Genomic DNA, 144,179 nt, shown 5'->3' with positions numbered 1-144,179 from the left:
AAGTAGTGGTAACAGATACATACTTAGATGAAATTAGTATAGTTGCATTAATCTCCACCTGCTGCAAAGGCTCACCGGTATTGGTAGTGTTTTCCACCTGCCAAGAACCCCAAGACTTCACCATAGACGCTTCATCAAATATAACGTCTCTACTCATGACTATCGTCTTCTCAACTGGATTTCAAATTTTGAACCCTTTCACTCCTTTCTTCACACCCATAAAGATCCCTTTAACAACACGACTAACAAGCTTGTTTTCACTAGCATGATACCAAGTCGGGAAACCAAAGATATGAATTGAGTTATAGTAATAAGATGGTTTACCATACCATTTTTTCATCGGAGTTTTACCTTATAACGCAGATGATGGCAACCTATTAATGAGGAAGCACGCATATGTAACTGCCTCATCCCAAAACGCTTTACCTAATCTAGCATTAGATAACATACATCGTACCTTCTCCAGTAAAGTATGATTCATGCGTTCAGCTATCCCATTTTGTTGCGGTTTCTTCTTAACTGTGAAATGCCTCTGTATTTCGTCATACTGACATAATTGCAAGAATGGATCACTTTTGTACTCTCCACCATTGTCTGAACGTAGTACCTTGATATTTCTTCCAGTTTGAGTCTCAGTTGCCTTTTTCCATCTCACGAAGACTTCTAGGACTTCATCCTTATGTCATGGTGTACACCCATACGCGCCTAGAATAGTCATCAATGAAATACACGAACCAATGTTTCCCTCCCAATAATGCATTCTTGGAGGGACCCCAAACATCTGAGTGAACATAATCAAGAACTCCACTAGTGTTGTGGATTTTTGTGCCAAAGCTTGTTCTTGTTTTTTTTCCTTTCACACAATATTCACAAAACTCTAATTTGCAGGCACTAGCACCTTTCAACAACTCTTGTCGAATTAAAGAATGTAACGACTTATCACCTGGATGTGCAAGACGCATATGCCATAATTTCGTGGTCTCCATAGCTGCAGTGTCGATGTGTTCTGAAATAGACACATCTCCTATTATTGTACTTCCAGTTAAGTAGTACAAGTTATATACCAACAATCCAGAAATTACCTTTAGAACACCATTATCTGCTACTAGCTTGTAGCCCTTAGCTTCCAAAATTCCGAGCAAAATCAGATTCTTCTTCACAACAGGTACGAACCTTACTTCCTTCAGCTCCCGAACCATACCATCACGCATCTTGATTCGAACACTACCAATCCCGATCGCCCTGCAGGTATGATTATTCTCCATACGTACTTCTCCATCAAACTCTTCAAATCTTAAGAACCAGTCCCAATGAGGACAAATATGATAAGTAGCACCAGAATCTAGTACCCACGTACCGTCAGTTACGATACAAGTTGATGGTATCACAGTCAGCGAGAAATCTGAAGCTTCATCTGAATCTTCACTTGCCTTAGCAATGTTCACCTCGGTCTTGTTGTTATCTCTTTCTCTATCTTTACACTTGGTACAATCCTTATCCAAATGGCCAAATTCATGACACCATGCACATTCATCCTTCTGCAGACGTGCTATTGACTTGGAACGCCCTTTAACTTTGCCATGATCACCAGTCTTCTTTCTCTTGTCTGTTGAACGACCTTTTGCAAGAATTAAATCAATGTTAGATTCACTTGACAGTCTTCATGGTCCATCTTCCTGAACTCCTCACTACGCAATTCTATAGTGACCTCAGCGTATGTCATCTTATCCTTCCCATGCATTAAAACCTTAATCGCGGGTTCATACCTTTCCGGAAGAGAGTTTATCAGACACAAAATGTATTCCTCGTCCTCAATTGTCTCATCGTAGTTAACCAACTCAGCAAGAAGTTTATTATATGAATCTAGGTGCTCAGTTAGAGAGGCACCCTTCTTCATGTTATAACGATACAAAATCCTCTTAAGATGTATCATATTCGCCACGTTCTTCACAAGATATTATTTCTCTAGCTTTCCCCAAAGATCCTTAGCTGAAGTCTCGTGATGATAATTAACTCTTACTGACATTTCTAAACACCCTCGAATAGAACCGAGACATAATTTATTCATCATGTTCTACTGCTTTTTAGACATCTCCTTTGTCCGACCTTCTAGAGCTTCCTCTAGGTCAAGATGAACAAGAGCATGGATTACGTATGTTCTCCATAAACCAAAGTTATTGGTTCCGGTGAACTTTTCAACCTTCAGTTGTGATCTATGAGAATGCAGTATTTCTTCTTTTGTTTCTTTATCTTTACTTGTGGACACCGACGGTTCTATGGGATCCTCTGGATCCTAATCAACCATTTTTCACAAACAATAAAGATAAAAAAAAACTAAACTTTGAGATCATAATTACCTCAAATAACTTCAGAAAAAATACCCACGCTGGAATATTACGAATACCCAAACTTCCAAGAACGTAACCTGATCTCTTGATTCCAATTGTTGCGCTAAAACCCTGCGGAAGCGATTTCCACGGCTACATAATAGTACTCTAAATATTACAAAGAACACAAACTATAAAAGAAAAGAGACGATAATTTAACAAGGTTGAATCCTCGGGAAAAATAAGAGATTTTATATATTATCGTTTAGGAGAAAACATATATACCCTAGAGAGAAAGAAGAATTTGTAATGTATTTTTCTAGGTTCAATACTAGGATATTTATATACACATAGCTAGGGTATAATACTTAACCTTCAAGCATAGGGTTCCTAGACTTTTCGAATAAGTAAACCAATAAGAGTTATCAAAACTCTTTGTGACCGAATGATTTTGGTTTACCCAAAATCAACTCCAATGACCTTAGCTTCTCACACGGTTTTGGAGTTCCACAATGTTAGAGCACTGCTCGGTCGAACTCGCATGCGTTTCTATCTCAAGCATGTTTGTCAATGTTAGTGATCAAAACTATAAGTCTTGATTTCTAGTCTACTATTAGCTAAGTCTCGGGATAGAATGTGTAGTTGAGCTCAAGACTCCATGGCGATCATCATACAAAGACGAAGAACTACTCAAGGAACTGGTGGAACTTCATCGACTAAAAGGTATATGGAGACTTGAACTTATCTATCACTCAAAATTTTATCTACTCTATCACTATAGTGAGAAAAAATCATTTTTCTATATAGACTTTGATTATAAACATTTGCTACTTCGATCCGAGTTTATCTCGCTTATCTATTTCTCGAAATATGTGTTTGTAAGCTTTCGCTTTAGCCAAATTCATCTTTACTAGTGAGGAAAGTCATGTTAAGTTTCAATCACTTGAAAATGGCTTTGACGAAAAATGGTTTGTGAAAGCGTCCTCTAAGAATGTTTCAATGATTGAAATGAGAGTTTAGATTATATAACCGTTATTGGATATAAGAATTGTGTGGTAACTCATACATGTATAAGTCCTTATTCCTTGAACCAAAGTATGCGTACTTTGCTGCTCAGGAAAACCGGAACAGAGTCCGTGAACCAAGTCCGCGTACTGTCGGAGGTTCTCTTCCCGAGAAAATCTGCTGGAGTTTGTGAACTATTTACAAACTTATTCCGGGTACTTAAGCCCGCGTACTTAAGTTGGTTATTTTCTAAAAACGATTATTCGTGAACTTAAACTTATATAAACTAAGGAATACAAGTTTGCAAACCGTGGCTATAAAGTTCATGAATCGATTCGAGTGAATCAAATAGTTTTTGTTTCAGTTGTTTCTATTATAAAGATCTAAGCAATTGAGCAACTCTCTAACTAGTTCATTTGAGTCATTGAACTAGTTGTGGTAAAGAAGAATATGGTTGATATGAAATTTCTCATATGGCTAACCATTTGGTTAACTACTGTTGAACCAACTAAATGTACATGTTTGGGTATGGTTAAACAAACCTAAATAAACGTGCATTTCATTTGTGTGTAACAAGCTAAGTTTGTATCTAACGATTGAAAGATATTAGCTTGAATCTAATCAGTTTTTCATCTAACGGAGAAATTGAATGCTTTGTTACTAAGCTAACATTGATTGCAAACCCTGATTTGAAAGACTATATAAGGAAGAACTCTAGAAACTGGGAAACCTAATCCCCACGCCTCATGTGTGATACTAGTTGCATTAGCTAGAGTCGATTCTCCTTTAACCTTAGGTTTCTACTGAGACCCTGTAGGTTAATGACTTGAAGACTTCATTTGGATTTTGAAGCCAGACCGATACTACTTTTCTTGTAGTTGTTTGATTTGATCTTGTTGTTTCTATCGTATTAAGTATAATCGTAAGGATTGGCTTGAGATTGATTTCTCTGATAGGAAAGATATAAAAGTAGTCACAAACATCTTCGTCTCATCGTTTGTGATTCCTTGATATCTAGTTTCACCATCATATAATTTAGATTATTGTGAGGTGATTGATAATACTGAGTTGTTCTTCGGGAATATAAATCTGGTTTATCAATTGCTTCCTGTTCACCTTGATTTATCAAAAGACGGAACAAAAACTCGTAAGTATTTATGTGGGAGATGGATTTATCTATTACCGTATACTTTTCTGTGTGATACAAATGTGTTTATTAAAGTCTTCGACTTTGGCTCGTAGCAACTCTTAGTTGTGGGTGAGATCAGCTAAGGGAATCAAGTGCGTAGTGTCCTGCTGGGATCAGAGACGTAGGAGCGCAATTGTACCTTAGATCAGTGTGAGATTGATTGGGGTTCAACTACAGTCCAGACCGAAGTTAGTTTGTAGTAGGCTAGTGTTTATAACGGCTTAATACAGTGTGTGTTCAATCTGGACTAGGTCCCGGGGGTTTTCTGCATTTGCGGTTTCCTCGTTAACAAAACTATTAGTGTTTGTTATTTCTTTTCCGCATTATATTTTTTTATGTAATTGAAATATCACAGGTTGTGTGTTGAATCAATAAATTGGGAAATCCAACCTCTGGTTGTTGATTGAAATTGATTGATACTTAACATTGGTCTTTGGTACCGTTCAAGCGATTTCTCTTGTATTCAATTAGACTCGCAGATTTCCATTTGCTTGAGTAAGTATTGAATCGAGAAAGAGAGATCTAACTCTTTGATATACTTTTATCAAGATTGGGTCTAACTGTCTAGTTGATTCTCTTAAAAAGTATATTGGAGTTAGTCCATACAGATTGCTAACCGAAATATTGGGTGTGGTTGTTAGACCTCCGATTTTTCACCCAATTTTTGGATTCTCACACAAAACCATGTCCTATAGTATAAACCAGGTTCCAACACATTATGTTTGCAACAACAGATCAACGTAAAAAGAAATAGGAAGCTTTGCCATCAAGACCACGAAATCGAACACCACAGTAAATAGACAAAAAACTTCTCCATATGATTTTATAATGTTTTGAACAAACATGAAAGGTGCATTCAAACAAGGAACCGACAAGGTGACACAAAATCTTAGTAATAAGTTCATGGATCAACCAAAATTACAAAGAAGACGAAAACCCCGTAAATGAACATCAAACAAAACTAAGTTAAAGAAAATCTAAACCGTGTGTGATTTCATTTCAGTACTAGTACTTAACAGTTAACAAGATCCGATGACAACAAATCAAGAGATCCACTTTTGGTTTTCTTCCTTTTCGCATGCGTATCCGAATCTGGTGATATTTTATTCTTCTTTGCTTGGACCTGCTGCTCTGAGTTTGAAGAGTTGAGATTATAAGCAGCTGAAGGTAGATTATAGATATTAGTGAGAGCTTGTTTCTTATTCTTGTTATTCTGGGCGGCTGCAGTTTTTTTGGAGCTTGATAATGATGATTTCTCTGTTGTTGGAAAAAATAAGGTTTTATTTGAAAAAAAATTTAATAATAAAACTGTTTTTCAAAAATATATAAATACCTTCCAAATTTATCTCTTAGATTTTTATGGGGTAAGTTTAGCTTATATATTTTGGATTTGCACTAAAGTTTTTACACACAGAAAAACTGTTCTTGTATTCACTGGTGTTGAGTACTTCTTCTTCTTCATTTTCTATGTTTGATAAGAGGGTTGTAAGTGCTAATTAACGATTCATGAGTTTTTCGCTGCCAAGTTCTAGAAGGGCAAGGTTTGAAATGTGATATTCAATCTTTGTTAAGATTGTTGTATCTTGGAGGCAGCTGTCCAGTAGGGCTATATCATCATCTTTTTCAGAGTGTAGCCGGGCATTATTGTTTTAAGGAAAACATGTTGAACATGTGCCTCAATCTACCATTACAGGTTTCTTTTTTATGTGGTGTTTAACAAGGATGTTCAAGATATCAACAGTTGAATCGGAGACGACACAAAAATCAGATAAGTGCCTCTTATATTAATTAGTTATTTGATATTTTCAATTTTAATTGTTATTCCCAACAATCTTAAGACAAGAATGCCCGGCTACACTCTGAAAAAGATGATGTTATAGCCCTACTGGACATCTGCCTCCAATATACAACAATCTTAACAAAGCTTGAATAGCACATTCAAACCTTGTCCTTTTAGAGCTTGGCAGTGAAAAACTCACGATCGTTAGCACTTAAAACGGTCGTATCAAACTGTTAGAGCACTGCTCATTCGAACTCGCATGCGTTTCTATCTCAAGCATGTTTGTCAATGTTAGTGATCAAAACTATAAGTCTTGATTTCTAGCATAATTATAGATATCTCGGACTAGGACATAAATTATCTAGTTGAGCTTAGACTTCACAGCGTTCATCATTTGAAGACGAAGAACTACTAAAGGGAGCTTGTGGAACTTCATCGACAAAAGGTATGTGGAGACTTAAACTCATCTATCACTTGGAAAGTCTATTTCTACTCTATCTTCTATATTGAGACATAAGTTGTATTACGATACAGTTTTCTATATACACATTTGAGATTTCAAGTTGACTTTATCTCGCTTACATATTTCTCGCAATATGTGTTGGTAAGCTTTCGCTTCGACCAAGTTCATCTTATATCATGCGAAAATTTCCGTGTAATATCTTACATGGTTTGTATGATACAATCATTTGGTGTTGTCTTGGAATGTTTCGTTATGATTATTTCAATAACTTGAAAATTGCTTTGATGCAAATAGTGTATGAAAACGACCATTGTCATCCTCTAAGAAAGTTTCAATGATTGAAATAAGAGTTTAGAAAACTTAACCATTATTGGATATATCATGTTGTGCACTCTTGCACATGTGTAATCCATGTCCGGGAACCATAGTATGCGCACCCGTTTGCATACCTGTTGGTTTGACAAATTCTGGAACCTAAGTATGCGTACCCGTTTGCGTATTGGCGCACAGGTTCATGTCCGAGAATTTCTGCTGGGATTGAAAGTTCGCGTACCCGTTTGCGTACTGGCGAAACCCAATCTTAGTTCGGGTATTTCAAGTATGCGTAACCGTTTGCATACTTGAAGGTTAAAGTTCTAAAATCGGTTATGAACATGAACATAAACATTTATATAATAAGGAATGCAATCTTTGCAAACCGTGGCTATAATGTTCATGATTGATTCGAGTGAATCAAACCGATTTTGCTTCAATTGTGTTCTTGTATAATTATATAAGAATATAGCAACTGAACAACTCTTTAACTAGTTTCATTTGAGTCATTTGAACTAGTTATGGTTAAGATGAATAAGGTTAATATGAGAGTAATCATATAGCTAACCTCGGTTAACTATTTTTGAACCAACATCGTGTACACGTTTAGGGACGGTTACATAAACCTAAATGAGGATACATATCATTTGTGTGTAACAAGCTAAGTTCGATCTAACGATTGAAAGATATTAGCTTGGTTGAATCAGGTTTTTCATCTAACGGTGAATATTGAATGCTTTGTTACCAAGGTAACTTGGATTGCAAACCCTGATTTGAAAACTATATAAAGGAGAACTCTAGCAACTGGGAAAACTAATCCCCACACCCCTTGTGTGTTACTAGTTGCATAATCTAGAGTCAGTTCTCCTTTAACCTTAGGTTTCTATTGAAACATGTAGGTTAATGACTTGAAAGACTTCATTGGGATTGTGAAGCCAGACCCAACTATTTTCTTTGTAGTTGCTTGTTCTGATCTTTCCCGATTCTATGGTATTGAGTTCAATTGAAATAATTGACTCGAGATTAATTTCTCTGATAGGCAAGATAAAACTAATCACAAACATCTTCCTCTCATCGTTTATGATTCCACAATATCTTGTTTCGCTAGTCGATTAAGATTATTGTGAGGTGATTGATAATACTAGGTTGTTCTTCGGGAATATAAGTCACGTTTATCAATTGGTTCATGTTCACCTTGATTTATCAAAATACGGAACAAAAACTCTTGGGTATTTCTGTGGGAGACAGATTTATTCAATCTATAGACTTTTCTGTGTGAGACAGATTTGTTTATCAAGTTTTCGACTTTGTGTCATAGCAACTCTTGGTTGTGTGTGAGATCAACTAAGGGAATCAAGTGCGTGGTATCCTGCTGGGATCAGAGACGTAAGGAACGCAACTGTACCTTGAATCAGTGTGAGATTGATTAGGGTTCAACTACAGTCCAGTCCGAAGTTAATTGGTAGTAGGCTAGAGTCTGTAGCGGCTTACTACAATGTGGTGTTCAATCTGGACTAGGTCTCTGGGATTTTCTGCATTTGCGGTTTCCTCATTAACAAAACTTTTGGTGTTTGTGTTATTTCTTTTCTGCATTATATTTTGTTAAATAATTGAAATATTACAGGTTGTGCGTTAAGTTCAATCAATTAGAATATTCGACCTTGGGTTGTTGATTTAAATTGATTAACACTTGAACATTGGTCTTTGGTACCGTTCAAGTTACTCCTCTTGTATTCAATTGGGCTCGCAGATTTCTATTTGCTGATTGCGGATTGAATTAAGAGTTAGAGATATTAAACTCTTTGATATACTTTACTCTAGATTGAGTCTGACTGTCTAGTTAATTCTCTAGAAAGTATATTGGAGTAAGTCCTCTCAGATTGGAAAACGAATTGTTGGGTGTGGTTGTTAGACCCCCGCATTTTCACAAACAAAGAAAGCGAGGAAGAAGAAGTACTCAACACCGGTGGATACGAGAGAGGTTTTTCTGTTTGTAAAAACCCTAGTGCACATCCAAAATTTATAAGCTAAACTTACCCCATAAAACTAAGATATAATTCTGGAAGGTATTTTAATTATTTTGAAAAACAGTTTTATAATAAACTTGTTTTCACATAAAACCGGTGGTTTTTCAACAATCCCCCACATGAATGAATATACGATAAAATACGGAAAACAGGAAATATCACGAATAGGCATAGTCAGTGAACATAATGTCTTGAACTGTCAAACAACTAATTAATATAAGAGGCACTTATCTGATTTTTGTGTCGTATCCGATTAAACTGTTGATATCTTGAACATCCCTGTTAAACACCACAGAAAGAATAATCTGGTAATGGTAGATTGAGGCACATGTTCAACATGTTGTTCTTAAGACAAGAATGCCCGGCTACACTCTGAAAAAGATGATGCTATAGCCCTACTGGACATCTGCCTCCAAGATACAACAATCTTAACAAAGCTTGAGTATCACATTCAAACCTTGTCCTTTTAGAACTTGGCAGTGGAAAACTCATGAATCGTTAGCACTTAAAACCCTCGTATCAAAAATAGAAAACGAAAAAGAAGAAGTACTCAACACCGGTGGATACGAGAGAGGTTTTTCTGTGTGTAAAAACCCTAGTGCAAATTCAAAATATATAAGATAAACTTACCCCATAAAACTAAGATATAATTTTGGAAGGTATTTTAATTATTTTTAAAAACCGTTTTATAATAAATTTTTATTCACATAAAACCGGTGGTTTTTCAACAATCCCCCACATGAATGAAAATACGATAAAATACGGAAAACAGGAAATATCACGAATAGGCATAGGTGTATATTAGGTCTTGAATCTTTGCTTAGTGAGAGGTTACCGGAACTACTTGTTATCCAGTGAACATAATGTCTTGAATTGTCCAACGTTTGGTGTAATTCGCGATAACAACCACGCATGATATCTTCAAGGTTGCTGCCAAGATCATGTCGTTATGTCCATTTTGGCCCTGGACGTATCTTGTTTCTCAGAGTGCTACAAGAGAATCATCTCATATTCTCATAGGAAGCGACCCACTTCCTCATTCAGATATGTGAGTTCCATCAATAGTGTTCAGTGCTACAACCCACTTCAATCTTAAATTGAAACTATAGAACTCATTAAGACTTATTAAAAGTCATCCGGCCAACTTGGGAATGTGACCAACCCTAATGGAGAAAGATACAATGGAAAAATAAAACTCAACCAAATAAATGATTTCTTCTAACCATTATTTAGATAATTAAAATATGGAATCAGCGCAAAAAGATCGAGGTCATTCTGAGATCGTCCGGAGAAGTTATGAGAAAAACGGCTTAATAAACCATGATTGGATTTTTTGTAGGTGGTTGTCCAGGGGGAGTTGGAAAGTGATGATATTTGGTTTACTAAATCAATAATACGTTTTCCAATAGGTTTCTAAACTCTATAAGTAGAGAATACTTGAAGGACGACTATCTCGGTCATAGTGGTGAAGGACGACTATCTCGGTCATAGTGGTCGGCCACTATGACCACCTTGGTGATCGTGGACGACCATCATTATATTAGATATTATTTGTATATATCACTTTTTCCAATAGGTTTCCAAACTCTATAAGTGGAGAATACTTGGGGGACGACCATCTCGGTCATAATGGCTGGGCACTTTTGCATAGTGGTCGGCCAGAATGTGACTGACCACCTTGGTGATTGTGGACGAACATCCTTATATCAGATATTATTCATGTATATCACATTTTCCAATAGGTTTCCAAACTTTATAAGTAGAGAATATTTGGGGGACAGCCATCTCGGTCATAGTGGTCGGCCACCTTGGGAACCACCTTGGTGATTATGGACGACCATCCTTATATTAGATATTATTCATCAATATCACTTTTTCCAATTGGTTTCCATACTCTATAAGTAGAGAATACTTGAAGGACGCCCACCTCGATCATAGTGGTCGTCCATTTTGGGAATGTGACCGACTATAATGAAGAAAGAGACAATGGAAAAATAAAACTCAACCAAATAAATGATTTCATCTCACCATTTTGTAAGAAATCTATTATTAGGGTGTCGCATTCCAATAGAGGGGCGTCATCTAATATGACAAAAACGGGCCACCCATAAGTAATATCAGAAACCCCTTATCTCAAATAATTTTGTAATGACTAAACAACCCTTATTTAGTTAATTTTAAATTTATTTAATTATATAATGATTAAATTAATGAATTTGTTACATACTTGGTGAATTCTGGGAAAAAGTTTTTGTGGGAAGAAAAACTAGAGAGACGAAAAACAACAAAATTTTTGGAGATTTCTTTCAAAACCTAGATTTCGGTTCACTCAACCAAAATGAATGAAATCAGTTACCAATTTGAGGTGGGAGAATCTTTGTATGATAGAGAAAACAAGTTTTACATACCTCATGTTGGAGACCAAGAGATGGATGATTAGTTAGATGATAGAGAGTGTTTAACACAAAGTGATGATGAATCTCAACCAATTGAAGAAATAAATCGACAAAGTGAAAAGTAATGGTTGAAAATCAACAGGTATGCCTCTAAACTATCTCCCATGAGTTTAATTTCGCTCAAAATTATCAAAAATATGCAAAAAAATCATATTTTTCGACTTACATGCCAGATTACGGTTGGGTTTGAGCTTCGTTACCAACCGTAACCCAAATTTACGGTTAGATTTGGATGAACTCCAAATCGTAACTTGTAATCAATAAGACAAAACCCAGTCGTAGAACCATTGCGGTTGGGAAATGGCATGCCTAACCCAACCGTAACTCATTATTGCTTGGGTACTTATTGCACTTTTTACAGTTGAGTTTTACACAATTCCAAACCGTAACTGAATTTACGGCTGGGTTTGATTTTTATGTTCCAATCGTAAATTTTCCTGTGATTTAAATTTTGTTCCTACGGTTGGAAAAAAAAAAAGCTTACGGCTGGGATTGCTACCTACAGTTGGGTTCGTGGCTCTTCAAACCAACCGTAAGTGTATTTTTCCTTCTTCATTTGGACTAATGTTGTGACATTTTGGTTGATAGATCGTTCTTCCACCTAGTCCAATGCTTTATCAACCTGTTGCAAACGAAATTCTAACTGAAGATTCTTCCCATCACTATTTGAATGACTTGGTAGGTGTTTTTTTTTCTTTGAAACTAATGGAAAGATATGTTGCTCATTCATTGGACCATATCACTCTATATGTTTTTTTGACTAACTTTGACTTTTTGGACCATGTAGACATGGGAAACAAAATATGAGGCAAAGCAATGGGCTAGAGAACGTGGCAAGTTAATTATGTTTGTTATAGTTTATAATGGATCAACAAATGACCGCCACTTTCAAATGGTTTGCGAGTGTAATGGAGAAAGTAAAAGTCATGTAAAAAAGGTACCGAATATAAAGGAAAGACGAAGAGGAAGAATACTACTTTCACTAAGAAGACTAAATGCCCTTTCAAGCTTCAATTTAAATGCAACAAGAATAGTAAAGTGTGGTATTTGGAGAAAGTTGTATGCGGTCGTCATAACCACCTAATAATGGAGACTTTGTTATACCATCCTTATGCGGCGCGGCTTAATGATGAAGAAAAACTGATAAGTTCCATGACTGAAAACAGTATGAAACCCATTGATATACTTGGTCATATAAAGCGCCTAAACCCATTGAATGTTTTTACTTTTCCAACCATCTACAACGCCAAAACAATATTGAAAAATCAGCAATGGGAAAATAGAAACCAAATGCAACAATTAAGGAATTTGGGAGAGAAGTATAATTACTCAGTTTTCCATTTTGAAGATGAGGATAAACAAATAAAGAATCTCATATTGGATCATCCCGAGTTTATAAAGTTGGCGCGGTGCTCCAATCAAGTACTTTTGATGGATTGCACGTACAATACCAACAAGTATGAGATGTCGGTGTTGAACATTGTTGGACAAACTTCTACCAACTCTCCGTTTAGTGTCGCGTTTTGCTTCTTGGAAGATGACTTGAAGAGACTTATGTGTGGGCACTAAAACAAGTGAAGTTATTCTATGTGGAAGTATGTACTCCAAAGGTGATTGTCACCGACAAGGAACAAGCATTGTTGAATGCAATAGCGAGGGTTTTCCCGGATGCTCATCACCTTCATTGCACGTTCCACCTATGGAATAACATTGAAACTAAATGTACGACCATCATTCGCCCAACAAAGAAAAGTGAAATGGAGAGAATAAATAAATTACCGGTAGATCAACAAGAAGAAGCCAAAAAATAAAAATCAAGAAGGATGACAAGTTGGCATAACTAAGATGCGCTAGTTTTCATGAGGTTTGGGATGCCATAGAATATTATCTAACCGTGGAAGATTATGAAGAATGATCTCGTATGATATTGGGTAGTTTGAGAAGTTATCCAGGTATGGTGAAATATTTGGTGGACAATTGGTTGGATCCGCACAAAGAGAAGTTCGTCGCCGGATTCACGAATCAATATAAACACTTCGACAACCAAGCTACAAGTACGGTGGAGTCGCCTCACAACCGGTTGAAGAAGAAGCTTCATAGTGGTGATGGTGGATTCTTTACGTTATTCCAAGCCATGCACAACTATTTCCTCCGTGATCTCAATAGAGTTAAGGAGCATTTTGGAAAAAGCCAATTTAGTAAACACATTAAATGGAAATACAATCCTTGGCTTCGGAGAATTACTTTTAAAGTATCGCATCATGCAATTGATATGATCATGAAAGAAGTGCAACACTTTGAGTTGGGTAACTTTGACGGAAGAGAGTGTGTTTGTCCTGACATGACAAGTTTGGGCCTCCCATATCGGCATGTCATAGCCAATTACAATGAGAAAGTGATTCCGATACAAGATGTCGATCCCTTTTGGCAAAAAATATCATTCCATGAAACAATAGTTGATCAAGATTTTGGAGGAACATTTTCCGATACCGACATTGGAAAAGCGCTAGCTGCGAAATATGATACATTAACACGGGGGCAAAGGCAAATATGGTTGAGTAACTTCGTATACCCACAAACTAGGTACGATATGAAGGAACCACCTAAGAGGAAGAGAAATGGGAGGCCTTCTACGAAACAAAAGAGGAGTGTAGGAAGGAAAATGGCAAGGGAATTGTTGGAAGAATCAAAGAAAAGAGATCCTTCAGGTTTTGAGTTGTTGCAAAAATCCTATAAAGAGGAGGATGTTCAAGGTAGAAACAAACGAAGAAGAGGTATAATGGAAAAAGTAAAACCAAGTAATCGAAATGTACAAGAAAAAGATCTTGAGCCTCTCTCTCAAGAAAGTTCAACAAGAAAAGTTGATTTTAAAGGAAAAGGTCCGGTCTTTCGTTCCAAACAACTAGCAAAAAACGAAGATGTTAAAGGAAAAGGTTCCAAAGAATGCGCAATAAAAGATGGGGGAGTTAAAGGAAAAGGTTCTAAATAATGCACAACAAAAGATGGGGGAGTTAAAGGAAAAGGTTCCAAAGCATGCGGAACAAAAGATGGAGGAGTTAAAGGAAAAGGTTTCGAAGTTCCCTCCCAAGGAAGCACAAGAAAAAGACTTGGCGGTGGAGACGGTGTTAAACAATTAGCAAGAAATTTGGGAAAAAGTCCGATGGTTGGAATATTTCCATCAAGTGAAAGGAAGGGAACTGTTCGTATTCCAAACGCAACTTATGAACCACCCCCTAGAGATGAGGAGGGTCGATATGTCGGTAAGTTATATATCATCTATGAAAATTACCTTCTTTCTTCCCCGACTTTGTTCGTGAGTATATTAATGCCACGAATAAGGTACATGGAGATGGGAATTGTGGTTACCACGTCTTCGTGGAGCAACTTGGACCCTTTGAAGACGCGAAAGATTGGGGTTGTGGATAAGTTGACTATGTAAGACAAAGATTTCTATTGGAACTACGTGGTTTCCGAGATTATTACATACCAATGATGAGATTTGAAAGAGACGAGTCCGAGATGGTGTTAAACGAAAGGTTTGCCGCATGGGAACGGCGGTTATTTGGCAATAAATCTTTGACAAGTGAGTATTGGATTCCCATGCCAATAAACGGCCAACTACTCCAATGCATTCAATTGCGTTATTCATTATATCTCAAATTCATTGAGTTTCACATTTGCACCAACAAGAATACCGTTTGATGAAGACTTGGATAAAACAAAAAGAGTGTTGATGGGTTAGGTGCACGGAAACCATTTAATCGGCTTCCAATTGAGTGAAGGATGCCCATTACCTCCATTATTCGATTATAACGAAATGTCCAAGACTTGGTGTAATAGATTCGAGGAAAGTTTTGAATTTTGGAAGTCACTACTATGTCGAGGAATAATGCCTCATTAGTATATATGAGCGATGATGAGGATGACTAAATGTTCGTGAAGGGTGGTGAAAATAATTTGAATGACTCACTAGGAATAAAAGATTTTGTCTAGAAGTGATAATAGGGTCATATGTATTTTGGTATTTTGTCTAGATATGACAATATTATATGTATTTTGAAGAAATCACTTAAGTATTGTGTTGAGTTTGTTTTTTATTGATAAATTTTGGAACACAAGAAAATTTACGGCTAGGTTCGTGTCCTTAATAACCCAGTTGTAACTCTAAATTCAGCATTATTTTAGGGGAAAACTGTATTACGGTTAGCTTTTCCCCTGTACGAACCCAACCGTAATTGGAGTTGGGGTCACAATGTTGATCTTAAATTTTTTTACTTGTTTCATTACTAAGCCCATATTACAATCCATTAAAACAGTACATAGATATATGAAATTACAACCCATTAAACCACATGAAATTACATAGAAATTTCATTACAAAAGGACTAATAGTCGGGTCTACGAGTGTGATAGAAGTCCTTCAGGATGTTGAAATGAGGTAAGTATTGGAAATTTGAACTTTTCCACCTTCTCCATTCCTGAATCGCACACCCTAACACTTCAGAATCAGTTTCACCTCTAAGTCGTATTTGACCAATAATACGAACTAATGCCATAAATTCTTTAACTTGATCCCTTGTATATATGTACCGACAATACAACTTAATTCCATCACGGTTATAAGGGTTACCGGTTTCAGAACAAAAGTTTTCATATATGGTTCTCCAATAACTTGTACTTACAAAACCACCTTGACGTCGTTCTTTTCCTCTTTTTGGATAGCATAGTACAAAGTTGCGGCAAAGACATAAATCTTCATCTAAAGTAAAACCAGGTTCAGCCATAATGTAGTATATTTATTTCTATATTATAATAAGAGTTTAGGTGGAGATGGTTGATTTTGAAGATGTAATGTCTAAATAAGAAAAAATAAGATTGTTGGGCATGTATGTTCAACTTATATGTAAAAACAAGATGTGTAACGGCTCTATTTTCAAAATTCAGGTCGTACAAGTTCCCAATGGCTCTATTTTCAAACCAAATAGGGACAAAAAAAAACTCCTCCTAAAAATATATTACGGCTAGGTTTTATAGCACACGAACCAAACCGTAATCCTGGAAACTAATGAAAACATGTGATTGTCATAGTTACGGCTAGGTTGGAGAGTTAAGGTACCAGGCCATAACTCTGGTAAACTAATTGTGTCAGTCTTATGGTTGGCACCTACCTGGACGTAACTCTGGTAGAATTCACTCAGATTGGTTTGTCAGTCTTACGGTTTGGTTTGTCCTACCAAAACCATGAATTTGTGTTTCACTTTAAAACTAGCAACACAAAATCCAATTTTAAGACTTATTCGTTCATTCTAGCTAATACTAAGCCAAATTCGTGCATTCACTCAAACATAAAGATATGCATACATTAGACAGTCACTACACCAAAACCAAGATTTTGTAACAGTGCAACCTGTCACAGTTTATTTTTCAGTCACAGATACACCTGTGATAAGTCCTGCAACAATTATAACTGTTATTAAATTTTGTATTCGTGATGATAATTAGGAAAATTAAATTCTTTTATTAGTCACAATAATATTTGTTGACAATTTTACAGACAATCACAATTATAATTCAAAGTGATGATTCCACCCAAATATTCCACCACATCTAAAACAACCCCAAAATTATAACACTTTGAATTTTACTTGTCACTAATTTCCCCACATTTGTACAAACTAACAATTATATTTCATTTCTATAAATCAAAATACATTTTTCTTTTTCTTTTTAATTTCCTTAATATTAGAAAACAGGATCAAGACCAAGTCAACAAGTCATGACTTTATACAAATTTGACTTTGACATATCTGCTTCTTCCGAAGACAACGAAAATTACCATACTACCCTTATCGAAATAAGTGTAATAAAAATTCTGAAGATTGTGAAAATGACCAGACTACCCTTATCGAAAATAAGTAAAGTAAATATTACAGACTGTTAAAATGACCATATTACCCTTAATGGAAAAAGTGCAACATAATATTATGCAGACTGTGAAAATGACCAGACTACCCTTTTCCGAAATAAGTGAAGCAAATATTACAGACTGTGAAAATGACCATATTACCCTTAATGGAAACTAGTGCAATAAATATTATGGAAACTGTGAAAATGACCAAACTACCCTTACCGGAAATAAGTAAAGTAAATATTACAGATTGTGAAAATAACCATACAACCCTTATAAGAAATAAGTAAAGTAAATATTACCAACTGTGAAAATGACCATTTTACCCTTACTGGTGATAAGTGCAATAAATATTATGGAGACTGTGAAAATAACCAAACTACCCTTATTGGAAATAATTAAAGGAAATATTACACATTTTGAAAATGACTATATTACCCTTACTGTGAAAATGACCATATTACCGTTACTAGAAATAAGTGCAATAAATATCATGGAGAATATGAAAATGACTATATTACCCTTACTAGAAATAAGGGCAATAAATATCACGGAGACTATGAAAGATCAAACTACCCTTATCAAAAATAAGCAAAGTAAATATTGCATACTATGAAAATGACTATTCTACTCTTACTGGAAATAAGTGTAATAAATATTCTGGAGATTATGAAAATAACCATACAAACCTTATAAGAAATAAGTAAAGTAAATATTATAGACTGTGAAAATGATTATTTTACCCTTACTGGAAATAAGTGCAATAAATATTACGGAGACTGTGAAAACGACCAGACTACCCTTATTGGAAATAATTAAAGGAAATATTACACATTTTGAAAACGATCATATTACCCTTATTGTGAAAATGACCATATTACTCTTACTAGAAATATGTGCAATAAATATCATGGAGACTATGAAAATGACTATATTACCTTTACTAAAATATGTGGAATAAATATCATGTAGACTATGAAAATGACCAAAATCCCCTTATCAAAAATAAGTAAAGTAAATATTACATACTATGAAAATGACTATTTTACCCTTATTGGAAATAAGTGTAGTAGATATTCTGGAGATTATGAAACTGACCAGATTACCCTTATCAGAAATAAGTAAAGTAAATATTACAGACTGTGAAAATGTCCATATTACCCTTACTGGAAATAAATGCAATAAATATCATGGAGACTATGAAAATGACCAAATTACCCTTATAAAAAATTAAGTAAAGTAAATATTACAGACTGAAAATTACCATATTACCCTTACTGGAAATAAGTACAATAAATATCATGGAGACTATGAAAATACCAAACTACCCTTATCAAAAATAAGTTAAGCAAATATTACAATCTATGAAAATGACCACTTTACCCTTATTGGAAACATATGCAATAAATATTATGGAGACTGTGAAAATGACCAGACTACCCTTATTGGAAATAAGTAAAGTAAATATTACAGATTGTGAAAATGATCATATTACCCTTCCTGGAAATTAGTGCAATAAACATTATTGAGAGTGCGAAAATGACCAGACTACCCTTATTAAAAATAAGTAAAGTTAATATTTCAGACTGTGAAAATGACCATATTACCCTTACTAAAAATTAATGCAACAAACATAATGGAGACTATAAAATGACCAAACTGCCCTTATAAAAAATAAGTCAAGTAAATATTATTGTATGTGAAAATGACCATTTTACCCTTACTGGAAATAAGGTCAATAAATTTATGGAGACTCTGAAAATGACCAAACTACCCTTATCGTAAATAAGTAAATTAAATATTACAGATTGTGAAAATGACCATAATATTGCACTTATTTCCATAATATTTATTTCACTAATTTCTAGTAAGGGTAGTATGGTCATTTTCACCGTTTGTGTGATATTTATTGCATTTATTTCCAATAAGGGTAGTTTGGTCATTTTGACATTCTCCATAACATTTATTGCACTTATTTCTCCTAAGGGTAAAATAGTCATTTTCACAAACTGTAATATTTACTTACTCATATCCGATAAGGGTGGTCTGGTCATTTTCACAGTCTCCATAATATTTATTTCACTTATTTCAGTAAGGGTAGTATGGTCATTTTCATTGTCTGTAATATTCACTTTGCTTATTTCTGATAAGGATAGTCTGGTCATTTTGACAGTCTCCATAATATTTATTGCACTTATTTCCAGTAAGGGTAAAATAGTCATTTTCACAGTCTGTAGTAGTTACTTTACTTATTTTTTACAAGGGTAGTCTGGTCATTTTCACAGTCTCCATAATATTTATTTTACTAATTTCCAGTAAGGGTAGTATAGTCATTTTCACCGTCTGTGTGATATTTATTGCACTTATTTCCAATAAGGGTAGTTTGGTCATTTTGACAGTCTTCATAATATTTATTGCACTATTTTCCAGTAAGGGTAAAATAGTCATTTTCACAACCTATAATATTTACTTTACTTATTTTTGATAAGGGTAGTCTGGTCATTTTCACAGTCTTCATAATATTTATTTCACTAATTTCCAGTAAGGGTAGTATAGTCATTTTCACCGTATGTGTGATATTTGTTGCACTTATTTCCAATAAGGATAGTTTAGTCATTTTTGACAGTCTCCATAATATTTATTGCATTTACTTCCAGTATGGGTAAAATAGTCATTTTCACAGTCTATAATATTTACTTTAGTTATTTTTGATAAGGGTAGTTTGGTCATTTTCACTGTCTCTGTGATATTTATTGACTTATTTCTTGTAACGGTAATATGGTCATTTGAGCCTGTGGATTTCCAATATGATATATTTCGTCTTCAGTTCATCCGAACGAGAAACTCATGTCTAACTCTAGTAATCTTTTAACCTGTGATGTTCGAATCTAATATATTTCGTCTTCAGTTCATCCGAACGAGAAACTCAGGTCTAACTCTAGCAATCTTTGAACGTGTGATGTTCGAATCTGATATATTTCGTCTCATGTTCATCGGATCGAGAAACTCAGGTCTAACTCTAGTAATCTTTGAACTTGTGATGTTTAATTCTGATATATTTGGTCTCTTGTTCAAGTCTAACTCTAGTAGTCTTTGAACCCGTGTTGTTCAGATCTGATATATTTCGTCTCCAGTTCATCTGAACGAGAAACTCATGTCTAACTCTAGTAATCTTTTAACTTGTGATGTTTAAGTCTGATATATTTCGTCTTCAGTTCATCCGAAAGAGAAACTCAAGTCTAACTCTAGTAGCCTTTGAACCCGTGTTGTTCAGATCTGATATAGTTCATCTGCAGTTCATCTGAACCAGAAACTCATGTCTAACTCTAGTAGTCTTTGAACCTGTGTTGTTCAATTATGTAATATTTCGTCTTCAGTTCATCCGAACGAGAAACACAGGTCTAACACTAATAATCTCTTAACCTGTGATGTTTAAGTCTGATATATTTCGTCTCCAGTTCATCCGAATGAGAAACTCAGGTCTAACTCTAGTAATCTTTTAACCTGTGATGTTTAAGTCTGATATATTTCGTCTTCAGTTCATCCGAAAGAGAAACTCAAGTCTAATTCTAGTAGTTTTTGAACCCATGTTGTTCAGATCTGATATATTTCGTCTCCAGTTCATCGGAACGAGAAACTTAGGTCTAACTCTAGCAACCTTTAAACCTGTGATGTTCGAATCTGATATATCTCGTTTTCAGTTCAGTCGAACGAGAGACTCGGGCCTAACTCTAGTAATCTGATATATTTCGTCTTCAGTTCATCCGAACGCGAAACTCAGGTCTAACTCGAGCAATCTTTGAACCTGTGATGTTCGAATCTGATATATTTCGTCTTCAGTTCATACGAACGAGAAACTCAGGTCTAACTCTAGTAATTTGGTATATTTCGTCTTCAGTTCATCCGAACGAGAAACTCGGGTCTAACACTAATAATCTTTTAACCTGTGATGTTTAAGTCTGATATATTTCGTCTCCAGTTCATCCGAACGAGAAACTCAGGTATAACTCTAGTAATCTTTTAACCTGTGATGTTTAAGTCTGATATATTTCGTCTTCAGTTCATCCGAAATAGAAACTCAAGTCTAACTCTAGTAGTTTTTGAACCCGTGTTGTTCAGATCTGATATATTTCGTATCCAGTTCATCGGAACGAGAAACTTAGGTCTAACTCTTGCAATCTTTAAACCTGTGATGTTCGAATCTGATGTATTTCGTCTTCAGTTCAGCCGAACGAGAGACTCAGGTCTAACTCTAGTAATCTGATATATTTTGTCTTCAGTTCATCCGAACGCGAAACTCAGGTCTAACTCTAGCAATCTTTGAACCTGTGATGATCGAATCTGATATATTTCGTCTTCAGTTCATACGAACGAGAAACTCAGGTCTAACTCTAGTAATCTGGTATATTTCGTCTTCAGTTCATCCGAACGAGAAACTCAGGTCTAACTATAACAATCTTTGAACCTGTGATTTTCCAATCTGATATATTTCATCTTCAGTTCATCCGAATGAGAAACTCAGGTCTAACTCTAGCAATCTTTGAACCTGTGATGTTTGAATCTGATATATTTCGTCTTCAGTTCATCCGAACGAGAAACTCGGGTCTAACTCTTGTAATCTCCGAACCTGTGATTTTCCAATCTGATATATTTCGTCTTCAGTTCATCCGAACGAGAAACTCAGGTCTAACTCTAGCAATCTTTGAACCTGTGATGTTCGAATCTAATATATTTCGTCTTCAGTTCATCCGAACGAGAAACTCAGGTCTAATAACTCTAGCAATCTTTGAACATGTGATGTTCGAATCTGATATATTTCGTCATCAGTTGATCTGTACGAGAAACTCAGGTCTAACTCTAGTAATCTTTGAACCTGTGATGTTACTGATATATTTCGTTTCCAGTTCACCCGAACGAGAAACTCAGGTCTAGCTCTATTAATCTTTGAACCTGTGATGTTCACTTATCATATATTTCGTCATCAGTTCATCCGAACGAGAAACTCAGGTCTAACTCTAGTAATCTTTGAACCTGTGATGTTCAAAATTGATATATTTCATCTCCAGTGTTGAATAAAAATCTTTTAATGAGAGAAAAAAAATCATCAGAGTCGTCTTCCTTCTAAAGAGCGGAGGAACATTGAACGAAAGCACTTTCTTTGCAAAACTAAAAACAACCAGGGATCAAACAGAAACATTAGTTTAAACATTTGTAAGACCTGCAAAACAAAAAAACAGTTACGATCAAACCGGTTGATATTTATTATCACATAATAAAACCCTAAGAGCTTTTCCCATAAATGAAAAATTATACTCCCTCCATTTCGAAAAGACAGTCCGCTCTGACCTTGTTAAGATATTAAGGAGACCATAACAGTTTACATGCCTACCCTTAATTACTTTCCTAATTTATTTCAATAAAACTGTTAGTAATAAAAACTACCAAATTTTTTTATGGGATTGTAAATAGGAAATACAAAAAAGGAATGAAGGATATATCTTTTTCCTTAATTATACAAATTTCATTAATATTTTAGATTGGGTCCCATTAAAAAAGAATTTATGAATATAAAAGATTTAAGGGTATATTAGAGAGTTCATTGAGAAAATATGACTATAAATAGAAGCTGCACACAATTTTGAAACAGACCAAAATGGAATAGAGGACGGTCTTTTTGAAACAGAGGGAGTAAATGATACAGAAAATTACCTCGATGTTCTTGAATGAGAGAAGGAGGGTTGGTTTCGTGCACTTCTTGGATTACCTTAAAAAGAAAAAAAAACATTTACGGATCAAACGAAAAAATTATGCAAGCACGCAGTAATACGGACAAAAAAAAGAATCCGGAAAAGAGCAGCGGCGCCGAATGGGTTTTCGGTTTCGATATCACTTTTTATAGACCGATGCCCAGAGAAGAATATTTTTATAATAGAAAATAAGGAAAATGTACCGATTAATTTGGATGTAATGTTGTATGTACCAAAAATAAGCGAATTAGCATCTATGGAAAAAAATATTTTGAAATTATACTTGTTTTAATTTTAGAAATATTACTTTTAGGAAAAAGCACCCTAAAATTTGGGAACTTTTATAATTTGGGATACATGCATAATTCTCATATCCCCTTAATTAATGGTAGCAAATATTTTTACATACAAATCAAGACATAACAAAAATAAAAGTCAAATAATTTAATTTATTTTTTAATTTCCTTTTTAAATTCAATACAATTTCTGGTTACACACATTATCAAAATTGAACAAAAATTTTCTTTTTTATTTTAGACTTATTTTATTTTTTATTATGGTATGAACAAAATTATAAAAAGTAATAGTATGATTTTTTATTATGGTATAAAAAAACTAGGAAAACTAATATGAAAATGAGGTTTATTATTTTGTTATGGTCGATATCTCCAAAAATATAAATTTATCTTAAGAAAATAATATCGTATCATAATATTTTGATATTCACATTTATGTCGATATCTTTTGATATCATATTCGATTTTTTTTTGTCACTGCTAACGATCCATTTTTTATTTTTTTGGATATCATATTGTTCCGGGGATTTATGCTTAATTCCAATGTCCTAACACTTCCAACAAGATCATTGATTACTCGTAAACTACTAGACATTTCTTCCCAAAGTTATGAACCCCTGCGTTACGATGTCACATGGTTTAGGATGTGATAAAATGCACCATCTAATTTAAAACAATGAGAGACGTCCAATGAATTTTTTTGTGACACGTGGTAAGAAGTCAAGCATTTGATCTTCTGTGACCAATCAGATGGGTTTCGGAGTCACAAGTCGTCTAGCTCTGCTGCACAATAACAAGGGATTTCTACATATAGTTAGAAGAGAGAGAAAATGAAAATAAAAAACCTAAATCTCCATTTCCTTTTCCGCCTCCTTCACCCTATCTTCTTCTCCTTCAACTGAAACCCTAACACACTCACCCCATCTTCTTCTTCGACTGAAACCCTATCAAAGTCAATTTCATCACTTTCTTCTTGTGCTCCTCTCGGCCGGTCTCCATCTCTAACCTAAATTAAGAAAGATGAGGTTATAACCCCGTATGATTCACCTTACCAGAACGCTGCTCTTTTCTCCATCTTCTTCATCTCCCTCCTCCAAATCAGAGAAACAAAACCATAATCCATATACCCATAAATCAATACTCTAATTTTATTGGAAATAGATACTGAACCCAGTAGATCTGATGTTCTCTTAAGATTTGGATCAAAATTAGAGTTTTAATTTTGGGTTTTTGTTAGGGTTTCTTTTGATTTAATAGAAAATGCTTTACGTTTGGCGAAGTTACAAATTGAAATGCTGCAGACCCCAATCTGGGTAAGATTGTAGTTTATGGTGCTTCATCAATTTCTTTACTCATTACCTTTTTCGCTTTGATTTGATTTGATTTAATTTGATTTGAGCCAGTTCAAAATTGATGATTTGGTTTATGATTGTTAATTCTGTAGATGAGCGAAACTGTACCGATTTGATAAAGATGGAAATAATTGGTAAGAAAGAGGAAATGGCTTTATTAAGCTTCTTAAACATAAAGAAACTAAGAAATTTCGTTTGGTTACTGGAGGTTATTGCTAATCATCCAGGCACGTTTTTGTTTTTGTTTTTGAATTGATTTGGTTTTTTCTTTTTGAAGTTTGATTTGATATTGGAGATTTGATTTAGGTTTTTTTGTTTTGATTTTTTTTTTTTGGTAGTTCTTCCTACAATTTTGGTTCAACAACATACTGGGAATGGGAGTCAGATATCATGGTTCGTGCATGCTACTGATTTGTCTGATGGTGAATTGAAAGAAGAGGTGTTCTGTGCTCGATTTGTATACATGGAGGGTAAGTATTTGCTTGAGAGTTTCATTGACTTTTATTTACTAAATGGATATATTGTGAAGAGACTCATTTACTTCCTGATTTTTTACTAATGCAGTTGAGAGCGTTCCCCATTTGTATATATGTGAAATAGAAGTAACTTGTACAATCTGCTGTGTTTTTTTTTTTTGATTCATGGTTGACAAGTTTAATTTTCATCAGTGTATAAGTAGCCAATTAGTACGGGTGGGCTTGTTCCTGTGTTATGGTGATATTTAGAACGTCACCTAGCATCTTTCATGTGCTTGGGATTATGTTCACACTATCATTACGCTATCTACTGTCCGAATGTTCCCCCCTGTAGTGGCATGTGTTTTAACTTAAATGATCTTGTTGAAGGTTTCTGGGCATTTGCTAAACCTGGAGGTCTATGATGTGAGAGTGCCCTTGGTGGAATTGGTGGCTATTCTAGCAGGGTGTATAGGAGACTTTGGCGGTTCTATCTATAATGTAGTTGGATGTTTTAATGGAATGTGAAAGGCGATATAACCTTACTGTTTATGGCAACCATTTCTGCAGAGTATGGGATGTGGATTTGAAGCATGACTTCGCCTTTGTTGTAAGTACCTCCGTAGTTTATAATCTTTCTTTCTTTCTTCCCTCTCTTTTTTTCTTTCTCTAATCCCTTTATCTAAAGCGTTCCAATATAAGATTGTGTATTCTTTGTCCATCTCGTCTGTTCTTAGGAATTTAGTATTATGATGTTAAATTTTTTGAGTTAACTTAGTTGAAATTTAGCTTACCGATTCAAAGATATTAGTTCCATAACTGAATATTACGTGGCTGGGAGTTGCTTTTTTCATCTAATACTTAAGTGACAGTACCAATTGTAACAATATTTCTTTTACAACTGAATGATATAAGATGATTGTAGGAGTAATGGGCACATGAAGAGACATTGTTAAGCATATGTTAAGACTGATTTCACTTTCTTGTTCACATCACATGATTGATGAACCTGACAAGGGTATATTCTGTTTAGACTTCAGTGACTATTCCGATTCAACCAGTCGTATATTTCTGCTCATGGTCAATATGTTTCTCGAGAAACTTAGAAGTTAAATTTCTATTAAACATCTGGTCGGCTCCATGCCAATCAGAAGTCCCAATTTACAAGATTGTAGACTTCACTAATTGCTCTTGCTTGCAACTGGGAGGCATTTCAGATAGAATTGAAGTGTTAAATCTGGGCCCAAGTAATGGTGATGATCTAGCAAGTTGCTAGTTGAATTGAGTTATTGTTATTCAATTGAGGAAACTATTATATTACTCTTTACTTGCCTTTAGTAGATAATCCTTGTTAGTGTTGCCCAGGCAGGATTATAATGTTTTTACCACATGGAAAACATGCTAGATTTGCATGGAAACCAAGTTATCCTACCAAACACACGAGTTATTTCTCTTAACATTCTTGTTCTTTTACTTTTTTATATTGCTAACCAAGTGTAGTGGTTTGATTGAATCAGAATTTTTTGTTGATGAAAACTCGCAATTGAAGGCCATTGATTTTGGCTTGTCCGATTTTGTGAAACCAGGTGATTTTTTACTCTCTTGGGTGCTGACCATATTATTCACAGAAGTAAAATTAGGCGTCTTTCTAACTTCTATTGTATCTGACACGATGCAGATAAAAGGCTTAATGACATCGTTGGAAGTGCATACTATGTTGCATCTGAAGTTCTAGATAGATCTTACAATACAGAGGCTGATGTGTGGAGTATTGGTGTGATATCATATATACTTTTATGTGGAAGTTGTCCGTTCTTGGCTCGCACAGAGTCGGAGATTTTTCGGGCCTTTAGGGCGGACTCGAAGAACCTCCTTGGCCTTCTTTATCTTCTGAAGCCAAGCATTTTGTCAAGCGTCTATTGAATAAAGACCCACATGAACGAGTGATGGCTGCTGAGGCATTAAGTTAATATCTTATCTTGTTAAAAAGACTGCTGAATTTCTTTCTTTGTGATCCTAATTATATTTCTCTTGGCAGGTCATCCTTGGATTAGTAACTACAATGATATTCAAGCTCATGAAAGCCTATATGCGCTCATCATCTCTACATAAAGCGGCGTTAAGAGTGAGTGCTTTAATATTCTCAAAATTTGCTTTGTTGTTGATCATGTCTCATAATTTGTTTTGTCCTCACCCCTTGCTTTTCAGGCATTGTCCAACCTTGTGGTTTACTTTTTGCTAAGAATGTCGTCGTTTTTAGTATTTTCATGATTAGCTTGAGTAAGAGTTCTCTGTATTTGCCACTGCTGACCAACTATAACTTTATGTGTTTCTTATAGGGAAAGAAGAGACTTGCTGAAGTTGCTAACAATAAGCCCACTCTTGGACAAAAATGTTAAAGTAGAAACTCCTCAGAAGTTAGGTGAAAATGTTTTTTCATTTGGCTTGCTTCGTTGGATTGTTATGTTGCTGCCATTTTCCTATTTGTTCTAATCATCTGCAACTGTCCACGTTTTTGCAGGTGCTGATGGCAAGAAAGGTGGTGCTGTTCGTCAAGGTACTCCTTACCCCAAGGGAGGAAAGACCCCTGCAAGTGGAGGCAAGTCAAACAAATCTCTACTAGGTCAGTTTCATGCGATTCTTGTACTATCTTTGAATTTAATTTTTTTACTTAAATCTTTGTGATGTCCATATATTGGTTGTCCGCTAATTGGTCAGTTGTTTCTGCATTTGTTCTCATACTGATTTTATTATTTTGTTTATCTGCGTAGGGCATTCGGTACAGTTCACAGTTGAGAACCGCAATAGGTTTTGGTGTCTATTAGTTTGTTCAGACACTTACTTTTTGGTGCCTAGGAAGTTTGTTTTCTTACTGGCCATCATATTTGTTTCTTTGTTCATAATGAATAGAATGATTTTTTGTAAATGAATTGTAAATTGCGGATAGTTTGCAGGCCTGTGTTTCCGGTCAGTTGTTGTATTGCAGGCCTGTGTTTCAGGTTCAGTTGTTGTATTGCAGGCCTGTGTTTCTGGTTTAATTGTGCAGGCCTGTAAACTGGAAGGCCAGGTCCATGATAATGACCTGGACTGTCCTTTTTTTATTACAATTATTGTCACAGGGTTAACTGTGACCAAAACTGTGAAGAAAAATTACACGTGTCACCACATTAATGCTGTTACCACAGTTTAAACGTTACAGTAATTGTGACAAAAGGACGACAGGGTCCATTGGGAAATTGTAGCAAAAAGTAGGCAACACTAATATGTGTTGCTGTAACCGTAAGAAAAAGTGACACGTGGCAAAACCTAATAGTTGCTATGTGGCGGTTAAGACACGTGTCATCATCTAATTGTTGCAAAGTTTGAATAACAACTAAATATGTTATATTAATTGTGACAAATTAGCCACGTGTCGCAATTGTATAATAAGGTTAACTGTTACTATTAATTATTGTAACAATTTCTAATCGTGACTGTAATCAAATATTGTCACAGTCAAAACTGTTACAAAAAACTATAACAATTATTATCACAGCGTCTCCAACGTCTTATATGTGTTACAAATTTAATCAGTAACAGAAATGACCTGTGACAGAATCCCTATTTTGGTGTAGTGATTGGAAAAAAGAGTACACGGAAATATTTACGGTTGGGTCAAGACTTCCTAAAACCCAATAGTAAATAAAGTTGATATTTTATTTCTTAGTTACGGTTTGCTCTTTGAGCAGGCGAACCCAACCGTAAGTTAACCTTCACATGCATTTTTATTTCTTTGGTTTATTCTAACTTGAAAAATCATTTTAATATAGTCCAAACTTAAAACTTTTTCGTAACAAACCACACAAAATACCATTAATTCGTCTTACATTGCATAAGTTATAATTTAAAACAAACCACATAAACAACCAAAGGAAATTAAATAGTGTTCTATAATTATCATATTGATAGATTTTAAGGAGAATGTCTACTCTTTACGAGTACGACTACGACCTTTTTTGTTACCACCTCGAGTACGAGGACCGTCATGGCCACCATGACCACGACCCCGACCCCGACCACGAGCATGCATATCCTCCTATGTGGATTCAGAACTACTAGGTGATGACTGACGTTGACTAGTACCCACATCTCTCGACAAATGTCTACTCCTCTTCGTTCCCTTCTTTAAGTCCTCAAATGAATCATCCTTGTTTGGATCATTCAAGTCTTTGATTTGTTGTTGTAAAATCTTTACATGTGCACTTGTGAGGGCCTCACCTTTTTTTACACATGGAGTCAATGTTTGTGCCAAGTGAAGGCATTTCTTTTTCTATTTTACATATCAAAATGAAACATATTAGTACAAACAAATATAGCGTCATGAAACATATTAGTAGAAATGTAAAATGACATCATGAAAAATAACAACTTTACTTACCATCTTGAAATATAGCGCCTTCCAATCCATATCAAATGCACTTTTCTTCTCGGCTTCACGCTTCTTCTTTTCTTTAGACATTTGGATATGTATCGCCGCTTCTGGATCATTATTGATCAAATGAGGATGACCAAAATGGTAATACCATTCCAAATAACCTTCTTCGGAATCCTTTGTGCCTAGAGCAGGAATGAGCTCCTTCATATGGACTTGGTATTTTTCATTACTGCGATCGTTCCAAATATCAATACTTGGCACTGGGTCGTAATTGAGCACGACATTGGCACTTTTTGCAGAGGAAGCGTTCTCCAATAATTTGAAGGATTCTTTAGTGACTTTTTGTTTCACATAACCATATTGTTGGAGAACTCGACGTGGATTGGCAATTACGTACCCTAGAGGATGAAACAAAGGCCCGTTGTAGGATTCCAAACTTGAAAAAATACGACCATCAATCTCTTCTCCAAACTGATCTTTCTTTTTATCTATGTAAGGATCAAATATCACATCTTCAACAGTGAGAGCATCCATTTTCAACCTTAAAGCAGCTATCTTCTCTTCTTCGTGCATTACTTTGGTACCAGTGAATATAAACTTTTTTCCTGTAGGACCAGTTTCATCCTCTAACCAAGATGTAGAAGGTCTCATGCTCGGAAAGTGGTCATATACCCATGCCTAAAAAATTATATATAAACATAAAAAATTAATATATGCATAAAACAATAAAAAGATACATATGTGTGTGTGTGTGTGTAACAAAACTGAAATTATGTAAATTACCTGAAAAAGACCAACATTCCCAGCAACTTCAGTGACTCCAACTTGAAGCTCTTCGAAAACTATCAAGTAAATAAGTGAGGGTAGCGGTGCCCCAAGCATACGTTTTGGTCTCCTGAAAATATTTTAACCATTGTAGATAATAAGTATTTACTCGATTCCCCGAGTTATCAGGAAAGAATATGGTACCAAGGGAATACAATAGGTACGCGGTGGCTGTAGGAAAAGCTCTTGTTTCATCTATCACCTCCTTACGTACTTCTTCAGTATCAAGTGTTCCTCCAAACATATCTTTCAGGTTCTTCAACGGTATCTTTTTGACAGGTATAGCTGGACCTTCTCTTGCTTCATTTGGTTTATCTCCACCATCCCACTTAAACTGTTTCTCCGTCTCAGCTTGCTCCCATCCAAGTGTGTCTTTGACAAGGGCATAAAGATCTGTCCAACTCATATTATTGTCAAAACCTTCAGAAACAGCTTTTCCTTCAATGTTTAAGTCCAAGATTTGCTTCACATCATCCGGCGTTATTGTCATCTCTCCGAATGGGAGATGAAAAGTACCGGTTTCTAGCCAATATCGCTCTCTAAAGGCACTGGCAACAATAGAATCAAACTCATGCTGATGGTTGAGAATTCCACTACCTAACCCTATATCCAATACAAGATCACGAACCGCTTTACATTCTTCACCTAACGGCCAATGAGCGGCCTTTTGATGTTTCATTTTCTTTACCGCAATTTCATGATCCTACAAAGAATGTATAAACAACAAATTTGTTAAGTTTATAAATTATACCAAATAATTAATATATCAAGTTGAACAAAATCATGCAAAATAAGTGAAATTTTGAGATTATTACCCTACTTTCGCAAACCTTAGCAGCCCATGAATGTGGATAACCAAATAAGACCTTGGATTGATCGGGCGCCTCACCCCAAAGTCTACCATTCTTCTTCTTAGGCAACAACATGTCTCTGCCTTTAGGATTATGCTTGCCTTTTGGTGAAGGTTTCTTCCTCGACTTCTTTCCCTTCACTTGAGGTTGAGGTGTAGCTTCAGGTGAAGCAACAACAACTTGTTTCCTTTTTCCTTCAACAACAAATTCTTCTTCTTCATCATCATCAGATTATTGTCCATTTGGTGTATCCCTAATCACAAGTGTACCTTCCGATATCGCCGGTAGTTCAAATTTCTCCCCTTCAATTTCTAGATCTTAAAAAACATTATCTTCCTCTTGAGGTCCTTTAGGACATGTTGAGCTACTTCCTTCAATCATATCCTTCTTCTTCTTAGCATCCTTGTGGAGAACTCTATAATTTACCCCACAATGAATTTCATGGCGAGGTGTAGGAGTATATTTTTGCGTTAAATCATTTCCTCTCTTCTTTTTAGCCTTTACTCTATCAGGATTCCTGCAATTACAAGAAATTCCACTTATAGAATCAGTATTGATGGATTAGTAAACACAAGCCAATCTATAAAATAAAATAAAAAATTTAATGTTCAAGATAAATTACGGCTAGGTTATCCTAGAGAAAAACAAACCATAAAAAATATTACGGTTCTCTAAAAAAATCGAACCTAGACGTAAAAAGTTACGGTTGGAAAATACATTGCATTTTCCTAGACGTAATCAAACATGAAGTTTTCTTGAAAGATACGGGAAAAATTACGGCTAGGTTTATCCTATAGAGAACCAAACCGTAACCAATTACTGTTGGAAAATTCAGTCAACTAACCTAGCCGTAATACAACATGCAAATAAAATTTTACGGTTTGAATTCATCCAAACCTATCTGTAAGTTCTTCATAAACTAAAGCTACAGTTAGAAAAGCAGTACTGAACCTAGACGTAAAACTAGCAGAAACATTACTGAAACCCTAATTTTACTTCAATTTCATTCAATATAACCTATTTTAAGCACAAAAATGAGTAAACAAAGATGGGTTTGTTCAATTATTAATTACCTAACATACACCATGGGTTGTTGTTGAGGAGTTTGAAATTCTGATTCTTCAGTTGTTTGAATCGGTTGTTGAGGATGAAGGTTTTGGTCAGGTGGTTGATTGAGATGCTGATTCCCATCACTAGAATCAGTTTGCTTCTTCCTCATCTTTATTAGAGATATCAATCCGACGATGTTGAGTTTTTCGAATCGCCGATTAATCGAAAACAATGAAGTGAATTTCTTGAAGTTACTATGGAGGAGAGGAAGAGAAATATGAGAAGAGGAGCAGTTTTTTTCTTGAGTTAAAATAGAAAAGATTAGGTTATTAAGTTTTTATTTTAGTTAAAGGGTAATCTAAATATTTTGTATTTATATTAGGATATCCCATAACCACTTTTTTGGACACTAAGAATCCAAGTGAAGCCCCTTTAACGGAGTGTGACGTCCAAATAATAGCTTTATTTTGTAAATAACTGAAATACGCATTCAACGTAAAAAAGATTGAGGTCATTTTGAGGTCGTCCGGAGAAGTTATGAGCAAAACGGCTTAATCAGCCGATAATACTCATCCTCGGTGAAAGACCAACACAATGACTCTCATTCACCGTTGAAAGCAAACCCATTTAGCGTAATTTAGTTCGTATTATTTATCAACTTCCTCTTTTGCATTCGCTCGTTCATGTTCCGGTAGCTTCTTAATCTCATCATATCCTTTTCTCTGTGGTGGAAAAATTATTGGCTTGCACCTATTCATCAAATTACACCATATATGGAATGTACAAAGCATATTATGTGCTAATGGGAACGCTTCCTTTATTGCATTCATTGGTGCGATTTCGTTATCTGTCATTATAACCCCAGGAATATCATCACCTCGGAAGATGCATTAACTTGTTGTAGCGCCCAAATGTAACTGGGTTCTTGCTCGTCATTAAAAAAACAAAATGCCACGGTAAACGGTAACTTCGCCGAAGTACGCCCAACAATATTCAACAATGGCATCTCGTACTTGTTAGTCTTATAAATGCAATACATTATTAGAAATTCATGAAAGCATTGAGCCAATTAAATACTCGTCGGATGCGCAATGAAGAGTTGTGTTATCTCTCCATCCAGACCCACATCCTTTTGAACCGCATAGTCTTTCTCTTTGGCCTAAAGAAACAATTTTTGCATCACTTCTCTCTCTCACTTCATTCCCTTTTTCTAATTATCTCAATTGCATTGTAAATGGTGGATAAAGATGAGGTTATCCTTGTTATCCTCCTTTAGTAATAAGAAGAGCATTTGAAGCGGTGCAATACCCATTTTCCTCATTTTAGTTATCTTGTTTATTTCTTGAGGGGTTAGCTTTGCGGACATGAAATGTCCCTCAAGATGCTCTGGACAAGGGTGGTTATGAAGACCTTCTGCAACCTTGTATAAAACATATCCTTTCAATTTTTTATTTTGGTTAAATACTAGCTTGAACGGGCACTTAATTTTCATTGAGAAAGTTTTGGTCTTCCTCTTGGTCTTTACCTTATAAATATAACCCTTTCTCTTGTGACTTTTCTCGGGATCACCACTTCTTTCACAAACCATTTCAAAGAGAGCTTCGCTTTCTTTCCCATCCAAAACTAATACGCACATGTCTTTTTGTGCATGTTCTCTAGCCCAACTCTCTTCCTCTTACGGATCTTTGAATACCAAGTCATTCATGTCGTGATGGGATGTATCTTCGTACAAAATATCAACAAGGGAAGGTTCATCATCCATTGGTATTGGATCACGTTGAACCTACGAGAAATAACACAACGTCAATAGAAACCACAAACAAGTAACACATAAAAGTTCGCAATGTCAACAATTTTGTCGACAAAGCCAAAGAGGGAGTTCAGCAATCTCGAGACTAAAAAGTTTTTGCGAACATGCCAAACTTTCGAAACTTCGGCAATGAAAAGGTTTCCAAACTTTTGACTTTGGTAACGATTTTCTAACTAAAGTTCGGCAAATGAACTGGTAGGCTCGATTAAACCGAACTTCTATTTGTATACTCTATGTAAATAGTTCGGCAACGTCTTTTGGAAAAAGATAGACAAACTCCCAAAAACCTCCATTAAAAAAGGACTTCGGTTACCTGCGGCTGCTGAAACAAGAAACCGAACCGCACTTACAGAAGAGTTCGACTACTTGTTCTTCAGGTCTGGTAACCGAACTACTTTGACCTAGCCGAAATTTGTTTAAAATTTTCATTTTAGCCTATTTTTTGGTCAAGCTACATTAACTAAATTTGAGTTATGCCTGAGTACCCATAAGGGCCATAACTTCATCCTCTGGTTGTGGCTGGTAAAATCCATCATTTAGGTCTTGAGATTGAGTTTGGGGAAGAAAGCATTCATCATCTAACAGATAACTCATTAAGTGAAGTTAGTATTGATTCAGAGGAGGAGAGATATCATCACTAGAATCACTCATTTCATGTGTACCCATCTCAAAATAAAAAAAAAAATGGTTCAGCCATCTTCTTTTTCTTTATCTTTTCTTCTTCTCATTCAATAACTCTTTTTCTAACAAAACTCTCTTATTAATAAATCACTAATCACTACTAATCATTAATTATTAATAAATCACTAATCACTACTAATCATTAATTAACCATTACACTAACAAATTTAATTAACAAGGGTAAGTTTCACTACTAATCATTAATTAATCATTACACTAACAAATTTAATTAACAAAGATAAGTTTTGTATTAACAAAAATATTTAGATAAAGGGTGATTTATGATTACTTCTAATAACCACCCAAAAATAAAATCATGGTCCCCCATAAAAAATGGGTGGTGCCCCAAAAAAACTGTTCCTGTTTCTTCCCTTGACGGACTTTTCATATGAGTAAAATACATGAGATTGAGAGGCCCATGATGTATGTGGTGCCAAAAAATCCAATATTTGCCAACAAATATCATCAACTTCTGAGAGGCTTCAGCCTTTGGCCTTACTTCATATGATCTAATTGTGCTTGGAGAAACGCCTAATCTGGCACTGCTTAGCTCTGGGGAAATTGATATGACAGTCGTATTTCAAGACCATAATAAGGACTATGTGCTTGACACCAATTCGACTCCCTTGACTATGGTGTATTTCTTCTGACTTCAAGTCATTCAAGGGGAGGAGTAAAAAAATGTCTTTCCATAGGGAAGTCTGCCATTTTGTCCTCCATTTAATTTGAACCATTGTAAAAATATGACCAACCTAAATCATATTTGTGCTTGAACCCTAATTTTCTTCCCTCCACCCAAGTCTTTACCAAAAACAAAACAAAATAACCAAAAAAAAATAAAAAATTCTGCACTCGTAAAGAAACACTACATAAAAAGCCCCTTGGCGACTCCTCTGGAGCATCACAACAAACAACAACCTCCAGTGTTTCTTTTCCACCATCACTTAACAAATCACGAAATGCTTCCAATCCAACAAAATAGTAAGAATCCATAAATTTCTCAGGAAATTAGTTTTAAATGAAAGAAAAAAGAAAAACAAGTATATTTAAGTACAAACCCCAGCTTCAAATTCACCAGGATTAAAGAATGAGTCTTCTTTGGTAACACTTAGAAGCTCTTGAAGTATCTTTGATAAATAATCTTAAAGAATGATGCCACAACATCAAAAATGCAGAACCATTATTAGGATTTAACTTAGTGCATGTTTGTGTGTAATTGATACATTCCTGTATAACTAAACCGTTCTTTCCTTCAAGAGTTTTCACAAGATCAACAAAATTGTTCTACATTGTTGCGTTTTCTTCGGTTTGTTACGATGGTAATGATATTGGTAAAGCCGGAGCTGAATAGCCTTATTTTAAACTGTAATGTCTAATTTTGTGGTTAATATAGGTAATTCTGATGTCCTGCAAAAATTTACCCATCACAACCTGTGACACATTTTATCAAACACCCATCGTGCATCCAAATACTAGACTTTTCTACAAATCCAACTGATTGAAAGAGCTAGAACGTGGGGGTGCATTTGTTGATAAAATAAAATCTAACCCATCAAAAACATGAGAAGAAATTAAGGATAAAAGATCCAAAAGAATACACGGTGATTTTTTCTTCTTTAGGTGCCCCTTAAAATGCTTTCTCTATAACAAAAATCTAAAAGATTCTCTTAAAGATGGTTACGTCAAGTACTATACTATTGAATACTCAAGAACTAGACTGGAAGGCCATACTGGAACGAAAAATAATCAGATATCCCGGAGAAGTTCATAGAGAATGGTGGATGGGATTACTTTGAACTCGAGGATTTGTAATACTTTGGCCCAATTTTGCTATTTGCCGAGAAGGATGAACTGGCTGTGGGTATGATTACAAAACCCACACCCAAGCTGAAGGCTATGTCTTAGGCCAACTGAACTTAGGCCAAGGTCGTATCCACAAGGGGAAACAAAACCCAAGCTGAAGTAGATGAGAGTGAAAATGGTACCTAGTTCAATACGGAATGTTGTGAATTACAGGTCCACATTAGCCTGTACCAGTTTCCAAGAAGGATGTGAAATTTGAAGGAGCGGATAGAATGAGACTGCTATCGTCGGCTAACCATCATGTCCTATTTTGTCAGAGAACTACATAGCCTTCACCCTTCTTACACATAAATTTGTGAGGACCGAAATTCGGTGGAACGCGATACCTTAAACCTGCAACATGAGAACAAAAGCCACTGTCAGAAAAGCATATTACCAACCGAAGAAATGGAAATTTAATACAACAATTATAAGTCAGCAATGCAGTACACACTAACTTTCGATTCTAGTCGTACATATAAATCTAATTAGGTTAAATAACAAATTCTTAAAAGAAAAGCAAAACATAACAAAAGCTAAATTAATAGTGAAACATCCCGAGCGAAGGAAAAAAATAAGTTGAAGTTTAGAACACAGGGAATGGATGACTATAGACAGGTTAGGTTTAAATGATTGATACACATATGGAAGAAAACTTGCAATACGGACACTAAACGTGTTTAGAGAACCTCGTCACCAAAAGAAAACGAAGGACACTAAAAGAGTAAACCCTGAACGATACTCATGAGTTACTTTAAAAACAAAAACACGCACACTGTTATCCAAATCACCACAAGAATGTTTAGCTATCATTAACAAAGGTATGGTGGCTCTGTTCTCTCTACCCAACTTCCATAATCCATACCTCCAACGAGAGCCACAGCCTGTGCAGACTTATAAATTCCTCCTGTGACCTTTCTTCCATTGCCTAATATTTATCCAGTTTAGGACAAAATCAAGCTCAACTCATAACACCGATAACTTGATGCCAAAACAATCCCCTTAGTGGCTCTGTTCTCTCTACCCAACTTCTCCATACCTCCAATGAGAGCCACAGCCTCTAACAAGTTAAGCGACCTTTCTTCCATTGACTAATATTTATCTAGTTTAGGACAAAATCAAGCTCAACTCGTAACACCTATAACTTGATGCCAAAACAATCCCATTAGAAAGAAAACAAAATAGAGATACCAAGCAGACTGTTTGGTAATACTAATAATCATCTCTCGGTCAGCAGTACTTGTGCATGCCAGCAAAATTGGCAAAATAATGCAACTTACAAAGTTAAATCGCAGTACCTTGTTAAGCTTCAATCCCAACCAATTCAAATGAAATATAACTTTCTGTGTTGTTCTTATCATACTCAAAAGCCACGAGTAACATGTGATGCAAGAGTCTGTTCAACAACCACGATCTTCTCTTACTCTTTGCCTCTTTGACCCCAATTCTAATGAAATGTAACTTTCTCTATATGTTGTTCATATCGTACTAAAAAGTCACGAGTAACATGAAATATGACTTAAATCAACTTGGCTCAGTGGGCGTATTAACATATAGCGTGTATGCTTATCCACTTATTTCTACCAGCTCCTCAGTTTCAGTATCAATATCACCACCCAATAGTTCAAGCATTCATTGTGCGGCTTAAAAAGAATACAAAAAGATCTGGAGCAAAAGAAGGAAGACCATCTCTTAAGTCTTAACTAGTGCTTGACCATCTCTACTACAAAATTTCCAAAAAGCTCTAAATGGGAATTCTTTCAAACAGGCTACCACCACTCATCCTGTTCGAGGGACTTAATCATATTCACAAGCTAATATCAGAGTTACCAATCACACTCAACAAAGATTTAGGCCAAAGAACACTAAGCTTGATCATCCGCGCTGTCGGTTAACTTTATACAATCCCTTGCTTTCCATTTTTAAGGGAACTCTAAAATCTCATTCAAAAAAATTGTTGATCAGTAATGGTATACCCTGAATTCTCATTCGTGAACTGTGACCTATTACATTGAGTTCTTTTGTTGGAACCTCTAAGTTTCTAGTGTGAGCTAAAATTCTGAAAGCAATGAATCGTGACCTATTACATTGAGTTCGTTTACTGAAACCTCTAGGTTTCTAGTGTGAGCTAAAATTCTGAAAGCAAAGGTGTCACTCTAACTGTGTACCGACAGAAGTGCCGAAGATATATAAAAGCTAAGATATGAGATGTATGAGGTTCTATATCAATAGTAACTCATAAAACATGTTATATTGTATCTATCCCATTGGTTAAATAATGAAGGGTCGGGCTCTCATTTGTAAAGAAAGCTACTAGAAGCATTATAATCCACATTAATCTATGGTATTCCATTATTTGTCTACATAGAACAGTTATCTAAAACTTTCAGGGATACAATGGGACTATAATAAGCATATCAATGTAAATACTCTACCTTAGAAAAGAAAATGTAAATGTAAGCAAGATGAGAACCAACAGAAATACAGTACAGAATACTTGCCTACGAATATCAGATCATAGGTAGTCATCTGTCGCAACATGGCCAGCATCCTCTTCAGAAATGGCAGGGCCAAACTACTTTTATCGTATTGACCACTGGATGATACTGCGAAATTACTAATAATCATATGATTCATTAGCAGTCGGTAACACAACATTGCGCCCAGAGAACACTTCACCGAAGTAGCTGGAAGCCTTGCCAAGAGAACACCACAGAAGTCTTGAACGCTTCAAATCCAGCAAGTCTTTTGATGTCAATGTATTATATAACCTCAGAACTCCATCGCAGGTTGACCAATAGTATACACTACACAGAAACCCCTTTAACAGAAGCCATCCCTTGAAGGCCTCTAACATCAGGCACACAGAGTAACACTACATGATGTCGCAATCACATTGGCTATCCAGTAAGCCCAATCCCAATTACTCTACCAGGGACAAATCCAAAAAGAATCTAATTCTAGAGCTTAGACAGAGATCTTCATTTTTCATCCTCGTTTATGTTCCTAAACTGGATATTATCCCTCCAACTTACTCCCATTCCCCATTAACGATATGATCGTGCGAAATAACATGCTTATTTGTAAACTGATGACTATGGCAACAGATCTTATTTGGATCATCTCGATGGATTTTTACCAACTATACATCCTTGTTATAGTATTCAACATATACGCCATGTGCACACAAAAGCAAGCAACCTCAACTGACTACAGGACACAATAAACGCTTCTACTCTAGAGGCAACCCAAATAAGATTGAGCAGACACTTGTACATCCGAAGTCTTATCAATATTCTAACAATATCACACGTTAGCACGGTAAAGCCTTAACCTAGCCGCCTATTCTTACCCCAACAACACCCAAATTTTAACTATGAACTGGAAGTTCTCCAATCTCAATTATCTAAATAGCAAAGTACATAACCAAATGTAACCAAGATTGTGATCTATGCATAGGCCCGTCCCGAAATTCCCTTTCAAAATAACAGATGTTTGCCACCTATGGTCACTTTCTGTACTCTGTAAATCTACGATTTCACAACAGCAAAACTAGCTATCTCTACTAAATTAGCTTGAGTAACACAACAATTTGAACAGAAGTTTAGCAATATATATATATGTGAAGCAAGTTCAAATCTAACGTTCAAGGATGACTAGAAAATGACAAAATAATCTAAAAGCAGATTTGACGAAGAAAAAAAAGTTGCAGCATCAGCTCCTTGTAAATTAAACATACGATAACTAACAACTTTAAGATTGAAGATTACTGAGTCACCACGATCCCTTGATGAATCTAAATTTCCAAGCTGAGCTTTAGAGAAAGATCATTCGATTGCTTGTTGCAAAGAAGCAACAAATAATATTCTCAGCGACGCCCAATACGATGCTTATCCAGACCAGCCCATGAACCAGAACCCACGCCGTACATTGGACCTTTGTCAGCACTCTGTGCAGCACCAGATGGCATCTGATACAGGAATATTATCAATTTACACTTGCGACTCGAGATTCTCACGTTTCACTAAGAAATTAGCTGTGTTACGGAGGCACGCCGGGAAGGGAAAAAAAAGCCGTGTCGACACAGACATGCGTGTCAGACACGTGGGACATGGCTCACTTCCCAAGAAATATAATAAAATATCAAAATTGAGATTTTCTACCTTAGATTGACATCTGTAAGAATATTCTCTAAAATATCGCATAAGATATTTTTCCTCAGCTTCATCCTAAGAAAGCAGAGAATCTAGTCTATGTTCACAGTAGCATCAGATTATTATCTAAAAAGGAAGATAGATACCGAATCCAACCCTGCGTGCCTTTACTCGTAAGTATGCGATGTCAAAGGACCTACTCAGTATTGAGATGTGCTTATTGGTGAAACTAACTTGGATGCGCCTACAGAACAAGAATTAGCCAATTCAAGCCTTGATGTACCTAGTTACGTAACTCCACTAATTGGTGACGTTGAGCCACAGGCCAATTACTATCTATCAGGCCATGAAGATAGGTAGAAAATATCAGTTTAGTCTGTTCTTCGCAATGCTGTTTTATGTATTAATCTATATACTTTGTGTATGCCGTGTCCCTGTTCTGTAGTTTTTGCACGTTGCAGTGTCAAGGTAACGTATTAGACACAAGACACTGACACGGTGTCAGTGTCGCCGTAACACAGGAAATTAGACATTTTCTTAACGACTTTTGCTTTTAGCTCATGTGAAGAGACATACCTGATGAAGGCCATATCCATCACCATACGGAGTAGGAAAACCTCCTTCGGGGCTCCCATGTTTCATCCCATAAGGTGCACCTTGAGCAAGAACACATCAATGTAAAATTTGAATAAGAAACTCATACTATAAAGATACCAATTAACAAGAACCTTATGTGCGAGATCGATTTCAATATCAGCTCTCAAACTCAAGGCAATACAACTACGTTTTACCAAGATGGTTTTTTTCATCAATAACTAGAAACACTGAACAAGAGCAATTTAACTAATATATAGAGTACAAGTAGATGCGCATGACGAGCCCGTTAACTAAAGATGCGTTGATGGGTTTTTTTCAGATTACAAAAGCCTAACTAGGATACCACTGATGATAAACTGTAACCAACAACACTCTGACAACAAATATGTTCACCCCAAATAATGTAGTACTTGAAAAATTCATATTAGTTAGACAATTCAGAAAGCCGAAACATCAATAAGGATGTTCAATATTATGTGAATGCATGAAACCTGTTGAAGGAAATTTAACCATCATACAAAAACAGTCACAGAGGTACACCAGGCTTATTACCAACTTCCTAGACTACGGATTTATTTGAGCTTAAAAACATCCATCGAATCCAGGAGAACCACAAGGTCTAGAATGGTCTCCAAATACTGTCATCCCATGCTTTCTCAAACGGTATGCCATAGTACAGATGGCCCAAAAAGGAAAAAAATCTTTGGTCAGCTTATGTTCTTCTTAGAAACCCAGTATAAGGCTATATGCATTTAACTGAATTTTTTTGACAATAAAAAAAATAAAAAAAAATCTAACCAATTAAGGAGCAGATACAGAAAAATAAAAATGAACAGGACTTCAACTTCAACATATTTTAGTTCAGTATCATCGCAATAGTATAGCAGAAAAAAGTACCAGCAGTCCATGGTGGTCTTCCATGAGCCTTATCACCACCAAAATCTGCACGCAGCTTTTCAACTTCCCGAGCCATAGAAACCAAATTCTTCTCCATTGCTTGCCTCTGCTCCATTAGCTCAACATTCGCCTTCTTCTCATACTCAAAAGCAGACCTACAAATCATTTCCATTTTTTTTTAACCAACATCAACAACTAAAAATCAAAGTAAGAGAGAAAAAACAAACCTTGCACGCATAAGTTCCTGATGCATTCCATCAATCTCAGCTCTCATCATCGGAATCTGCTGATTATCAGCACGTGCCCTTCCCAACTCTTGTGTCAATTTCTCTACTTGCCCAGCCAAATCCTTCCTCGAATTATTCGATTTCTGAACTTCATTCCTCAACTGCATCGCCTCATTTCTCAACGGCTCAGTCGCTCTCAAATCAGCTTCAAGTTTCAATCCTTTCTCAATAAGTTCCCTAGAATGAGCATCTTTCTCAGCCCTAATATCACCAATTATCATGTTCAACCTATGTATCTCCTCTTTAGCACCAGCTAATTCACGCTGAAGACCAATGCGGTCATCAATTAATCTACGATTATCGGTAACAAGTCGACGAATCTCAACATGTTGCATTTCTAATTCTTCTTCTAACAGAGCTGGATGTGGTACTGGTCTTGGTACTTGATGCGGTGGTGGTGGTGGTCCTCTTGCATATGGACCATCTGGTGGATAACCTCTTCTACCACCACCGTTATCTATTCCATGTCTTGGCATTCTATTTCTACCTGCCATTAATTATTCCAACTCCTGCAAAAACACACAAAAAAAAGAGAAGCATAAGAAACCCTAATTTCATTCAAAAAAAAAAAAAAAAAAAGTTGCAAACAGATTCATGAAATTACAAGCAAGAATATGCTATGGTTTCTGAAGAATACGAGGGTACTGACTGACCTTTGATGGAGAAGATGATCAGAGAAGTAGCTTGAGCTCGAAAGAGGGAGAGAGGGAGACGGGAAAAGGTTTTTCGGTGATTTTGGAGATTAGTTTTGGTGTTTGGTGTTGTGTTTAACGCTTTTGAGGATGAGAAAGAGGGTATTTCTCTTCCACACCTAACTAACATTATTATTTTGTTACACCTATGTTACACTTGGCCGTGCCGGTCAGTAATCAGTCTTACGTTCTTTAGGTGCGATTCTTCCCGGCAATGTAGGGTGGAGCAGGGACGGAACCAGGATTAAAAGAGCGGGAGCAAACAGAAAAATACACTGGAAAAAATCTAGCCCAAAAAAGAAAAAAAGCAAAACAGAACAATGTGTCTCTTGATCACCTGTAAAATATGGAAGATGGAGAATATAAAAGCAAATAAAGAGTGCATGAAAAGGAATTGGTTAAGTTGGGTTTCGGGGGAGTACATAAAGTCAGAAATTTGCTATGGGTTTGGAAAACTGAACTAGTCACTAGTATTTAGTAGAAGTTTTAAAACTTAAGAGGTCGCAAGTGCACACTGCAGCCTCCTTCCCTGGTGTCAAGTACATGCATTCCGAGTATAATAGTATTTTGTAGACAACTACAAGTTGACGATGATCAAGCACCTTTATGAGTCGTGATAGGGTGGATGCTTATTGCTCGCGTTTATGATGTTGTACGCATACAAATATCCTTAATTCTATATATTATGTTTGGATGATGAAAGTGTTTTTCCAAAGTCGATCTCAGAAATCATATTTGGATACTAGAAGTAAAAGTGTTTTTGCTTTTCCAGAAGCAGAAGTTAATTTCGGACGTCAGAAGTAAAAACATTCTGCCTTACAAAAAGTTCGAACTTTTTATTTCTAAAAATTATTTCTGAATCTTATCGCCAAACTAACTTCTAACTTTTCGACTTCTAGAAGTCAAATAGCAACTTATCAATGTTCGATTAATTTTTTTCACTTCTAGAAGTCATTCTAAAATTCTATATCTAACTAACGTCTAAATTTTTGACTTTCAGAAGTCGAGAAATAACTTATGAATGCGTAACCAAATAGGTTATTAGATTTTTGATGTTTTCTTTTGTTGGAGTGAATCAATGTCATGATATAATGGAAGTAAGGGCGCCACATAACCAATGGAAAGTAATATAATGTGCGTCCGACAGAAATCTTATCATTTTTCCACTTATAGAGTGCTAACTTGCTCACCTCTTTTGGTCTCGTTCGAGATAAATTTTCAAGAAAACATGCATGAGTCCTATGTGGCCGTCCAAATAAGAATTTTACAATATCCCGTCAGAGATGCTCTAAACAAAAAATTTGACGAACTTATTAATATTAAGTCATTCATAAAGAATATGTCATTAATCTTACATTTTCCTTTCCTAACGATCAGAAAGTTCAAAGTAAAAGAACCAGAAATAATTGAAAGTTAACCGAACCCGTGCGATGTACATGGATGAAAGATCTTAGCAATACATGGTATTATAAAACATATGAATCATGCTATCATATCATCTTTTTGAAAATGTGTCATCTTCTCATCCATCATCAGGTAAAAAGACACATCCTTGACTTTAAATTATGACGTCACTTCATGGATAAACTTGAATTACTTAAGTTTTATGTGGTATTCCCTCAAAACTGATTGTTTTGCTTTAGTACATGCATGATCTAAACCTTAAACATAAATTAATTTAGATTAGCATTAACCCTTTTTTATTAAAATAATTTTGATTTGTTGTTAAACCATAAAAGCTGACGTCTCGATCTGGAACAAATTATTTTGGTTCTTGTAAAAAATATTTAGCAAAAGGCTTTTCAGATTAGTAACTGAAAATGATTGTAGGTGGTCACCTATTTTAGAATACCAAATATGCCAATCAATGTGTAATTGATCATGTATAAAAGAACGCTTAGATCAAGTAGTATGTTGTTATCCAACTATTGAGACACAAAATCCACTCATAGGATGCATCTGTCATTTTTACACGAGGTTTTGCATTGAGTTACATGTTATACTCAACCACGAAAGGACAAATAGAGTAGATATACACTTAGTATCGAAAAAGTGCTCCATAATTGGCACGAGGCATAAGAAAAATGAGAGCAATTTGTAGGAAACAAATAAAAATGTAATAGAATTTGATTCTTTGTGATATTTAATTGTTAAGAAAAAATTGGAAAATAGAACCCTACCTACTAGGAGGGTCTTAAAAGGGTAAAAATATAACAAAAAATTTTAAAAAGAAAATCTCTAATGTGAATCTCTAATCCCAAGTTGCACACATCTAGAGAGAAAGGGATAATAATATATTTAGTCAGTGAAACATGACTCAAACACCGATAAACCCATAAATCATAGTATCTCCTCTCGTCTCTTTTCTTTTCCAGCTTTTTATTGGAATCAAGTTTAGCATATCTATTGGAGTACTGAAATACAACTAAGATTGAATTCCCTGCCATTCCATTTACGAAAGTATAAGAGTAACCTAAAGTGAACAAGATCATCTTCGCCGAAATCATCTTCTCCATTATTCGCCCGCTGAGACCTCAAAAATTGGTTGGTCAATTTCATCACAAATTCTACATGCATACAACACTATCATTTATGATAAATAGATTATAAAACAAATTAAAAAGGAGGGTTGATCTGGTAGAGAAATCAAGGTTTCATCTTTAAAAACATTGGATGATAAAGAATTTATTAAGAAAGTCAACAATATTAGTGTTGATTTGGTGAGAAACTCGACTGATGCAGCCGCTGACATTGTTAAGAACAATGTTTTTGTTGAGAACGTTCAAGAAAGTGGTACTGAATTGGTGGTAGAAAGTGTGAGTGTTGTGATCAATAATGATGAGTTGATGAGTAAGGTCAAGGTTAAGAGTAGTGAAAATAGAACTCGACCTCCTACAAGGGACTTGAAAGGGTAAAATTTAACGAGAGTTTAAAAAAAATGGGGAGGACTACAATCGAAATACTAATATTTTTTTTAGGAACACCCCTAACTTGAAAACTTCTTTAAATAAGTGACAAATGAATAGTATAGTGTAAAAAATTGGGGGGTTTTCTTTTTCAGCAGCCTCAACCTATCTGTTTCTCACATCTCGTCGATCGAAGTTTCAGTAGTTCTGAATTCATCTCGTTCATTCATCTATTGTTCTGGTAGAAGTTATGGGTAACAACATGAAAAGAGGTAAAAAAAAATCAAATTATTACTCTTATTGATATTTTTTTAAGGAACTACTACAATCATGCATATATTAAGATTTCTACTATTTATTGGGTGTATTTTCAAGTGATTTTTGTTTTTTATTGATTGTGTTTTTAAGAAATAGTGACCTGGTACGGATTCTTCACCATCTAGATCTAGCTTAGATATTTCAATCTGATGTATCTTAGATATTGAAATAGGAAAAACCCGGAATCGTTTTCAAAAATGTTTTAAAACTAATCATGAAATATTCTGAAAACTAATTTGTAATACCTTAATGTATTTATTTTGTGTACTAATACTAGCTTAATCATGAAAATGTGTCTCATGTATTTAAAGCATACAAAAAGAACCCACTGGAAAAACGAGTCTTGAAATATAATAAAGTTAAATGTGGATAAATAATCATAGGAGGGAAAAGTGGAATGTTGTTTGGTTGTTGGGATTTGTTGGAGAAATTTGCTCCCAAAAACCAGTTAATATTCATAAAGTAAAGACTTTGATGGAAATAAAGCAAGATCAACGCAAATCTATAATCCTGAACCTAATCCAAACTCATAATACCGGTTAATATTCATTTGGGAGGTAATCCAAAATAGACACATGAATTTAGCAGAATACCTAAACATATTGAAGATTGAACAATACATACAAGGCATCATAAGAACATTATTCATTGAATTGGCAATGGAGAACAAAGTGACAAAAATAAGACATAGCCTGCATAACAACGAATACTTCTGATTTCAATATTAGGTACGTCAACTTCACGAGCAACATCATCGGTTTCAAATAACACATCGAATGTCCCATCTCGAAAGCGTGATTGTGTACTTCCTCTTTTATCATCACCATGCAGTGCCTCGCACTTGAACTTTTGTCCCACATACCAAGCCAATCGATCTTGTATTATTTGATTTGTGAAGTATTAGTATATAAGGTAAAATTAGATAAAAATTTTACATTATTTTGGTTTTCTGGAAAAAAAAAATCTTAGGATGGATGGGTAACTTAGGACACCCCTTAGCTGTAGGATGGATGGTCTAAGTGGTGCCCAAAAATCTATTTATTCACTGGTAGTGGCAAGGGGTTGAAGGAAGAAGTGAAATCCATTCATGCATTTTGGGTTTTAAGAGACAGGAAAAAGTGAAACACATCTTATTCTCTTCTACTTTTTAGTCATAAACCTCATCACTTTGCATTTCTGTGAAAACAATAGTTTTTCCTCCTTTTGCATGATCCTAACAAACAAAGACAACGATAATTCAATACGACTAGAAGTGAATTATAGTTTATCTCCGCTCTTTTCATTATATTTGGTTCACTTGAGTTCATCATATTTGGTTTACTTTTGTAATGGATCACTATGTAGAAAAACTTTGGATTTTGCTAAAGACTGGAAGATTAATCATCATTTGAGGGTTTTGCTTTAATGGAAGATCTCGAACAGAAAATTATATTTGAGATTTCCTTTGAAGAACATAATTTTTTTTTACATGATACTTGAAGTACGCCTTATAAGGAAAAGTATATAATCGTTGTGTACAATAATTCTTAGACTTATTAACTTACCCATGTTGGTGGTAAAAAAAACCAAATTTAATACATGTTATTTATACTCTTTAAAATGATTTGTAAGTGACAAAATTTAATATATGAGATAAATCGCTCCCTCTTTATCTTCATTCAAAACCTATGTTCTTTTTTTTTTGCTTTCTTGTACACCGTTACGGATTGACTCGCTGTGTATATGAAAACCACTTATTATTGTTGTACAAGTTTTTTTTTTTACGGCATTAACTGAACTTCCTGAAATATCTTAAAGAAAGTTCTAAACACATAAAAGGAGTCAAAAAAGTCGATAAATATTTAACCTATCACACATATGTACTTCGCAAATGACTGTCTTTTATTCATAAAAGCAAACTTGATACATCCGTAAGAACCTTCTGAATATAATTGAACAATTTAGTGTTGCCTCTGGGAAAATAATAAACTTCTATAAATCTGGATTTTTCTTTAGTACCCTTACACTTTAGTGACTAAAAGATGATGATCAACTTACTTAAAATAAAAAAGATAAACATAAAGGATTCCTATCTAAGGCTCCCTTCTTCATTGGTAGATCAAAATTTAAAACTTTTGATAAAATTGTTGTAAATATGGAACAAAAAATGCAGGGTTGGAAACATATATTGGTAGCACAAGCTAGTATGTTAGTCCTTAACAAATCTCTGTTGTCTAGTCTGCCTATCTATCAGATGGGATGTTTCTTTTTCCAAAAAAATATTACTCCCAGAATTAATGCAATTCAAAGAGACTTTGGTGCGGGAAAGAAAAGAATCAAGAGGAGGTAACCTGGAATGTTGAGATTTCTCTATAAACCAGTATCAATGGGTGGTCTGGGTTTCAAAGAAGCGGCTAAAATGAATAAAACAATGCTAGCGAAGCTGGCATGGAGGCTTGTAAATCAATCAAACTCTCTATGGTCTTCACTACTGAAAGAAAAATATACTTTTGTAATATAACTGCATTTTGTGTTGTAAAACACTATAATACTTCATTGATATGGAAATGCATCATGCAAGGTATACATGTACAATTGCTGGGAGGTGGTGACGGTAAGTTGATTTATGTTTGGTATGACACATGGATACCATGCATGGAGGAAAACTTAATTAATCTCTTTTTATGGAACTAAAACCAATTCTTATACTTAAACTCGTACACAGAAGTGGAATTTTAAAAAAATTTAAAAATAACTTTCCCATAAATATAGTTGAATCAATACTAAGAATCAAAACCTATACAAACCAGGTAGGAAATTTGAAGATAAATTACGATGGCTTTTGACTAACAATAAGGAGTTTTCTGTTAAATCCATATATGATAAACTGCATAACTATACCAGCAATGATCAGAATCTATCTCGCTACTGCTAATTTATGGATATCATGGAAGTTAAAAGTCTCGCAGAGGATTAAGATTTTCATATGGAAATGCATTCATAATGCATTGTCAGTAAGGGAAAAACTAGGGAAATTTATGCCCAATTTTGATAGCAATGATGTATTGGAATAAAAATGAGTTACTAAGAAAAATGTATTGTATAAGAACTTTTAGATTCGAGAGATCAATCTGTACAATCCTAGCATATACCAAGAAATGGTTGTTCCAGTCTTTCTTCGGTCTTAAAGGTGGAAAATGGTTGATTTTATGGAAGGAATATCAGAGAAAGTATTGAAACCAATGTGTTAGTGTTAGAACTGAGAGAAAACTTTTGTAAAATTCAGATCCAAAATATTTCGCGTAAGTATGGGATGTTTGATGAATATATTGAAGAACCTACTTGTAAAAGTAGTGGTAGTGGAACACATTGATCTCGTAATTTGTGGCATTTGTAGACGAGTGGGAGAGTAGAGAAGTGGAGATCGTGGTAAAGCTTCATTGGGGGAGACTCACGGTTGTAAATCCACAACTCCATTCACTTCTTCAACTGCTAACACAACTTAGTTATTTTTTCGTCGCGGATGTATTGTTGTAACACACTTGTTGTAACACACTTGTCGTAGGTTGCCGACCAAAATCCTTGTAAATATCCCCATGTGACATAATTGATGTTTTGAGTAGAGTTAAGTGTCTGTATTGTTACGTCAATTTAATTATAAATGTGTAATTTATTTGGTCAATTTTAATAAAATGCTAGGGTTTCTTTACAGACAATGAGGTATTAACTGACTTTCGATGGAGAAGATGATCAAAGAAGTAGTTCGAGCTCGAAAAAGGAAGGGAGGCAGACAGAAAAGGTTTTACGGTTATTTTGTATATTAGTTTTGGAATTTGGTGTTTAATACTTTTGAGGATGAGCTGGATATTTTTCTTCCACACTTAACTGTTATTATTATTTTGTTACTCCCATGTTACACTTGGTCATGCCGGTCGTTAATCAATCTTACATGTGATTCCTATTTGCAATGTAGTGCCATATATCAGCATTCCGACTACAATAGTGTTTTGTATGACAATCTACAAGCTGATATTTGATCAAACATCAGGGTGGATGCTTATTGCTCGTGTTTATGATGTGAGCATGTGTACAAATATCTCAAAATTCTTTTCAACATGTCTGGATACCAGATGTGCTTTTCCAGGAGTCAATCCCAGAAGTCATGTTTGGATGCCATAAGTAGAAGTCAATTTCAAAGTTATAAACAAAAACATTATGCTTTACAAAAGTTAATAGAATGTTTGGATACATATGCAAAAGTAGCTTTTCGAATTTTAGAATTCAAAAGTATGACTTTTAAAAACAAAAAGGTCAAAAAAAATCAATTTTTACTTCTGACTTATGCTTCTGGTAACGTAAACGCGCTCTAACTTTTTTAGTTTTGGAAGTCATTTTAAAAGATTCCACCTATTTACCACCCTCACTTTTCCTATTCCCCACTCTCATCAAAATTTTTAAAGTAGTTTTACTTTTTAATTCTACTTTTTTCTATTTACCACCTAAAGTCAAATTAAATTTAACTATGTCTATCACCACTATAATTTGTTTTCTTCTCCATTAATCTCTATTTTCATTAAAAACCCGTTAAAAAGATAAGCCTACCTTTGAACTCTGTTCACTAATACAAATAGAAAAGCCTACCTTTGAACTCTGTTCACTAATACAAATAGAAAAAGTAGGAGCCGCAAATAGATAAAACCTTTTAAAATTATTTGGTCAAACTAACTTCTGGTGCTTCGACTTATAGAATTCAAATAGCAACTACTCGGCGTCCTGTTAACTTTTTCCACTTTTAGAAGTCTTTTGTTCCTTTCTTCTACTGGAGTGAATCAATGACATGATATAATGAAAGTAAGGTCGCCACATAACCAATGGCAAGTAATATAGTTTTCATCCAGCAGAAATCGTATCATTTTTTTCCACTTGTAGAGTGCGGAATGGTTGGTCTGCTTGTATCCATTCTGTCTGATTCTACGACTTCTATCTTGCCGCAAGGAAGTGCATTAGCATATATTTGTAGCATTACTCAAGTTCTTCAGGAAGTAGACTCAACAGGAAGTGCAGAATTTGCCACGGAGAGGGGAAAAATTCATAGCAAAATTTAGATAAATTATATCCAGTTGCACCTTTTATCTTTAATCTGTACTTTTCCAGTTGGGAAACCAAAATTCTATCACAGAACTCAAAAAAAAAATAAAAAAAAATAATATTTAAAGTCTCTGGCTACAACTAGATGAATCAACCTCAAACGACAGCCTACTTCTTGTCCCTGCATTACCCGCAAGGTCCGGGTATGACTTCCGAAACTGAACCATCACCCAGCTTTCCATAGGACTCGTTGTGGCTCAAGAAAGCTCATAGATCATCCTCTCGATCTTCATTTTTAGCTACTCGAAGCTGTAGACATTAACCATTCCAGGGATTTGTGTATGCCAATGTAGTTCCTTCAAATCCTTTTGACCCTGTTTCAGATCCAAATATTAATAAAGATAAAACAGAAAATGCACAAAATGATTGTGTAAAGTGTAAAGTGAGAAGGGAAAAGGATAATAATCTGATGAACGAAAAGAAGTTGTGGTGGCAAATCTTCTGGAGCATTCACTTGCTCTTGCATCCTTGCTCTGAATTCTGCTTCTTCGTCCTCGTCTCTTTCTAGGGACAGATCCCAATTCCTGGTAATGCAAATCAAAGAAAACCTGCATTCAAATAAAGAAAATGGAGCTACTTGTTCCTCATCAATCCCGACTACAGTTCATACTTGACCCATATCACTTATCAAAAGACGGGGGGCGAAAATGGAGTGTGTATCTACATCAGTTGATTGTCTACGGACTCCACTGGATAAAGGTGTTGCAGAGTTGATATTCGAAGTGTGCAACTAGTGAATCATTTCCCCGCTGACGAAACAGAGAAAAACATAGCCAGAAAAAAGACTTGATATTATTTAAAGCTATTTCATCTTCCATTTCATCTCTGTTATCAGGAACTACATCTAAACCATAAGCACAAAATTCGGCAAGCTTATTAATATCAAGTCATTCAAAAAGAACACATGGCAAGAATCCCCTCCCTGACGAGCAGAAAAGTTCAAAAGAAGAAAAAAACAGAAAATGACTGAAAAGTTAACCGCGAAGCTGAAACTTGCACAGACTTAATGAAGATTTCACTAGTAGAAAACTCGATGTACATGGCTGAAAGATCATAGCAATACATGGTACTATAAAGCTTATACGTATCATGTTAGCATATCAGCTTTTTGAAAATGTTTCATCCACTCAGCCGTCATGAGGTAAAGACACATCCTTGGCTTTATGTAGTATTCCCTCAAAACTGATGGTTTTGCTTTAGTACATAATCTGAACCTTAAAGCACACAACACTTAACTGAGATTAACAGTAACTCATTTTTATTAAACTAAACTTGAATTCTTGCTAGACCATAAAAGCTGTCACATCTCCGACTTGGTCAGCAACAAATTCTTTTGGTTCTCTTAAAAAAAAATTAGCAGTAGAGATTAGTAACTGAAAATGATCGTAGGTAACTGAGCATGTATAACTGGACGCTTAGTCAAAGTATGCAATTATCCAACTATTAGAGACACAAACACCACTTATGCTCAACCCCAAAAGGACAAATTTACCTTTATGATCCCAAAAAGATCCTTCATACCTACAAGGTCTGAAAATGAGCTCCATCTTATGCTCAATCTGAACAGACTACTTGAAGATTTAACTTTATGATCTCAAAAGAAATCTTTAATATCTCAAAGAATCGATTTCATAACAACACAAACACATCATATAGTGAACATAATGTAGACTTGCTCCCACTGAACTGTATAGCAAACAGAATTTAACTTAGATTGCATATGATAGACCTTAAAGAGCTAGTCTACAAACTGAAAACATGTTTGCCTTAAAATATTCAAGCAAAAACACAGAAATAAAAAAAGAAAACTTAAACACATAACACTATACAACCACCACAGTCGACTTCAGAACTCAGTCAATCACTTTATGTTGATTTATCAACTTGTGGTTTAGCCTTTTTCAGCCATTGTTGATACCTCAAGCAGTTCTTCTTGATATGATCTTTCTTCTTACAAAAGAAACATTTATAAGAACTAGTTGAACCCTGCTTTTCTTCTCCCAAACCATTCTGTTTATTTGTTGATGTAGATGCTGATACTTTGAAGTTCTTCTTTGTAGGACCTAAGGCAGCTGGACCATGTATTGAATGTGGTATTTGAAAATGCAGATTAGTAAGATAGTTCAAAAAGCAGAAACATCAATAAGGATGTTCAACATTGTGTGAATGCATAAACCCATTGAGGCAAGTTAACCATCGTAAAAAAAAGAAGACAAGAGTCGCGAAATTTAACCAACTTCCTGGCCTACGGTTGGTCTTAGAATTTTAACCTACTTCTTGGACTACGGAACTAGTCGGTCTTACAAAACGTTCACTGAATCCAGACCAGTAGAACAAAAAGGTCTAGGATGGTCTCTAAGTACAGTCATCCAAAGCATATTCAGTCAAACAATAGGAAATCTGATGCAGTTAGTGACAACTGCATAGGAATTTGGCATGCTCCCCGGTTCAGTGGTGTATTGAATCAAGAAAGGAAAGAAGGAATTCCCTCGAGGAATGCCTTAGTACATATGGACCAGAAAAAAACTTCATTGGTCAGCGTATGTTCGTCTTAGCAACCCGGTATATGGCTAAATGCATTCTAGGGAATTTGTTTGGCAATAAAAAAAAAAGAACTCACAGCAATCAAGCAGCAGATACAGATAACATAAAAAACGAACAAAATTTCAGTTTCAAAATATGTTACTTCAAATTCAATGCAATAGTATTTAGCAGAGGAAAATACCAGCAGTCGGTGGTGGTCTTCCATGAGTAATATCACTACCGACAAAGTCTGCACGCGGCTTCTCAACTTCACGAGCCATAGAAACCAAGTTCTTCTCCATTGCCTTCTCTGCTCCATTAACTCAGCATTTGCCTTCTTCTCATACATAAAAGCAGACCTACAAATCATTTCCATCTTTTTTTACCACTCAAAAACAACAAAACTTATATCCCAAAGCATTATACAACAAGAGACAGGAAAAAACAAACCTGGCAAGCATAAGGTCCTGACGCATTCCATCAATCTCAGCTCTCATCATCGGTATCTGTTGATTATCAGCTCGCGCCATTCCCAACTCTTGTGTCAAATTCTCAACTTGCCCAGCCAACTCCATCCTCAAATTATTCGATTTCTGAACTTCATTTCTCAACTGCATCGCCTCAGCTTCAAGTTTCAATAGCTTCTCCATAAATTCTCTAGAATGAGCATCTTTCTCCTCCCTGATATCACCAATTACCATATTCAATCTACGTATCTCCTCTTTAGCACCACCTAATTCATGCTGTAGACCAATACGGTCATCAATTAATCTGCGATTATGGATTACAAGTCTTTGAATCTCAGCACGTTGCATTTCTAATTCATTTTGTAACATAGCTGGATGTGGCACTGGTGGTGTTGGTACTGGATGTGGTGGTGGTCTTGGTACCTGATATGGTGGTGGTGGTGGTCCTCTTGCACATGGACCATCTGGTGGATAACCGCTTCTACCACCACCGTTATCTCTACCTGCCATCATTTATTCAACTCCTGCAACCACAAAACAAAACAAAAAAAGCATAAGAAACCCTAATTTCATTCAGAATAAACAAAAAAACAGAGTTGCAAATTGTGATTCATGGAGTTACAAACTTACAATCAAGAAAACGACTATGATTTCAGACGATGGTTCTGACTGACCTTAGATGGAGAAGACGATGGTTTTGGGGAGATTATATTTGGTGTGCTTTTGGGGATGTGTAGGTTATTTTTGCATGTAGGTCTGTGCAACCCACTCATATGCAACACTGGACATCTTTGTGGCGTCAACGAGTTCCTCAAGAAGTGTAGAATTCGAAAGAAGATACAGAATTTGCAGCGGAGAAATTCAGATTCTTAGTTTCAGGGGTTTTTGACTAAATTAAGCAACTGCGCATAAAACTAATGTCATACTTAAAATTATATCCAGTTACACGTTTTATCTTCAATCTGTATTTTTCGTCTTGTGAAATGTAAACTCTATCGCAGAACTCAAAAAAATAACGAAAAGAAAAATATAAAGCTACAGCTAGACGCAACGCTAAGAAATCTGCTCATGAAGTTGGTTCTTCTCAACATTAGACGGCATTAAGACATTAAAACCATCTCTTCAGCAGCCCCTGGAATTGTACTTTCAACATTAGACGGCATTAAGACATTAAAACCATCTGAACCTGTAGACATTATCATTCCGGGGATTTGTGTGTGCCAGTGTAGTTCCTTCAAATCCTTTTGACCCTGTTTCAATAATTTATTCCACAATCCAAATATTAATAAAGATTAAATAGAAAATGAAGAATATGTTTGTGTAAAGTGAGACGGGGAAAGGACAATAACCTGATGAACGAAAAGAAGTTGTGGTGGCAAATCTTCTGGGGCATTCACTTGCTCTTTCATCCTTGCTCTGAATTCTGCTTCTTCTTCCTCATCTCTTTCTAGCGAGAGATCCCAAATTCTGGCAAGGCAAATTAAAGAAAAGTTGCGTTAGAATAAGGAGAAAGGAGTGTAGACTGCATGTCATACTTGACATATATCTATCATTTATCAAAATATGGGGGGAGGAATGGAGTGTTTATATCTAACGATACAGTTTCTTAATTAAGTGCTCTTACGTTAGTTGATTGTCTTCGGATGTAACTGCCAAGGTAGAAGCCTCATGTGGACTCCACTCGATGGAGGTGATGGGGCGTTTATGATATTCAAAGTGTGCAACTACTGGTTCTTCTCCCGGCTGACAAAATAGAGAAAAAGAGTCAGAAAAAGTACTTGATGCAAATTAAACCACTTTAATTTTATATTCCATCTCTTGTCAGGAGTTACACCTAAACAGTAAGCAAAAGGCTTGGTAAGCGCATTAAGTGGTTAATAAAGAACTCACAGCATGAATCTTATATCTGCTTTCCCCAATGAACAGTAAATCTTACAAGTCAAAAAACAGAAGATCATTGAGAGATTTATCCCAAAGTCGAAACTTGCACAAACTTAGGGAAGATTAAATTACTAGAATACTTGATGTACGTGGCTGAAACATTATACTAATCAATATGTTGTTACTACCAAGCCAATATGAACCAAACTTGGTTTCTTGTCATAGAATATACATTACACTTAACAGAAGAAAACACAAACTCATGGTTTAACAAAGTAACATTAGCAAGATAGATAAGAATCTAACACGGAAAGCACCTTATTAGTCAGCAATAAGCAAGGGAGGGCTCTAGACAAAAAACTTAAATCAAACTTATCATGTAAACCTTCATTCCTAGCATGACATTTTAGAAGATCAAATAAAATACATATTGAAAATTACTAAATTAGTTACAATATTGTTACCTTGAGCAGTCTAAGATCACGAACAGTAAATGTGCCGTCATCACTTCCAGATGCTAACATACAACTAGCCACCCTATTGAAATCATCATGAAGGAACATGTGAGAAGATCATCATCATAAGTTTTTTTTTGCTTTAAAAAAAAAACATGGTACAAAAAATAATATATTTTACATACCGATTCCATGAGATTACATTCACATCAGCTTTATTTGCCTTGATAGTTGCTGCTGGTTTTTTACTACGACGAATATCCCATATAGCAATAGTTCCATCAACAGAACATGAAGCAAACACATCAGGCTCCGAAGGACTCCACTGCAAGGACAATGATGAAACAAAGCGCATTGTAAAAGTGAAGCCGGTTGGCATCCGTACTCGAAGATCTTCCAATTAGTGATGAGATAAATAAAAAACTCAAGGTTTTATCTTCAAGTCGGCATACGTACTTGGAGATCTTCCACACTTAAATCATGTCCATCAAAAGGAGTTGTGTCCACATTCCATGTTGCATTAGATGATGGCTCCCATAAGTGGATATGACTGTCACAATCCCCTGTGAACATGAAAAATTCAATTAAAAATAAATCCTATTAATTGGGAATTATTAGGCCTAAAATCCTCAAAAACGATACAAAGAATACACTCATATGCTACAATTATACCAGATACAAGTCTTCCAGGCACAAGAGGACTCCAATCTATAGCATAACCTTCAGCTTTGTGGCCACCAAACTTCATTAACGGGGCCTGAGATCCTATATTCGATACTCCAGTGCTAACATCTGTTTCCGATCCAGCTAAAGAATTAAGTTGACTGCTGAAATCCCAGATCTGCATAAGAAGAATAAACGTGCTCCAAAGTCAAGAGAGAAGTCCTTGAAGGTATTTCATGTTTCATGTGGAACACTATTGCTATTCGTTATTGCAAAATAGATCTGCTCGCTTAAAGATTACAAAGCATGAAACATAAACTCAGTTGCACGTAACAAGAATGAGCTGACCCAATCACTGCGTCGTGTTATATACAAATGGACACAGAACAAAAGTATATCCAGAATCCATATAATGCGCACACATACGCACATTATGTTTCATGACTGCAATTAATAACAATATGGGTAGATTTGTATATTATCAATCAACTAGCACAACATGGTAGCTTCAATTTTTAACTCTTGATGAACTACAGAACATTCATGGATCACACCCAGCATCAACCCATTGACGAAATTAGACAAGAAGCCAACTGAAGAAGAGAATTTATAAAAGTACAAACTTCTGGCAAAGATACAACTTGTAACTCACTATTTCTAACTAAGAATATCAGGTCTATATTTGAGCTTGCTAGTACCGATTGCCAAGCTAAACCCAAGCATCTAGAGACAATAGTACAAAACTTCAATGTCTTGCGACTCTTGCACAGATAGAACTTGTAACTCGCTGATATAAGACGCAATCTAAAACTAGTACCTGGGATTGGATTAATCATTCTGAATCCATCTATAGTCTGCACTACTAGACTAGATTAAATCTGAATCCATCTACAGTCTGCACTACTACACCATCAGCTTGAAGAAGCTGTGACTCAATGTTTTACAAAAGATGTTTTCCAGGATACTGTTCACAGTGGAGCTTCTGTAATGTCCATCAACTATTTTCATCACATAAAAAGAGGGAGAGAAATGAAATATCCTATTGTATAATATGGTTGTAAATAATGGCCAACTAAACAATGTTCACACTTACGAAGCATTTCATTAGTAGAGCGCGTGTTTGATCTTTTCAGCAACTAAGAATGTGCTCACTATAATGCGGAAGCAGATAACTGAAGACAGTGAGATAGTTCATAGAGATAAAACCAACCTGTACATGCCCGGTATCTCCCCATGAAGCACAAATATGAGGGCTCTGTGTCATTGCACGTATGCGATTTACGCATCCTTCATGTTTTATCTTCCGCATCTGTCAAAGAATCGCAAGTAACCCAAACTACGTTAATTCCCAGTAGACCAACAAAATTCAAGTACCAAGATTTTTTTCAAGTACCGAGATTTAAAAAAAAATCTTACAAACCAGAAATCAACAAATTACCTGCAAGACCGGAGGATTAGGTCCACCATTTTCTTCATTCTCCTCTTCGTCACTACTCTCATCACTTTCGTCCTCCATATCAGTTTTCTCCGGCACTAAGTCACGTCTTTTGCCTGATATTTTGGACAGTTTAAATATCCCGATAGAATTCAAAGAAGCTTGTTCTGCCTGCAAAACAAAATCTGAATCAAAATCTCAAAACCACTTTACTCATACCCTCAAATGACAATTCACCAACACTAATAACAATACACAAACCTGAGTCCCTGCGACGCAATACAAAGTATGCGGAAACTCGGTTCTGACTAAACCTAGTGTATCCCTCACAATATCAAAGCTGCAAAAATGATGGTGAATTGTTGGTGAATTTTAACTCATTAAAACCCACAAAATCGAAACTTTTTTATAACAAAATGATGGGAATCACACTGCAATTCAATCTATTATACCTTAAACAAGGCCAACCAACATGAAAAGCATGGAGAGAATTATAAGCAGTAGGATCGCACTGCAATTCTTCTCCTTCTTCTAAATTATCAACACCTGGTTGCCATACTTTTGCAGGCACGGTTGGTGCTGCTGATGATTCTCCACTTGCCTTCTTCTAATTACACCCAAAATCAAAACCCAAAACAGTCGATTAATTTCTAAAATGAGCAAATCCAAAAAAAAATTACAAAAAATCCAGAAAAGTGATAAAACTTTATACTGATAGATTGATAGAAGTGAGTATGCAAATACCTTGATTTTTCTTTTGGCCTTTTTAGGGGTTTTCAGACCTCGAGCCATTTTCGTCGGCTTGAATAGCAGAGAGAAAATTAGGGTTTTGCGTAAATAAGTTGAACTGTTTAAGCGAGAAAGAGTTTGTAGGGTTTTAGTAGAGAAAAGGAAATTTTATGTTTAGGTGTCAGGCCTTAACAAAACAATGAGTCCTGATAACGTAGTGGATTCTTGGCTGTATCGTGCCGGGCCAACCCGACTTTTGGCGGGTGAACACCCAAACATGGTACAATTTTGGCCTTTACAAGAACTGAAACCATGTCCGTAACTATCTTGTGCAAAATCGAAGTGACTGGATTCTTCGCGAAACCAACTGTTTACTAAAATCGACAATAATAAATATAAAAAAATTGTATATTTTATATATCCGAAAGTTCAAAATTTTAAGAAAAACGGTGAGCATGTCGTAACAATGATCAATTGATAAACATGTTTGTAACTACACAAACTTGTATAGTTAAGTTGTGTAGTTAATTCAAAAAGAAAGGCCATTATTGAAACACGGGTTATGACAATCTTACCTCTTAAAAGGAATTTGTCCTGAAGTAATCGCAACATACCTCTGGACAGTTTTCGAATTGTTAATTTTGTTTCAAATGTAAATCATCTGATAGCTAACTCAATTTTTAGTTTATTTTTAGGTTAAGACTTTTGTTAATTTACTCATTCCCCAGATAAATAAAAATGAAAAGACTATTTCAAAAATTTGAAACCACCGGTAAAATCTTGTAAATCATTTTGGTTGTTCAAAACAAAACTACTCCATCGTAACGAAAATCCAACTCTCATAAATAACACAATTTAGGAAATGTTAAGTCTATATGCACAGTCCGAGTAAATCGGAACCTTACTCTGATACAAACTGTAACACCCAGTGGATTCTGGACTCGATCCTAGTGCCAGAAATCGTGGGATGTTACATGGTACTTGCTCATTTCATGAGTTAATGAAAGAGACAACCTTTAGTCTCATGCACATTGGGTAAAATAAAATAAGAATGACACTAAATAACTAAGAAACATAGTTAGCTATATGGGTAAAACACACTTGCCATGCCTAGTGCTTATACGCACATGTGCGAGTCAAAGAAATTCTATTTTCTTGATCAAAATTATTTTGAGTTTTATTTTGGAAAATTAATGGTGAAGCAACTGTTGAAATAAAAATTTAAATAAGTTCATCGCTAGACATGAATTGTTTGACTTAACTTTGAATGGAGTTGCATTCACTTGAACCAACAACCAATTTAACATCAGAAGTAGAATTGATGTAATTTTAATTTTAGTTGCTTGGGAACAACAATTTCCTAAAGTGATGCAATAAGCTTTATCTAGACCTCGCTCTTCTCATAATCTCATTGCTTTTGTTTGTGATTGTGTAAAGACAGGACTAGGACCACTGTGAGTATTTCTGGTATTCTCATCCTAATTCTATATCTTTTTATCACTTCTACTTGGTCTTCTTTTGATGTGCCAGATGGAGTTGGTTTTTGTTTTTTGTAAGAAACTACAATTGCTATAACCACAACTGAGAATCTGGAGCAAGCAAGAAAATGGTGACTTGTATAGAAGAATTGGGAAGCTTGAGGAAGTTTTTGTGACATTAGATGCTGCAGAGAATACCAATAATGGGATTACAAAGGAGCAATGAGATGAAAGACTTCATGAAAGACAAGATTAGATTCTGCACTTTGTCTATTCTTAAAACTGAAAAATGGAGAGCAAAAGTGGTTGTTCATATGCAGAATCAAAATGACATCACAAAATGCTACGGAAAAAGAAGGAGCTACATTGGAGTTATCAAGGTTAGATTGGAAATGCCTACTAATCAAAAATATATTAAAAGAAGGAATTTTGGGATTCTTAAAAATACTATTTTTTTGATGAGAAAAAACTTTGGTTGGAAACCGAAGTTTCTAAAAATTAATGTCTAAATACAATTAAAAATTTGGGTCAAGTTGAAGCATCAGGACCAGATGAATCCCATCAGTTTCTATGTCCTTTGTTGTGGTATTTTAGAGAAACATTTTATGCAAATTTTTTAAGGAATTGCTAGACAATAATTGTTTGGATTGTGGGCTCAAAAACACCTTCATAGCTCAAAATTCAAAAAACAAATAAAAATATAAAAATATATAAAGAAAATAAAGGATCTAATAAGTATTGTTCAAATGGTGTACAAGATAATTTCCAAACTACTAGCTTGAAGATTCAAAGACATTTTGCCTGATATAAGTTCTGCATAACAAACTACATTCATCAATAAAAGACAAATATTAAATGGTGTGTTTGTGGCTAATGAACTAATAAATTCAAGAATAAGAAGCGAAAAAACAGGTACCTCGGTCAAAGTTGATTTTGAAAAAGCTTTTGATCACACAAGCTGTAATGAGATTCTAGATAAAATGAATTTTGGTGAAAATAGAGGAGATGGATAAGGTGTTGTATTGATATAGTTAGATTTTCAGTTTTGGTAAATCGTTCTTCTGCATGCTACTTCAAATCCAAGAAAGGAATTAGGCAGAGGGATCCTTCATCTCTTTTTCTATTTCTTTTTGTTGGTAAAGTTCATTCTATCATGATAAAAAAAAAACATAAGAGCAAGGTATGATTTTAGGATCCCAAGCAACTGCTGGTAGCAAACCTATCAATCATTTGTAATTTACAGATGACACTTTTCTCTTTCTGAATTCTGACATTGAACAACTCAAGCATCTAAGATTATTATTATTATTATTTTGAGCAACTTAAAGGTCTTGAAATCAGCTTTGAAAAGAGTTAACTTTTCGGTGTCAGCTATAATAAGGATTTAACTCAGTTTTCTTCTATTTTGGATTGTTATTCAAAACAATTACCAAGTACCAATTACTTATTTGGGTTTGCCTCCTAAAGAAAAAAGTGGAGGAATTTCAAACTGGGACATGGTTATTGACAAGTTTCAATTTAAACTTAAAGGTCGGAAAAAATCCTTTAAATAGAGCATGTAAAAATAATCTTATAAACAATGTACTTGTTAACTTACTAGGGTACTATATGTCTTCATTTGTGATGACTGCTTTAGTTGCAAAAAATTTAAAAAATAAAATAATGAGAAAATTCTTATAGAATGGCAACAAAGGCAAAAGGAAAGTTCGGAACACTCTTTACAAGATAAAGAAATTTGTGAGTTTAGAAATCAAGAATTTGAAGAAGATGAAGTCAACTCTGCTCACTAAGTGGTAGTGGAGATTTGCTACTGAAAAATATGTTTTTCATAGAGAAGTTATCTCAGAGAAATATGAAACAGATGAAAAAGATTGGTTTCCCAATATTCCCAATGTTACTTATGGCAAATCAGTTTGGATAAGAAGTATGAAATGCAATCCTATTTTTAAAAGTCATACCCTCAGACCCATTTTAGATGAAAGGGAAGTGTTTTTTTCAAGTTCCAAATTATATGAAGTTTTTCATATTTTCTCCCTAAACCTTCCTGATTTATCCTTGCCTCAATATCATGCACTAATTTGGAAAATAGTGTAGGCTCAACTTACTAAAAATCATAAGATGCTCCTCTATATATTTCTTATTCCCAGCTAAATCCATTTGCCAACTCTATAACTTCTCCTAATCTCCTTCATCCTTTAAACTTACATAATAGATGATCATGGAAGATGGAAAAGATCTGTTGGAGATAACAACGAGTGAATCATGTATTCAACTTGAAGAAAAATTTTCATCAATGGAAGATGGAAAAGATATGTTGGAGATACAAACAAGTGAATCATGTATTCAACTTGAAGAAAATTTTTCATCAATGGAAGATGGAAAAGATATGTTGGAGATACAAACAAGTTAATCATTTATTCAACTTGAAAAAAAGAATTCATCAATGGAAGATGGGAAAGATATGTTGGAGATACCAACAAGTGAATCATGTATTCAACTTGAAGAAAAATTTTCATCAGTGGAAGATGGAAAAGATACGTCAGAGATACCAACAAGTGAATCGTGTAGTCGAATAAGAGACTTCATCAATGGAATATGTCGACGACGATCAAGACTTCATGAATTATTTCTTTACTCCACTAATGCATGAGGATTTCATATCCATACAAGAACGTCAGCATGTTATTTCTGAAATGCTCAAAATTTACTTAGGAAGATTCTTTTAAGTTTAAGTTCGTGTCTTGTTGTTGTTAAATTTAATGTTTAAGTTTAAGTTAATTAAGTTTAGTTAGTGTCTTTTATAAGTTTTGTTGTTGAACTTAAATGTTTCGATTCCTTTTAAGTTTAAGTTCATATCGTTCCAGTAGTTAGCTAATCAAAAACATGTTAATCAAATTATGTTGTTCTTATCTTGTTTCCATGCCTTTGGCATCAGTGGATATTTTGTCTCGGTAGTTCAATTCATAGTTAGAACTGTCAATAAAAATGTGAAATTAAAATTGAATGCTTGTCGGTATTTGAAAGGGCTCTAACACAACTATTGAAGTCTAAATTAAATTACTGGCAAGCATTTTGAAGACCAGTATTTTCTTGACAGTAATTATATTCTCTTTCAAGCAAAAATTGAATGCTTGCCAGTATTTTCAAGACCCTCTAAAACAACAAAACTTAAGGCGTTCCAAAACATCAGAAAAGTTTGAAAGATGATCTTGAGTTGAGCAGTGATTTTAGAGAAAACTGCCTGTTATAACTCATCATCAAAAACTGGTCCTACTTTTTTCCTACCTGTTTACCTCAACTGATATTCTCATAAAATGCAATATTAATTGCATAATCTAGTTAGAGTTTCAATTACATTTTGACTGCTTGCTTCGTGCATTTTTTGTTTGTTTGTCGAAGCTTTTGTTGATATCAACCTCTGTTAACCAGATAGGCAAACCTAATGTAGCCAACTTATATAATGTGGATCTCATTAGAGGTAGATTTGGAGTGAAATTTATCTAATGTCTTACATTTATTCTAACGGATATCGGAATGTGACCTATTAAAGCATCCTCCAATTTAGCCATATTGTTCTGCCAATTCCATGCTTCCAACTCAGATTGACATCCACCGTCATTCAAATATTCGTCATTTACTTTTCAGAACATACGCATCCAACGTGTGAAAACTCAATAAGAATAACATCACATTTTAGAATTGCATTAAGATTGTTAGAACTGTAACAGTTAAACACTGAATACAAATTACGGAAGAAATAGAAATGACCTTCTAACCCAATCCCACCCATTCTGATATCATCTCTTTTTATTGTCAGTCGCAAGGAATGTTTAGTTGTTGGGTTGGTGCACGCATAAATTAGACTGAACGCAAGGAGTAAAAACTTGAGCAACGAATCACATACACTATTGATTTTGAAATCTTGGTTTGATTTCCACTGCTGATCAGTGAATGCAACATTGCATATGCTAGCTATAGTTTCAATTACATTTTGAGCAATGAATTTAGACTTCAAATATCAAAGGGCTGTAACACAAATAACTCATTCCTAATCAAATTCACGAGTATCATTAGAATGCAAACATGTGAATTAAATTAGAAATGAAAAAGAAACTTAAAGATAACAACAATAACTAGGAGTAAAAATGTTTCCAAGAGAAAATAAAAAACTAAAAACAGATCCAAAATTATAGCCATGAACTATATGGGATTTTCACTGCTAGATAAAACACCTGTACCCAGACTTGACCAGAATACAAACAAGGAAAAATGCCGTATATTTGGAAAATGCCCCGCAAAATAAAAGTCCCCTTTTCCATCCAAATGGTCGTTATCTCTATCTCTTCTCACGAGATATCGTCGAGGGGCAGAATTACCTAAATAACCTATTGTTCTGTAAGCATATGTCGGCCTCCATCTTCTTCTTCTCTTCATGTTCATAACCAGAAACAAGAGGCGAGTTTGAGAGATTCATAGAAACGCAACGTTGTGTTCTTCATTCATTAGCTCGAGATGATTATCATTTTACTGTTAAGGTGTGTGATGATTAGGGATATGCCGAGTTAACGAAAAAAGCAAGAGGCCAATTTGCTGGTGATTAAAAGAAGAAAGAAGGAGCAGTAGAAGTCAGGGTTTCCTTTCGTTGATCGTTGAATAAGTAAAACAGAGCTATATATAATGCAAACAAGTAAGTAAAATAAAACCCTCACCTTTTTTTTTCCCCAAATTACATGCTTAATTTTTTAGTACAATAATCGGCTGAAATTTTATTTCTAGGGTTCATAAAAATTAGGGATTTTCAGTTTTGTATATGAATTAGGGTGTAAATTAAATTGAATGTAAGCGGTTAATTTGATTATGGAATGAAATTTTATCTCTATGGTTCATAAAAGTTAGGGATTTTTCTGTTTTGTATACAAATTAGGGTAATTAAATTGAATGTAGGATTAACAAGCTTAGATGATTTTGAATGGGATTTCGAATTCACGATCTTAGACAGTAAAATTTGTTAGTTCTTAGACAGTAAATAATTTATGGGTTGTTTGTTTGTTTGTTTAAGAACTCAATAGGAACAACATTAAATCATTCAAACTTAGATTTTTTTTTTTTTGTTGTTTGTTTGTTTGTTTTGTCTTAGCAGCTTAAGAAGTTACCCCAAGCCACCAATGTCAAACTGCATATCAACAGGGAGACTTATAGCCCAATGAGCAGAGGATTTGATGTTCATGTTCCCGAAAATCGCAGTATTATGAGGCTCCTTATTATGTATACATACATCTGAGCTTCTAACAAGGTATGTGCCGAAGCATGTATCCATTGTTAATGTTGTTTCTTCCATAATGTTGCTTCATCGCTGCACCCACCAGCATGATAATTTTCACATTCTCCCCTGCCTGTGTTCATTCACTATTTGGTAGTAACTATACAAGTTTTGACCATTTTCTTATTGTATGGTACTATGTAGACCACGTATGTGATGAATATTAACTGTGGTGTGACAAATATTTTTTTTTAGCCCTCACCCCCATTCTGAAATCCTTGTTCCGCCATTGACAGATATAGACAATTAATTGATTGAGTTATCTAAATAGCCTCAATATTATTATATTTGTCTATGCTTAACTCCAACGAAATGAATAAAGTAGAAACATTTTCATGAAAAAGGGAATAACTAGGAATAAATTTTTGTTCAACTTGTGGATTTTTGGCAGAAGGAGACATTGGTATGCCTAACTGCATCATACTGGTGGTGAGTGCCGACTAGACACCCTAATGGGTGGAGACAGAAAATAGAATCATTTGACAAAGGATTCAAAGATTAAGCCGTACTAGCTACTAATACTTGTAGTACTATTATACGTGTATTACCAATGCCTTCCCTCTTATATATTGTTTCAACTTTCAAGAGAAGAGAGACACTTCCAAGAGATCAACAAGTTCTTTGATGGCTGAAATGAGAGTAATTACATCATGAATAATTGAAATTGCTTTCTTTGAACATGACATTTATGAATGTGTTCAATGTGATGTATGTTTGAACATGGATATTGTGATAGATGTGCTATTTATTTCAGATGTTGATGGTGGATTCACAACTTATACATTTCTGATTGTTTCCTTTTCTTTCAAAAATTAGATTTTTAAGATCCTATTGGTAACATATGGTGTTTTTTTTTGGTCTGCAGATGACATGAATGGGCCTGCAGATGATGTTGGCAATACCTAATAAACAAATTCCTGAAGATACTCCAGGTGAATTCCGTAAAGGAATGGCTTTTGAAGATAGGGAAGCTGGATAAATATATATATATATATATATTTTAATGAATTCTGGTGTGTTTTGTTTTGATCCCTCAGTCATATTCATGTTGGTTAGGACAATACAGTGGTGGTCATTTCATGTATTGGTACTGATATTGTGTCTCTTTTTAGAAACAATACTTGTAGCGATCATATCAATGGTGAATATTTTGTGAATTTGAATCTTGTAATTTCTATTTAGAGTTGATCTTAATCCTCAGCCGTCCATCATCTGATCAGTGACACGTGGTTAGATCTCGTGATTGGGATACGTATGTCATTTTATGAAAAGATAAGGCAGATAAAGTCATCATACCAATTTCCATCTTCAGTGGTCCGTCATCTTACGTTGATATATGGCGAAATTTTGTGGAAGGGGCATAATTGTCTTTTAATTTGCACGTGTCACAGCACACATGTGCAGGGTTTGACCTTTTAACTGTAGTTGGATAGAAAAGCGGACGGCGGGGCATTTTCCCAGAACTTTTATTTTGCGGGGCATTTTCGACTTTTTCCTACAAACAACATAGAGCATTTTTCGAAATTTCCCTACAAACAACATGTTGCGCTCCACCAATATGTCATGAATTAGATCCTTTTCCATTGAAATTTGCAAAGGAAGCTTACCATTGCGCTCTAAACTCTGCTTCCCAATGTGCTACAAATCATAATCGATTTCCGCACAACATTTAAAAGCCTCCCGCATGCATAATTGTTGCGACAAGAAGACCCTATTGAGAATGCGAGCTGACATATTATTGAAAGCACTTTACACCGCGGAAATAAGCTCATCAATATTTTCAGGAGCCACCCGATGTCGTAAACTTTGGATACCAACAAAGAACCCAAGGTCTAAAGTATTCATATCTGGACTATTTGGAGGCTGACTTATGAGTTGCATATCGAACCCATCCCTTGATGCCGCTTCCTTAAACACCGCATCATATTTATCAATACAGGGCTTTGTATTATCTTGTTGAATATAAATCTGTAGGCCATTTAATTAGCTCGAATTGCGATAGAATTTTATTGATCTTAAACCGCATTGAAACCTTTTGGTTGATGGGATCAATCGGTTTGGTTTCAAGTGTACCGGCTTTTCTGTTTTTGCTGTTTCGTTGTGCCGGCTTTTGTTCTACTATTGGCCAAATACTAATTTTCGCATCAAAAATTTCATTCCCAAACGAATCAAACCGAGGACGTGCAACTGCAGCTATAAACATAATTCTGGGAATGAGTCTCTTGTTTTGACACGCACGGTGAGGTTTGGGTTCATCGAGAAGAAGATCATATCTATGAGACATTTTTGTCATGAAAAACCCGATGTACGTGATCAAACATATCCTTAAAAATTGGTCCAGAAACGAAAGTACTTATATCAAGCATTCTTATGCATTCTTACTACACGTGAGTGTCGCTTAACCTTGCCTTCTTTGATCCTCCTATGAAATGTTGAATTTGCCATCTCCGTAGCTTCCGCAAATGTTTGAATATTAGTACGAAGACGGTATAGAATTGTTAGTACCTTGTTTTTATCAATTTCAACACGGTTGCGACCAACTCACGTTGGTTTTCTAGGAGATACGTCGGGGGCCATATTGATTTTCTTTTGATCGTCTCCAAATACGTTCGACAGTTGAAATTGATGTTTTGAAAATTCTTGCACCTTCTGGTACACAGCTAAGCGTTCCTCATTCTTTAGTTCTCTGGTTTTCCTTTCTGTTGTGTTAGAAATCATCGTCTCTGAATCATTAGAAATCATACCTTCACCATTAAAAGTCATATCTCCATCACAAGACTTTATGTCTTCGTCACTTGATGATATTGCCTCTTCATCATGAGAAAGATTAGAGTAATGTTCAGTGATTTCTTCTCCATTTGAATCATGAAATGAGAGAGTATTTATTCAAAAAAACTCTCGTAGTGGTATCAATTTTTCATATGTATAGGTGAGTCAGATATAAAATTAGAAATCATTGGTAAGAGTTTGTTTTCCACAAATAACGGCGGCTCTAACGTGTTGATTGTCACTCTATGAAGAACAGACATATGATGAGTTCAACACCATGAAGAATATTACCTCCAAGACCTGGAGTAACTTCCCCAGGTCGGATACCAATACCCGAGGTGACACCCTCAATAAACAGAGCAATGATTCTAGACATATAACATTTTAGACAACACTAAAACAAGCTCCTCAATGGAGCTTTTGGCCCCTACAATTAGAAGTTATGTGAGAGGATTGTTTTAGTGTTGTCTAAAATATTGTTTGCCTAGAATTTTTCTAAACATAATACTTGAGTGCATTTAAAGTGGGACCCAACCACTATATCTATTCGGATTTTTCTTGTGATGTAATTTCGGAGAACCCAGCATTTCCATTTTTTCAAATACATCGGTTCTCTTGTTTGTAGCTTTTAGCAGAAGAAGGGATTTTTTTAGATTTGCAAAGAGTCTTGACCTATATTACTCTCAACAGGAAAGTAAAAGATATTTTATACACCGGTCAACAGGTACTAAAGGTCAGTTCTATGCTACCTGCAAAGAACTGATAAAAAGAGTCTTTTTATCTGTCGTCGAGATGGACAGATAAAAAATATGCAAACACACATCATTCTTCCGGAACTTAAGTGATCCGTCGCATCTTTTCTGGCTTGACACATAACTCCTATAATGTTTCCTGATTTCAATGTCTTTGTAAACCAATCACCTATATAATATATTTGAAAATTTAGTTGCTTTCTTTCTAAATGTACATATGATAGGAAAAGTAATATAAGATAATTACAAATGTGGGTTATTCTTACGAGCAAAATTACAACTTACATTTCGTGTAAATGGTAAAAACATATAGTTACTACAAAACAAAATTTTCTCCTTTTCGATCCTTGATCGTACTTTTAACTTCATGTTTTTCTCTCCTGAATTTTAAATCAGAAAATAACCATTGTTGTAAAGGACATTGACACAACCAGGACAACAACAAACACACACACCTATGTACCACCATTTGTTCGAGAGCTACGGGACACTCGCTAAGGAGTTTCACGACCAGTGTTGTGAGGAAAGGTACAAAATCTTCCCATAGAGGAAAATATTTCCGGTACTCTTCTTTGCGATGAGCTGAATTGAAGGGATGAAAAAGTTATTTGCCATAAAAAGACATGTATGGAGTGGTGTATGGTGTAATGTTTCACATTTTTAGTACCGTTATGGTTTTTCCTCCATTGGCGGCTACGACGTGGTCGGACCACATAATTCAAGTATGTGACTCCTCTTTAAATGCTGACACGTCATACAAAGTAGGAAAAAATTTAAAAAACTGCTTTATTACCTAACTGTTTATTTTTTTTTGCTTTTCTTAACTTCCTACCTTATTCTCAAAAAGTAGAATAGTTAGGGGGATTTGGATGGGGCAGGTTTTCTAGTTAAATAGGTATCAAGAAGCACACTAAAGGTAGCGCAAATGGTTAGAAGTGAAGGTTATGAGTTTAGTGGCAGGTGTTCGAGTCCCACCTCACACAAATTTTTCACATATTTTGAAGCTATCCCAATCACTCACCTTCCGCGCTGGAGAGAAAGTATCAGAACGAGAGCGACGAGAAAGAGAGGGATCAACTCGGTTTTGATTAAACAAATTAATTAACTTGAAAATCTTTGGACCGATGGGATCGACTCGGTTTTGATTAATCTTTCTTCTTCTTTTCTTCTGATTCTAATCCTTATTCTTTCCTAATGTTAATTTGATTCTTCATGTTTTTCTGCATTTCTTCTTTCTTTTCTATTACAGTAACCTCTTCTTTTCTTTAAATCTAATATGAGTTAAGGTTTTAGTTTTTTCGATCCTTATAGATTGCAGTTTTATTCCCGCGTCTTAAGTGCTTGCTTTACTCATGATCTGCTAATTTTTTCAGGGCCTCTATATTTAGCATTATCATGGAAAGCATTCAGTTTTGGACCCTAATCACCATTATGTTCCTTCTATTCACATTATTGTCACAAAATCAATATGTATTCTAATGTTTTCCTATGTTGCAGTATTGCAGGCCATCAAAGTCACGGTGGATTCAAACAGTATGTATCAGTATGTCTCTCCTTATCATGTATATGATTTTAATGATATTTTCTTGATCATTGGGAACAACTGAGTAGATCCGATTCATTCCGAGAAGAAGATTAGTGCGGATTTGAATTTCAAAAATTCAAAATTTCCCCCTATCAAGCTCCATAATTTTAGGAAAGTCAATTCTCAGCTGCACTTCATGCAGTCTGTAATTACTTCCATGCAAACAAAAGAAAAGATTTCTATCCCAAATTTTATGGAAACAAAATATTTTCCATTAACTAATTACAGTTATCCTCGTCAACACATCTTGATATATATATTATTCTCAAAGTAAAACCTTCTTTCATCTCACATTTCTCTGAATCCGTACCAGAACAATAGTTTTCCACAAATGGCTTCTTCTTCCAACTCCCAATTCTCAGCCATAACTTCAAAGATGCAGAATGAAAAAATAAGAGATATTTGTGCACGCCAAATGAGGAGAGTTGCTGGAGCAAAATCTGCTATTTCTGAAGCTTTAAAAGAATTAAACAATACTCTGATAGGAAAACTCTTTAAGAAGGGCAAGATTGAAACGAATGATGTTAGAAAAGAAATCAAAACTCTTTGGCACATGTACAGAGTGCAACAATTCAGATGTTTGGATAGAAATATCTTTCTGTTCAAATTTAATACAGAAGAGGTAATGAATGATGTACTAAAGAAAGGTCCTTGGAATTTCCTCAAAGCTCATCTCAATCTGAAAAAAATATGATGCGTCAGTAGCTGTGAAGGATTGGATTTTTGAAGAACAAGATTGGACAGTCCAGTTTCAACATATACTTCTAGAACATCATTCCTTAGCTGTAGTGAATGAAGCCATTGAAGAACTAGGAACAAAAATCTCGACGGATCCAGAAGATTGTAAACCTACTTATGGCGGCACAATTATAGCGAGAATTAAGATTAACTTGAAAAAAACCATTGTATAGAGGAGGATGGTGGAATACTGCAGCTGGTGGACAAACTTGGATACGTTTTCACTGGGAAAAACAACCTCACAATCTGTGTCCCAAATGTTACACTGTAGATCAAAATGATGAAGAGTGTGAAAACACAACTGATGATGTCATGATTAAGAGATTTACAAATAAGGAATATATAACTTACATTCACGGGATAACAACTGCTTATGGGTAGAGATCATTGAAAACTTGGACCTTCTTGTTCAAAGAATAAGTGAAGCGAGTAAGAAGTTACTAGAAGATCAAGCAGAAGAACATGCAGTTGAGAGAAACCACAAAAGATCCAGAGTCTATAATCAAGGAAATATCATGGAAGGGGCAGCTGAAAGTCCACCAAAACATACTGACTTTGACGATATGGAACATGATTTGATTGAAGAAGGACAATCTGACATAAGGGAGAATTTCCATGAGGTGAATGAGGCCATCCCTAATGACTTGGTAAAACCTTTTTCTCAACTCTATCTTTTTATTTTATATTCTGTTTAAATTTTTTTCTTTTCTTTCTTCCTATATTGCTTTGAATACTAAGTCTACAGTTCAAATTAGAACCATGAAAATCATCAGTTGGAATTGTCAAGGTTTCTTAGGTAAAGCTACTAGATATCACCTCAGTCATCTGAATAATACTCACTCACCTAACATTATCTTTTTGTGTGAGACAAAGATTAATGATGATCGAATTATATCTCTCACCAACTTCCTAAATTTACCAAATAAATGTTACATGCCATCTATAGGTCAAGCAGGTGGTATCATTATGCTTTGGAAAGATGTTTTCCATTTAGACATTGTAAACTCTGCTTCAAACATGATACATGCTATAGTTAACAATGATCCATCCCTAGGGGAATGGTTTTTGTCTTGTGTTTATGGTACCTCTTATGCCAATGATCAACCTGCTCAATGGAAATATATCCAACAACTTAGTTCTTCAGTTTCCATTCCTTGGGTTCTTATAGGGGATCTAAATGTCACTATGAATTTGTCAGATAAAAACATTAATTCCCCTCTCACTTTTCTTGAAGTCTTAAGATATATTAATCAATCTGATTTACATGACATGAATTATAGTGGTAACCCTTTTACCTGGACTAGTAATAGTCATGGCACATGAAAATTTAAATCTAGGATTGATGAGCTCTAGTAAGAATTTATTCTTAAATATCCTGATGCCATTCTCACTCATCTTAACCAACTTGGTTCTGATCATGTTCCTATTATGCCGTCTCTTTATAACATTAATATATCTAAAGGTAAAAATTGGAAGTTCTTTGAACACTGGCTACAAAATGATACTTGTGCTACTGAAATTATTAATGCTTGAAGTTCTGACATTACAGCTTCTGCAGCTTATGTTCTGTCTGATAAACAATATAATACTAGGCATCTTTTGTCTAAATGGAGTAAGTCTACTTATGGGAATATTCAGTCAAGGATCTCTGAAATTCAACTTGAATTATCTAAATTACAATCAGCTGATACACAAGGAAACCAAACAAGCAAAGTGACTTCTTTGGAGAAACAAATAGAAGTTTTAAATGATATTCAGACTAGTTCAAATAGACAAAAAGCAAGAGATAAATTTTATAATGACATGGATAAGAATTCAAAATACTTTCATATAAGATCTAATCAAAGAAGATTTAGAAATAGGATTGACTCTCTTCAAGCTCCAGATGGTTCATGGTGCAAAGATAAATCATCAATTGAGCAACTTCTTGTCAACCATTTCAAGAATATCAGTTCTTCTTCTAATCCTTCAGACAATTATCATTTTCTTCAGCACATTCCCTTATGCATCAGTGAAGAAGATAACAATGCTCTTATAGCCATTCCAAATGAACAGGAAATCCACAAAGCTCTTATGACAATGGAACCTTGGACATCTCCTGGTCCAGATGGTTTTCCTCCAGGATTCTATCAATATCAGTGGCAAGTGGTTAAAGATGATGTATGTAAAATGGTACAGGATTTATTTCATTCTGGATATATCTTGAAGAAGATCAATAACACAAGAGTCTCCCTAATTCCTAAGATCAAACCAGCAAAAAAACCAGAAGATTTCAGGCCTATTGCTCTTTGTAATACAGTTTACAAAATCGTTTCAAAAGTCATTGCTCTTAGACTGAAGAAACACATGGATAATATCATATCTCCAATGCAGTCAGCCTATGTCCCTGGCAGACTGATATCAGAATGTTTGTTTGGTGCAAGAACTAGTGCAGGCAATGAAGAAGAAAAAAGGAAGATCAGGTAATTTAACATTAAAGATGGATATGTCTAGAGCCTTTGACAGGCTAGAATGGGGGTTTCTGATTGAAGTTCTAAAGAAATTTGGATTCAGTGATAAGTTCTGTCAGCTAATATCTTAATGTATTTCTACCACAGAAATTGAAATCATGGTAAATGGCAGTCCCTTTCCTTCTTTTAAACCTACAAGAGGAATTAGGCAAGGGGATCCTCTATCCCCTTACCTCTTTATCTTGGATATGGAAGCCTTTTAAAGATATCTTCATCACTGTGAAATTTCCAAGCAATTAACAGGCATGAAATTTCAAGATCTGCTCCAAAAATCAATCATCTTTTATTTGCAGATGACTGCATACTATTCTGCAAGGAAAATCTTGATCAAACGAAGAAGCTGCTTGACATAATAGAAGAGTTTAGTTCTTGTTCAGGTCAACTAATAAACTTTCACAAATCCGCAGTGTACTTCAGCAAGAATTTGAGTCCCTCTCATTTTCAGACTATTAGTGGCATTCTTCAAGTCAGGAAACTAAATCTAAATGATGAGAAATACTTAGGTCTTCCTTTCTTTATTGGAAGAAATAAAAGAGTTCCTTTCTCTATTCTAGTAGAAAAAATGGTTACTAGATTTTCAAGATGGAGGTGCATAAATATGTCAGAAGCAGCAAGAACTGTTATGGTTAAAATTGTTACCAATGCTATTCCAGTTCATTATATGACAAGCTTTAAATTACCTGATATCATCATTCAGAAGATGAATTCAACTCAACAAAAATTTTGGAGGAAAAATAATTCTAATAAGGGCAGGAAACTTATTACTTGGGAAAATGTTAATGTTCTAAAGGAGGATGGAGGCTTAGGTTTTAGAGATCTTCATTTGTTCAACAGAGCTCTCTTAGCAAAATTTGCTTGGAGATTCTGTAATGATAGAACTTCAATTTGTTCTCAGTCTCTGCAAGCAAAGTATTTCCCTGATGGTGACATGCTTAACATGAAGAAACATTCTTCTCCTACCTGGTCTTGGACCAATATTAGTTCAGAGTTAGATTTCATCAAAAAATACACTGTGTGGAGCTTAGGGAATGGTTATAAAATACTTATCTGGAAACATAATTGGGTGCAAGGTCTCTCAGATCCTCCATCTCCAAAGCAAGGTGCATCAAATGTTGAGAATTACAAGAATGTTAATCAACTGATTTTCTTGGATTCTACGACTTGGAATCTGATCTAATATTTTCTCTCTTTGAAGATCAAACTGCAAGGTTGATTCTCAGTATGCCAATTTTCTCAATTATGAAGACAAAATGATGTGGAATCTGGAAAGAAATGGTCAATTTACAGTTAAGTCCGCCTACAAGAAAATGTATGAGGAACAAAACACAAATGCTGTGACATCCCCAAGAATGAAGAATATATTTAAAATATTATGGAAACTGCCAGTCCTTCCAAGAATTAATCAATTTTTTTGGAAGTATGTGAAGAATATCCTTCCTACAAGAGATAAACTCACTTATGTCATACAGAATGGAGATTACAGTTGCCCTTTCTGCAATCAACATATGGAAACTCCTTCTCATATTATTCTGGAATGCTCTTTGGTAAAGATGATCTGGTTTGGTACTTTAGGTATCCATGCTCCAAATAACATTAATCTAGAAGATTGGATATGCAGCTTATTTGATAACCTACAAACGGGTCTTATCAATGTGGATAACTTGTGCATGATATCAATTGTGGCTTGGTGTATTTGGTCACAGAGATATGACAAGATTTTCAAGGGTTTGTCTGTCTCCCCAGATATCATCATTCAAAAGTGTAAAATATACTTGTCAGAGTATACTGAGTTGTCGCGGAAAAAGCCTTTCAACCTAAATAGACAACCTAGACAGAATTTACATTGGACTCCCCCTCCTAACGGTTTTCTCACTATTAACTCTGATGGTTCGTATAATAATTATTCAAGTGGCATTGGTCTAATCATTCAAAATTTTGCAAGTCATCATAGGGGATCAAGGTGCATCTATCTAGCTAAAGCTTCAAGTCCAGAGCATGCATAGTGCAGTTGTTTATGGGAGGCAGTGAAGTGGGCTAAAGAGATGAACTTGCGAGAGGTGCACTTTGAACTGGACTCAAAGCTAGTGGTGGATGTAGTGAACAATGATTCCTACAACATAAACCGGAGACTGCATAATCTTATTAGAGATATTAAACTTTCTTTTCAAACATTTAGTTCCTAACATTGTTATTACGTGCAAAAGAAAAATAATAAAATAGCAGATGTTTTGTCCAAACTAGCAAGAATTGACAAGCTAGATAAGACTTGGTTTTTAAATCCTCCTAGTCAGATAAACAATCTACTAGAAGCTGAAGCTTCATATGTAATCTCTTAATTTTCAATATAATTCTTGTTTCAGTTTCACAAAAAAAAAAAAAAAAGAAAGGTGTTAAGAAATAAGGTGGGGCCACATCCGGCGGAATTTATACCTCTTTCTAACTAATATTAGACTATTAACATTTCAAAATATTATTGACGAGCAATCTAGAAGTAGGATGAGTGCCAATCTTTAAGTGAGCTCCCTCCATTTTTTTTTGGGTTAGTCTGTTCAACATAGATTTTGGGAGAAGGTGGGTCTTGGAATAGATGCACATCGATGCTAACACTGATTGTATATAAGAACTTTCTTGCCGGGATCAAAGGAAAATATTTCTTCCTACCTACAAGCTTGAGTGAACTTATTAATAAGGAATTCATGAGAAAGATACAAAAATATTTTACCAGCCGATCCTGCCAAAATACTCATAACTTCTTCCCGACCAGCCACTCAGACTGGCACCGTCTCCAGAACCACCCTGCAAACCCAACTATGCAACCTTTACGACCGGGATTGAACTCATTTTTTCTTTCGATTTTGATTCGATTAGACAACACGGGAATCAAATTCCTAACTTATAATCTGGGAGTCCGATCCCAACCAACTGGGCTAAAGCGCGTGGTTTTGAATCCTTGACTTCCTTCTTACTGGATGGATGACGAACCACTGGGCTTTATGAACTTGGACCCGAGGGCGCAACTCCTGACTTCCCCCTTCTGGCTAAAACTGCTTTTCCTCTAACCATTATGGTGATCGGTGGCTTACCTCTTCTCCCTCTTTATCTGGCTGGTCTCTTCTGCGGCGTAGCTTGGCTCTTTTTCTTTTTTTTTTCCCTTGGAAGTATAAACAAACCCTTCAGGTCCGCCATTACCATAACCAGATCTAACAGTCTCCCAGTCTGAAAAAAAATTCTGTACTCATCTTCAAACACAGGATTAAAGGTTAGACCTTATCTTGTTTTGTTTTGATTTTGATATTGATTATTGTTTCTTGTTTTATTTATCAAAAGTATAGATCAAAATAGGGTTTTGGGTTTTATGTCATTGGTAAATTCAGTATTAGGTTGAAATAGATGCATTGAGATTCAAATTGGGTTTGGTGTTGATTTTGATTTGGGAATTGTTTTGGTTTATGGCATGTCACTTTGTTAATTGAGTTTGGTGTTCCAATGATAATTCTGAAATACGAAAACTGTTTGTCGTGCATGTATTAGTTTACTTCAGGGATTGAGTTTAATGTTCACAAATTTGGGTTTTATGTGATTGTTGGTTGCATAGATTATGCCATGGAAGTGTTTGACAAAATTTGGGTTGTATGTGAGGTTTTCGTAATTGTGTACATATAGTGAAAATGCACTAATTGAATCATTTTGGAAATACTTAGGGTAAGTGTGTTTAAATTCTAAACAGAACAGGCCGGAGAAGCGAAGAGAAAACAAGTTAAAAACAAAATTACAATTTAGTCTGTAGGATTTTTGGTGGGTTTTTGCTAATATTATGTTCTTTTTAATATGTATCTCTTGCGAAGTAGAAAGAACTCATTATCTTGAGGGATGAAACAATGTAAGTAGAGCAATATGTAGAGTTCACACTGGAATTATATAGGAGTTAGGCAATGTACTTAAAAGTAATGAATACTTCACTGTAGAGATTGCAAGTCTCTAGGTTGAAGGGTTTTGATGGGCTCGGATTTGATAACAGGGATAATTGAATTTTCTTAGTATAAAAAACTATTCACATGTCAGAATTTTATTAGCACGAGAATCAAATAAAATTTGTGATACATGTGTTGATCATATGAAGATGATAGCTTTTGGTGGATGCAGGTACCACTCGATATGGAAGAGCCACACACGTAGTGTTTGCCAACGTGCATGCACGTGCTCCCTACTTGTATTTGTAACTACTGCTATTATTATTCCAATTGATCCTTTTACCCTATTTTTCCAATAAACCAAACCTTTTTACCCTATTTTTCCAATAAATCCTTCAGATTTCCTTTTTCTAATCAGTAAACCGTAAAAGACATCGTGAAATTCTTTTCCTCCTGTCATCATTCTCCATGGAGTTGAGGTTTCATTCAGATGATAATGGATCTTCTTCGGGATTTCCTATTTCTTCAAACAATAACTTTTTTGCAGAACAAGGTATGAGCGAAACAAACCCCACTTATTCTAGCTTTTGATTTTTATTGCCTAATTTCGGGTTCTGTGTTTCAGGGGGTTATGGAATGAATGGGGCGAGAATCTCAGAACTAATGAGGAATCCAAATTCTGTAGAATTGTTTCATAGAGAAGTAGAGAAAAGACGAATTAGAGAAGAGATTATAGCAGCAGAAATCATAAGAAGGCAAACATTAGAAGCAGAAGTAAGAAGAGAATTAGCAATGGAGAGAGGGTTAGGGTTCCAACGAGATGAAGGGCTTTCTTTAGTGACAAATTCGTCCTGTTTGCCAATGTGGTCTGATCAAAAGAGCTCTTTGGTGCATCATATTAATCATAGTCCAGATGATTCTAGGGCTTTTGATGAAAGAGTATCTTTTTTGTCTGGACAACAAGTTGGAAGAATTGAAAATTCTCCTTTTCAGAGACATCCTGATGCAGCTAAGGTTACTGACATTAACAAAGGACCAGTTTTATTTATAGTAAGTGCTCGATTATCCCTTTGGTGCTTCATTTGGTTCTTTGAATTTCAGTATTTACTTGATGTTCTTAGTTGCTTAATTGATTTCATGAAAGAAAACCTTTTCAAGTTTTTTGTTGCTTTCTTGATAGTCCATTGGATGTTCTGCAATCTCAATTTTAGAGACAATTTCATATATGTTGGGAGCTTGCTGGAAAATACAGGGTTCGGTTGGGGGTGTCAAATCCCTTTAAGAGTCTCTAGGCGTATATCCTGCAGCTTATAAATTTCCTCCAGTACTATTTTCTGATCTTCTTTGGGTTGGAAAGAATCACATATAATCTTATTTTATTGTTACGGATCTAAGTGTATATCACCATTGTACTATTAATTAGTGGCGTAAAATTTCTGAGTTATACAAAGTTTGGGTACTAGAGTATAGAATTCACTCCCTCTTTTTTCATTAAGTGGATACTCAAAGTTCTGATCCTCTTTAACTAAAATCAGGCAACATATATGATGCGGCTCTAGAATTGAAGTGAAGGGGGTGCAAGTTCATATATAAAAGCCATAGAGCGATCTTTACCTTTCATAACATGATGATTATGAATATGTTTTTGTTTGCAGCCTAAGCCGACTCCAAGTGTTGCTGGGACTAAGAGGAAATTAGCCTCTGGTTTTCTAGGTAATTCAAAGAAGAAAATTCAGAAGGATTGGACTTGTGATCTCTGTGAGGTGAAAGTGACATGTGAACAAGGTCTGAACGACCATATCAAAGGAAAGAAACACAGATTAAAGGAGGCTGCAGTTAAAGCAAATGCTGCAGTAAGCAAGGACACTAGCAGCTCAGTCACATCAGAGAAGAAAAGTGATAACCCGGAGGCAGATGCCCAGCAAATCATATGCGGTCTGAAACCAGATGAGGAGAAAAAGGCACCGCAGGTTAAGAAGAAGGGTGAACAGGACGCGCATAAGACGGATGGTTTCAAGAAAAAATTTAAATATTGGTGCGAGTGCTGCCAGATAGGGTGCCATAGTCCCGCTGTTATGGCTGACCATGAGGGAGGCAAAAAACACCAGATTCGTCTTCGACTGCGAGATGGTGAGGATGTTCAAGCAGCCATTGTCGGCACTACCTCTGAGAATGCTAATGATGAGAAAACCATTAAGAATTCTGCTGGTAAGGAAGAAATGAAAGATGCAAGTGAGGGAATCATGAAAAATGTTAATGGGAAAACAGATGGGGAACAGGCTCAGGAGGAAGAGGAAGGTAAGGAAGAAATCGAGGATGCAAGTGACGGAACCATGGAAAATGTTAATGGGGAAACAGATGGAGAACAGGCTCGGGAGGAAGAGGAGAAGTCATGTGAAAGAAGAACGGAAATCCCATAGTTGCCATTTGTTGTCATAGTTAGTATATTCTAGGTGGTCAGAAATTATCTGAAAGAACTGCTAAAACTTGATTTTTTTTAACTGATTGAAGAAATGCTTGTATGCTGTTTTCTTAGGGAACTAATTACTGTAAGAGTTTTGGGGACTTGTGTTTTTTCACCAGTGTGGTATGAGTTATCAATCTATATTAGAGGTAAATGATTCCGGTAATGATCAGGCAATATCCTATCTTTCTCCTTGAAATATTGGAGATTAAAATTTGTTATAGGAGCTCATGAGTTGGATTAAGGTGTTTTTCATGCTAAAAAATTGGCTGTTTTTGTTGTCTAGTAGCTAAGCTTTTTAAAAGGCCATCTAGAACTGATCTACACGGTTGGTTTTTAGGCATTTCTTATTCGGTTGCAAGCATGTTCATTGGACTTGAAAACCATAACGCAAAAGGTTAAGCCGTTAAGGTGCCATGGACTACAACATTTTACTTGTGCGAACTATGGTTCTTTGGTATTTTGGAATGAATGCATGAGCCTGTTAATGTCATTTCTCCTTCTCAAATCCTTGCTATTTTTTTTTTGCTTCTCCGGTTTAGCTTTTTGTCCGACTCCTGTTCTATGTTTTTCTTTCCTTCTACTAATAAACTTTTTTTCCCCTGAAACCAATAAACTTCAGGAAAAAAAAAAAGAAAAAATGAAAACTTTAACTTAGTTGAGCTTAAACTACCGAAGTGGTCTGGTGGTTGGCATGCTATCCTGTAGTTGCCAAGAATCTACTCAAATTTAAGGAGTTTGGATATAATCTAAGGACTACTAGTTTAAGGTATCAAAAAAAACCAAACTACCGAAGTTAGTTGTGGTGAATCTCAGGTCTCGGATTATGATCCAGGGCCGTCTTTAACATAGGGCTTAAGGGTCTACCGGCCCAAACATCAGAGGGGTCCAACAGATTTTGTTCACTACCTATATGTATTTGCCCTCATCTGGAACCTAGTAATGATCGGGAATTTGAAGCACAAAAATAGGAAGCTCTCTTAAGCACAAATTTGAGTTTTTTTCCCCCTTCTGAATACACTCTTTGTTAAAAATATATAAGAAATAAGTAAGAGAAAATAGTATGCCTCTGTTGAGTACAATACTAGATTTTTTTTTTTATTCAAAATATCTTGAATATCTTGTATTCCTTTGCTCAATCTAGAATATCTTGTGGAAGATCATCAACATATTCAAAATCTATGCTATCAGTTCTGGCTTTCTTTACTACTTTATCTGCCAGACAGTTCTTAAGTTTATTAACTGCTTGACATGAGAAAAATACTTGACTCTGAAGAAGATATCTGATGTCAAGGATAGTTCCTTGATTCATCCAATGAACATAAGAGTTATGTTTTTTTTATTGACTTAACTAAAACTTCACGATCAGTCTCAAACACAACTTTGGTGTAGCCTCTAGCAATTGCCCATTCCACTGCCTGTTTCATGGTCAAACATTCTAGCTGCTCCACCTCCTGATCATGTATCATTCCTCTATTTAAGAAGCACCCTTTAGCACTATTAGTCCAGTGCCTCCTGTATTAGGTGTTTTAAGAAATGATGCATCAATGTTAATTGTAACATATTCTCTATCTGGTGGATCCCATTTCCTGCAATTGTAAATTGTCATTAGTGGCAACAACATTATTATTATTATTATTAGAACCACAATTATCTACCAAAGTAGCAATGTTACTCATGGATATCAATCTGTTTGGTTTGTGAAAAAGCGGGGGTCTAACAACCACACCCAATATTTCACTTAGCAATCTGTATGGACAAACTCCAATATACTTTCAAGAGAATCAACTAGACAGTCAGACTCAATCTTTAGAAAAGTATATTAAAGAGTTTATATCTCAATCTCTCAAGTCAATCCGCAATCAAACAAATAGGAATTTGCGAGCCCGATTGAATAAGAGAAACAAATTGGAAGGTATCACAAACCAATATCCAAGTGTCAATCAATTCAATCAACAACCCAAATGACGGATTCAAGAACTAATTGAACTTAACACACAACCTATGATATTTCAGTTATATAAACAAATATAATGCGAAAAAGAAATAACACAGACACCAGAAATTTTGTTAACGAGGAAACCGCAAATGCAGAAAAACCCCGGAACCTAGTCCAGCTTCGAACACCACATTGTATTAAGCCGCTACAGACACCAGCCTACTACCAATGAACTACCGACTGAAATGTAGTTGATCCATAATCAATCTCATACTGATCAAGGTACATTTGCGCTCCTTACGTCTCTGAACCCTAGCAAGATTCTACACGCTTGATTCCCTTAGATGATCTCACCCACAACTAAGAGTTGCTACGACCCGAAGTCGAAGACTTGATAAACAAATCTGTCTTACACAGATAAGTCTATTGATATAGATAAATCTGTCTCCCACAGAAATACCTATGAGTTTTGTTCCGTCTTTTGATAAATCAAGGTGCACAGGAACCAATTGATAAACTAGGCTTATATTCCCGAAGAACAACCTAGTATTATCAATCACCTCACAATAATCTTAATCGTATGGTAGCGAAACAAGATATTGTGGATTCATAAACGATGAAACGAAGATGTTTGTGACTACTTTTTATTTTGTCTATCAGAGATTAAATCTCGAGCAAATCTTAGAGAAGATAGTACTCAATACGATAAAAACCAGCAAGATCAGAACACGCAACTACAAAGAAAATAGTTGGGTCTGGCTTCACAATCCCAATGAATTCTTTAAGTCGTTAACCTACAGGGTGTTGGAAAAACCTAAGGTTAAAGGAGAATCGACTCTAGTCGCAACTAGCATCACACAGGAGGTTTGGCATCATTTCTAATGGAGTTAGCCTCTGGTTTTCTAGATAATTCAAAAAAGAAAATTCAGAAGGATTGGACTTGTGATCTCTGTGAGGTGAAAGTGACATGTGAACAAGGTCTGAACGACCATATCAAAGGCAAGAAACACAGATTGAAGGAGGCTGCAGTTAAAGCAAATTCAGCAGTAAGTAAGGACACTAGAAGCTCAGTCATATCAGAGAAGAAAAGTGATAACCGCCGGAGGTAGAAGCCCATCAGATTATATGCAGTCTGAAACCAAATAAGGAGAAAAAGGCACCGCAAGTTAAGAAGAAGGGTGAATCATCATGTCAAGACGTGCATAAGATGGATGGTTTCAAGAAAAAATTTAAATGTTGGTACGAGTGCTTCCAGATAGGGTGCCATAGCCCTGCTATTATGGCTGACCATGAGGGAGGAAAAAAAACAAAAAGCTATGTTCTGTGTCTAACTTGCAGGGCTGCTGACGGGAGAAGACGTCACATGATAGGTGACAATGAGGAGGATCATATCCTTATTAAATCAACGGAGGAAACAAAAGCTAGTTTAAACGAGGATGAATTAAAACGAGAAGAAGAATCAAGACATACGACTTGGGGTAGTTTGAATCCAGACATCTTGGAGCTGATTTCAAGTTATCTCCACTTACTGGATTATATACATTTTCGTGCAGTTTGTAGAGCCAATAGACTCGCAAATACAACAAAGATGAAACACACACAGCACACATCCTTACCTCCATGGCTAATTTTCCTCAAAGTAAACGATGGCGTCTTCAATTTAGCTGGACCCTTATCTAACGACAAGTTTTTCCTTCACCTGCCAAATATGTTGGTAGATGCCACGATTTGCTTCTCAAAGGGTGGTTGGCTACTAATGTCTAAAGGTGGTACAACCATATTCTTCTACAATCCTTTCACAAGAGCAATGATTCATCTTCCTGACTTACCTGATTACCCCGGTTATATTTGCTCCGGCATGTCCTTCTCCTCTTTACCCTCTTCAGACTGTATAGTTGTGGGGATCTTTGATGTTGACCGTGATCACAAGCAAGTCTGGCTCTTCTCCATAACGAGGGGAGATGATTCTTGGGCGTGCAGCAAAGTGGATAATACCACGGTCTTATTCCTTTCCGGGGAGATGAAAAGTGTTACTTTCGTGTCATGGAGGAATAATCCAGTGTTTTATAACGAGGTTTTCCATTTCTTAGACTTCAGAGGGAACTTAGGGTTCCTCGATACAGAACATAGAACACGGGGAGTTTTAGACGACCTGCATGGACCGTGCGATTCCATAAATCAGAGTTTTCTAGTAGAATGTGAAGGAAAGCTCTTAGCAGTGTTTTAAGCCAATTCAGGACTTGTGTTGAGGTTTTTAGACTAGATATGGATCAGATGCTTTGGGTTAAGGTTGAAAGCTTAGGGAAGTATATGTTGTTAATCAGCAATACCTCCGATTTCTCAGCAATCGCTCCGAATAGTCAGATGGAGAATAAAATATACAAGGTTCCATGGTGAAGAGATTGTGTATTCTTCGCCCGATACATGCAAGTATCACACTTTTGGAAGTCAACATTATTCTGGTACTGATTTCTACAATACCAAGGAGCAGATACACTGCAGTTGGATTGAACCAAACTGGTCTCAGACCACAGCTGAAGAACTTGACTGGAGTTTACCTGTAACCGAAGAAGAAGTTGAGGACTGAGGAGTGATCTCCATTATGGTCACAATACGACAATGATATTGTTTCATTACTATACTTTTTGTGATGACGAAAATTGGGTGGAGTGCCTTTCAAAGCCTGCAACATGGGAACAAAAATGCACGCTAGCTAGAAATGCTAATTATCATATTAATGAAATGGATGTAAACTTAAGCGGTGTGTGATCTTTAACCAAATGTAACACAACTATATAATAAATCAGCTAGCATTGCAACACACATTGACTTTCGATTCTAGTCGTAGATGTATATACACATATTTGTGATCATCACCTCGATCGATCAAGTGATAATTCATATTTATTCATCTTCTTTTGACGCATACAGGCATTCTTCTTTTCAATCTTGCTGTTGGGAAGTGGATAATTGCATCCTCCTCAGCCACCCAACTGTATGATTATACGAAAACCGTTTTCTCAATTAGCCTCATGAAAACTTCGAAAATTGAGCACACTTTTGAAATTCAATTAATTGAGCGCAATTATGTGCACATTAGGGGGAAAAATATTTTTCGACCTCTTCTAATTATTATTTTTTCCGAGTGTTGTTAAACGCATTTCAATATATCTAGGGAAATGCAAGTTTAGTTGGGCACGCATAACCAGGAAAGCAGTAAGGTACTATTAATCATGTGCAACACGTACTGTGTAAGGTGAGACAAAAGTTTTGGGTATTCCATACCTGAATTGAGTTATAAAATGATGGAGAAATATTGAAGTTTCAAGCCTTGCCAATTCAAGACCCGGACACAATCTTTGGCCACCACCAAAAGGAGTAAAATTACAAGTACCTATATTGTTGTCCTGCATTTGTCATTCCCAACCAAGTTGAAAACATATACTAATGAAATTTTTGGATCAACGAATCTAATTTTATAAGTTCACTTGGTTTACGAGAAGGTTTGGACAAAAATTACCTGCCATCTCCAGGGGTTAAATTGATGAGGTTGATCGTAATGTTTATCATCGAGATGGACCGATAAAATGTACGCAAACACACACCATCCTTCAGGAATCAAGTAACCTTTTATTTGCACATCTTTAGTGGCCTTACGCATGACTCCTCCTATAATGTTTCCTAACCTTAGTGCCTCTGTAATCACCTGTATCGTATTTGTGTATTTAGAATCTCAGTCTTTAAATACGCAGAGGATACGAAAAATAAGATTATTGGTGTAGGCTACTTTTGTATACGTAAAAATCTGTAACTTACATTTTGTGTAAATGGTAGAGACATATAGTCACTCCAACACAAAAATCCTCCCATCTCATCTTTGAGTATTTGCAACTTCATATTCTCCTCCTGAAATTTAAATCAGAAAAATACATCGGCCCAGTTGACAACATCAAACTCATAGAGCTGATACCGGGAAATGTATGTACATACGTACCAACATTTGTTCGAGAGCTCGAGGACACTCGCTAAGGAATTTCACGACCAATGTTATAAGGACGGGTACAGAATCTTCCGCCGGGATCATAAAATCAACCATATTGCTTGAAATGAAACCAGGTGTTAACTGTTTATTTGAGTCATTTAGTAACACATCGATAATGTCTTTTGGAATTTCGTTGCTGTTGTGTTTTTGCTTTTCTTGGATAATTTTCTCTATAACCTTCATCATTCTTTTCTTTGCCTGAAATGGTTAAAGATTAATAATTCAAAGTTTTCATAATTAAGTAAAATTTTCATTTTAACTTTAAGTAACATACATAATTACACGAAATTATGAAGGTAAATGATCACTTGCCTGTAATGATCGATATAATCTACTCCCAGGTATCTTTATTGGTAAAGATATAATCCCAGCATTAAATTCATGAAACTGTTGGTTTAAAAATTGCACTTCTTCCCCTGGGTCTAGACCAATCAATACTTTGACTAGTACTTTGAATGCAATCTGATCAAGAATTTTTTTACAAGTGGTAATTCTTAGAACCTAAATACTTCAAACTTGGTTTAAATTCAGCAGCAAATTAATCATAATTTTTGAAGAACCACATGTTGTTAGCTCCCCAGTTATTTTACTTCTTTACTGAAAGATATTAATTAATACTTCAAATCTTCTTTGACATAACTTAAATTTTATCTGTCTTTCTATACCTGTTGATAATATCAAATTCTCAATTATAAAACTTCATGTGGCTTTAAATTAATTGTGGAAGGCTAAAAATCATTACGAACGAACTGAGACTCATTTTTGACACGTAATCGTCGGATACAATGCCATGTCATTAGGAATTATTAAAGTGTTAGGCTCAATTTTATATTTTATGGGGTACTTCAATAAACAGATATGTTTTGTCACACACTGCATGTAAGTCAAAAGAGTTAGGTATCATGTAAACAACAACCAACTAAAGGTGTGATTGACTCATCTAAACTAACTTTGCTAATCACAGATAGAGGCAAAGAAAGAAAATCAAAACCAGGGAGCGAGAGACATACATTTTTGGAGACATCTTGAATGTAGATAAGCTGATCATCTTTCCAATGGTTCACAGTCTCGTGAACGTACTTTTGCATGTCTCGTGTAATTTGAGCCTTAAGTTGTGGACATTTAAGGAAAGCCCCAATAAGACCATGAAGTTTCTTGTGTAAATTTCCGTTAGTGACTAGAATTGATGACTCTCCCATTAACTCAGTGAGTGATCTTGGATAAGCTGGTATGAAAGTTTTCGAGTCGAGAACATGTTTATTTACTTCTGCATCAGTTGATACGATTGTTCGACTTCCAAATAGGTGTGATTTGAACACATTCCCGTACCTACACATAAAAATCCAATAACGCGACCCAGTGGTGAAACCAGGAATTCAAAATTCAATTGATATTTACATCAAATTATGTAACTATGCAAATCATAACCATATAACTAATTTCTTGTTTTGAGTCTTAGATATTAAATATATACGGTTAATTTTTTCCAAACATCTTAATAAAAATTAATTAATAAAATCAAAGTGCTAATTAAAACCATATTAGTACGAATTACTCATTCAGTTAATTTAACTTAATATAGGTATAATAATCCGGTCATCGGGTAATACTAGTAACAAGAAAAGCTTGGTAATCGATATCAATAAGTTGTAGTACTTACAGACAACGACGTTTATCCATGAATTTTTCCGGAGAACCGGAATAAGCACAGGAGATGAACTCTATAGTTTCGCCGATGAAAGGCCATCCTAGAGTACCTAAAGGAAGTTGTATTTCCGATGATGATGGTGATGGTCTAGTATTACCATTATTTTTTCTGAAGAACTTGGTACTATTAGTGCAAAGAAGAAAAGTAGCAATAGACAAGAAAACTGTTGCAGAGACAAGTAACCACAAACTTTCCATTTTTCTCTTGGATAGATGGTAATTTTCCACTACTAATCTTGGTTATGTTAAACTAGATGATTAAAGTATGCATGATTATTAGTAATATCTAAACATTATCATGAAGGATGGCTATATTTTATATTATTACTTTGGTTGTAATGAGTGTCGATAAGACAAATTAGATACGTATTTTTCAAGGTTCTTTTTGGCACACTCGCATCTACAAACTTCTTGTCCTGCATAACCAGGATTGATAAAGCAGGAGGTGGCAAATTAATTAAAACTGCCGGAAAGGGAAATATTAATAAAAGAGCAGAGGCAAGTGCCTTCACGGCTTTACTTGGAGGCAAAAACAGAAGCATTTATCTGTACCAGACTCTGCTCTAAATTATACTCCAACCAGTCGTACAAAACCTAGGGGATTTTTCTAAAATATAAAAAATTATGCAAGACTTATCTGGAGGCACCAGGTTGAATCTTATTGGCTGAGTAGATTTGCTCCATACAAATGATAATAAAAGATATGCTCTCATGGCAGGCACAATAAATACATTTATGGTGGTTGTGTTTTCTCTTAATTTCCAAGTGGATTTTTCGACATTCCTAAGCTTCAATTCTAAAGATCCCCAACTTCGAAAGAAAACCAAAACACAAGCAAATGGCATAGCTCAAATCCTGTACAGGTGACATTGGCACTGTCTATTTAAAACTACACCCCCGGTTCCAAAAAACAGCGGCAGTCCATTTTTGCAAAAGAAAATTTGTAGCTTCACGCTAGCATTACATCTTACAAAGTATACATTCGCTCATTCATCTCCAACAACCAACCAAAATTTTCAAGGCACAAATTTCGCAATCGTAGCTATCAAATGGGATACATCAAACTGGCATGCCTTGTAACTCCTCATGAGTTCTTTTGTGCAATAGTACTGCGGCAGATTCAGACATATTGATATTTTCATCATGTATTCACTTTTGACTTACTTCTAACGAGGGTCTATAAACATGAGACTGTGATTAGGGTGCTTTGGAATTTATAGTCAACTATTCCATCGTGAAATGTTTTGTTGCTGTTCAGTGTTCACTTACACTTGGAAGGAGACAGTATGCCTGGGGCTTGGACTGCAACAAGGAAACTATGTTGGTAGCCCCTAAATGGGCTTGTGAGAGAAAACAACCTTAGTTTCCTAAAAACCATTTTTCGGGACTACTCAAAAATGACGGGGGACTACTTTGTGATAGGAATGTCTATCCTATACTTATAAGGGGTGTCCTAAAGTGTGGAAATGACTAACCTATTCTTCACCTATATATACAACTACCTCCTCCGATCACCACCACCTATATATAATCATCTCCTCCCATCACCACCGCCACTCACCACCACCTACCACCACCGACCATCTCAAATCACCACCACCGCCACCTATATATATATAGCTTAATTAACATCATTAACAAAACAAAATCAAAATTAAAATTATAACAAACTCATTACTTTTCATTCGTTTTCCGTTGAAAAAATGAGAAGTAATCATCAAAATGAGTTGAAAATGGAAGTTACAGAGAAAAGTTCGGCTAGGAATTATGTGAAACAGTTTGTCAAACTAGCCGAAATCAGCTTTAATGGAGTTTTTTCTTTCAGAGAAAAGTTCGGTTTCCTCGCAATATTTTTTCCTTTTTCTCCTAGCCGAACTTTTAGTTCGGTTACGTCGCAATTTTTTTCACCTAACCGAACTAGTCTCTGAGAACATATATATATTGAGTTCGGTTTCGTCGATTTTTTTTCCCAGCCGAACATGTGGTTCGGTTACGTCGCAACTTTTTTTTCTGAAAGCAAAAACTCCATTAAAGCTGAGTTGGGATACCTGTGTTTTCAGAATTATTAGCCGAACTACACTTGCAGATGAGTTCGGCTACCTGTTCTTCAGATGTCCTAGTCGAACTCTATTTCCATGGTCGAAATCAGTTTATAAATTTTTCATTTTTTCGAAAGATTTTACCAATTCAAGCAACATTAACTAAATTTGAAGTATACCTAAGTACCCAAAACCCTCATTTCGAAATCAACCATCTTAATTAAAAAAAAAACCCTTCTTCTCAAAAATTATTCTTTTAAAAACACCCAATTAATTAATCTTAACTTCACTAATTAATCATTATACTAACACTAATTAATCATTACACTAAATAATTTAATTATCAAGGGCAAGTTTAGTATTTAAAAAAACTTAGATAAGGGGTGACTCATTATTACTTCTAATATCCACCCCAAAAAAATGGAGAGTAGTCCCCCACCATTTTTGAGTAGTCCCCAAAAAACGGTTCTTCTTTTTTCTTTGAGCAAAAAATAGAAAATGCGGCAAACCGAGAACCAAGCATGTGAGAAATGCAGAATGGGATTGTGTAGGGGAGAAATATCGCACAAGACAAATCCATAGCTTCGCTTCTGCTAAAACAACCGTGAGAACGAAGAAGAAGAGAATTAGGCGAAGGGTAATTACGTGATAGCAAAGAAGAAGTACGAAGAACAATCACACGATAAATACAACGCGACATTCACCAAAAGAAGCACGAAGCAACATCGCGATAGACATGGACAACTCTCAAAATACCGACGAATAAGACAAGCTGAAACAAGATCAGCTAACAGAGATTTTGCACGTGAACTTTGGTTGTCTTCTACTGATGTATTTCCCTATATAAGGATTCAAATGATAAAGAGAGAGAGATAGGTAGAGAAAGAATTCAGTAAAGTAGAGAACTAAGAAACACTTCTAGAGAAAAGCCATTAAAGTTCAATCTTAGCTTTCCTACCTCCATTATTGTACATCAAATATCTTTGTGATCATTGTAAGAACATCATATATCCAATACAAAGGTTTGAGAAGATCAAATTAGTGTCAAAGTGGTGTATAATATCATTAATGTTTGAGTTAGTTTCCATGACTTAGACTTTGTGTTATTATCATCTTAAGGGGTGTAGTTGTGGGATTTTCCGCAACTACATTTTGGTGCTAGAAACAGGGGGGGGGGGATTATCCTCAACTGCTAGTTAGTAGCTAGAAACCACCATTCTCTGGTAACAACTTGTTATTTCAAAAGAAATGCCATATTTGAAAATTATCACTACCATGAAGTTCCGATAAACACACTATCGTCTTGCTTGAAAAACCCCAGTCAAAGAGTCATTCACCTCTCAAAACCCTGACAAGAAAGCTTTGAAAAGTTCCTTTCATAAGATTTCCCCTAAGAAGCTGAAACATCCATCAAAGTCTCATCGAGTTTCTTTTAGTAACAAGAAATCTTGTTCACCAACATTTCTGATTATCAAAATGGTGCGAATCGTATCAAGAGGAGGGCACGTCATCGCCACACGAAGAAGTAACGGAGTGGCAAGCAGAAGAGGAACCAGAGGCGAAGCTGAAACTTCAGCTGCTGGAGAAAGACGAGGGTTAGAGCGACAGAATCGCAACCGCAATCTACTTTCTATCATAGAAACGGGTCAGCAGAACAACGATGCCATCACCCAAAATCCAGCGCAACAAATCAAACAACGAAGAGAGAATTTTCTACGAAGAGGGTGTTGTGCATACGACTGATACTGAGACTATGGAAGATGAAGAGTAGGAGACACAAGAAAGAGCTGAGAATCCTGGTGACGAGGACAACCTGACCATCCACCATTTAAGAGAGCGCCTTGCACAAGACAGGTGAATTGAAAGAGAACCGAGGCAGGGACTCGAGCAAAGTAGAGCAAGAGACGCAAAGTCGGCGGAAGAACGATCAAACTTGATGAGACAAAATGCCTTGTTAACGGAAGAAAATAACCGGCTAAATGAAAATATGTAAGCGCGAACCTATACCGGGGAAACAAAAACTCAGACAAGTAGGATCTCGTCAGGGAGGAGGAGAGGACACCGGAAGTACAAAACAACCATGCTGGGTACGAACGAGAAGTACGTGAAAGAGAACGCCAAAGAGAAAATGCACGCGACTTAGAAAGAAGGTTGCAGAAACGAAGAGAAAGCAGAAGGAATCGAGAAAGGAGAGAAAACCCAGAACGAGAAATGCAGAGATATGATGGTAGAAGGAGAAGTAGCTCGAAACGCGAAAGCCAGGGATGCAGAAAAGAAACCAGTTTGGAACGAGAAACCAGAGGGGACTTAGAAAGAAGCATGATAGAACAAAGAGCATTAGAGGCAGTCATGCAAAGGGAAAGAGAGCAGACTAACGCGAACCAAACTATACTACAACAACTTGAAGAACTTAAGGAGGCAATGGAAAACAATAACGAGCAAGGAGGAAAAACGAAGATGGCAGAATCCATAGAGGAAGCGGAGAGATCGCCATTCTCACAAGAAATATTACAAGCACTTATTCTCGCGAAATGTGCTCTGCCAACATTCTCCAGCATCTTTCATGGGACAGGGAATGCAGTACAACACATGAAAGCCTATAATCTCACGCTAATGCCATGGGCCCAGCATCAGGCGATGTTGTGCAAGTACTTTCCAGCCAGCCTGACTGGAGAAGCTTCATTATGGTTCGATAATTTGTGCGAAGGATCAGTGACTTCATTCACGCAATTGAAAACGCTGTTCTTGGGGAACTATATAATCAACAACCGAGCCAAAGTAGGGATTGAAAACGCGCCCAACTTGAAGAAAGCGTATGGAAAAAGTCTGCGAAGCCTGACCACACGATGGAGAACCATGTGTAGCGAATCAGCAGGAGAAGTGTCAGAGAGACATTTGATCCTCGCCTTCGTTAGTGCCTTATACCCAACTGATCTCTTGTACGTGGAAATATTCCAACATAAAAACAAAATTGATATGCAAGAACTAAGAGAGTACCAAGAAGAATTTATAGCGTTGGAAGAAAATAAGTGAGAAATGAACACCACCTTAACGGCTATCACAATCGCGAAAGGAGGAAGTGCGACACTCATGCCGCGAATATCAAGTAATGTTGAAAATACATCAAATTTTGGGCAGGGAAAGCAGAACAAGGAAAGTACTGCGAAAGAGGTAGCTTTATAAAGAAAGGACGAAGAATGATTTCGGAGAAAATATGGATATAATTACCCTACGAAGAGGTATGATAATCAAGGAGGTATATTCGACAACAATCGAAGGATATGGTGCAATAATAACTAAATATTCGAGCGAAGGCCAAACTATCCGCCATTCGATGATGTGAAGCTCCCAAAATTAAACACCCCAATAGAGAAAATATGGGAGGCTGTTATATTAGCCGAAGAAATACCACTACCAGAGAATATAGGTCAAGAACCTCAAAGAGGGGGAAGAAGCGGGGAATTATGCACGTACCGTCGGTTTCATGGCCACAACACCGCAAGCTGTAGAAACGTGCGAAGGTTTTTGTTAGAGTTAATTGAGAAAGGAAGGTTGAACCAATTTCTGGAGCCAAGCGAACTACCAAGGGCACCGCCGCAGTAACAACCAGTTTTAATTCATTGCATTGAAATTGGACAGAACTCGAGGTAGATAAATTCAATCATCAATTCTACCATAGACATCAGCAATTTCCATCATAATGTTCTAAGTCGGGTTTACAAAGGGGATCGTAATGGCGAAGAAATACACATGGTAACCAAGAGTCGTGCGCTCGAAGAATGGCAGAAACAACCCATTTTCTTCACAACAAAGGACATACCAGCAGGTATAGGAATGCACTCTGACCCTTTGGTAGTCACCATGGCTATGCAACCGCACTCTAAATGGGAAGAAGATGAAGACGAGAAGGGGCGACCATGGATGATAAACAAAATCCTAGTAGCTACCGGGAGTTCGGTTGATATATTATTCTACCACGCGTTTAGAATTATGGGATATAGCGACTCAGACCTGATCCCTTCCACATATACAATCTACGGATTCAACAGTATCGCATCAAGACCAAATGGCGAAATTACTCTGGTCATTCCCGCAGGAAACCTAGAGACGATCGTCACCTTTTGTGTAGTAGATATAGCATCGCCATACAACGCCATCATTGGGAGGCCTTGGATTCATGGAGTAATGGGAGTCGCGTCAATTATCATAGACGAATTTTATTCCTCGTGCCATATGGTATCGGAGAAATCTTGGGAGACCACACCATCGCGAAGAGAAGCAACGAAGCGGATGTAAAGCAGTATGAGGGAAAGGCGAAGTTAAAAGAAAAACAAAGACAAAACGTGAAAGATGATAAGCGAGCATAAAGTCTAATGATTAACTTGATAATATTGGAAAAAAAAGGGATCGTATGGCACAAAAAGGAGGCCAGAACAAAAACCTTAAGCAAAACACGAAGGATCAGCCCGAATGTGGAATGACTAGCGCGAATGCAAACTTGCGAAATTTAAAAAGGTTGTTGAAACATGGCGAAATAAGAGCATCTCGCAGAAAGGTGGTGGGACTAAATGAAACAGCGAAATACGAACACCATCAGAAAATGGAGGTTACATCGCAGGATATGTTTATGAATACATACACACAGCTCGATTTTCTCTAAACAGGAAGAAACGCTCTGTTCGACCTGAATAGAGAGCAACGTGAAAGCATGAGAGACTTGGTGTCAAGATGGAAGACACGGTACAGTGAAATCTCAGGCCACGCTGCCAGCAATCACTCGGCCCACGAGAAAGACAAAGGAAAGCTCGCGGGTCAACAACAAGGAACTGAGACTGATTAGGGGAATACAATGATCGAAGGCGAAAACAATGAAGTATACCGTGCGAATATTATCATCTGAAAAAGGGACGAATATAATGGTGAAATGATGTAACAAAGAAAGCAAGCTATGTATCAACTCAAATAAACTTTAATATGAAGCAAAGATCTTTCTATAAGCAAGCAAGAAAATAGCAAAGCAAAGTTACCCAACAAATTTTCAGAATTTTCTCGTAAGACCTCAATAGGGGGCAGCAAGTTACTATTTAAAACCTTTAACTAGGGAGGCTGGGACTACAATTGTGGCGTGTCAACTTAGTTTGCGTGGTCGTATGATGGGGTTTAGCATGATCACATAAGAGCCGACCATAAGCACTAATGCGCGTCATAATTGGGGCATCCTGGAGAAGTCACTTATTGGGGCGAAATAAAAGGCTATCCGTTGGAGGCCACTGAGAACGAACCACTCAGCAAATAAGTTCTCCGGCATGGGGTGTAGAAACATGACAAGTGGAGCAGAAGGAGATCCTGTCTTGGATACACTCGCTCCAAAGAAACCCCACTTAGGGTGTGATCTCGCGTCCAGAGCCACATATGAGAAAGACATGAGGTCACGACAACACTGATCATTGACTAACTGGATGGGAGGAGCCCAACTGAAATGGTTAGGGGTGACCTCCTTGAAAGGGATATTCAGGGTAAATATAAATGGACGACACCCTCCATTAGGGAGCTGAATTGTGTCAAAGACGGCAATGTGTCAGGGTTTTTTAATCACGGGAGTATCTAAGGCCTGGTATATTATCACAGAAATAACCAGAGAAGTTAAAAATACTAACACATTTAAGGCGAGATCGATGACCAACGACTCGCAAGAGCACATGGAACTGAGATTTCGTCGCCCAATGTCGAAGACCCTACCCAAGGCGACCATAAGTCCTTTAAGTTCTCTATGTGGGGAAAGTCAATAAGACTTTACTTAGGAGGAAAATAATACCTATAAGCTTGTGCGAACATAAGGAGTGCGAAAGAAGCAAAGGCATGGAAAGGACACATTAAGCCATGAAGGAGACACATCCCTCTCGAGCTAAGTATTACCCAGTTTATAACTTAAAATATTCTAGTGACCACAACATGATACAGAATACTTAAGAAAATACCTACATCATTATGCTTATCCAGATAGTAGAAGCTTTCTTTTCCCACATATATCAAACCCAAAGAATGCGACCTTATATGCACAGACCGTAGGATAAGAAGCCCGTATGGATTTATCTTCACTTTAATCTACTATTGGCATCCTATTGATATTTACAAGAATTTGAATCCATTTTCGCACATTTATACTCTATCATTTTAGTAAACATGATTTAGTTTGTATAAAAAACATTAGCATGATAAAATAAAACGATAAATTTCCCTCAGAGGTGGGAAGCAGAGGCAAGCATGGGAATATTAAAACTTATATGCTTCCCGCCTCCTCTGTCTAACACTCAGAAACATGCTAAGGATAAACGAGAATTAGAATTACTTATTCTATCGTAAGTGCAGAAATAAAAAGAAATAGTCAAAGTCAAATTCCCCCCCCCCCCCCCCCCAAGCTTGGGAGAACCCAGAACAAAGAACAAGTTAGAGATGCTTGCAAATAAAGAAAAAAGAAAATCTACGAAGGAACGACATCAAGAACAACCTGAGAAGAGTCTGTAACCTCGGGAACATGAACAACTTGAGTTGAGGCATACCCCCCGGTTTAGGACATCGCCAGTATCAATAGGACCAGATTCCCCAGCACGGTCTCCCAAAGGAGAAGTCGCGTTCAGATGTTCCTCTTCTTCATCATCGCTGACAGGAACTTGAGGATAAACTTCGCGCGAGAGCCCATGCTTATCGCAGACCCAGTTAACCGCGAGCTGAGATTCTTCGTTCACGCGACGCTGGGTCACCTTGGAATATTTCCTATCATCCTCTTATACGAAATACTAATACTCTTGATCCAAAGAAGAATAAGAAAGCTCCAGTTCCTTCTTTGCCTTTTTCAAATCATCACGCTCCTGCGAAATTTTGGCTGCTAAGTGAGAAGGTGAAGAAAATTGTCGAGAAGCAGAATCCCGTTCCCGAAGAGCCTTAGTCAGACCTTCTTGAGAAGTCACAAGTTTCTTCCTCAACACGACTATTTCCTCTGCGAAAAAGATGTGTTAAGAACAAAATAACTAAATAACTTAAAAGGAAAAAAAATACAAGCAACGATTATCGCAGCCTTCGCGACTACCTTTATCCTGCGAAACAACTACACGAAGATCATGTGAAACTACAGAACTATGGTTAATATTTTGAGATAACTTCAGATCCATTAAAGCTTCGTCTCTGTCCTGGAAAGGCTTATCTCTCTCCTTCGACAGTTTTGCTAGTTGGGAAGCTAGATCATTGGATGTAACCTTCTGTAATCGGAGATAATTCTCTAGCAAATTACGATCCCACTGAAGCCTATAGTATACGCCATCAAAAGAAAGCTTATTATCCTTTAAACCACGGTTGTCACTGTACAAGGTTCGATTCTCGTCAAAAAGAGCGCGATTCAGCAAGTTGGACACCTCTAGAGCCCTGGCGAGCTGACCAGACAAGGAACAATGCTGGTACGAAGCTAAGATTCTCGCATTATTCCACTTACAGGAGAACAACGCGAGAAGAGGAAAAATGTAGGGGCGAAATATCGCAAAAGAGAAATCCATAGCTTCGCTCCTGCTAAAACAACCGTGAGCACGAAGAAGAAGAGAATTAGGCGAAGGGTAATTACGCGATAGGGAAAAAGAAGTACGAAGAGCAATCACACGATAAATACAACCCGACATTCACCAAAAGAAGCACGAAGCAACAACTCGATAGACAGGGACAACTCTCAAAAGCCTGACGAATAAGACAAGCTGAAACAAGACCAAACAGAGATTTTACACGTGAACTTTGGTTGTCTTCTAATGATGTATTTTCCTATATAAGGATTCAAATTATAGAGAGAGAGGTAGAGAAAGAATTCAATAAAGTAGAGAACTAAGAAACACTTCTAGAGAAAAGCCATTAAAGTTCAACTTTAGCTTTACTTCCTCCATTATTGTACAATATCTTTGTGATCATTGTAAGAACATCATATATCCAATATAAAGGTTTGAGAAGATCAAATTAGTGTCAAAGTGGTGTATAGTATCATTAATGTTTGAGTTGGTTTCCATGAGTCAGACTTTGTGTGGTTATTATCAGCTTAACTACATGTTGTGCAAAAAGGCATCCAATTTCACTACATTTTTGTTGCATGTTTGCGCAAAAACGAACCAAATCCGGCTGAACCTTTAAATTTGGCTGGACTAAAAACTTGCACACAATTTCGCTGCATGTTTGTGCACGTAATGCAATAGCTATGTAATTCACAGGTCCATACAGATGTGCACAATTGATCAAAATTCATAGATACATTTTATAGGAGGATAATATACGTATAGTAGATGTGATCACTTGTTAGGGTCCCCCAAGTAGGAATTCTGTATCCAAAGAAAAATAAAAATTATCAAAGAAACGAACAAATTCTCTATATAAAAATAGAGTTTTTTCGAGTGACGTGGTTAACCGGAATTTCTGGTTGATTCTGGCCCCAAATTTTTTTATTTTTATGGTAATTTTAAAAAATTCTGGAAAAGAAAATCCAGGAAGATATATTTTGCCCCACAAAATATTTTATAGACAATCACATTCCACAAAAATTATTTCCGAAAACAGCTAAATCTTGAAAAAATCTTATAAAATTACCAAAAATATATTGAATAATTAATCATAAAATATTTTATTTTAATTTAATCTAACATAGAATTCACAAACAAATTAAAATAAAATCACATAGAAATATGCACTATTAATCATGATTTCATCATAAATTAAATCAATCAAACAAAATAAAAAAAAAATCCAATGTCCATTGTTGGATTACATTCATTCCAATGAAACTAATTTTAATTATAGTTCCAAACTACTAATAATTAAATAACTTCTAATTCTAATTGTAATTTACAATTACAACTCCAAATGAAATTACAAAAACGATTCAACAATGAAGCTAAATCATGCTTGAACCAAATATGTGTCAATAGCCCAAATTAAAAATAAAAATGTTTAGAGTCGTGGATACATACCAATAGTTCAAATTTGTCTCTCCTTTGCTAGAACATTTAATTGTTGGTCCTGTAGAATATTAAAGATACAAAATAATTGATAGAAAATCGTGATGATCAATACATGATATCAAACAAAAAGTTTGGAATAGAAAAACAAAAGCTTTAGTAGAAAAATGCAATAATAATAATGATTTTAAAATTAATCTTATTCATTCCGTAAATACAAACCAAAAAAGATTCTATTCTGAGATGTAGAATATGCCAAATATCTTTTAGACACAAAAATTGCAACAAGTACATGCAAATATCCAAATATAGTGGCTATCCGAAGTATAAAAACTACAAAAATAAAAAAAAATTGCACACAAGTGCGGAAATAATATCTCTTTTTTTTTCTCCGAATATCCTGATTTTATTACTATACGTTTTAATATTGCTTATTTAGAAAAATATTAAATTAAATGCACTAATAAAGATACTTTCAACTACGATTGGCAAAAAAATATATTTCAATAGGTAAATTTCTGATTTTCTTTGCTTGAAGTTGCCAAAAATATTACAATAGATGGATATAATCGGGAAAAATGTAGATATTGCTTAATATTATGTTCAAAATAAAAAAGAAATTCCAGATAATCTTAGATATTAATTAATATTATATCAAAAATAAAATCATTTTATTTTTGGGTTTGGTGTCTCTATATAAAGCATTCAAACAAACCCAAACTCCATTTTTAGCCAAAACCCTTTTGTTTCCGCATTGATTTTTAAGATTTTGTTTTTATTTCTTTCTTTTTCCTGCGATTTAGGATTTTTTGTGATATTCGTCGTTTTGGTTTGCAGGTATCCTCGATCATGCACCTGTTGTAGTTGTTCCAAAAGAAGCAACATCAAGGTATACCCTTATTAATTCTTGCAAATATTTTTGCGATATAAAACCAAACACCGTATGTTTTGGGCGTAAAACATGTTTCGCAACTCTTTCCATTGTTTATTTAAGGTTGTTACTTCTTCACCTGTTGCTAAATCATCAGGAAATTAAGGTTTTTTGATCAATTTTATTATTGATCGTGTATACATGATTGTTCTTTGTTTATTTTCCCTTTTTATGTTATTACAAGTAACTAAATAGATCTTGATTGATGTAAGAAAGATAGAAGGATCTAGCAGTGAAGAAGACTCATCTATTATGGTTGCAAAATTTAGTTTTACCGTTTATAGTTATATATCTAGCATATACATTATCTCCATACGATAATGGCTGGTAATATGTGCATATTATGTTTTAATGATTTTGCGGTAATAAAAATATGAAGTCATTCTTTCTTTTTTGCAATTCTTGATGATATTTTCAGCGTGTGGAGGAACAAGGGTATAATTTAAGTTGGATTCCATCTGGTGCTAAGTTTTTGTATGTTAACCGGATCATCTACGACTATGGCGGTTAGTCGGGCTGTTTTTCTTTTCCCTGGTATATGCTTAATTAGTTGTTTGTTCAATGTTTTGTATCATCGATGTTTGCTGGAAATTAAATTAATTATGAAAAGATGGAACTACAGTATTGGTTAAGTTTGCAAAGGGGCATGCATTTGGGTTCGTAGAGTGCCGCATTTGCATACTCGTGATTGACTTTTGGAGGGAGGCAATGTGCGTGGTCTTTTTGTTCTTCCCTTCCACTCATAAGAAAATCCATCATTTTCTTTTGAAAATAAGAATTGTAGCTGTATTTTTTTTCCTTTACATATAATTAGATTGAAAAACAAAAAGACCACTCATACAATTGTCTCCCCCTCCAAAAAAATAAAAAAATAAATAAAAATAAATAAAAATAAAGCTAAAGTTAACTTGCAGGACAGGGAATCTATTAAGGAAAGAGATATGTTAGGAAATGTCGTAATACTTTCCAAGACCGTATTGGTCAGTCTATGGAAAGTATTGTCCATGTAAGTCACTAATATGAGACCGATAAGGTAAGTGATATATTAGGAAAGTGTGGTAATATATTAGGAAAGGATTTTCCATGTAAGTCATGAATTTGAGACTTATAAGGAAAGTCTCAAATCCGTGTCTTAGGAATGTTTTAAGTCTCAAGTTATCGGTCATGTATAAATCTCAATGGAACATTATGAATAAAGATAAGAAAAGAATTTACCAAAGTTTTAACATGGCATCACGAGCCAGTTGAAAACCGAAAAAGAAAATCATCATTGAGAATGGGTGGTGATGGAGAATCAAGCAAAGACAAGAATATAGATTATGATACGCAAAAGAAGAATCCAGTATATCACCTAGGATCAAGTGATGGTCCAGGTGGTTGTTCTAAAAGGACATAACTATGATGAATGGGCTAGAGCCATAAGAAGATCATTAATAGCTAAGAGGAAGTTTGGTTTCATTGATGGAACAATCCAAGAACCTAAAGAAAGTGAACAGTTGGAAGAATGGGTGGCAATTCAGTCAATGCTTGTCTCTTGGATCAGCAACACATTGGAGCCATCACTCAGATCAAGTTTAGGAGACTATGATAATGCCAACTTATTATGGAACCACTTGAAGAGACGGTTTTGTGTTGTAAGTGGAACACGGACATGCCAGCTAAAGACATCTTTAAGTGAGTGTAAACAAAAGCAAACAGAAAGTGTGGCTACTTATTTTGGAAGATTGAATAAGATATGGGATGAGATGATCACATATATGAAGGTACCAACGTGTAAGTGTGGAAAGTGCGAGTGTGATATTGCAACACAGGTTAGTACTTTGAGAGAAGAAGATTTACTACATTATTTCTTAATTGGACTAGATGCTGTCTATGGTTCCTTGCGTGAACAATTGTTGGCAAGAGATCCACTGCCTTCAATAGATGTAGCATATCAAACAATTATAAACTCGGAGCGTCTCAGAAGAGGGGATGTAGCTGCCACACCGGAAGTTCATGACAATGTGATGGCGTTCAAGGTACAATCTGATCAACGTACTTTCAATAACACTTATGATCCTAATAAATATTGCAAGCACTGTAGCAGACAAGGACACTCGGATGAAGGTTGTTTTCAGCTTATTGGATACCCTGAATGGTGGGGAGATAAACCTAGAAGTGGAAGAGGATATGGTCGAGGTGGAAAAACCGGTGGTAGAGGCCGTGGTGGATTTGCGAATGGTAGAGGAGGTAGAGGACAAGGAACGAGCAATCAAGTTCGAGCACATAATCTAAATATATCAGAGACAAAGCAGTCAAATGGTGCATATTCATCAGACGGCTCAGATTTGATGGGAGTAACCGCAACACAACTCAGACAGGTGCTTGAGTTTTTGAATGCAAAGAAAAATACGTCCCAACTTCAAGGTAAGCAAACTAAACCAAATTGGATTATTGACACGGGAGCTACAAATCATGTCACGTGTAGAAGAGATGACATGATTGATGTGAAAGATATTGTGAAGTGTACTGTTGGACTCCCAGATGGAAAATATGCACAATCTGAGAAAATAGGGACTATTATTCTGCAGGGCGGTTTGAGACTTGATAATGTGCTTTATGTGCCTCAAATAACTTGTAACCTAATTTCAGTCACACAACTTATTGATGAATTAGTATGTACGGTACAATGTACTAATAGTTTATGTCTTATACAGGACCGGTTGACGAGGAAGGTGATTGGAATGGGTGAACGACAAGGTGGACTGTATATTTTCTGTGGTGTGCCTCAAGTTGAAGTTATGGAAGTCAGTGGAGAATCATACGAGCTGTGGCATCGACGAATGGGACATCCATCAGAAAAAGTATTACAAAGGTTGCCGGGTGTGAGTAGATTGAAGAAGCATAATGAAGTTTGTGACATTTGCCCAAGAGCGAAACAACATAGGAGTAGTTTTGCTAGTAGTCTAAGTAAATCCAGTTGTATTTTTGAGTTGATTCATATAGATTTATGGGGTCCTTATAGGGCTACATCGTCTTGTGGAGCACAATATTTTTTAACAACAGTAGATGATTTTTCAAGAGGTGTGTGGATTCATTTACTTCAAAATAAAACGGCAGTTGAACGAACGTTTCTTGATTTCATTGCTCTTGTGAAACGACAATTTGATAAAGATATCAAAATTGTTAGAAGTGATAATGGTACCGAGTTTAATTCATTGCGTGGATATTTTAAGACTAATGGGATAGTTTTTGAAACATCGTGTGTAGGCACTCCACAACAAAATGGAAGAGTGGAGAGAAAGCATCAACATATATTGAATGTGGCTAGGGCTTTGAGATTTCAAGCCAACTTGCCAATACGGTTTTGGGGAGAATGCGCATTGACAGCTGCGTATTTGATTAATCGTACTCCTACACCTATTCTGGAAAATAAAACGCCGTATGAAATATTGTTTGGAAAGCAACCTCCGTATAGTCAGTTGAAAGTGTTTGGATGCCTGTGTTATGTGCATGATCAAAGTAATAAAGGGGATAAATTTGCAAGTAGAGGAAGGAGGTGTGTTTTTCTTGGATATCTGTTTGGTAAAAAGGCATGGCAAGTATATGACTTGGATGAAAGAAAATTTCTAGTGTCAAGAGACGTCCAGTTTTGTGAGAATAATTTCCCATATAAGAATGAAACATCTGTGTTGCAGCAGCGAACAGTTTCGACTCGCACAGAGAGTGATCAGCCTGGTCATGAATTTGAGACCGAGGTGACTGGTGTATCAGCTGAGACTGATCAGTTGAATCCAGAATTTGAATGGAGTGATGATGAAGATGTAACAGCGACAGCAGGAGAAAGTGTGGCAGTACCAGGCGTAACAGCAACAGCAGGAGACGCTGTAGGCATACCAGGCGTGACTGCGACAACAGGAGAAGGTGTAGCAGTTCAAGATGTGACTGCGACTGAAGGAGAACGTGTAGCAGTTCACGACAGATCTGCTTAACTTATGAGTCCGAGCATTGATGTTGCGGTAGAAGGTGATATGGGTAAAGGAAAGCGTACGAAAATTCCATCAAGTAGGCTTAAGGGATTTGTGACGCACACCATTAGAGAAAATAGTCCATCTCATCTTCATCCATCACAATCATTCTCCTCAGGTACTCCGTATCCTTTGACATATTATGTTAGTTGTGATAAATTTTCTACACCGTATAAGAAATTTCTTGCAGCTATAACTGCGAGTTCAGCACCTCGCAACTTTAAAGAAGCAATGAAACATCCAGGATGGCGGAAAGCCATGGAAGAAGAAATACGAGCACTAGAAGAACAAGATACCTGGGCTTTGCAAGAATTGCCGGAGGGCAAGAGAGCACTAGGAAGTAAATGGATATATACAGAGAAGTATGATGAAAATGGGAATTTGGTTCGTTTGAAAGCAAGATTGGTGATCTTTGGAAATCATCAGGTGGAAGGCTTAGATTACAAAGAGACCTTTGCACCTGTAGCAAAGATGACAACAGTGCGCACTTTTCTAGCTGTTGCAGCTGTTAAAAATTGGGAAGTACATCAGATGGATGTACACAATGCGTTTCTACATGGAGATTTGGAGGAAGAGGTGTATATGAGAATACCACCTGGATTTGCGAAAGGTAAGCCTAATATGGTATGTAGAATGAAGAAATAGTTGTATGGTTTGAAACAGGCTCCACGTTGTTGGTTTGCAAAACTATCCACAGCTTTGAAGAATTATGGTTTTCGGCAATCTTATTCAGATTATTCTCTCTTCACTATGATCAAAGGAAAGATGCAACTAAATGTTTTGGTGTATGTGACTGATTTGATTGTTGCAGGAAATAATATAGTGGAGCTAAATAAATTTAAAACATATTTGGGACAGTGTTTCAAGATGAAAGATTTGGGAAAATTGAAATATTTTCTGGGCTTGGAGATAGCTCGCAGTAAGCAAGGCATTTATGTTTGTCAACGGAAATATGCATTGGACATTATTATGGAGACGGGGTTATTAGGAGCAAAACCAGCAGAGTTTCCAATGGAAACTAATCATCGTCTAGCTTTGGCAACAAGGACGTTACTGAGTGATGCAAAAAGGTATCGACGACTGATCGGAAGATTGATTTATCTGGCTGTGACTAGACCGGATCTAGATTATTCTGTGCATATTTTATCACAGTTTATGCAGCATCCAAGACAAGAACATTGGGAAGCTGCACTTCGGGTAGTTAGATATTTGAAAAAGAATCCTGGGCAAGGAATTTTGTTGCGCTCTGATAGTAGTCTAAGTTTAAAAGGCTGGTGTGATTCAGATTGGGCAAGCTGTCCTTTGACTAGACGATCGTTGACAGGATGGTTTGTGCTTCTTGGAGATTCACCAGTGTCTTGGAAGACCAAAAAGCAGTACACAGTTTCTCGGAGTTCAGCTGAAGCAGAATACAGATCTATGGCTGCAGTTACTTGTGAATTGAAGTGGTTGAAGCAATTACTAAGTGATTTGGGAGTTTGTCATACACAGGGAATAAGTTTTCTTTGTGATAGTCAGTCGGCATTGTATATTGCTCAGAATCCCGTTTTTCATGAAAGAACTAAACATATAGAAGTGGATTGTCATCTCATCAGGGATGCGATAGTACAGAAAATTATTTCTCCCTCTTATACACCTACGGGGTTGCAGTTGGCGGATATCTTCACCAAATCATTAGGCCGAGTTCAGTTTCAAGGTCTTTTGTCCAAGATGGGCATTTGTGACCTGCATGCTCCGTCTTGAGGGGGGGTATTAAGGAAAGAGATATGTTAGGAAATGTCGTAATACTTTCCAAGACCGTAGTGGTCAGTCTATGGAAAGTATTGTCCATGTAAGTCACTAATATGAGACCGATAAGGTAAGTGATATATTAGGAAAGTGTGGTAATATATTAGGAAAGGATTGTCCATGTAAGTCATGAATTTGAGACTTATAAGGAAAGTCTCAAATCCGTGTCTTAGGAATGTTTTAAGTCTCAAGTTATCGGTCATGTATAAATCTCAATGGAACATTATGAATAAAGATAAGAAAAGAATTTACCAAAGTTTTAACAGAATCTCAAGAGCAACAAAAATTTGAGACGAATACAAAAACAAAATACAAGTCCACAAATTAACGTTAGACATGAGAAAAAGATTCACATTGAATTTTCCTAATGTTAGTCTCCTTGTGATTATCTGCAAGATTATTAGAAATATCTTGTCCCTCTTCCTTTGAAGAGGAAACCATTCTCATTGCAGAGAGAGATTCTATCAGGCCTGCAGCAGAAACCTTATTAGAATATTTTATAATTTTTGACGTACTAAGTGTCATTACACTTTCGATTGGTATTAAAATAAAATACAAAATTTATATTGATCATTAAAAGAAAATACCTGATTTGTGGATATCACACATGAGTCAAGAAATCTTCTTTCGAGGGTTTACAAAAGGGTTTGTTAATGCTGTACATATAAAAATAATACAACATCATTAGGAGTAAAGATCACCAGAAAATAAAATTTGCAGAGAGAAAAAAAAATACAAAACAGACGGCTAAAGGATTTCAACCCCACAAATTAGGAAAGTTGTTTCGTCAACTTTATCAGGAAAAATGAAATTTAGGCAAGTTCCATTTTTTGAGTAAGATAGAATCCGATAAGTATAGATTTTTGGATGTTTAGAAGATACTCGAAATTGGAAAAAATAGTCCAACCAATAAGTATAACTATCCAAAAATAACTATCCAGCTTGTGGCCAGGCTACCAACCAAAATCTCTGTATAAATTTATTCCTTTATTCCAATAAATAATTTATTGATGGATGAAAAAAAAATTAAATAAAATATTACATAAATTAGGTAAACACTGATTTTTATAGCCTGAACTTGCTAAATGTAATCCAAAGTACACAATATGGGAAACAGAACAGCTAGCTAAAAATAAAAAAATCTCAAATATATTTAGATATTAATTAGTATTCTTTTCAAAACAAAATCTTTTTATTTATGGGAAGTGTCTTTATATAAATTATTAGAGCATAAGCCAAGCATCATCTTCAAAGCCGCTTCTCACTTCCCATAAATAAAACTAATTTATATAAAGAATCTGGTAATTTGCAGGTATCCTTGAAACCTTGGCGCTTCAAATGTCATTCTAATGGGATTCCTAATATATTTTCGCGCATGGTACTCTTTCTGTTTTGTAACGGTTCTCGCTTTACTTTTTTTTTGTATTTTGTTTTACGATTTTGTCATCTGATTTTTATTTTTGAAGCAATTTTTTTTGTCATCTGATGTTTGTTACTATTTTTTTTAGTAGGTATCACTAAAAAATGTAATCAATTTCTTCTTATTTTTTTGTCTCCAGCTGGTGTTGCTTCTTTCTTGCCCGCTGTTGCTATCTGGTATGTAATCTATTAGAAACATTTTGATTTCTGTTGATTTTTAAGCTTTTTGGTTTTTCTCATTCCATTGTACGTTTATTTTTCTGAAACCTACTGCAAATCAATTCAAGAATTTGGCGCTATTTTGTAGAATGCAAATAGAAGAAAACTTTGCTTTGCTGGTGGCGTTGACAGAAGCTAGCAAGTAGCGTGTAGCTGGTGATAACAGTCTGCGAAAGAGAGATGGTGATAAAAATGTTATTAGGTGGTAGCAGACCAACAAGCTACAAATGATGTAGGATGTCTAACAACTGGTGGTGCGTAAGAACAGGTGATTTTATCAACGATCCGTAAATATTTTGACTTTTTCTGGGGGGTTTATTCGTGACTATTATGCGAGAATTGCACTGGTAAAAAGTGGACTCGACAAGTTGAAAGAGTACTACTTGTGCGGATGATCCATTGTTATATGTTATTGAGGTATGTAAAACAAATAGGAAAAAAGTTTTTGTGAATTTTATAATGATCGCTGAATACGAGTTTTGATTAGTTTCTTCGCCGGACAAGATTAGGATTATCAATCAACTACTAAACAATAGTCCATAGGAGTCTTTAGGGTAGAGTTGTGTGGCAGAATACGGTGTCTTGGAGTTGTGTAAGTAATCTGAATTTACTTTATTTCAGAAATGTGGCGGTTCTCAAATCAAGCAAGGATACGAGGTATAGATTGGATCTATTCAGAGAAAATTTGCGAGATATTCAGAGAAAATCTGCGATGAAAATAACTATCCGACATACATTGGCATTTCAAATACAGCTATGGAACCATCAAAATCAAAAATCACCACCATCAGAAAGTATGATGGATATACCATAACTATTGTCCATCAACACATTCGTGAAAATACCGGGTCTATAGACCGTATTATTCTTCAAGCAGTGATCTAAAGAAATGAGAATCATGAATAGAAGGTTAAAGTGATTAAGATTTTCTTTTGTTTTTTCTTAGGAATGAGTTTTGCTTTTATTTTTGTTTGGAATAGATTTTCTTAAATGGGATTTTTAGAAATCACAAACAATTTCAACTTTGTTATGGTTTCCCTTTTTGTAAATGTTATAGTTCTTATAGTTTTGCTCCTATGCTACCATTTTCAGAAAAGAGAATAAATTGTTTTACTTGAAACGTTATTGTGAAGTAGTTTTTCGTGTAATAGAAGATAATCTATGTTATTATGGAATGAATATTGACCCTTAATTTATTAGTTTTGTCCAGGATATTTACAAACTGATCGTAGGGTAGTCAATCTTCCCATCATCCTTTACATGGTGTGGGATAATTACCATATGAATTTAGATCTTTACTGCCGTAAATTTCAAGTAGTAAATCAAGTAGTAAATTAATTTCAATAGTTATATGCTAGATTAGAGTAAAATAAACCACATGTAAAACGAAATCTTTCTTACCCTAAATAAACCACGTCTATTTAGAAACTCTAAATAAACACGAAAGATATCTTTTTCATGTAACGAAGATATCTTTAGAATTTAACCAAAATTTAGATAAAATATGGAAATAAAATATGGAGAAAAAAAACATTAAACCCGAATTATCCTCTGTATATAAAAACCAAGTGTAAGCATTCTTTAGCCCAAAAAAAAATACGATAAAGCTAGAAGAGCTTCGTAATATATATACAAGTACGAGTATCACTACCTACACGCGGAAATCAAAGAGAACAACAAAAAATGGCAGAAAACAACAAATTCACAAAAAGAAGAACAGAGAAGACTTGTGGAACAGTATGAAAAGGCAAAGTATACTTATCTCTACCTTGAAAAGCTTCACATCGACATAAAAAGAAGAAGAGACATACAAAGACAACAAAGAAACCATATGCAAAAGAGGTGTGAATCTTCGATTTGATACGAATGGTATGATTTTATTCAATTAACCAAATGAAGTTTAATCCCGACTAAATAGTTTAAATTTACCTTGCTTGCTATCTTCAATCAATTCTTTGTTATTTGCAGAGCTAAAAATAAAATATTTTTTTTATTATCAAGAATTTTGAATTGTGCTTTAAAGTTTGTTTTTGTTTAACAATAGATTATAATAAAGATAACTCTAATCAGAACTTATGTAATTTTGTTTATTTTATTTTCTTGCACAATTTGGTTTTGTAATATATTCTCTATATAAAAAGAGCATTAAATATTCCATAAACAATAAACAGACCCGTACATCGTACGGGTGAGAAACTAGTAGGGAAAAAAGGAAACCGAAATCCTCCGGTTACTGAGTCCACCAAGTAAATATATTAATTGAGTTCTTGCATGTACTTGTTGATAAAATGAATGATACAATGAATTGTCTCGATTACCTTTAAAAATTGGCATTGCTTGGTAACTAGCTGCTGTCGGTACTTCTTATGAGCATGTATATTCCTAACTACGTACTGGAGTTCATTATTGCAATTCATATTGACAACCCGATAGATGTATGCAATATATTCATCAATGCGAGTGTACCCTTTCTGATATGATCATGAAGAACAAAAGCTAAAAAGAATCATTGGAAAATGATCGATTGAGGCATTGAGCGTGCGTACGACTGGTAATCTGAACTCGAAATATTGAACTCAATAGTACTCACAAACAACATATACATCAGCCAGAGTAGTATAGTAGTACAAGTTAAGGCAACACCCACCACAAAAGAATGTATGGTGTTCTCCACAAAAGTTGAGTTTTGAAGAATTATTACACAATTAGGGTTTACGGTATATGGTTTTACTTATGAAAGATCACAGATCAGAATTACTCATGCCAATTGATTTGAAGTCATAATTTTATTATCTCTTGAATATTTTTTAGGAAGATCAAGATCAAATTATCTTGAATATATAACAATTTTCTATAAAGAAAACCAACAAGAAAATGATATAGAAGATTGAAGGAAATCAAGAAGTTATACAGAGATATCAAAATAGGTATGAAAACCTATAAGATTGATCTTGTGTGCTCAATAACATAGACATAGGCATGAACAAATTTAATTATTTATTCTTTTTTTTATGACAAAATATATTAAAAAAAAAGCATCAGGGTGGTTAAGCCAATACAAAGCAAAAAATAATAGGGAAAAAAGATTGATGAGAAAAAATTAATATACATTTTTGATCGATTTGAAAATGAAAACTTCAAAAGATATTATAGAACAGGTAGTATAATAAGGAAATGACAAAAGATATTACAAACACATTTACATCAGATGATTCCAGTCTGTTATATAAAAACTACCAAATAATTAGCACAAAAACGATTAAAAAAAAAATTAGCTCACAAAATTCATCAAAAAGCTTTCATTTATTTTTTTATTAATAAAATAGAAATCCTCAAATTTCTTGGTTTCAAGGATTCCCCATACTCAAACTTGATAATCACTCCCTCTTACTACAAAATACACTCATCACACACACTACATATGCTTCTAGAATTATATATATAGCTTCAATTAGCTAAATAATTATTTTAATTAAGAAAACAGATAACCAAAAATTATTCCTAAAAAATTAAAATTAAACGACAATTGATAATTATATTAATGATGGATTCATTCATGGATCATCAACCATGAACAAGACCATAAGAGAGTGCCATTAGTAGAATTGCAGCTTCCTTTTCATCTTGTGGGAAAACTTGTTGATGATCAAGAGATGAATTGCTCATCAAACTTATTGTGAAATCCTCAAAGCATAACTTCTTCCTACTACTATTATTATTATTATTATTATTATCGTAGTTACTACTTGGTCCAACAATTTTGCACCTTTTCTTGTATGGCATCATGCTATTATTTGTGCATCCGCTTTCAGTTGTCGTAGTTACTGCTGGTATTGCTGTCGTCACAGTGGCCGTCGACGAGTTCTTGATCTTATTATTCTTCGGAGCAGATGACGAGATCGTTTCTTTGCGATCAGTTGCAACAACAACTACCTTACCATCATTTGTTGCAGCTGCTGCGGCTGCTGCAGCTGCCATTGCTCGCCTTGCTTTTCTTTGCCGAATTCCGCAAGCGTTGCATAGTGACTGCACGCGCCACACCAAAATTTATATGAGATCATGAAATTATCCATATTAAAGAGAGGATCAAGAAGGGAAAACACATAAGAGAGTGAAAGAATTAAGGTACCTTGGGACCTCTTGGTCCACTTCTCCAGAGAGGAGTTTTTGTTGTGTTACAATCAGCACAGACCCTAACGGTATTGTTGTTGTTGTCTTTGTTAGAAGGTGGAGAATAAGCTGATGACTGATCAAACTTATTAGGTTTGTTCATCATTTTCTTCATTAGCCTCATTTTAGAAGACATCCACTTAACAGATGATCCGATCTCGATATGTTTGTAGTCGTTATCATCATGATCCTTGTTATCCTCTTCTTCTTCATCAACTACTTCTTCTTCTTCTTGTTCATAAATGGATAATTTAAGACCACTACCATAGTTATTAGTTTCTTGGTGATCAACCATAGTAGTGGAAGTAGTAGTGCTTTCCAGAGTTGGATGTGATGAATCATCATGAGATGGAAAGAATTGATGGGGCTGATGATCATTTGAGGACGATCCACCATGCAATACATACTTGTTCATAACCTGATCAACAACAAGAGTACTGTCAATACTAAAATATAAGGATCAAATCTAAATTCTTGCTTTAGTACACTTTGCTTATACTGCACAAATAATACAAACAATATATATATATATATATCTAGCTACATGATAACTGAGATAACAAGGAATTAAACCCTAGTTTTATCTCTATGTATACCTCAAGTTGATGATCTTCATGATCTCTACCAAAATTCCCTACATGATCTTGAATTGGGTTATTAAAGAAAATTGTAGGAAAGGATGTGAGTGAAGAAGAAGAAGTTGGTGATGTTGAACTAAAGAGCAAGTGCTGATGATAATGGTGGTGATGCTGCTGAATTACTTGGTCAAGATCACCATGATCACTATGATCATGATCAGTAATAGTACTGCTCTCAACAGTAGTAGGAAAAGGAGAGAGTGTTGAATTGGAGTAAATTGGAGTCATTAGAGAGATCTAGAGAGAGAGAGAGAGCAGAGAGCAGGGAGAGGGAGTGAGAGAGAAAAGTGATAAAAGAAAGAACTGAAGGGTTTAGTTATTGTCCAGTAGAAAGATCTATATAGATAGGTGCTGGTGGTGGTAAGATATGAAATAAGTAAAACCTAAAAAGTATACAAGAAAAGTGGAAAATGGTCTGATAATTTGAGAAGGAAATCAGATTTAAAGAGACCATAAAGGAAGAGATCATAGAAGGAGCTGAGAGAGATTCACGTGACTGTATGAATGATGATATTAAAATGACAAACCCTAGAAGGAACAAGTTAAAAAAGACTAGGCAAAAGGAGAAGTGTAGAATGCAACTATACAATCCTAAATGACAAAATCCTATCTGCATAATACTGGAAGGGGTACTGTTTCACCTCCCTCCTCCCTCCTCAGAGTCTACTTGACCCTATATGCCATAATATTTTACTTTACTTAGCAACATCATACACCATGCATCCACTTGGCCCACTTATTACTATCCATCTAAATCATCCTTTCTTCTTCTTCTTCTTCTATCTGGTTACATATTTTTTACTCTAAATAGTGTTCAAGATCCTAGGCAAATAAAGGTGAAAATTACATGCCCAAAATAAAAAACATTGCACAGCAAGTGAGGAGTTCGTTTTTTTTATTTTTTACTAAGTTATCTAACTCGGGGCAGTGGGAGCTTAGGGCAAGGTGCGTCTACCTTATTATGGGGTACTTGGTTCACATGTATTTTCTCTGTTGAACTGCATTATTTACACAAGTTTTGAGAAAAGAGAGACAAAATAAATGAACCATCTCCTTTTAAGATGCAGAAAAAAAAAAGGGTGAATAATATCACTTTTTCAAAGACGATAAAGTATAATTAACTGTGTTGACAGTTTCAGATACTATATAATTCAGCATATGCATCTTCTTTGAATAGTGTTGGATCCGTGAGAAATTAATAGAAACTGTATGCAATTCTTTTCCATGAAAATTAACTTTTGAATCATTTTCTACGTAGGGCTTCAAATAAGGCTGTGTAAGATAGCTGCCTAGCTATGAAAATCCTCCAAGTGATGATTCATCAAGTTCAATACTAAATCAATCAATGGACTACAAGTTGATTAACATAGCTGTAGAAAACAGTCATAAGCTCAATTCCCTTGGTAGCACGGCAATGCATTGATATGACATTTAGTAGATGATCAACATTGTTTCGTACATTAGTTTATGGCTGTATGTCGTTTTATGTTCCTCATGTATGCTAATGACTAAGCAGTTAGACCTTCAGATCTCAGTGTCTCACCACCAGTTATGTTCAAGGTACGTAGTTCCAGTCCCAGAAGAGGTGAGCTGGATTAACCACTGATAATGGAGTCACCTGAAAACAAAAGAGATAGCTGCTGCCTGCTAATAGATAAACCGCAAAACTCAAACTGATGTCAAAGAACAGTTATAAAAATAGGTTGAAGGACACAGTGGATCACTTCTTGGATACATTTTAGTTTTGTCTAAAAATAGTCATAAAGAAACAGTTTGGGTTTTGTGGAAGAATTTTAGGGGATTGTGCTGATGAGTGGTGATGGGTTAGATCTTTCATGGGATCAGCATCTTTTTCTCCTTACTCATCACTCTCATCTTTAATTACTAGTAGCAGCAGCAGCAAGATTGCCAAAAAAAACATTAGCAGCATTGCCAAAAAGCATTCAATGCGTGTGCAGGCTAAGGACAGGGACATGACCCCTCCACCTCTCCCAACACCTTTGCCTCCACATGAAACCCTAACAGTACATTTTTTTATTTTTCATGTATAAGTTCTTCTTTTTAACCCAACCTAGTTAAGTAACAAAAAGTTAGTTACCATTTCTTTCTGAGCCTTTTGTATGTTGCTATTCTAAAGTAAATCTTTGGCTCACCACCAACAGCAAGAACCTGTACAAAAGGACATGGAATGTGTTTAATTTAGAGCAACTGGCATTGGCAAGTAGTGTTAAGCTAATCATTACCTGGCTAGGTCAAATTTGGGAAATTAAAGGTTGAAATAGAACTATTTGCATTTTGTTTCTTCATCTCATAAAGGACAAGCTTGATTCTCAAAGCAGTGTTAAAACATAGGGTGCAGTCTCAAAGAAATGACTAAGTTTAGGGATTAAAAAATTATCTCCTTTAGTGAGTTTGCACTTTGCATTAGGGTGATAGAATTTGGTCATTCAGTGTCCTACTTGCATAGTTGCATTCATATATATGTTAATCAACGGGGTTCGAAATATCAAGTTGGCCAAGGGGTTTGTCCTTAGCTGCCTTGGTTTGGTTGGCTATCCATTCAATATCAAAACCATATGTACCACAACCGTTATTTAGTGCCGTTTTAACATTATCATGGCCGTTATATCAAAATTTACTTTAACATTTTATGCACTAGTTTTATATCTTGTTATCATTTTTTCCACTCGGATTAGATATTAGATAGATTGTTATTTCGATTTTCACAAGTTTGGCCGAGGTCTCAAAGTGAGCCAATGAACCAGACTTAAAAATTTACGTGACGCTTCTGATTTATCATAAATATGACCACATAGACGATTTTGTGAAAGCGGTTAGATCCAGCCGATTCAGCCACAAATCAATATAATCACCAGTCAAAATTGGATCAGTTTGATCCAGACCGATGACTCGAAAAACAATTACCACCAGAAAAAATGTCGTTGGAAATCATGTCCATAATATAAACCACAATATAAAAAATGTTGGATACATTTCCATAACATTTGCGGTCTAGACCGAACTATGTTCCCAAGAATATCTATAGATAATGTAGTACTCATCAACTATGTGAGACAGACCAGACTTATTTATTGAACTCTACTTGGTTATCATCATATAACCATTGCTCAGGGTCCATATGGTTTTGATATTCAATGAACTCTAGCCCTATAAAGGGACCAAATAGATTCTTGTCTGAGCCCTCACAACTGATTAAGTTTGATATTCAGTTGAAAAAAAAAAAGGAAGAAACATTTAAGATGCAAAGGACTTCGAACGTGCCTCTTTATAGAAAGGTATGGTCGTACATAATTATACCTTGACAACTGCAAAAGCTCCACCCATGATCAATCAATATATAAAGATGACTTCCACCAATAGAATAAAAAAGTAACTAACTTAACTAGAATATAATAGTTGCACTGTTTTTTACTGTTGGAAATTTGACCACCAAAACTTGGATTTTGTAGGGTCAAAACACAGAGGAGAAAATGTACTACAAAAATGAACAGCTCACAATGCTCATCACATGAGCAACCCAAATGATTACTTAAACTGAACTTTGTGATGTTTTTTTTCTTTCCTTTCCTTCCTCTCTCAGTAGTATTATTGTCATATGCATTGATTTGATATCAGAAGATAAGTTGTCTTGATCAGTGTAATAGAATTTTTAGAGGTCTGAAGAAGTTTAGAGGTCAAAATTCAAGGATTTCGATATGACTGTACCTGGATAAACCTCACTCTCTTTTTTATGGTTACTTGAAGTTTTGGCCTTTTGGGGTAAGACTGCTTTTTTTTTCACTCTGATGAATAAGTACTTTTGTCATTGCAGTCGCAGGTGGGGTTTACATGTAAATAATAAGTGATGAAATTAGTCAGTCAAGTTCTTAGATGTATAACATGCAAAAGAATTGAGTGTATCAGTGATCAGATCAAGAAGCATTTCTTAGTGATGAGGTTTTATGGGGTGGGAATAAAGATAGCTGTTCGGGTGACATTATCTTGACATAAGATCTTAATTATTAAATATATTGTTTGTTACATTTTGTGGAATGTAACGCTTACCGTCAATTACTTTGAAATTAAACCGTTAATCATAGTGGTGAAAATTCAAACACAGAGATGTTAAGATTATGCATCACAAAATGCACCACTTTTTATTTATTTTTTGTAAAAATGTAGTGCACAATAGAAATAAAATTTCATCAAAAAGTTAGTTTCTAGTGAGTTCTCTCTTTTGGGCTCAACAAGAAAATTAGAGATATAAACATAACCCTAAAGAAAAACCTTTATTGCTCAGACCTGATCAGTCTTAGATCAGATTTAACCAAGAGACAGATTAGATTAGAGCAAGGCTTATTACTACTTAGTAGTTGCGGGTCTTTTTTGTTTTTGTTTTTTTAATACTCCAGTTTGGTGTTTTTCTTTAGATCTTATTTCTTTAATTTCTGGTATGTTCTTACTTTTTTGTGCTGTTCTTGTTTTGCTTTTAAGCCATTCTTACCTGCACACCTTGTGGCATTTTTTCCTACCCGTCAGAGAGTGTTCGTAATTCGACATGGGGTTCAAATACTTCAAAAATTTGAGAAGATTTTAGTCATAGATTATTGTCTTTAAAATAACAAGTTATTGGACAAATTCATTACCTTCGCTCCATGAAAGCATCTCTTCTATAAGGCCAAGCACTAAGGTAGGGGTTATCCCTTTCACATCTCTTAAATATGGGGAAGGGATATAGGTTACAAGGCAGCCTCACTAAGGTTTGTTTTTATCTCTTCCCTACACTGAACGAAACTGCGAATAGTGCCAAAGGAATTTCCGTTTTTCCCCAAAATTTTATTTCCACCGGTTTGGATAATTATCATTTATGGGTAAAATAAATTTGAAGAGAAAAAAATTGAGATATAATAGGAAATAAAGAGTTTTAGTAGAAACAAAAGTGTAAAATTAAAAATTCTCAAATGGATACTCAATATCCGGTATCCGCTTAAAATCACATTGAAACTGAATTTCGGATCAGATCTGATCCACTTTCAAATGTAGGGAAGGGATATCCTTTGTTTGAAGGGATATGGAAGATCATAGTAGATGGATTTTGAGAAATTTCTCTATATTTAGGGGATAGGGAAAGGAAATTAACGACCATAATGTTTGGCCTAAGAAGCAAATCAATCAAAATGGCCGGATCCAATTCATAACACTTTTTTTTTCTCTTTACTGTCCATACAAGAATTCGATATGATTTTTGCAGACCGCATTATCCAAAGAAAAAACATTTCCTGATCTACTCGCTTATTATAATTAGTTCTTAATTCAATTTTATGCTGTTTGATGTATTTACTCTTTGAAAACTATCATATAATCAAATGTCAACACACTGTCAAACTTAGACTTTTTTTACGATAATTAAAAGGGTGGTTCTATATGAACCGAGATTTTGAACAAGGACAAAACGCCCATTCATAGTGGGTAAGCCCCGTCGGTGGGAGAAAATAGGAATGCAGGTTTTGGACCCATCCACTGTGAGTATGTTGTTTTGCCGTGGATTAAATTCATGGTTCATACAAAATTTTCGTAATTAAAAAGTAAAAAAAGACACTATTACTATTTTGAGTGGATTTGATATTTTGGGTGCAAAAGAGACAAGAAATGTATAGCTAGGTAAAAGTTGTTATTTCTGGTTTGTTTGTTTTACATGATGAACTGGAAAAAGGCAAGTAATGAGGAAACTGTTGAGGTTTTACTATCAATGATAAAGGTAAGTCAGTGGTCCACATTTATGCCTTTTATCGATTTTTCACATTAGATCACACGGCAAATATTTGTACATTTTGGCTCAGCATACAATTACAAATTTCACGTCCGTTTTGATGTCTAGTCATTTATCTATTAAACATTTAAGGTGGTACAGATCATAATTAGCAAAAAAAACATTGTCTTGAAGTTTCAGAAAGTTTAGCTAAAACCACGATGAGCCTTCAGGATATCTTTTTTTCTTTCTATCAAGATCATATCCGGACAAGGTGAAAGTTTGGCCGAGCTAAATGCAACATGGCTGGGTAACAAGTGTTCTGACAAGCCATTACACCATTTGGGAAGATCATATCCCAAGGAAATTGACATTGTTCTGATCTGCTATGCTATTAAGGGGAATGGAATGTAATTTGTGAAAATTATCCTCCAATGGGATTTGAACTTATAGGCAAATGTAAAAATCGTGTAAGAGGCGAGCCCAATTTTGTGCACGGTCAGTGTCAATTTTCCGTTTGCATTTGACTTGATTTGATTTGATTAATTCAAATTAAATAGTTAGCGGCTGGCTCTATATTATCTTACGTGAAATTGGAATGCCATGCATGTGATGAAGAAATTTTTCGATGGAGACGTTTTTTGATGGGGACACGGGGAACAAATAAGATGCTGACACATGTATTTCCTATTAATTGCTTACCACAAATTTTGTTGCCAAAAATATAAAAAAACATGTATTTTTGGAGAAAATGTTTTCTATCTTAATTGCTTAAAATTTTATGTTTGGTATTTTTGGAAATATGATATGTGAAAAAAATGACACATGTCAGCACCTTATTTGTCCCCATATCCCCATCAGAAAACGCCCCCATCAAAAAATTTCTACATGTGATGTGAGTATTATTTAAAGTGTGTGCACAAAACTGGCCTCAAAATCGACTATTAATGGCTATAAGCAAACATTTAACATGGCAAAGAGTCTCAGGAAAATGGCTTCATGTGAAACCAATACGACCGGTTATTAGGTTAGGTACATCCAAAAAAACAAAAGGAGCTCATCAGCTTATTGAAGCATATAACGTGCCCTAGTTTTAAGACATACATTTCAAAGTTAATGAGATTCATATAAACATCAGTCGAGATTCTGAAATCCATTAACCAGTCCAACACCTGATTTGAGGGGGGACCTTTTACTGAAATAATTGAAGAAAATAAAAAATCTTTTCTTTGGTTGCTTGATCTGCTGAAAGATATGTAGACGATGATACCTCCTAGTTGAGACTTATATGGTTATAATGTCAAGAGAATTGTTTGATCATTCTAATTTGGAAGCAACTCCTGTAATAACTTCTTATTAACTTGTGACTCATTCATACGGAAACTTATTTTTTACTCGTGGACGATCACAAGGTCACAAACTTACTTTTTTATTTTGGAGATGTTTTTACAATCTAACCTGGATAAATGAATGTTCCGTAAAGCAGTAACTTTGTTAGATTTGTTTCTGTTTGGATCCACACGATTCACACGAATGAGAATGCACACCAGGGACAAAAAAACTATTTTGAGGGAGTTTTTCTTCTCGATCTACTTATATATCTTTATTTTTTTTAGCTTTTAAGTGTGAAAGAAGATTTTTTTCTTAGCTACTATAATGTTGATGTGGCTCGATAGCTAATAGCTTCAATAAATAAATTATGATTATTTGTCTTCTATCACATTGAATTATTAGGAGGACTACAAATATCCTCGCAGTGTTTTGCAGTTTTGGCCTCAAACTGATCATCATTTGTAGGATAATTTAAACCGTTATGAACATTGACATGACAAGATTAACTCATCATACGAAAATTGAGACAAACATCCTAACCTCCTAGGAATCAAAGCAAGGACATAACAATTAGCTTCTTTTTGTATTTAAAAAAAGACACTACGGATTTTAGATTTTATTTTGCTTGTCTCATCCCCGGGCTATGTATTACTATCCAAGAGCTTCTTAATTAAATTTCTTTAGAATATGAAAAAACCACCATTTGAATAGTAGAGAATGATGAGACGTTGAGACCCATTTTCATACATCGAGGACCCTCTTTGCTTTTGTCTTTTGTAAGTTTAGATTGCTTCAACTGACCCTATATATACCGTGTCGTGCTGTGCCTGAGAGATTACACCCTAGTATCCATGGTGAATCTACACTTTACCGTAGTAGGCATCGTAAATTTGATCTTTGCTTATATCAGTAATCATGAGGTTCACAAAGTTTTTTTTTTTTTTTTTTGAAGTGACTGGTTTGTAGCTAGCCATATATCTAGATTCCAAACTATAATCTTGTACACCATCATACGTAGTTAAGTTTAGGGTCAATAACTCATTATCTTGTTAACTAAATCTTGTATATCATCATACGTAGTTGAGTTTAGGGTCAATAGCATATTATCTTGTTAACTAAACCGAAACTAACTAAATGAAAAAGAAGAAAAAAGACAGGGTTTGGATTCTACTCGTAGATGATCTTATGATCACGAGATAGGCTACGTACACGGTCTATGAGTCACTACTCTTTGTGTTGCATGTTAGACAGAAAAATTTAGAGAAAGACGTGTGGTGGATGAAAGTGACTTAAAATAATATACAGGAGAAGGTCCAAAAAACGGGGTAGTTTTTAAAATGGTGTTTCAAATCTAAGGAGGGGTAGCATGACAGAGTGTGTATTATTTGATGGAAAACGGTCCCATTCTCATCTCCTGTCTCTAGAAATGGAGAATTAGCAATTTGCAGAGGGTGAGATAGTGAAGAAGATGATGATGAATTAATGATCATGGAAACAAACAAAAATTGGCATGGAGGAATGATGGGAACATTTGCCTGTTATTCTTTTCCCTACTACCATAATATTTTCTCCTAGTTGATCAATGAGTTTTTGTTCGTCCATCACCCACAGATTTTTGTATCCGTTAAGATTTTAGGTATCTTAACAGAAATGTTTTGTTTTAGGGGAAACAGCTAGCTGTATGAACTAACGTGTAATATGGAGGGGATGGCACTGGCAACGAGTCATATCATATACACCGATCAACCTAGGCGGGTTCGGCAGCTGGCAAGTCAAACCTTACATGGACTAATGTACAGAACAGATCAACTTTATTGGACCTAGCCCTAGTCTAAAAAGGTTTTGCTGGTCTACTAACTTTGGTGGGATCTGTAGCTGCTAAGGAACAATGAACCGAAATTGCCATCCTACGTATGGTCGGATATTACTGAGGCATCACAGCTTCTCTACTTTCTAAGCTCCGCCTGGTGCCTTTTATTAATGGCACAAAATCTGCAACACGTTCGAAAATAGTTAGCTTTGACTAAGAGGAACTAAGATCTTGTTGGGATGTAAGAAAGCAAAAGCCCCAATTTCTAAGAAATGGGCTTATCTTAAATGTAGCTCACATATTTGTTAATCACAAGTATTAGGGGTGAACATGTGCTGGCATGGACCGATTTTCATCTCATCCGCATCCAATCTAATATATTAGGGTTGATGGAAAAACTGAATTTTGGGCAGCGGGGAGAGGGTTTTTCGAATCCAAAAAAGTCGTCCTGCTCAGATGGAGACGATCGTCTCCTATTGGGCCGAGCCTCAGTTCAACGTGCACCAAGTCTCAGCCCAATGTGAGCCGATCGTCTCCATCTAAGCCGGCAACGGTCAGATTTACAAACGACTATTTTTTTCCCCTATAAATATCCATCCCATTTAAACATACAACTCTCACCAAAATTGAATCTTCTCTTGATTTTTTTCCACTAGTCTTCCTTTTGAAATGTCCAATAAGGAAATTTCTCTTTTATGTGAAGCGAAACTCAAGGCTGCTGTAAATAGAATTTTTGGTAATTTCAAAAAAAAATGAAAACGGTAAAAAGGAAAGGTCTGTGCTAGTTTTGGAAGTTAATCCAACAAAATGTTTCGTTAAAAAGCAAAGAAAAGCTCCAATTTTGAAAGTTAACAACCGAAAATTCAAAAACAAATGAGAAATTGTTCAAGAGCGCGCTCAATGGAAGTTACGTCAAATGAAAAAAACAAGGAGACCAAAGATTGTGATAGATTTTTATTGATGTAGTTATTTAAGTTCTTATTATTATCTAATTTTATATCTTGTAAAAGAAGTGGTAATAATATTAATTAATGAATATACTTATGCCTTAGTTTTATATTAAGAGATTGGAGTTACATTTAGACTTACATATATAGTAATTATTTCATAACGACAATAATATCATCAAACTACATCAAATCCAGCAACATTATCTCTACAGAGTTCATACCATTCAAAATGCTTAAACTCTTTTCCGTTTTCTTCAGTAAATTTGATTTGAGCAATGGATTTCTAAAAAACGAAAACAACAAGTTAGTTAAGATATATTTACGATGCAGTTTCTCAATGAGGACAAAGGTATTAAGATATATACTCACCATTTCTTCGTTGGACAATCCAGAATTACTACGATGAACCATCCATAAAACTTCAGTATAATGTTTGAAGTCATTAGTGATGAATGAAAATCTTAGTTCTAAGCTCTTGCAGTTTCTTATATATTGGATCTGCAACGCTACAAACTTTTGCGACACTCTTTCCCAGAAATTGTCAATGTTATCTGGAGTGCCCTTATGATATATCAAACATCTAACAAGAGCAACATCTTCTTCCATACTAAAGATAGGGCGGGCCCTTATGATGTAGTGAAGAATTGAATGAGATGGACCATTTTTTAGAATGCTGAAACAAGCTTCGTAAAGAAAAGGTTTGTCGTGAGATTTTTCCCAATTATCCAGAGATGTTTTGATCATTTCAGCTTCGGTGACACCGACAAACTTTTCTCGATCAATTTCCCTTACTTTGTGAGACGAACATTGTGAAAATCTTCTGCCAAAAAGAAACGTTTGATATGTCTTGATAGCGCAGAACATTTTCTCCCTTATGAAAAACGTAGGCTTTGCATATAGCTAAATCCTCTTCATGTGTAAATTTAAGACCACGGATTCTAGCAGATATTTTTTGAGATTTTTGTGCACTTGAGGTGTTGTTTTGGAGTTGTAATCGTAAGAAATTTATGGGGAGTGGAATGAAAGTCGTTGGTTGATACTAGCCGTTGTCAGCTCCACCAACGCCGATCGACCCATTGTGAGACGAGAAAACGTCTATATTATAACGGTCATACTTATCCTTATATATATCATACATTTTCTACAATATTTTCCAAACACAACCAAAAACATTCTCATCTGAAATCGTTTTCCCAATATTTTTTTCCATATTCTTCATCCAACACAATGTTTTTCAAAAGCAAAGGAAAACAAATACTATGCGTGGAAGCAAAAGAGGTTTGTCCATTATGCTTCATGGATGATCATAGTATCATGAAATTTCCTTGGATGTATTCCAAGTGTTCACAAGTTGGTTGTTCGACAAACATAATGGTCATTGAACAAAACTTGAAAATATCAGGTATTTGCAATTTCAAGATTGTAACTACCGTGCAGAACCACGAATATTAACTGATATTATTAAGGAGCAAGAATACCACAAGTTGGCAGCATCTTGGAGAAACTTGAAGTTTAAAGTTAGGTTGAAGACGCCACAACCCGCTCATTGCGGAGAAGTAGAGTTTAAAAAAGAGGTGATTAGTGAATGCTCAAGTCCTGGTTCCGAATTTTTTATGCATTTGCACACTTCTAAAGAAGAAGACGCATATGGAAAAAAATTCTGGGAATGTCCTTCGTGTTTAAGTTGGAGTGCATTGTTTAAGTGTTTCACCATTGTAATGTTGACATCAACTTAATTAATGGAATAGTCAATGTATTTGCACCACCCTTATGTTTATGTCAAACAACATTACATTTCATTAGAAGTTACATTAACCTCACATTAGCTTTCATTAAAATATTAGATTAGACTTAATTACTACTAAATCATAGAAAGTAAGGAATGAAACATCCTCATTTATGGAGCGGCTGGAGGAGTGACTTGTGGTGCGGCTGGAGGAGCATCGAGAGTGAAGAAGTGGTTGAACCTGTGAAGAGCTCTAAGGATGTTAGTACAAGTTAAGTACTGAAAAGGTCTCCCGTTAACTTGATATCACATTTCTCCAGCTCTTTGGATTAATTCATCTTCAGTTTCACCGTTAATCCTATTTTTGTTAACTTGTGTTACCATAACAAGAAATTGGTGGAAAACATAAGAAATTATTTGAAAACGATGAGTCACTCCATCAACGTCATAGCCCCTCAGGTTCCCCGTTTCTGCAATGAACATTGCAAAACTTATTGCCAGAAAATCGCTTGCATAAAATTCGTAACACCGTGGATACCGTTTCTTGTTTGAGTGACATAAGTTGTCTAACTTGCTAAATCTTCTTCTTAAGAAAACCTAGAACCACAAACTCGGGCCGCCATTTTTTGATGATGAAGATTGAAGTAAAATTATGAAGAATTTATAAGTGTAAAAGCTGGAGAAGGTGTGATTTTAGTGTTGAAATCAACTCAATTTATAGGGGGGATTCATAGTCGTTGGATGTTCCTAGCCGTTGTCGGAGCAGCAGGAACCGACCGGCTCAATATGGAGCGACACTTGGCACTGTTTGAGACGAGGCTCAGCTCAGTATGCCCGAATCGTCTCAGATAAAAACGGTCGTCTCAGATTGAGTCGATCGACTGAATCTGAGTCACGATGTACAAAACCTTTTATTTGATGGTTTTCTCATCCATTTTAGTGGTTTGCTAGTCCCATTGTAGGTGTATAATCACCAAACCAAGTTGTTTGATGTGCCCACTGGAGTTGCTCTTACGGATTTCAAATTCGACATCCGCATCCAATCCAGCATCCAATGGATGCAAGGATGGACGGTTTGGATACGGATAATCCAATATATTTGTTGTAGTTAAAATTTATAATAAAGAAAATAAAGCCAAAAAAAACAACTCCTTTTAAAACATAATCCTCTATATGTATATAAGTTTAAAAATTCCATGAATAACACTCCAAGCAAACACCTTAAAATTTCCTAAATGATCCATAGTATTTTCTAGAACTATGTAAATTCCTTTAATTTAACGGATCTCGATATTAAAAAAGCGGGAGTACAACAACCACACCCAATATTATGCTTAACAATCTGTATGGAAAACTCCAATATAATTTCCAAGAGAATCAACTAGACAGTTAGACTCAATCAATGGAAATATATCCAAGAGTTGTATCTCAGTTTCTCAATTCAATCCGCAATCAAACAAATAGGAATTTGCGAGCCCTATTGAATATAAGAAATATCTTGGACGGTATCAAAAATAAATATCCAAGTGTCAATCAATTTAATCAACAACCAAAGTTTGGATTCACAAATCATTGAAATTACGCACAACCTGTGATATTTCTATTATATAACAAAATATAATGCGGAAAAGAAATAATACAGACACCAGAAATTTTGTTAACGAGGAAACCGCAAATGCAGAAAAACCCCAGGACCTAGTCCAGATTGGAACACCACACTGTATTAAGCCGCTATAGAAACTAGCCTACTCCAAGTTAACTTCGGACTGGAATGTAGTTGAACCCTAACCAATTTCACACTGATCAAGGTACAGTTGCGTTTCTTAGGTCTTTGAACCCCAGCAGGATTCAACGCACTTGATTCCCTTATATGATCACACCCACAACTAAGAGTTGCTACGACCCAAAGTCGAAGACTTGATAAACAAATCTGTCTCACACAGAAAAGTCTACTGAATAGATAAATCTGTCTCCCACAGATAAACCTATGAGTTTTGTTCTGTCTTTTGATAAATCAAGGTGAACAAGAATCAATTGATATACCAGACTTATATTCCTGAAGAAAATCCTAGAACTATCAATCACCTCACAATAATCTTAATCGTATGGTAGCGAAACAAGATATTATGGAATCACAAATGATGAGACGAAGATGTTTATGACTACTTTTTATCTTGCCTATCGGAGATTAAATCTCGAGCCAATCTTAGAGAAGATAATACTCAATCACGATAGAAAACATCAAGATCAGATCACGCAACTACATAAAAAATAGTTGGGTCTGGCTTCACAATTCCAATGAAGTCTTCAAGTCGCTAACCTACAGGGTTTCTTGAAAAACCTAAGGTTAAAGTAGAATCGACTCTAGTCGCAACTAATATCACACAGGAAGTGTGGGGATTAGGTTTCCCAGTTGCTAGAGTTCTCCTTTATATAGTCTTCAAATCAGGGTTTGCAATCAATGTTACCTTGGTAACAAAGTATTCAATATTCAATGTTAGATGAAAACCTGATTAGTCTCAAGCTAATATTTTTCAACCGTTAGATCGAACTTAGCTTGTTATACACAAATGAAATGTACCTTCATTTAGATATGGGTAACCGTACCTAAACGTGTAAACCTTGTTCGCTCAACAATAATAAACCAAAGTTAGCCATATGAACACTTTCATATCAACCATATTCATCTTAACCATAACTAGTTCAAATGACTCAAATGAAACTAGTTCCTAGATTTTCTCAATTGTTTATATTCTCATAGAAGTATACAAGACATAATTGAAGCAAAATCGATTTTTAATTACTCGAATAAATTCATAAACATTATATCTACGGTTTGCAAAAGATTGTATTCCTTATTATATAAATGTATTAGTTCATGAACAAATCGATTTTAGAACATCATCCAATCAGGTATGCAAATGGGTACGCATACCTTAGTGGCCGAACTAAGTTTGGTTTGCCAGTATGTGAACGGGTATCCATACCTCCAAACTCAGCAGAAATTCACGGACCTGAACCTTACGCCAGTACGCGTACCGATATGGATACTATGGTTCCCGGATATGGATTACATATATGAAAGTACGCATACTATGATTAAATCCAATTGTTAAACTCTCATTTCAACCGCTGAAACATTCTCGGGAGACTTCAAAACAATTTTCAAGTGATCGAATGATCAATACGAAACAATCCGAGTCTACATCAAATGACTGTCCCACACAAATCATGTAAGATGTTACTAGACGATTTTCACATGATCATCTTTTGATTTTCGTCAAGATTATAAGATGAACTTGGTTAAAGCAAAAGCTTACCAACACATATTTCGAGAAATATGTAAGTGAGTTAAACTCAGCTCGAAATATCAAACGTGCATAGTTAAAGTCTATATAGCTACACGACTTTTGTCTCAAATAGGAGATAGAGTAGATAGACTTTTAAGTGATAGATGAGTTCAAGTCTAGCTCCCCTTAGTAGTTCTTCGTTTTCAATAGATGAACTCCATGAAGTCTAAGCTCAACTATACTTTCTATCCTAAGTAGCTTCTTATCCAAATGCTTTATCTCCTTGGTTCTCCAACATTACTCGAAATCTTCTTCACTTCCAAGTACTGCACTGATTCTGAACGTGTTCAACTCAGCATCAATGTTGTTGAAGATCCGTAGCTGTAACAATGAGAAAACAGTTTCTCTCAATCATTATGATACAGTGTGTATTATTACACAGCATCAAAGTTCAATTGTACCACAACTTTGACAACAATACTATGGTGATATGTATCACTCCCCATTAGTCAATACTTCATCTCACATGAAAACCACTCCCCCTTACATAATGATCCATAAACCATATGTATTTGTAGTGTGAACTACACATTAATTCTCCCTTTTTTTGTCAATAAAAATTGTCAAAGGTACGAAAACTAGTGGGATACTAATGAAATTCTCATGGAGATTATTCATGACCAAAAGAAAACAACATATCAACTTTTTTAGATGAAATCATATAGCCGAAACTAAATGCATTCATCAAGGAGTTAATAAAGATACAAGAAAACTCCTACAAAATTCCACAAGCCGCATTCCCCATAGAGATTTGGCAATTAAGCACAAGTTCAATTAAGAACTCTCCCCCATAAAATGTCATTCCCGAAAGAACAACAAGAGTGACCTTACTTTCACAAGAAAATAAGGATTTCTTTGTACATTAACAAATCACATGAAACATGAATTTGGATCCAAAATACTCGATTAAATTATACCACAAGAGAACCCATGATTAATTTAATCGGAAATGCTCACATAAGAGAACTTACGAAGCCGCACAGTATTTACACAAATATGTGGATCAGGGAAAGGCCAATGTTGCAGAATATTCAAAGATTCATTATATTTTTCATCACTATTTGCATAGAGACATGTAATAGACTTAATCTTTGTAAACAAAAGTTCATCATATCTTCCATCAATAAATGACATAATAGGTTTAACTTTTGTTGTCAAAAGTTTATTCAATCTTTTATCAATATTTGCATAATGACATATGATAGACTTAACTTTTGAAAAATATGGAACAATCATAGTTCACGGACGCAAACACACATATCCCATAACAAGTTACAATATATGAAACCATAAAGATTAATACTGCAAAATCATCTTCCATATAAACTTTAGAATTTAAATAAATAAATCCAAAAACATTGCAAGATGAAAACTGTTGGAAATAACTATGTGTACTCACAATAATGGCTATTCCAAACCTAGTTATCCTTCTTAAAAACACAAGAATAAATTCTCATAAGAAGTTTCCTAGACATTAAAAAAGACAAGAGGAATTACTCATCATCTTCATCATTGGAGATCATCAAAGTGGCTTGAATATTATCCATATCTTCCTTGATTTCGGGAAACTTGGTAGCAATCACACAAAGTTTTTTTTTTTTTGCTATATAGACTTTGATTATACATATTTGCTATTTCGAGCCGAGTTTATCTCGCCTATCTATTTCTCGAAATATGTATTGGTAAGCTTTCGCTTTGTCCAAGCTCATCTTTACCTAGTGACTAAATTAATGTTAAGTTTCAATCACTTGAAAATGGCTTTGACGAACAATGGTTTGTGAATAACACTATAAAACGTCCTCTAAGATGTTTCAATGATTGAAATGAGAGTTTAGAATATATAACCATTGTTGGATATAAGCATTGTGTGGTAACACATATATGTATAAGTCCTTATTCCTTGAACCAAAGTATGAGTACTTTGCTGATCAGAAAAACCGGAACAGAGTCCGCAAACCCACTCTGCGAACTGTCGGAGGTTCTCTTCCCGAGAAAATCTGCTGGAGTTTGTGAACCTTTTACAAACTTATTCCGGGTAATTAAGTCCGCGTACCTAGTCCGCGAACTTAAGTTGGTTATTTCTAAAAATGATTATTCGTGAACTTATATAAACTAAGGAATGCAAGTTTGCAAAACGTGGCTATAAAGTTCATGAATCGATTCGAGTTAATCAAATCGTTTTTGCTTCAATTGTGTCTTGTATACTTCTATAAGATCTAAGCAATTGAACAACTCTCTAACTAGTTCATTTGAGTCATTTGAACTAGTTACGGTGAAGAAGAATAGGGTTGATATGAAAGTGCTCATATGGCTAACCATTTGGTGAACTACTATTGAACCAACGAATGTACATGTTTGGGTACGGTTATACAAACCTAAAATCGTGCATTTTATTTGTGTGTAACAAGCTGAGTTTTCAATCTAACGGTTGAAAGATATCAGCTTGAATCTAATCAGGTTTTCATCTAACAGTGAATATTGAATGCTTTGTTACTAAGCTAACATTGATTGCAAACCCTGATTTGAATGACTATATAAGGGAGAACTCTAGCAACTGAGAAACCTAATCCCCACACCTACTGTGTCATACTAGTTGTATTATCTAGAGTCGATTCTCCCTTAACCTTCGGTTTCTTCGAGTCCCTGTAGGTTAACGACTTAAAGATTTCATTGGGATTGTGAAGCAGACCGATACTACTTTCTCGTAGTTTTGTGATCTGATCTTGCTGATTCTATCGTCTTGAGTACAATCGTAACTATTGGCTTGAGATTGATATCTCCGATAGTCAAGATATAAAATTAATCACAAACATCTTCGTCTCATCGTTTGTGATTCCAAAATATCTTCTTTCGCCGCGCCGATTAAGATTATTGTGAGGTGATTGATAATACTGAGCTGCTCTTCGGGAATATAAGTATGGTTTATCAATTGGTTCCTGTTCACCTTGATTTATCAAAATACGGAACAAAACTCGTAGGTATTTCTGTGGGAGACAGATTTATCTATTACCGTAGACTTTTCTGTGTGATACAGATATGTTTATTAAAGTCTTCGACTTTGGGTCGTAGCAACTCTTAGTTGTGGGTGAGATCAGCTAAGGGAATAAAGTTCGTAGTATCCTTCTTGGATCAGAGGCGTAGGAGCATAACTGATCCTTGGATCAGTGTGATATTGATTGGGGTTCAACTACAGTCCAGACCGAAGTTAGTTTATAGTAGGCTAGTGTCTGTATCGGCTTAATACAGTGTGTGTTCAATCTGGACTAGGTCCCGGGGTTTTTCTGCATTTGCGGTTTCCTCGTTAACAAAATTTTTGGTGTCTGTGTTATTTCTTTTCCGCATTATATTTTTTTATATAATTGAAATATCACAGGTTGTGCGTTTGAATTAATCAATTAGAATATCCAACCTTTGGTTGTTGATTTACATATATTGATACTTGAACATTGGTCTTTGGTACCGTTTAAGTGATTTCTCTTGTATTCAATTAGACTCGTAGATTTCTATTTGCTTGAGTAAGAATTGAATTGAGAAAGAGAAATATAACTCTTTGATATACTTGTTTAAGATTGAGTCTAGTTGATTCTCTTGAAAGTATATTGGAGTTAGTCCATACAGATTGCTAAGCGAAATATTGGGTGAGGTTGTTGTACCCCCACTTTTTCAAGATATACCAATTTTTCCAAATGACATCAAGACGAATCTAAGATAATTAGTAGGAAATTTTCCTTCAATCCAATCAACACTTTTACCACAAAGACCATTAGAAATGGTTTCATAGGATGGTCTTCCTCCACTTGGTCTTGGAAGGCGAAAATTGCCCAAAGGGATTTTAGTAATCTTTGAAATCAATTCTCTATTAACAAGAATCCTTTCTCTATTTATCATGGTCTTGAATTCCATGTCCTCGGGATTAACCTCATGGATATTCGTATAGAAAGATTCTTGTAAGAGTATCAAAACCTTCACCAAGGCCATTAAAGATGTTTCCAAGATTAAACTTTTCAAAACAAACCAAATATTCTTTATGAACACTAACCAAATCCAATTTCTTTTCTAAAATAAAGCCACTAGAAAATATCCATTCAAAGATCTTACTACTAGTATCATTGACAAATCTAATTCTAATAGAATCTTGATTTTTAGGTATAGTCATGCTAGATGATGATAAATCCAAAGATTTTGAATCTTTATTTGAACCCTTGAAATTTTTAATGAGACCTAGAAATTGAGAGAACAAAAAAAAAGTAAGAACTTACTTGATTTGCTCCTTGAAGAAGAATAAAACCCTTATTCACTTTTGAGTCTCCAAAGATGAACTTTAATGGAGGTGATACATGAACCTTAGAAAAGTTCACGTACGCGGACAATAAAAGGGAGAAGAAAGGTAGGTGTACCATACTTCTTATGAACCCAAAGATGGGCTTGGACCCGTTCATGAACCGCGGCCCAAGAAAGGATTTCAAAAGGCGCTGAACAGCCAAGCTTCGGACACTAACAAAATCTGTACCATGCAGAACAGGATAGTAGAAGATCCACACCTTTTTAATTATCCTTGGGTAGAGAAAAAAAATTGTCAAGGAATTTTTCTCAACCAGAAAAAAGATTAAAAAATAAATTAAACCCATCACGAAAAAAATCAGACTGTTACTTGCCCCATCTCAAGTTATATATAAATGGGGTAGAGCCAAGCTTGTTACCAGGTGGCAAGATATGCAAAGAAATTCTCATGCAACTTTTTCGGTTGATATTTGTGAAAAGAACCAGAAGTATAATCATAGTAATGATGATACTCAAGGTTAATATCATTTTTTGAAATCTTTTTCTTATGACCAAGGAATGACGTTTTCTGACAATTAGAACCTACGCCAAACTCACCAGAAATCTTTTTATCAATTTCACATGAGTTTGTATTAAGCATAGTTCGTATATCACGAATGCATGATTTGACAGGTACAGAACTTTTATCAGAACGACTCTTTTCCTCAATTGAATTAAGCTTCTCTAAGAATTTAAAATCGCTTTCGAAAGATCTAAATAGATATTTGTCAATTGATCCATCACGAAAGTATTCCTCAAAAAAATTAAGAGTTAATCTAGTGAGATCCCATACCTTCGAGCGTTGACCACGTATTCTCAAATGATTTTTCTTAGAGAAACTTTTAATTTTTCCTTCAGACTGTTTCTCATCATCTAAGTTTTCCAAAGTATTAAATGAAACGATATTATCATGAGAGACCAGAGGTCTAATGGAAATAATCTCGGAACAGTCTTTAAGGAACTCTGGCATGCGTTACAGATGCATAGAGCGATTTTCCCAAAGAAGTTTCCCATAGGGACATACTTTAGGGATCAGTCAAACACAAACTTATCAGTTTTGAAGTGTTTTCCTGCTCTGATACCAATTGAAAAAGTGGGGGCACAACAACGACATCAAATATTTCGCTTATCAATCTGTATGGAAAACACCAATATAATTCCAAGAGAATCAACTAGACAGTCAGACTCAATCAATGGAAATATATCCAAGAGTTGAATCTCAGTTTCTCAATTCAATCCGCAATCAAACAAATAGGAATTTGCGAGCCTGATTGAATATAAGAAATATCTTGGATGGTATCAAAAATCAATATCCAAGTGTCAATCAATTTAATCAACAACCAAAGGTTGGACTCACAAATCATTGAAATTACGCACAACCTGTGATATTTCTATTATATAACAAAATATAATGCGGAAAAGAAATAATACAGACACCAGAAATTTGGTTAACGAGGAAACCGCAAATACAGAAAAACCCCAGGACCTAGTCCAGATTGGAACACCACACTGTATTAAGCCGCTACAGACACTAGCCTACTCCAAGTTAACTTCGGACTGGAATGTAGTTGAACCCTAACCAATTTCACACTGATCAAGGTACAGTTGCGCTCCTTAGGTCTCTGAACCCCAGCAGGATTCTACGCACTCGATTCCCTTAGATGATCACACCCACAACTAAGAGTTGCTACGACACAAAGTCGAAGACTTGATAAACAAATCTGTCTCACACAGAAAAGTCTACTGAATAGATAAATCTGTCTCCCACAGATAAACCTATGAGTTTTCTTCCGTCTTTTGATAGATCAAGGTGAACAAGAACTAATTGATATACCGGACTTATATTCTCGAAGAAAATCCTAGAACTATGAATCACCTCACAATAATCTTAATCGTATGGTATTGAAACAAGATATTATGGAATCACAAATGATGAGACAAAGATGTTTATGACTACTTTTTATCTTGCCTATCGGAGATTAAATCTCGAGCCAATCTTAGAGAAGATAGTACGCAATCACGATAGAAAACAACAAGATCAGATCACGCCACTACAGAAAAAATAGTTGGGTCTGGCTTCACAATTCCAATGAAGTCTTCAAGTTGCTAACCTAAAGTTAAAGTAGAATCGACTCTAGTCGCAACTAATATCACACAGGAGGTATGGGGATTAGGTTTCCCAGTTGCTAGAGTTCTCCTTTATATAGTCTTCAAATCAGGGTTTGCAATCAATGTTACCTTGGTAACAAAGTATTCAATATTCAATGTTAGATTAAAACCTGATTAGACTCAAGCTAGTATCTTTCAGCCGTTAGATCGAACTTAGCTTGCTATACACAAATGAAATGTACCTTCATTTAGATATGAGTAACCGTACCTAAACGTGTAAACCTTGTTTGCTCAACAATACTTAACCAAAGTTAGCCATATGAACACTTTCGTATCAACCATATTCATCTTAACCATAACTAGTTCAAATGACTCAAATGAAACTAGTTCCTAGAGTTGTTCAATTGTTTATATTCTCATAGAAGTATACAAGACATAATTGAAGAAAAATCTATTTTTATTTACTCGAAACAAGTCATGAACATTATATCTACGGTTTGCAAAAGATTGTATTCCTTTTTATATAAATGTATTAGTTCATGAACAAATCGATTTTAGAACGTCATCCAATAAGGTATGCAAATGGGTACGCATACCTTAGTGACCGGACTAAGTTTGGGTTTTCCAGTATGTGAACGGGTATGTATACCTCCAAACTCAGCAGAAATTCACGGACCTGAACCTTACACCAGTACGCGTACCGGTATGGATACTATGGTTCCCGGACATGGATTACATATATGCAAGTACGCATACTATGATCAAATCCAATAGTTAAACTCTCATTTCAACCGTTGAAAGATTCTCGGGAGACTTCGAAACAATTTTCAAATGATCGAATGATCAATACGAAACAATCCGAGTCTACATCAAATGACTGTCCCACACAAATCATGTAAGATGTTACCAGAAGATTTTCACATAATCATCTTTCGACTTTCGTCAAGATTATAAGATGAACTTGGTTAAAGCGAAATCTTACCAACACATATTTCGAGAAATATGTAAATGAGTTAAACTCATCTCGAAATATCAAACGTGCATAGTTGAAGTCTATATAGCTACACGACTTTTGTCTCAAATAGAAGATAGAGTAGATAGAATTTTGAGTGATAGATGAGTTCAAGTATAGCTCCCCTTAGTAGTTCTTCATCTTCAATAGATGAACTCCATGAAGTCTAAGCTAAAATATACTTTCTATCCTAATATGAGACTTAGCTATAAGTAGACTAGAAATCAAGACTTATAGTTTTGGCAACTAAACTTGACAAACAAGCTTGAGATAGCAACGCTTGCGAGTTCCACGGACCAATGCTGTAACAATCTCCCCTTTTGTCAATTTTAGTGAGAAAACTATCAATATATATGGATTATAAAACAAATAAACTTTGTAGCTTCTTATCCAAATGCTTTATCTCCTTGGTTCTTCAACATTACTCGAAATCTTCTTAACTTCCAAGTACTGCACTGATTCTGAACGTGTTCAACTCAGCATCAATGTTGTTGAAGATCCGTAGCAACAGTTGCTCTCAATCATTGTTATACAATGTGTATTATTAAACAACATCAAAGTTCAATTGTATCACAACTTTTACAACAATACTATGGTGATATGTATCACTCCCCATTAGTCAATACTTCATCTCACATGAAAACCACTCCCCCTTACATAATGATCCACAAACCATATGTATTTGTAGTGTGAACTACACATTAATTCTCCCTTTTTTTGTCAATAAAAATTGTCAAAGGTACGAAATAGGTTTAACTTTTGTTGTCAAAAGTTTATTCAATCTTTTATCAATATTTGCATAATGACATATGAGAGACTTAACTTTTGACAAATATGGGACAGTCATAGTTCACGGACGCAAACACACATATCCCATAAAAAGTTACAATATATGAAACCATAAAGATTAATACTGCAAAATCATCTTCCATATAAACTTTAGAATTTAAATAAATAAATCCAAAAACATTGCAAGATGAAAACTGTTGGAAATAACTATGTGTACTCACAATAATGGCTATTCCAAACCTAGTTATCCTTCTTAAAAACACAAGAATAAATTCTCATAAGAAGTTTCCTAGACATTAAAAAAGAAAAGAGGAATTACTCATCATCTTCATCATTGGAGATCATCAAAGTGGCTTGAATCTTATCCATATCTTCCTTGATTTCGGGAAACTTGGTAGAAATCACACAAAGTTTTTCTTGCACACATTTCACCTTAGAATTAATCTTACACACTTCCTTGTGAATTTGATGAAGAAGACTCAAGGTGGTAGGATCACTAGAACCATCAAGGGTATCACATCTTTGTCTCTTGCAAGCATTATCCTTCATACGTCTGAAGGTACAAGGGCGAACAAGCCTGGGAGTTCTAATTGAGTTGTCAATAAAAGAAATGGAATAAATATTACAAATTAGCTCAATCAAACAAGGATATCCTAACTTCTTGTTGGAAGATGTCATCAAAAGCATTTGAAGAATTATAAATCCACAAATGTCGAGACTTGGAGTACCCAGTTCAAGGAAATAGACCAACTATGCAACCTCACGACTCCACCGAGAATTCTCAATTGTGGAGGGACAAAGATTAGATATGTTAGAACACTTCTCGGTCGAACTCGCATGTGTTGCTATCTCAACCATTGAAACATTCTTGGAAGACGGGAATAGCTGTCTCACATAAACTATTAGCTTCAAAGCAATTTTCAAGTGATCGAATGATCAATACAAAACATTCTGAGTCTACATCAAATGACTGTCTCACATAAATCAGGTAAGTTGTTACCAGTTAATTTTCACATGATCGTCTTTTGACTTTCGTCAAGAATATAAGATGAACTTGGTTAAAGAGAAAGCTTACCACACATATTTCGAGAAATATGTAAGCGAGTCAAACTCAGCTTTAAATATCTAATGTGCATAGTTGAAGTCTATATATCTATACGAATTTTGTCGATGTGCATAGTTGAAGTCTATATAGCTATACGAATTTTGTCTCAAATAGGAGATAGAGTAGATTGAATTTTGGAGTGATATATGAGTTCAAGTATCCACATACCTTTTGTTGATGAAGTTCCAGAAGATCCCCTTAGTAGTTCTTCGTCTTCAATAGATGAACGTCGTGAAGTCTAAGCTCAACTTCACTTTCTATCCTAATCCGAGACTTAGCTATGAGTAGACTACAAATCAAGACTTATAGTTTTGGAAAATAAACTTGACAAAAAAGATTGAGATAGCAACGCTTGCGAGTTCGACCGAGCCGTGCTCTAACAGATATCCAACATATTTTCAAGGTTACATCCAGGCCCGATCTGTAATCCGTTGGATTTCAAAAAATTTATCCGCATCCAACTCATTAACGAACAGTCTGGTCATCCATCCATAAAAGCACGGTTGGTCCCGGTTAAATCCTTAGATGACTGGCCAAATGCTCACCCCTAACCGCAGCCAAAATTGTTAGAGCATTGCTCGATCAAACTAGCATGTGTTTTTATCTCAAGAATGTTTGTCAATGTTAGTGATCAAAACTATAAGTCTTGATTTCTAGTCTACTATAGCTAAGGTCTCGGACTAGGATAGAAAGTGTAGTTTAGCTCAAGAACTCCATGGCAATCATCATACAAAACGAAGGACTACTCAAGGAACTGGTGGATCTTCATCGACTAAAAGGTATGTGGAGACTTGAACTTATCCATCACTCAAAAGTCTATTTATCTCCTATATCGAGACAAAAGTCGTTTTGCTATATAGACTTAGATTATACACATTTGGTATTTTGAGCCGAATTTACCTCGCCTATCTATTTCTCAAAATATGTGTTGGTAAAGCTTTCGCTTTATCCAAGTTCATCTTTACCTAGTGAAGAAAGTCATGTTATGTTTCAATCACTTTGAAAATCGCTCTGACGAAAAATGGTTTGTGAATAACAACTATATAACGTCCTCTGAGAATGTTTCAATGATTGAAATGAGAGTTTAGACTATATAACAATTTGGAGGATATAAGCATTGTTGTGGAAACACATATATGTATAAGTTCTTATTGCTTGAACCAAAGTTTGCAAACTTTGTTGATCAAGTGAACCAGAGTAGTGCGTGAGCTAAGTCTGTGAACCCAGTCCGTGAACTGGTGAAGTTCTCAAACCCGAGAATTTCTGCTGGAGTTTGTGAACTCCATCCGGGAACTTAAGTCCGCGAACCCAGTCCACAAACTTGAGTAGGTTATGTCTAAAAACGATGTTTAGTGAACTTATCTTTATAAACTAAGGAATGCAATTGAAAACCGTGACTATATATTTCATAAACCGATTCATGTGAATCAAATCGTTTCTGCTACAACTGTGTCTTGTGTAGTACATGAGATTTCCTTGCAATTGAACAACTCTCTAACTAGTTCATTTGAGTCATTTGAACTAGTTATGGTGAAGAAGAATATGGTTGATATGAGAGTAATCATATGGCTAACCATTTGCTTAACTATTGTTGAACCAACTAATGTACAAGTTTGGGTACGGTTACACCAGCCCAGGAACATGCATTTCATGTGTGTATAACAAGCTATGCTTTCGATCTAACGGTTGATAAATATTATCTTGAATCTAATCAGGTTTTCATCTAGCGTTGAATATTGAATGATTTCGATCTATATAACCATTTGGAGGATATAAGCATTGTTGTGGAAACACATATATGTAAAATTCCTTATTACTTGAACCAAAGTTTGCGAACTTTGTTGATCAAGTGAACCAGGGAAGTGCATGAGCTAAGTCTGCGAACTCAGTCCGCGAACTGGCGAAGTTCTCAAACCCGAGAATTTCTGCTGGAGTTTGTAAACTCCATCCGCGAACTTGAGTAGGTTATGTCTAAAAACGATGTTTAGTGAACTTATCTTTATAAACTAAGGAATGAAATTGCAAACCGTGGCTATAGAGTTCATGAACCGATTCATGTGAATCAAATCGTTTTTGCTTCAATTGTGTCTTGTGTAGTACATGAGATTTTCTTTCAATTGAACAACTCTCTAACTAGTTCATTGAACTAGTTATGGTGAAGAAGAATATGGGTGATATGAGAATAATCATATGGATAACCATTTGGTTAACTATTGTTGAACCAACTAATGTACAAGTTTGGGTACGGTTACACAAGCCCAGGAATGTTTATTTCATGTGTGTATAACAAGCTTTGTTTTTGATATAACGGTTGATAAATATTAGCTTGAATCTAATCAGGTTTTCATCTAACGGTGAATATTGAATGCTTTTTTACTAAGCTAACATTGATTGCAACCCCAGATTTGAAAGACTATATAAGGGAGAACTCTAACAACTGGGAAAACTAATCCCTACACATTATGTGTGATACTAGTTGCGCTAAGATAGAGTCGACTCTCCTTTAACCTTTTGTTTCTTCTTCTAAACCAGGTTGACGACTTACAGACTTCATTAGGAGTGAAGCCAGACCGATACTACTTTTCTCGTAGTTGTGTGATCTGATCTTGCTGTTTCTATCGTACGAGTACAATTGTAATAATTGGCTTGAGATTTCTATATCCGATAGGAAAGATAAAAAGTAATCACAAACATCTTTGTCTCATCGTTTGTGATTCCACAATATCTTTTTTCTCTGCATCGATTAAGACTATTGTAAGGTGATTGATAATACTAGGTTGTTCTTCGGGAATATAAGACCGGTTTATCAATTAGTTCTTATTCACCTTGATTTATCAAAAGACGGAACAAAACTCGTAGGTATATTCGTGAGAGACAGATTTATCTATTATCGTAGACTTTTCTGTGTGATACAGATTTGTTTATTAAAGTCTTAGATTTTGGGTCGTAGCAACTCTTAGTTGTGGGTGAGATCAGCTATGGGAATCAAGTACGTAGTATCCTGCTGGGATTAGAGACGTAGGAGCATAACTGTATCTTGGATTAGTGTGAGATTGGTTGGGTTTCAACTACAGTCCATACCGAAGTTAGTTTGGAGTAGGCTAATGTATGTAGCGGCTTAATACAGTGTGTGTTCAATCTGGACTAGGTCCCGGGGTTTTTCTGCATTTGTGGTTTCCTCTTTAACAAAATTTCTGGTGTCTGTTTTATTTATTTTTCCCATTATATTTGTTTATATAATTGAAATAATATAGGTTGTGCGTTGTTCAATCAATTAGAATATCCGACCTTTTGGTTGTTGATTTGGTCTTTGGTACCATCCAAGTTTATCTCTCTTATATTTAAATTGAGACTCGCAGTTTGCTTGAGTAAGATTTAAATCGAGAGATAGAGATTTAAACTCTTTGATATACTTTTCTATTAATTGAGTCTAACTGTCTAGTTGATTCTCTAGAAAGTATATTGGAGTTTATCCATACAGATTGCTAAGCCAAATATTGGGTGTGGTTGTTAGACCCCCGCTTTTTCAAAAATGTTTAAGTTAAAATAAATAATCAACCAAGACTTAATTTCTTATTAACTTAAAATTCGATTATCTTTATTACTTAAAATCAAAATAAGCCATAAGTTTTGTTAATCATATTTCAGATTAGTTTTTTTTTTTTTAAGTATTCTCATAAATTGATCAATTATAAACCATGAATCTTACATTTCCCCCGAAATAAAATAAGTACCCGAGTTCTTAATTTTTTCCGAAAATGATATTATTTTTTCTCAATCATGATTACATTAGAACTAATCGGGGTGCATATTCTAATTGTTCCCTTCAAAAGCTTCAACAACAACATCAATCGAAATAAAATTAACTAAGATTTTGACTCTTTTCCTTGAACCATTTTCCTAGAAATCCATTAACATAATCTGTAATACTCTAAGATATGTTTTTTTTTTCTCAATAATGATTATACTAAAATTGATTGATTATGTCAAATATCTTATATAAGTATTATTATAAAAATTAGATAATTAAGATCTTATTTCAGTTATTTTTTATTTAGGAATTTAATGATTATCCTATTATTTTGGGCTATATATAATAATCATATATAATTTTGTGGTCTATTTGGAATGATTATAAAGATATGTTTGGTTAACTAAAACAGTTATTTTGGATTAATTATGGATAATAAATGCACTTTTTTCTTTTTAAGAAAATCCAAGATACTTAATCTCCGGAGCCAACTTAGTTGGATATGTGGTTGCGTACTTTCAACTGACTCCAGCCCTGACTAGTAGACCGAATAACTAATTTACTATTGTCCAGAGAAATAAAGATGGATGATGGTAGTAGTAAAAGTTATCCCTTGTATTAGGCTGGTCAAATTTAATCAAGTATTGACTATTGTGTTCGCCCGGATCCCACAAATATAAGCGGATCTCTATTATAAAATATTTGGTCGTATTTCATGATGATTCTAAAAAAAACAAAACGCTACATGCATTATGAAAATCCATCATTCAGAAAACAAAAAATTATAAAAACTTTGGAAATTCGATTGTTCTAAAAGGAGAATGTATTTATGGAGAAAAACCTTAACAATATCTGAAAAAGCGGGGATCTAACAACACCATCCAATATTTCTCTTAGCAATCTGTATGGACAAACTAGAATATATTTTTAAGAGAATCAACAAGACTCAATCAATTAAAAGTATATCAACGAGTTTATATCTCTCTCTTGATTTGATTTACTCAAGAAGGAACTGCGAGTTCTAACCAAATGCAAGGAATAACTTGGATGGTACCGAAGACCAATATCCAAGGATCAATCAATGACAATCAACAACCAAAGGTTGGATTACTCTAATTGATGATCTAACGCACAACCTGTATTATTTCAATTATAAAGATAAAACAATATAATGCGGAAATTGAAATAACACAGACACCAGAAATTTTGTTAACGAGGAAACCGAAAATGCAGAAAAACCCCGGGACCAAGTCCATATTGAACACACATTGTATTAAGCCGCTACAGACACTAGCCTACTCCAAGCTAACTTCGGATTGGACTGTAGTTGAACCCCAATCAATCTCCCATTGATCAAACGTACAGTTATACTCCTACGCCTCTGATCCCAGCAGGATACTACGCACTTGATTCCCTTAGATGATCTCACCCACAACTAAGAGTTGCTACGACCCAAAATCGCAGGATTTGAAAATAAACAAATCTATCTCATAAAGACAAGTCTATCAAAGGATCAATCTGTCTCCCACAGATAAACCCTAAAGGTTTTGTTCCGTCTTTTGATAATAATCAAGGTGAACAGGAACCAATTAATAATCCGGTCTTATATTCCCGAAAAAGAGCCTAGAGTTATCAATCACCTCACAACAATCTTAATCGCATGGTAGCGAAACAAGATGTTGCGGAATCACAAACAATGAGACGAAGATGTTTGTGATTACTTTTTATATCTTGCCTATCGGAGATATCAATCTCAAGCCAATCAATCTGATTGTACTCGTACGATAGAAGATGCAAGATCAAATCACACAACTACGATAAAAGTATTATCGGTCTAGCTTCACAATCCCAATGAAGTCTTTAAGTCGTTAACCTGGTTTTAGAAGAAGAAAATCAAAGGTTAAAGGAGAATCGACACTAGCACGCAAACTAGTATCACAAGTAAGGTGTGGGGATTAGTTTTGCACAATACTAGATGTCTCCTTTATATAGTCTTTCAAATCAGGGTTTGAAATCAATGTTAGCTTAGTAACAAAGTATTCAATATTCACCGTTAAATGAAAACCTGATTTAGATTCAAGCTAATATTTCTCAACCGTTAGATCGAAAACTTAGCTTGTTATATAAACTTGGAAATGCACGTTTCTAGGTTTGTTAACCGTACCCAAACGTATGCACTTGTTGGTTCAACAATAGTTAACCAAAAGGTTAGCCATATGAGCATTTCATATCAACCACGTTCTTATTCACCATAACTAGTTCAAATGACTTCAAATGAACTAGTTAGAGAGTTGTTCAATTGCAAGAAAATATTATGTACTACACAAGACACAATTGAAGCAAAGATGATTTGATTCACTTGAATCATCTCATGAACTTTTATAGCCACGGTTTGCAAACTGAATTCCTTAGTCTTTTTAAGTTTAAGTTTAGAAATCATCTTCAGATATATAACCTTCTCAAGTTCGCAGACTAAGTTCGCGGACTTAAGTTACTGGGCAGAGTTTACAAACTCCAGCAGAAATTCTCGGGTATGAGAACTTCGCCAGTTCGCGTACTGAGTTCGCGGACTTAGCTTCACGCAAGTAGTTTGTCAACTCCAGCAGAAATTCTCGGGTTTGAGAACTTCGGTAGTTCGCGGACTTGGCTCACGCCATTCTTCCGGTTCTCTTGATCAACAAAGTTCGAAAACTTTGGTTCAAGGAATAGGACTTATACATAAATGTGTTTCCACAATAATGCTTATGTCCACCATTGGTTATGTAATCTAAACTCTCATTTCAATCATTGAAACATTCTTAGAGGACGTTCTATAGTTGTTACACCATTTCTCATCAAAACAATTTTC

At 35.4% G+C, this 144,179-nt stretch overlaps 6 protein-coding genes, 2 long non-coding RNA genes and 1 pseudogene across 13 annotated transcripts; 4 read left to right on the top strand and 5 right to left on the bottom strand.

Moving 5' to 3' along the window:
• The first annotated feature begins 24,354 nt into the window (after window positions 1-24,354).
• Window positions 24,355-28,456, top strand: LOC113347878. 2 transcript variants are annotated; one of them, XR_003359304.1, is made up of 10 exons: window positions 24,355-24,823; window positions 24,955-24,996; window positions 25,201-25,332; window positions 25,888-25,927; window positions 26,835-26,903; window positions 26,996-27,282; window positions 27,356-27,442; window positions 27,657-27,739; window positions 27,839-27,940; window positions 28,089-28,456. It is a non-coding gene; the product is annotated as an uncharacterized LOC113347878 (long non-coding RNA). The 2 variants fall into 2 exon arrangements; XR_003359303.1 differs by having other exon boundaries at window positions 25,708-25,927.
• Window positions 28,457-36,493: 8,037 nt separating this feature from the next.
• On the bottom strand, window positions 36,494-43,510 carry LOC113347877 (protein FLX-like 3). 3 transcript variants are annotated; one of them, XR_003359302.1, is made up of 6 exons: window positions 43,379-43,510; window positions 42,666-43,234; window positions 42,439-42,593; window positions 41,521-41,600; window positions 40,561-40,760; window positions 36,494-37,144 (listed from the first exon to the last, which is right to left on the bottom strand). XR_003359302.1 is itself a non-coding variant. In XM_026591563.1 (5 exons), exons 2-5 carry the CDS (start codon window positions 43,217-43,219, stop codon window positions 37,139-37,141), a joined length of 795 nt encoding a protein of 264 aa, XP_026447348.1. In that variant the 5' UTR covers window positions 43,220-43,234; window positions 43,379-43,510; the 3' UTR covers window positions 36,494-37,138. The 3 variants fall into 3 exon arrangements, 2 of the variants coding, with proteins under 2 accessions (XP_026447348.1, XP_026447347.1); XM_026591563.1 differs by lacking the exon at window positions 40,561-40,760; XM_026591562.1 differs by lacking the exon at window positions 36,494-37,144 and having other exon boundaries at window positions 40,380-40,760.
• An 8,901-nt stretch (window positions 43,511-52,411) lies between these two features.
• LOC113347876 lies at window positions 52,412-55,563 on the bottom strand (annotated as a pseudogene).
• Window positions 55,564-55,661: 98 nt separating this feature from the next.
• On the bottom strand, window positions 55,662-60,085 carry LOC113347875 (glutamate-rich WD repeat-containing protein 1-like). Its single transcript, XM_026591561.1, has 12 exons — window positions 59,937-60,085; window positions 59,645-59,799; window positions 59,454-59,532; window positions 59,196-59,363; window positions 58,968-59,066; window positions 57,767-57,935; window positions 57,551-57,657; window positions 57,280-57,419; window positions 57,104-57,176; window positions 56,383-56,501; window positions 56,108-56,225; window positions 55,662-56,008 (listed from the first exon to the last, which is right to left on the bottom strand). The coding sequence occupies exons 1-12, from the start codon at window positions 59,982-59,984 to the stop codon at window positions 55,859-55,861; spliced, it is 1,425 nt and encodes a 474-aa protein (XP_026447346.1). The 5' UTR covers window positions 59,985-60,085; the 3' UTR covers window positions 55,662-55,858.
• A 5,646-nt stretch (window positions 60,086-65,731) lies between these two features.
• LOC113353430 lies at window positions 65,732-67,919 on the top strand. Its single transcript, XR_003361283.1, has 3 exons — window positions 65,732-66,086; window positions 66,540-66,692; window positions 67,585-67,919. It is a non-coding gene; the product is annotated as an uncharacterized LOC113353430 (long non-coding RNA).
• Window positions 67,920-78,155: 10,236 nt separating this feature from the next.
• On the top strand, window positions 78,156-81,602 carry LOC113347874. The gene is made up of 4 exons (XM_026591560.1): window positions 78,156-78,332; window positions 79,217-79,537; window positions 79,610-80,034; window positions 80,640-81,602. The coding sequence occupies exons 2-4, from the start codon at window positions 79,453-79,455 to the stop codon at window positions 81,402-81,404; spliced, it is 1,275 nt and encodes a 424-aa protein (XP_026447345.1). The 5' UTR covers window positions 78,156-78,332; window positions 79,217-79,452; the 3' UTR covers window positions 81,405-81,602.
• A 4,495-nt stretch (window positions 81,603-86,097) lies between these two features.
• On the bottom strand, window positions 86,098-89,417 carry LOC113347873 (3-epi-6-deoxocathasterone 23-monooxygenase-like). 3 transcript variants are annotated; one of them, XM_026591557.1, is made up of 8 exons: window positions 89,090-89,417; window positions 88,440-88,758; window positions 87,742-87,891; window positions 87,382-87,627; window positions 87,204-87,293; window positions 86,908-87,093; window positions 86,673-86,794; window positions 86,098-86,380 (listed from the first exon to the last, which is right to left on the bottom strand). In XM_026591557.1, the coding sequence occupies exons 1-8, from the start codon at window positions 89,332-89,334 to the stop codon at window positions 86,296-86,298; spliced, it is 1,443 nt and encodes a 480-aa protein (XP_026447342.1). In that variant the 5' UTR covers window positions 89,335-89,417; the 3' UTR covers window positions 86,098-86,295. The 3 variants fall into 3 exon arrangements, with proteins under 3 accessions (XP_026447342.1, XP_026447343.1, XP_026447344.1); XM_026591558.1 differs by having other exon boundaries at window positions 86,673-86,781; XM_026591559.1 differs by lacking the exon at window positions 87,742-87,891.
• A 3,969-nt stretch (window positions 89,418-93,386) lies between these two features.
• On the top strand, window positions 93,387-94,208 carry LOC113351247. The gene has a single exon (XM_026595266.1). It carries the CDS (start codon window positions 93,387-93,389, stop codon window positions 94,206-94,208), a length of 822 nt encoding a protein of 273 aa, XP_026451051.1.
• A 17,583-nt stretch (window positions 94,209-111,791) lies between these two features.
• On the bottom strand, window positions 111,792-113,839 carry LOC113347872 (GATA transcription factor 21-like). Its single transcript, XM_026591556.1, has 3 exons — window positions 113,287-113,839; window positions 112,650-113,108; window positions 111,792-112,546 (listed from the first exon to the last, which is right to left on the bottom strand). Exons 1-3 carry the CDS (start codon window positions 113,554-113,556, stop codon window positions 112,085-112,087), a joined length of 1,191 nt encoding a protein of 396 aa, XP_026447341.1. The 5' UTR covers window positions 113,557-113,839; the 3' UTR covers window positions 111,792-112,084.
• Between the last annotated feature and the right edge of the window lie 30,340 nt (window positions 113,840-144,179).

Source organism: Papaver somniferum, chromosome 2, assembly GCF_003573695.1.
Source record: "Papaver somniferum cultivar HN1 chromosome 2, ASM357369v1, whole genome shotgun sequence".
In the NCBI taxonomy this organism is placed as follows: domain Eukaryota; kingdom Viridiplantae; phylum Streptophyta; class Magnoliopsida; order Ranunculales; family Papaveraceae; genus Papaver; species Papaver somniferum.
This window is presented reverse-complemented; position numbering and strand designations above follow the sequence as displayed.

Excerpts from the sequence above, each read along its gene's own strand:
- LOC113347877 (XM_026591562.1), bottom strand. The coding sequence starts at position 43,219 with ATGGCAGGTAGAAATAGAATGCCAAGACATGGAATAGATAACGGTGGT. Across the intron at positions 41,601-42,438 it reads AAGACCACCATGGACTGCTG|GTGCACCTTATGGGATGAAA; the intron begins GTACTTTTTTCT and ends TTCTTGCTCAAG. Across the intron at positions 40,761-41,520 it reads ATGGATATGGCCTTCATCAG|ATGCCATCTGGTGCTGCACA; the intron begins GTATGTCTCTTC and ends TTCCTGTATCAG.
- LOC113347875 (XM_026591561.1), bottom strand. The coding sequence starts at position 59,984 with ATGGCTCGAGGTCTGAAAACCCCTAAAAAGGCCAAAAGAAAAATCAAG. Across the intron at positions 56,226-56,382 it reads TCCGAAGACAATCAACTAAC|AATTTGGGATCTCTCGCTAG; the intron begins GTAAGAGCACTT and ends TTGCCTTGCCAG. Across the intron at positions 56,009-56,107 it reads AACTTCTTTTCGTTCATCAG|GGTCAAAAGGATTTGAAGGA; the intron begins GTTATTGTCCTT and ends TTATTGAAACAG.
- LOC113347874 (XM_026591560.1), top strand. The coding sequence starts at position 79,453 with ATGGAGTTGAGGTTTCATTCAGATGATAATGGATCTTCTTCGGGATTT. Across the intron at positions 79,538-79,609 it reads TAACTTTTTTGCAGAACAAG|GGGGTTATGGAATGAATGGG; the intron begins GTATGAGCGAAA and ends TCTGTGTTTCAG. Across the intron at positions 80,035-80,639 it reads AAGGACCAGTTTTATTTATA|CCTAAGCCGACTCCAAGTGT; the intron begins GTAAGTGCTCGA and ends TTTTGTTTGCAG.
- LOC113347873 (XM_026591557.1), bottom strand. The coding sequence starts at position 89,334 with ATGGAAAGTTTGTGGTTACTTGTCTCTGCAACAGTTTTCTTGTCTATT. Across the intron at positions 88,759-89,089 it reads ATGGATAAACGTCGTTGTCT|GTACGGGAATGTGTTCAAAT; the intron begins GTAAGTACTACA and ends TTTTATGTGTAG. Across the intron at positions 87,628-87,741 it reads GATTATATCGATCATTACAG|GCAAAGAAAAGAATGATGAA; the intron begins GCAAGTGATCAT and ends TAACCATTTCAG.
- LOC113351247 (XM_026595266.1), top strand. The coding sequence starts at position 93,387 with ATGCAGAGATATGATGGTAGAAGGAGAAGTAGCTCGAAACGCGAAAGC.
- LOC113347872 (XM_026591556.1), bottom strand. The coding sequence starts at position 113,556 with ATGACTCCAATTTACTCCAATTCAACACTCTCTCCTTTTCCTACTACT. Across the intron at positions 113,109-113,286 it reads ATGAAGATCATCAACTTGAG|GTTATGAACAAGTATGTATT; the intron begins GTATACATAGAG and ends GTTGTTGATCAG. Across the intron at positions 112,547-112,649 it reads GTGGACCAAGAGGTCCCAAG|TCACTATGCAACGCTTGCGG; the intron begins GTACCTTAATTC and ends TGGCGCGTGCAG.